Source organism: Clinocottus analis, unplaced genomic scaffold (genome assembly GCF_023055335.1).
Source record: "Clinocottus analis isolate CAN_PGR_092001 unplaced genomic scaffold, fCliAna1.0.p SCAF_1, whole genome shotgun sequence".
Lineage (NCBI taxonomy): Eukaryota > Metazoa > Chordata > Actinopteri > Perciformes > Cottidae > Clinocottus > Clinocottus analis.
In genome coordinates this window covers 20,387,382-20,531,560 of record NW_027175820.1, presented here as the reverse complement: position 1 = coordinate 20,531,560, position 144,179 = coordinate 20,387,382, and the positions used below count along the sequence as shown (strand labels likewise).

The 144,179-nt window shown below is 42.0% G+C and overlaps 3 protein-coding genes across 6 annotated transcripts; all 3 read left to right on the top strand.

Moving 5' to 3' along the window:
- Positions 1-38,558: 38,558 nt before the first annotated feature.
- nkd1 (NKD inhibitor of WNT signaling pathway 1) lies at positions 38,559-67,917 on the top strand. The gene is made up of 10 exons (XM_068567857.1): positions 38,559-38,705; positions 38,817-38,849; positions 39,084-39,223; positions 57,802-57,859; positions 61,887-61,990; positions 62,124-62,219; positions 63,954-64,101; positions 64,968-65,049; positions 65,518-65,645; positions 66,166-67,917. Exons 1-10 carry the CDS (start codon positions 38,681-38,683, stop codon positions 66,693-66,695), a joined length of 1,344 nt encoding a protein of 447 aa, XP_068423958.1. The 5' UTR covers positions 38,559-38,680; the 3' UTR covers positions 66,696-67,917.
- Positions 67,918-80,169: 12,252 nt separating this feature from the next.
- On the top strand, positions 80,170-85,422 carry nod2 (nucleotide-binding oligomerization domain containing 2). Its single transcript, XM_068573162.1, is given in 11 exon segments — positions 80,170-80,655; positions 81,753-81,879; positions 82,150-82,767; positions 82,770-83,928; positions 84,047-84,130; positions 84,225-84,308; positions 84,433-84,516; positions 84,595-84,678; positions 84,895-84,978; positions 85,109-85,192; positions 85,297-85,422. Coding segments are annotated over 11 exon segments (2,967 nt in total). The 3' UTR covers positions 85,370-85,422.
- A 1,215-nt stretch (positions 85,423-86,637) lies between these two features.
- cyld (cylindromatosis (turban tumor syndrome)) lies at positions 86,638-105,603 on the top strand. 4 transcript variants are annotated; one of them, XM_068567441.1, is made up of 18 exons: positions 86,638-86,962; positions 88,037-88,572; positions 90,253-90,564; positions 92,158-92,263; positions 93,050-93,151; positions 93,701-93,817; positions 95,642-95,698; positions 96,886-97,274; positions 98,098-98,263; positions 98,356-98,497; positions 99,561-99,683; positions 100,018-100,109; positions 100,498-100,564; positions 101,401-101,533; positions 102,212-102,320; positions 102,554-102,672; positions 103,049-103,265; positions 104,348-105,603. In XM_068567441.1, the coding sequence occupies exons 2-18, from the start codon at positions 88,081-88,083 to the stop codon at positions 104,530-104,532; spliced, it is 2,928 nt and encodes a 975-aa protein (XP_068423542.1). In that variant the 5' UTR covers positions 86,638-86,962; positions 88,037-88,080; the 3' UTR covers positions 104,533-105,603. The 4 variants fall into 4 exon arrangements, with proteins under 4 accessions (XP_068423542.1, XP_068423735.1, XP_068423635.1 ...); XM_068567634.1 differs by lacking the exon at positions 93,701-93,817; XM_068567534.1 differs by lacking the exon at positions 95,642-95,698.
- Positions 105,604-144,179: the final 38,576 nt, after the last annotated feature.

The following is a 144,179-nucleotide window of genomic DNA, read 5'->3' as shown; positions in this document are numbered from 1 at the left end:
GTGAAGTTGAAGATCTATGACTAAGTGTGGTAGCCGCTAGGCTAATCATGCAGTGTGAAATGCCGTAGGGTAGGCATTTAGTGCACATCTTAGAGCTGCTATGTGAAAACATTGTAAATCACAGCAGCATTAATTTATTCATGTTTTGTAAAGTTTATGTCAAGAATGTTGTGTTTTAAAGCATTTTCTAAATAAAAAGGTAGGTAAGATGTATCTGACTGTTTGGATTTAATTATTGAAAAAGTAGCCATGTGCCGTAAAAAAACATTACGACGTGATACATTGAGATGCATTGATCATTGTTGTTCATTCAAATCGTAACGGAAAGGTGAGATACTAACCTCTACCTCCACACCTCGCCAAACCCAGCACCTTTCAAGAACAGCCAACAACAAAAACTCTCAACATCAGGATTTTTTAAATTTTAACTTTTAAACTTTGTCTCACCTTGTCGGGTTTAGTGATGTACCTGTTTGTGATAGGATCTTGGAACCACGTCAGATGCCACATGCGGAAGCTGCTGAAGAGAACGCATCTGGACATGCCTATGGGGAATGTAGTTTCCTCCTAAACCTTTAAACTTTTCCATTTCTAAACCGATTTACACCGTTTTTTCTTCTTCTGAAAAACCTTCGAATCACCCCAACACTTTGTTTTTCTGGGTTTTTTATTGCCGCTCTGGGTTCTGTAGGCCCTGTTCTTTCCAACAAGGGGTGTTATTAGTATGTGGGACCTTGGTAATGGTTTGGAGCACACATTTTGAACATTTTGGAAACCGCTTGAAAAGCATTTTTGGCCAATCCTGCTTTGGTCATGCTGGATATTCATAGTTATGATCAAAATATGTTATAAAAATAATAAATAAAATATACATTTAAAAAAAATCTTTAAAAAACAATATAAAATAAGTATTATAACTAATTTGGGGTTCATACGACTACTTGAACACGGTGAACTTTGAGAAGCTGCTCCCTATGTAGGGGGAACGGGGCGCATAATATTAAAGCGCCGCTGTGCCTGGTACTAAACCCTCTGCAGATGAGGGATGTGTCCATAAAGCTCTGGTTTTGAGTTGGAGCAGCATTAAATGTCTGGGTGTCAGCTGCTGTTTCACTTTTAGCTCCACCAGATTCCTCTCCTGCCCACAACCTCCTGGGAATCATTCAAGAGTTGTGTAATTAGCTGTAGTTTAATTAAAGGACAATTAAAATAGAAGGAGAAAAAAAGCCAGACAAGAAGGCAAATTACAGAGACTTATAAAATGGAAAATGAAATGCTTAACAAGCTCAGTATTGCCATTCACAGCCCTATTTGTATGGCAAACCTGACCAGTGAGCATTTTAACAAGGTTGTGGGTTCAATGTTACTGTCACTATAATGTTGAGATTCTATAATTGAAACATATCAAAACAACATTTTTTCAAAACAAACAAATCATACTTCTTTTTAACTTGCCACCTACTGTATGCAAACGGTGTCACTTTTTACTGACAAAATAGTATCATGACAATAGTGTTTGCGTTTGTCCATGATCCTGCTTCTGTGGGTTGGACGCTGCTTGGATTATTTAATGAAAAACCAAAACAATAAGTTAAATACTTGCTCCTGTTTCGTGATTTTTACACAATTTGGTGAGTTAGTTTGCGTAAGCTAAGCGTTCTCCAAACTGTCATGCTGTAACTGTAACTCCAGCACTTCTGTCAACTCAGCGATAGTTAATAGAAGTAAGTAACAGGAGCCTGTCTAACCTCAGCGCTGCTAATTACCCCGGAGGGAGTCTAAAAAAGCCACAAACTGTTCGGCTCCTTGTCATCACTGGACTGACCGCAATCTGGAGGCTCCCGTGCTCACACACTGCACATATTCAACGTTGAACACCAATTGTTCTGAGTTTTCTTTCTATGAAAGTACAACCTCACTATTTAAATATTATGATTATATTATACATAATCCTAGTTTGAGTTGTTTTTAGAGGTTGTATATGGGGATTACACATTATTGTAGCCTTGATGTTTGTGTTTATGTGACCTGATATAAAAGGGTACCCCATTTTTTGGTTAGGCCTCAAAGAGTTAAGAGAACATAAAAAATTGTTGACGAGAACTTGAGGTTATACCAAATGTCATTTTTGCTAAGAACTGACAGTTTGAAAGGACACTTGACACATTCTCTAATGAGTTTCAGAGAGTCTGCAGTGATTTCCAGATTAATCAAAAGACGTTTTGCGGAAGAAAAAAATACAACAGAAAAAATGATTAGGTTAAATGAAGACATGACATTATATGATTCAGTCACTGGAGATCTTGGCAATTTAGCTCTGTCCACTAAAAAGTAAAAAGTGGTAAAAAAAAAAAAGTGAGACAGAACCACCCAAGGATGTCTCTGAAGGATTACGATGGGATTATTTGACTCCTCCCCCGCAATTCAATATATTTAGAGAATCGCAACCTTCAGCAAATTATAAAAACATGATTACCAACGTTTGAGGAGCTCTTTCTCTGCCAAAGCTTTCGACAAGGCTGCAGAGTTATCCAACAGCTGTTGTGGTTGAAGAGCAGTTCTTAGACATTTCCCTCCTATTGAGAGATGGTTTTCAACTGGTACCCTTTGGATCTGAGAGGAGGTTAACTAGGATCTGCGGCAGTGTGGGAGTAGCACTCTTCCGATCTGTTACAATCTCAGCACCTTGTTATCTGCTCCCGGAAAAAGCCTTCACATAGCACCTGTAAGGGCAGCACTTACCCCGTCAAAGAGCACTCATTGAAAGCTTGCACACACAAAAGGTGAAGGGATTATTACTTTTTTGCCAAATACCAGTGAGAGTCATTTCTTTATGGTTATAAGCAGTTTACATATTTCAACTGACTACATGTGAAGATGTGAAATATGTATTCGAACATCACAATTTCCAGGACCCACTCACAAGTAATCCACACTTTCCTTTTATGCCCTTTAGATTTTGTTGTAGGGAAATGAAGAAACTGTGAATAATCACATTATCCCACGAAAACGGGTTCAATGAAATTTTCAGTAATGCGTGGCACATTACACTGTGAAAGTGACATTTACAACCTGACGAACTCAGCGGGGTGGCAGTGCGTTGAATGAAGCAAACCATCAGCTTTGTCTCAGACAAGGAAACCTGCTTTCCTCGGTGCAAAATAAGAGCGAGCCGCTGATTCTGGAACTGCTGCTCCTTCAAAGCAGCCTACTTTACGGAGGAGCTGGCATGACCTTGTTTCCTTGGGAGTAAAAGATACAGAAAGCTGGAGGGGCTGGGCGAGGAAGAGGAGGGGTGTAGGAAGGAGGATGTGGGGGCGGGCGGGGTGTGAAGGGGGGGGGGGCATAGTGGAAGAGGTGGGGTAACTTCAAAACCCACATCAAAAGGAATAAATAATTGTTTCTGCTGGTTTTGTTGTTGTGATACGGATCGGCGAAGCAGCAAGTGGCGAGCAGGAAGCTTTGATTTGAGGCAGCCTTCCTGGAGAGGGCTCCTTCTGTCGGCAGCTGAGCTGAGAGAAGCGGGGCCCACTGATTAAAGTCCTGTTTGTTTTAATCTTCCCTTTTGCCCAGGGGAGGCCCACAGAGAGGGAGAGATCCTGCTGGGGGAAGGGGAGGGGGGTACGGCGCGGCACGGCACTCCCGTCTGGGGACACATTCTCATCTCTTCTTACGCCCTGAAAAGGAGGCAGCGTGTGCAGCATCCAGACGCAGGCGAGGATGTCAGAGTTGAGTTGGGTGTGGCGGGGGCGTTGGAGCGTGATATGGGTCGGAGTGTTTTGGGTCAAAGGGAAATTTCAAATGATTGGCATGATTATACGCATATTTGCAATTCAATTTCCCGTTTAATTTGATTAATTTTAGTGGTTAGTTCAGGAGCTGACGTAAAAAATACCATCACTGATGTTTCAACAATGTTTTTTCTTCAGGGCGATATACACTCTTGCAACTACAACTGCGGCTGGCCACGCAGTTGCATCGACGGACTCGTTTTGGTTCATGGTTCCCGCCTTTTTCCATACGCCAGACCAGCAGGTGGTGCAACAACCGTTTAGAGTTGACCCGCACACCGACTTTCACCGATATCTCCCTCCAGGAATTTACCGCCATCTGAGTGTCTTTATACTCAAAATATACTTATATAAAAAATAGACTAAAAATATAGATTAGAGCAGTTTTAAAGATGAACTACTCCTTGCTTCAACTACAGTCTTGGTAACGTTATTTCTTTGTCACGTGTGTTAAATGTTGATGCAACCCCATCCTCAAAATCTTGGCCAAAAAAAGGTCCATTCCCTAAGATCCCATGCTTCATTACTAACACTGCAGGGGTTAGCAACAACTGGGGCCACTTGTATCAAAAATGTATGTGCTCATGCTGCTATACAGCTGTTAAGATTAATATGATCACCACATGACATGTGATATGTTTTAATGCAGCTGTTTGGATAAATGTGGACATCAAATGGCATATGGTGCTGTATATTAACAGTTTGTGCAGTGACGCAGGCTATGCAAACATTTCCTGCCTACCAATTTAAAGATCTCATTATTTCTATACGAGCTGCAGGGAGTTCATGGAAGAGTGAGGTGTAGAGATGATCCCCGCCGGCAGCTTCTGGTTAAAATGGCAGATTTTAAAGGTTCACGTTGCCATGGGTCAAAGGTCTTATAATGTAAGACAGCAGATCAGCGGGGGGTTGTGAGTGAGTGGAGGCGGGCTTGCATGTTGAATGTCAAAGTTTAGGGGATTGGAGGCCACACCAAGTGGAATCTCAACAAATGAGCATATATTTGCACGCACACAAATGTGAAGACATGCACGCACGCCTCAACCCTCGTAAATCCTCCTCTCGCCTGATGGTGACGTGATGGAAGGTGACGCATAACATAGCATGAGAGGAAGAATAGCTCGACGTGTTGCATTCAAGTCCAATTAAAGGATGAATGTGATGTTCCACTTTGTTCTTACGAAATAACACATTGCAATAAATGGTAATTTTGCATACATTTAACTTCCTATTCCTCAGTAGAACTGAATTGAGATAGCACCCGACTTTACCTGCCGAGCCTATTTAATCATTTGCACAGTTGAAACATTCCCTACCACCAGACCTCTCGCCACCAATAAACGGAATATTTGCACTGTGATATAATCTCTGAGGTTCCCACTGATTTGCATGGACTGATATATGCGACACCAACTCTTTGATTCCAACAGAAATCCAGCATTGGCAAAAGTGTCATCAGAATTGCTGAAAGAATGAAATAGACTTGCTGAAGCGCACATTGCTCGGAGCCCTTTTAACGCAGTTATTTAAACAAAGTCGTCTCATTGGATCTTATCGACATGTGACGAAACAACGGAAGGCGGCATTTTCCATCCTTGACAGTAAACAGCCGCTCCGTCCACGAGCCTGTCAGTGTTAGCGACAGAGCTCCTTAAAGAGCTGACATCAAACGCTCGTGGAGACTGATGATTTAAATATTGAATCGACGAGCGGCAGCACGCAGACAGAGGAGAGCTGGTATGTGCTGACACCGAGGCAGATGTATATTTTAACAGCCGTTTCCCAGCTAAACTGCCTAATGGCCTTGGGAGCGAGGCAGATGAAAGTCAGACCTGCAGATCTGCTGGGACGTCTCTGGGGTATGTTGTACTGTAAGTGGCAAAGACCCCCATCACCAACCCTCCCCTGTTCATGCCCCCAGTCCCCTTTACATGCTGCTTGACTCTCAGTAGGATCAGAGGAGAGGTTCCCCAAACGGAGGCCCCTCGCCAGGCCCCGGGCAGCGGGGACACTAACAAGCTCTAATGATCTCCAGCCAGGCCTGTCTCTCTGCTCTTCCTCCGCTCACTCACACCACAACCTGCGGGACAGGCCTCCGAGCAGACAGACGGACCTCACTGAACTTGCTGCCACCAGTACTGCATGCATCGCCTCCCGTCCAGCTACTTTTGGTTTAGGATCAAGACGACGCAGCCTCTGCCGGGCCTGGATGGACGTTGCTTTTCTAGAACGCTCCACAAGAAGGAGTGCTGACTCAAGGACCCCCTGTTTTGTTTCTGCCCTTCTGGTCTGCAGGCTTTTGTTGGTATTTCCCAGGGGAGACCAGATGTGAGGCACTGCAGGGATTGAAGATAATTGCAAACTTGTTTTAGCCTCCATCCTATCCTAATGGATCCATTTGTATCTATCTCAGACCAAATAGGAAGAGAGAACGCTGCTCCCCCATATCACCACGACAGAAAGGTCAGGAGCTACGAGGGCAGGTTGTGCGGCACGGATCTGCCTGTTGGCCTTTAAGTTCAGATACTTTCAGTACAACAACTAAAATGGGGCCCAATGGCACATCATTTTTCAGTTATATGGCCTTAAATTTTCAAAATGAATGTCAGATTTTTTTTTCCAATCCCACAGGGCTAAAATAAAGGACCTTTATTTTTGTTTTCTGAGAAATCCATTGTAAAGAAAGGAAGTAAATTCTTTACTTTTCAGTCATTTGACTGCTTTAAATACTTATCATGACAATTTGAATCATACTTGAAATGTACAGATGTCTCATGTAACAGTGTGAATCCTCACTGGCCAAATGAATTGATATGAACCTGTCAATGATTTCAGATGCAATTCCTAAATGCCACAGGGCCTGCGTCCACATGTTCTGGAAGAAAAGTAATGGTAAAAAAATGGTTCTATCATAACAATATCTTGACAGCACATTAACCTACTATCTATTTGCTTAACTTTGTTCTTCACAGTGAACCAGAGGATAGAGGATGGATAGGATAGATGGTAGCCAGAGGTGAACCAGACAATGCTTGATCTCATACTTTGTAGGGATGAGCTTGTTATATTCTGACAGAAACAACGTGAGAGCAAGGAGTCCGTCGACGTTGAGGCATACAGTGATGAATGCTCAACACTTAATAATCTGTGTCTGTCTGGCCGATTTGTTCCCACAAATGGTCTTTTTGATCTTTTGACATGATGGTGTCTTTTTTTTTTTTTTTTTTTTTTTTACATATAAAGCTCAGGACATTTGGACACGGCTATAACTGCTATCTGAAAAGTTAAGAAATACCCGATTGACCGTTTGATCTACAGGCGTTTGGAGCGGAGCTTTTTCATTGGGAATTACAAAAAAAAGAACTGACATTCAGAAAAAGACGCTTTGTGGACATTGGCATTTTGTGGACGCTGCATGAATTAGCCTAGCCGCTAGCAGAGTTTTACGTACTCATAGCTCTTCTACTCTCACTTGGTTCAGGCCCCTGCATCTCCCCACAGGGTTGATTTTCAGCCTGCATGCACGTTCTTTCAACCCAACATTGTTGAAACTGAGCAGCTCATATTGTTAGCGAGAGCAACAAGTTGGTTGACTGCCGAGTGTACCTTGGACCAGTTGTGGGAAAATGTAGAGAAACATAAAGAGAAAACTGTTCTATCATACACTTATAATGTCTAGAGTTAAAGTGAGTTCAGGGGCTTTTATATTTGGTGTATTGCTTAAGGGGAAGCCAACAAAAAAATCCAATAGTTGATTGGTGCATACCAGTAAAACCCAGTGCAATAGGAGGACACATAAAATAAAAACAGAACATTTAAAGTTATACAATAAAATATAGTACATAAACAAGAGGATGTTAAAACAAGTATGTTGTTAAAGTGTCATGTGTATATTTATTGTAAAATGTTGTACAAGGGTGTGCAACTAAAAATCTGCAGCCTCCTGCCAGATGGGAGGGACACAGTTTCTGTCCAGTGTGAGAGGGGTCAGCTCCAATCAGCTCCAGTGTCCTGAAGGCAAACATGTCGTGGAGGGACGACAGATTGCATCCAATCACCCTCTCAGCAGAGCGAATGATACGCTGCAGTCTGCCCTGGTCCTTGGCAGTGGCTGCAGGGTAGCAGACGGTGATGGAGGAGCAGAGGATAGACTCAATGATGGCAGTGTAGAAGTGCATCGCCATGATCTTTGGCAGGTTGAACTTGTTCAGCTGGATCAGGAAGTACATCCTCGACTGAGGCTTCTTGGTGATGGAGCTGATGTTAAGCTCCCACTTGAGGTCCTGGGTTATGGTGGAGCCCAGGAAACGGAAGCACTCCACAGCTTCGACAGGGGAGTCACGCTAAAAAAAACATCAAAAGAAACAAACATCATGCAAACTTTAAAAAAAAAAAAAGAAAACCTGATATTCTTTCTGACACAAGAGTAAGACAATTGCAATTTTTTCACGTGCAGTTTCTTGAATTAAGTGTCATGATTGTATGCTAGTTAGGTAATGTGCTTGTTCTTTCACGCTTTGCTTAAAGCTAAGGGGGAGATAGTCACATACAGTCACACTACACAACAGATTAAACTGTATCGGAAACAAATGAAATTGTTAGATCTTTCACTTGTTTTACGAATATTGTCATTTTAAGGATAGCAAAACATGACTTCTTGCAGTGCACTGTCTGCTACAAGTCAGTGTCCTCTTTTATTGTGGAGTACATTCTCCTCGGGGAATAATGAGCATGAGGCGATCAGACAGCAAAGCTGGTTTCACTCTCTGAAGTTTGTGCCAGAAACGCACATCCTCGTTAGACTGGTCCACAGCTACCGGGAACAGAAAGTTCCCGCCATTAGTCTTTTGTGAGCCATTGTGTTAGCATCACTCTCAAACCCCTAAACCTTCAAGTGTATAATTGAATGGTTACAGAATATTTTCATTAAGTCAGAAGTAGCCGTCCAACCCTGGCAAACAAGCACGTCTCTGCTCTCAGCTTAATGCACTTCAAAGTTCTCTTGAAACTCAGCTCAGTGTTTATTTCTGTCAGTCCTGAAGCCCGTGTAATCAACGGGGAATTGACTTGAAGGTCTTAAAGGGTCCACTTTGAAATAGATCAGTCCCCGCTTACATCCCCCCCCCCTCCTTCACCCTCCTCACCACTCTGGATATGTGAGGTGTGGACATAAATTTTGCATTGGACAGCAAAAGAAATGAGAATGAATTTTCAACATTTTGATCAGAGCATTGCGAGTGGATAAAAAGGCCCAGTCCACGGCGCATCTGAAAAAAGGAGCTTACATTTTCTATAATATTAAACCTAAGTCAGCCTTTGATCTTTTAATCCTGTGCTCATAAGGTTGTGAGATAAGCAGGCATGACTAACGTCTCTTTCTAATAGTCAAGAAAGAGCAGAGCCCACATAATGAGCTCTTTTACCCCGTTTGAAGACAAATTGGACTGAAATTCCATATTTAATGGATCTTACTTTCAATAGAATTCTGTTTAAAGTCAAGAGAGAGATGGCCAGTCACGTTAACGGCACTGTTAAACACAATGTGGGCGCCTGGCCTTGTTTTTCTCTTCGCCCCCCAGATGTCTGTCTGAGCTGTCTGCTGCTGTCTTTGTGGTATCATCCTTGTCGTTTCTTTATTTAGCCAACACTGTCACTTTGACTGACTTGCAGGGTTTATGTGTGAGAGTGGAACTAAAGTCCTGTGCAGCTCGCAGGCTGCAAGGGTTCCTTGTATTCGCATCTTCTAGATCTTGTCATTCCAGCTGTGGTCACCTGTCTGTCCTCAGTCGACATCCCCCTGCCTGTTCAAGAGAGTATTGAGGCCGGTGGACTGAATGCAAACCAAGTTATAGCCACATGGGCAAATATTGAGTTATACAGAATAAAACAAAGACATTCAATTGAGTTTAACAACATTTAAGGTGTATAGCCGAAGAGGCGCTGTGAGCCAGCAATGCAATTACACACAGGACAACAAAACAATCATGTTTTATTGCTATTTGAAGAGGAGAAAACAGCTGTACTGCACCCTGGTCCTGTCCAACATTAAAAGTAATCTACCTTTAAGCTCCAAAAGCTTTTACTGATTAACATGCTGTATTGTGTTTGCTAAATACGTACAGAAAAAATACAGTAAAAAAGTATTATTTGTGGTTTTACAGGCTGTTTTTTTTTTGTTGTAATGTTGGTGAAGAAATAAGCCAGACCAGCACCGTAAAACTATAAACAGATTTTTGATTGTGTACAGATTAAACAAATGAGACACAACTTGTTGATTGGCAAATATGTTTTTGAGTTTTTCTTCTGCTTCCAGTCTATATGTTTTTTCCCATATGAATGAATACATGATGAGAGTCGTATCCATCTTCTCATTTAACTCTTGGCAAGCACGCAAATATCCATATTATTGAAATGTTGATCTATTAATCCATTCTATGCTGGGATTATGACTAAAACTAGACAGGCGTTAAACATTCTCTGAGCGGAGTTTGGTCAATAGTTTCTTGTTTCTGACAAGTAAAAATTGGGATTCATAACTGAAAAATTTGCCTCTTTATTTTTATGAAAATGTGAACAAGCGGAAAGCGTGCTGATCCTTATGATACAACGATGTACAGTTAGTTTGACCACCTCGTCACAACAAGTGTTGACAAATCCACCAAAAGAGATTTCCTGAAGGATTAATGAAAGAATACAAACCACCAAACCTCAAAGTTGCATAAACTATTATTGAGATGAAATTTAAATTTCTGATAATTGACCTTTTAAACACACACATGTAATAGTTGACACTATTAGCCTTTGCGGGGCATAGCAGGGCATCTAATCACTTTGAAAGATTACAGCCTTATAATCGTGGCTTTGTAACAGCAGCCGGGTAATAGTTTCTCTCTTGCTCTCCCACAGGCTTCGCTGAGCCTTTTAATTGGGTGACACTCATTCCCGTCTCTCTCTCTCTCTCTCTCTCTCTCTCTCGCTCTCTCTCTCCCTGCATCTCTGTCTCTTTGTTTCACAAGCAGACAAAGTTATTTGAATCGCTCCAATACTTTCATCTCATATTCTCTTTGTCCCATTGTTATGCAACCACACGGACTCAGATGTAAAAAGTCACTAACGGAACAAAGAGAGGAGGATTTTTTTCTTCAGATTTCATGCATTACTTCTCCTCACATATCTTGCATTCTCTCCAGACAAATTATATTCCAGATAAGAAGTGGTGGGGGTGGGTGGGCGACGCTGAACAAGGCCAATTTGTTTAAAAGGGCTGGTCCTCAGGACGAGGCACACCACACAGCCATATTCATATATATCATTTGCGTTTTTACACTTCTGACGGGTGCTCTATCGCGTGGCCGTTTTCATCTCCCCTTTTGATGCTGGTTAAAAGAGAAGGCAGCCATTGTCCTCTGTGGCCCGCAGGCATGTTTTGAGCTACGCAGAGTGAGTCAATGGAGAGTTTGGGGGCCGGCTAAATGTCAGGCGCACATGGCCGCGTTCGCATAGCTTAATGCAGGCCTGTGTCTGGCCCTTGTCCTTGTCCCCCTCCAACTCTGTGTGTCTTTATCCCTCTGTCTCCGCAGCTTCTCCCTCTGTCTCAGATGTACACGCCATCTGGTCTGGCTCCACATCTGTGGATATCCTGTCTACAAAGCCCGGACAGCAGCTCTCTTTGTGCAGCGACTCTTTGCGCTCTGAGGCACCTGCCATGGCTTAAATCACTTTACCCATGCAAAAGAGGCAAGTCCATTAATTGTGTCCACTGCTAAGCATGTTGTATAGCACTTGATGGGATCGCGTTTATAGCCACAGGCTGCAATGCAGCTTTTGTTGGGAATGCCAAAGCAGCTCTACAGAGGAGGAACATTTGCAAAACTGTCAGCGACCTGTACGGCTGCAGAACACACAGTCATTACGACGTCAACCCTTTGCCAAAGAGGGGATTGTGCCAGCAACTATAGAGAGGGAGACAAATTGTGTTTGGATTCAAAATGAACAGTTCAATCATTAATTTGTTTGTTTTTTTAATCAAAAGAGCTTAAATCTGCTTTCTCGCTTTCTGAAGCTTCAAACAATGACATGAATGCAAAGTATAATTACTCGTCTTCACCGTGTTTGGCCTTGGCAACACTTTGCTCCACAGATGTCTTCAATACTGGAGCAGTCGGAGAATGTTCTTGTGTACCAGGAATGAAGAGCCATGGATGCTTCCCACTGGGACAAGCGGCTAGACGTTTGATTCATTATACAATATCCATCATGGACTGTCTTATATAAGTCTATTCGTGAAATGTGTCTTTGTCAAGGCGTCTTTGTGATTGCTTTAACTTTTGTCAGATGGAACCTAATTCCACAGAAACATATTTTTAGGCTGAATGTTCTGGTTTAGGCTGGGCATCAGAAGAAGAAGAAGAAGAAGAAGAAGAAGAAGAAGAAGACAATCATGAGGATGTTTAGATCATTAAATGTTTTCATGTGTGCAAATCACTACGGTTACTGAATCCCATTGTTTTTAATACATTTCATCAGACGATCCAAATGACATTTTTATTGTCAAACATTTAAATTACTGTGTCACTCATTCACATGATGGAAGATCTGGATGCAAAACCAACCTAGTCTCCTTTATTGGTTAAACGATGAACCTACTCGTGACCGTATTTGATGGTATTTGTGCCTGTGGTTCTCAAAATGACACCTCATTTCCCATCAACCCTGTTGCTTCCTGTCAGGGAGGTGCTCTTTCTCTCCCCCAGTGGTACTACTCCACATGCATATGTTTTCAATACTGCTCAAGCAATGAAGATAAACATGTCAGCAGTCATTTTCCCAGCAGCCTTTGACTTCTTCCAGCATCTGCCGTCACCAGTAGACAGATTTTTTATGTTTTTCTTTATGCTGTGAGAACAGCGCTGGCCTCCTGTTTGTGCTGCGAGGCCTTCCTGTAGAGGTCAAATACGATTGACCAGCAGTCTCATGACAACAATGTTAATCTGTCACCTTTATTTATATTCTAATGTGTCAAGATGAATGTATTGGGGGCTGGAAGGGAGATGGTTACATGAGATTAACTTTAAGTGCACCTTTTATTACCTTTCTTAAAATCAACAGTATGAGGAGCGCACGGTCCAGCAGTGGGTAATCAAACCAGGGAAGGTGAGGTGATGAAACATTCAACTTTCATTGTACTCCAACAGACATACACCAAGGCAGCTCAGAGGAAGATGAAACGACCTTTATTAATTTATTGATTACTAATAGAACGAGATAAACTTTCATCAACATGTTTTCGGCCCTCGTGGGTCGAGTCGTTCAAAGAATCCAGTTTTTCTACTTTATATATTGTAAACCTTTGCAGTACAGTAAAAAAAAAAAAAGGCCCCAATGTGCTATGTGTCTGTGTTTAAACGTTGTGAATCCAACATGTTCTGCACCTTCCAGGAATCAAAATGCATATTTTTACTGCAACGTACCAAAGAAGAAAAGTACAATCACCATTACATCAATAGCAGAACAATTGACCAGGGCAGAGTCAGCAAAGCAGAACTGGAAGGCTGGGCAGAAGGAGACGAGCCAAGATCTCTGTCAAACACTGTGAACCTGCTGGGCAGTCGTCCCGAACACACAACACGGATTCGGGGCAGACTTGTCCTGTCAAAACAAAGACAAGAGCCTGTTAGCTTGTTTGTTACAGTAGCTTGTTTGACGATGGAGCCGGGCTGGCGGGTGTTGTTGCGAGGCACCTTGCAGGCTCATCCGTGGATGAGGTTTCTCTCAGATGCGGTTTTCCGTGCGGCTGTTTGGATAATGTAAAAGACACTTGGTTTTATTTATCGGATTAGGATGTAAACGCTTACTTATTTTTAGCCATGTATGAGTCAAACTTTTGATAGGCAGATTATCAAATGTTGACCAGGTTTGTATTTTCCCTCAAATATTACTCCACATGTTGCCTCGACGTTCCATTATTAAATCACTTGTCTCCTCCACTGCCCACTCGTCTGAGCATGAATCCATACTTTTGTTGCTTAGCAACTCAAACATGTCAATAAGATGGAGTAAGATTGGTTGTGAACCCGTATGTCAGGGAATGAAGGGAGTAAAGTGTGTTAGTTGGCGAGTAATCCAAAGCATCACCATCCAGCCAGCATGTTGATCCGCTTGCCTTTTTTGGTTCCCGTCTGTGCTGACGGAGACGTTAGGGCGGCGCGAGTTCATCGGGGTTTCATCCGAAGTCGGAGTGGAGGGGTGTTTTCTGCTAATATAAATACCACAGGACACACCCAACGCTTACGTGTCTTTTAAAAAAATACTCCCACGTTTTCAGCACGTCCTTCTTTTGGCAGAATGGTGTGCGCACACACCACTGGCAGAACCATCTGCTGCTTCTGCTTCTGCTACTGTATATATTTTATATATATTTGAATACATGCATGTGCATTTGAGAGCTGCAGGCAGCATAAACCCATTGTGCTGTAATCTCACCCTTGCATCTCCATCAAACGGTCCGAGTCGGGAGAGACTCTGATCACAGCGAGCTGTGTACTCTCTGATAATGCTGTTTCAGACCCTCTGCGGGCTCACATGGGCCTTTCATATGTGTTATTTATGTAATTATTATGCTCATGAATTGCGGATTGTCAACAGTAGTTTGAAGATGAAGCACTGTGTCAATTAAAGTGATCTGCATTTGAAGTTGGCATCATCCACCACTACAGAGGCAGCAGCTTCTCTGATGTGCAGGCATGAATACAAGCAAATGCATGTGATTAAATATTGTTCCCTGTTATTGTTTACTTGGAGTTTTCTCTGAAGTTAATTCAGAAAGTCTTTCACATTGAGTCACTTTGAGCTGCACATCAGAGGGAGAACTTGAAATCAAATCCTTTTGGTTTTCGGGCTTTCTCATGGAAAGTTATTTGAGAGATTTATTTCAAACAGTTACTCTTGTCAGGCTCATCTAAAGCTTTGGAATCTCAGAAATGTGTGATTCTCTCCAGAGCCATCATCAAACCAGACTGAACCCAAACTTTCCACAACATGTGTTCAGTCAAACACATGTCGGCTTCTCCGAATTCCTGCCCAGATATGTGCATCTAGTATTGTTGTTGTGTCTTTCATTTAACATCACAATACACCTCTGAGTTGCAGTGTACATTGGGGGTCTTTAACTTCTTGACCTCATTCACACCTGGTCCCTGCGATCAGTCTGGATATTTATCGAAATTAATTGACTTTTGCATTCATTATTACGGTCTGGTTTTCTTGACTCTGCCGGCATTGTTGAGGCATTGATATGAACATCAAGATTTGATGTTAATACGAAAATAAGGAAGGACTTGTCAACAATTATGGGACCTTCTCAATCAAGGAAAATGATCTAGCAGCTACTTTTTTTTGTTGCTTTATCAGGTGACCTGGTGTGTGGCGGATTTCTTTTCATCAAGGAATAGTTTACAAAGCTCTCCATGGGCCTGAAGTACACGTAAAAAGGGCAAGAGTTAAATAATAATGTCTCTAAAATTTGCATTTATTAGAGCATTTTAGCCAGGAGGTGATTCTCTTGGATAAGATACTAAGATACAGATTGCATGTTAATTGCACAGTTCAAAGCTTAAGCGTCACACACACACACACCCACCCACACACACACACACACACACACACACACACACACACACACACACACACACACACACACACACACACACAATGCCTTTCCGACGTGGGAAGTTGTTTTTTAAACGTAGGTACCACTGCATACCATATGTTTTCATCTAAACAAATCACATGAAGGATCTCTCGGGGGGCTTTATGCTTTTCATTTCTCACTCTCCATCACATCTGTTCCCAGAGACGAGTCTTTACAGTTTGCAGACGACTCGCTGACCGTGTGTTTCAACACAACGAGGTCCGAGCCCAGAAACACAATGCACACTGCACACAGCCAAGCATCACGGCAAGCTAAAATAATTAACACTGTGTAAATTCAGCTTGAAATAGAAGGAGTGGGGGCAGGAGAGAGGATGGGGAGGGGTGGGCCTACTGAAGAACTTTGAGGTTTCTGAAAACAAACTTTGCCAGGCATTCTTTAGACTTCGTTTGGCCAAGTCTGAATCAAAGCGAGCGGACAATCTTCCCTTTCATCTCTCTGAGGCTGTGAAGGAACAGACTGTGTCCTGCCATGGCTGTGAACTTGTACAGCTTAGCACTGTGAAGGCCACGATTTTTTTTTTCTTCTTTCAGAGGGTCGTCCTTTGAGTGTATTTTTTTCCCCTTCTCTAACCTTTTGATCTAAATCTTCTTAACTTTTAAATGAAGTGCTTCAGCCTCTTGAGGATTTTAGAGCTTTCATGTCACTGTTTGTCTTAAGATGTAAATCCTCCTGGCGACGTGATGACTTGACCAAGTTGATCAAGTGTGGTTGGAACTGAAGTATGGATATTCAGTCGCTGTCATTGTTCTAGTCGGAGAAAAATAACATGTCTAAGAAAAACAGAATTCAACTTTGCGTTTTGGTTGAAGATCAGATCTCCAGATCTGACATGTGTTGCATGTTTTTCTTTGATCTGTAGTTGTGGTACCAAGGGTGAATACCTTCTGGGAATACATTTAACTTCTTAATATTGTTACTCTTACTTCACAGCCAATACATTTTCAGTGATGCACAGATCCTATAAGCACATCTGGAGACATTAGGAAGGAGTGATTGTGTAGAAATTTAAAAAAATAATCAGTGTTGTGCAAATCACACCTGGTTGTTTCTAACTTTTAATCAACAATAGAGAGAATATTATTAAGGTTACAGTTTGCAACATAGGAGACAGACAAGGACAGACATTTGAAGGTCTTTGATATAGGAACTGTTTCTGTACAAAACATCCTAACGTCCTAATCCAGGTTGTGCCAAAATCTGGGGGGCGTGACTGCACACACCTCTTATTTTGGCCCTTGTGAGAAACACAGGTTGGCAGTTTGAGAAGGTCTGTGATGTGAAAAGAGGCCCAAAACAGAAAAGTAAATTAATAAACTGTTAAGTACAACTATCGTCTGAATTTTCCAGCACCCACTTTGTCAACCAATAAGGCAGACTCAGGATCAGAATCTTCTCATGACCTGTTTCAGCTGCTCTCATGTTGTCATGCATCTTGATTTGGAAGCCATCATCTAAACACTCCTTCGCCCAATGTCTTGAATCTAAAGATGATTGTAAAAGTCGAATATCTAAATACATGACTGTCATGTTAAAACAGAGCATTGCACTGCTTCATTGTGTATCAATCATAAAGGATAATTGTGTGGCTGGACAGATATCTTGTGACCTGAGGTGTGGCATGAATTGCTTCATGTTTCCACCTGGACCTCGCCATACCTGCAGGAACTCTATGGGTACAAGAGGATGTGCATCTGCACACATGATGGTAAGGAACCTTGCAAGGGAGCACACATGACCCACTCTCCTATCTGTTCACCATACATGATGGTCAGGACAGTGAAGAATAGACATTCCTGCACCCAGGCCTACCCTGACCCAGCTGTGCCAGTGTTTGGCCATCCAGGCCAGAGGAATAAGAGGAATCCCTGGTGCTATGCTTAGTGCTGCTAAACAGGCTTTTGTACGTGCTATACACAATACTCCATCACTGGCACTTTGGACAGCACGAGGGCTCTGCTGCCAAGGGAGCTCCTAGCTGTTGTTCTTTTCATCTAAGTTAAGCCACTTGGCCTGCAGCAGAATGGACATGGAGAAGAAAGGGCGAGCAGAGAGGCTTGTGGGAGATGGCAGAATTCCTCCCCGTCTCCCTCTGGGACACGTTTCCCCTGCATTTTATCCTCACACCCTTGGTCTGATTCACCATGAATTCTTTGGAACGCTTTGGTACCGCTTAATTTACATGTATGCCAACAGGCTTTTAATGTATTTAAAACTTGGATGATGTTCAAAGGACGCTATAATTCCTCTGAAATAGGCCTTTTGAAGGCTTTATCTTGCTCTTTCTCTTCTGGCTAATCTTGGAGCCCCTCCGTATGCCAGAGCAATTTTTTCTAATGCCAATTAAGCTTGACATTAGCATAAAACAGCTTTTAAAGTTTTTTTTTCCTTCCTTTTTGAATAAAAGAGTGATGTTAAACGGACACTTCTTTACACTCCAATCATCTGTCTTTGGAGTTTCAACATTGAGCAACCTCAGGAAAATAAAGGACCCTAGCCTTTGTTTCTTTTGTCTTGACATTAGCAGATGGAATTATGGAGCACAAAAAAACCTTTCATAATAACTCAACACATTTTTCTTCCCCTAAATTTCCAGTCCTTGTGGTACAACATCACACATTCGGCTTTGTGTCCAAATGAAGGTTATGCTGTTAATGCAGAACATGTTGGCAGTCTCTTTCATATCTCCCAAGAACTGTAGTAATTGCCACAGAGTGCTAGGAATCAATTAATTACCAGTAGGGCTTCTTTCCAGAGCACAGTGAAACTCATAGCAAATGTTTTTTCATTTGCCACAAATGTGCAAATGTGACACAGGGGAGAAACAAAGTCTTTTCTGATTCCTTGCATTTTTGAGAGGACGTTAAAAGCCTTGTTCATTCTCCACATGGAGATCTGGGATACATTCCACTCCCAAGGAAAAAGCGCAGGTCCCACTCATGGGAGCGTCGTGGGAAAAAATCAAGCTGTTGTTGAATTAGATTCTTGTTTGTCAAAGTTGACAATAGTGAGACCAAATAAATCTTCAGTTTTACATCTGTTACTTTTCACAGATTATTTAAATTAAAGTAAACACCTTCATTAACTAAATCCTTTGAAGGGAAATTGGTTGTTTCGTCGGTTTCACAAAGTAGACTTTAAAGTGGACGAGAGAGGCAGTGGGGGTAATGAGGACTTGAAAACAAAAACAATAAAGCTGGCTCATATAAATACTTATAAATCATTTTGTGCTAGTTTATCTTATGGATCATTTGACACATGACAAGTAAAGGGGTCAGAAGTAAATGCTCATGCAAGGAATTATACTAAATTTTTTGTTTATCTCAAAACAGCTAGGGAAAAGAAGGCAGAGCAAATAAAGTAAATAATATACAGGACTGTTACATTGTGAATTGATTTTATTAGGAAGCTGAACGTTGGCATAAATTAAATAAGGAATACAATGGGTCATAGGAAAAAAAGGAAATTCCGTTAATAATAGGTCTCAACTAGAAAAAGTAAAAATCACATGAAAGCAAAGTAAAGAAAATAGATTAACATTTTTTTTGAACATTGGAAAAGCATAGGGTTACTTACCTGCCAGAGGTCAATCTATTATCTACCTGTTTTTTGAGAGATGCCACTTGTAATTGATTAGTTATGTTTGGAGGCCGCGATGCCTCATTATCAACGAAGCTGCAAGAGAGGAAACATTGTGTCCGAGCATCATTTTTAACTTTTAGATGGTTAATTGTTATACCGTCCAGCAGCTAGCTATACTCTGTTCACTCAGTGGCTGGCCTGGAGTGGCATGTGGCCAACAAATGTGCAACACATTGTGTTTTTATTTTTTATTGTGTTTAGCTCAGTATCACTCGCACACATACATACAAAGTGTGAGGTTGTTCATGCTAATGTGGGTGGTAAACCTTAACAATCTGTGTTTGAATAATTGCTCAGGTGTTTGTGTGTTTTCTTCAGTAACTTCCTGTGTTATGGAACAATAAATAAAACCAATGGAAGAGGTGATTGTCTCTCTCACGATACATAATATTTACCAGCCACAAAAGCAATATGGGTATAAATTTCACCTTGTGAGTCTGTATGTGAGTCATGATTAAAATATGGTGCTGGACACATGCACCGTAGCATCAGTTTTTAGTACTTTGCTAGGTGTTTGTATTTCTACATTATTGTTTGTGGACAGAGTTTGTCACTGCATGTAAGATGCAATCATAAAGCTTTACGGGTGTGAAGTTGAGAGATGGGTGTGGTCCAAGAAAGGGGAGGACAAAAGGGGGGCATTGGTCACCCTACTTTTTGCACCGGAAGTAGGGTGGTAGAAAGTGGGTGATGTGCCATGAGCCACTGGACCAAATTGTCTTTGCAGCAGGTGTGATCCCATCACAAGATAGGTTGTAGTTCTGCTTAGTTGCAATACATCAAGCTTTGAGTTTGTTTATTGATTCGTTGACCAACTTCACAAGTACTTTCACGTTATGTTTTCATTTCTCTGTTTGAGAAAAAGTGAGTAATATCAATACTTACCTGTTTACTTGTGGAAAAAAAAAAATTAAATTGGAACGTGAACTTCAGAATGGAACAAAAATATTTCTGAAAATAACACGATCCCAATGAAGCTGCTGTAGCCGAGGCATTGTGTTCGAGCATCTTTATTGGTATGTCCTCTTTTCAGCGCGCAACATACATGTGCTATGCTTGCTTTAACAAGCCAAAAAAAGGGGAAAAAGGTTCATAGATCTGTGTATTTTTCTTAAACCGTCGAGCCTAGTGCACTCATGGGGTAATGAGAAATATGTCTACTTTTTCTTCCACTTACCTGTGTTTCGGCTGTCTGATTAAAAATTTGCATTGGACTTAATGTGCAGGCATTTGTTCTTTAAGCCCCTACAGAGCTATTGTCCATGAATCTTTACTTTTATGGGCTGATTAGATCTCTTCTCAGAAAGATTGATTGAATCCTCCCCGACCGAGTTAGTTTCACTTGTAAAGGTTATCATACACATGTATAGCTGTTCCTGGAATCACTCCCTTGTTCACTCATTACAGGCGCTGCAGTGCAGTAAATTGGGATTTTAGACACTTATGAATCAAGTGGAGTGTCGCATGACATTTGCATCTATTAAATGTGATGCATTGCATTATAGGCTTGTTAGCAGAACGTGCGAAGTACATACAAACATTGTTTTACTCCATCAACTTTGAGGCACTCTGTATGGCATTCATTTAATTGTTTTAGTCATTTGAGACATAAATAACACCGCATAACGGGTCTAGCTGGACCCAAGTGCAACACACACACACACACACACACACACACACACACACACACACACACACACACACACACACAGGGTTTTTTTTACTTTTTATTCAAATCTCTGGAAAAAGGCAGGCAGAGTACAACAGGGTCAGGATTAGAAAGGCAGGTATGTTAACCGGGGGGTCAGGAATAGTAGGTCAAAAAGGGACAGGGAGAGTCGACAACAGGAAATATGTCCGTGAATGAGTGCTGAAAAACAATCTGGCTCGGTGCGTGTGGGTGTTTGTGCGAGGCAGGAGTTGATATTGGGGCTTGATTGGTGATCAGTGACAGCTGAGTGAACAGGTGAAGGGCGTTAGACTAACGAGGAGGGCGTGACAGACAAACAGAGAGGAGGGTGTGGAGCTGCACTGTGACACTGAACTGTTTCGGGATGAAGTCTTTGAACGCTTTCTTGTCATTTTTTTTTTGTCTACATACTCTTTCATGTTGTGCATCGTTTGCGAAAAAAAAGAGCAAAACAATCAATTTCTTTGCAGTTTTATATCAAAATCGAATCATCTTTTTTTTTCCTGTAAAACAAAGTATTGAGTGTGCTTTTCTAAGCTAACACCCACCAATTTATAAGTCTGCTTTTAGCCCCCAATTTCAATAATATCCCTCTTTTACTGTACACAGCACAGATATTTTGTTTCACTGGGTCATACGTTACCATACAGATGCTCAAACTTCCATTTCACTTGGACTTTAATGAGTCATAGAGCCACAAAGTTATATACAATGTAAAATATACAAGATATACAGCAGCAGTAAAGCAGGGATAATAGTGATAACACTATTAGTATGGGGACACCATGCATGGTGAGTATTTCACAATTGTCTGTACCATACACCAGGCATGTCAATTCTATAATGTGTTTTTGAAAAAGATCCATTTTCTCCTAATGGTATACATGTTGTCTAGAGAATAATCAGATGAAAACATTCATTGAAATCAAATCTTTAAAAATGTTGCAACAGGAATTGTGTGTGTAGAGTTGTCAAGTTTTCCAAATTGCATGATAGTTCCACTTATGGGTAGAAGAGTGTATTTTCATCCCCATGCGACAAAGTACTTTCCAGTCCCTCCAAGGCTTCGACACTTTTATACTGTCATTACTGCACAATTAGCTGCCTGTAATTTAAAGCATTATTATAAAGCACTGCATGCAATCATAAACCTTTTTAGATTAACTACTTACAGTAGATTATGGGCTGCACATCCTGCTCAGTTACTCCCTTACACGGCAAACATCTCCTTCCTCACTGTAGTGTATTTATAGACTGGGGAAAGAAATCTTACACTCCAAAAGTGTAGCTGAAATACCTTATTTTCTAACTATTTTAGCCGTTTTTTTCTGTCTGTTTGATTTTAAAGCTGAAGCTCATGTTGTGGCAGAGATAAAACTGAACAAAAAGCTACTGTACTGTTACAAAGTTGTTTCCATGTAATTAGTGGGGACTCGTTGAGTCATAAATTGAATGCCAAATAAATGCCGGCCTACTTTCAAAATATCAATATCGTCCATTGTCCTTCATTGAGGGCCATAGAGAGTCCATGTGTGTGTGGTTAGATTGTCTACGTTGCCTTGCATTCAAGTCATCTGTGGGCTTACCTGTGTGTTTCCCTCTTGGTGTTCTGCTACTATTTTAAGTATCGCTTTTTCACAAAAATAATTGAGGAAAGTAATTTAAAAGTGTGTCATGATTTTGCCGGCTGTACAACTATATTCTGAATTTAAAAAAATGTGTTTCCTAATTCTATATGAGCCTGTGACGGAAACACCGCCTGTTCAGGCTGCAAGTTGAAAATGTGTACCTGATTTTCTGAGATGTTTTCCCCCTACCTGCCTCACTTCCTCCATCCCTGCCTGCCTGTTACTGACCATCATAAGCCTGATCCTGACAAAGTAAACTGCCTTTCAACTCTGCACGCGGCATGTTGCCCTTGTTGCTTGTTGTGTTACCTTTTGCCAAACTGACAGTTTGATTGTGAAGTGCCTTGAAACAAGCCCAGCAAGCCAAGCCTAAAAAAAGGTTGAGGACTTGACATGCATTGTGAAGAATTTGACTATATGTCCGTCATACTGCTGAGCCTGATGCCAAAGGGGCACTTTACTGCCTTGTTTCCACAGTAAGTATAATGGCTCCTTAAGCTCAAACTGGTACTTCAGTAAAACCAGCTAAGTGGAGGGAAAAGTGACCAGTCCATCAACAACGGAGGATGACAACATACAGCATCTAAGTGTGAAGCTGAAGTGTAACTCTGAAGTGCAGCTCTGACGGGGAACAGGTCTCCAAGCAAAGAGGCTTTGAGATCATTTCTGAAGAGTCCGTGGAACACTCGAGTGTTTCCGTCCCGTTTTCTGCATCTATAATCACATCGCTGTACCTTTTGTGACCCTGTGTGCTACCGTCACAAACCCCAAGCTGAACCACCGCCTCAGAACTCGAGCAGGCGTAATCACAACAAGAGAGATGTAAAGAGGAGAGCCACTTCGATTGCCTCAACAAATGCCAGATAAATACAAGAGCAAACAAGATCATTTATAAAATGTCATCGTTTTCTTCCGAGGCAATAAAGACCTGTCCCAAAGTATGAGACAGCCACCCCCCCTTCTTCCCAACCGCCTCTCAAAAAAGTGGGCGCACAACCCATTAGCAGCAAGTCACTCGCACTGATCGTCAGCATTAGAAAGTGCTTTCAACTCCGCTGGCTGTCAGCAACTCTGGCAGCTTGGAAGAGCTTTAGCTTCTACGCTGGATCTTAGCGGAGGGCTGTGGTCGGCAATGACAAAATCAGTTTGAACTCTTGTATGGAGGATCTGTTAAAAGGGGTTTCGGATCAAAGCAGCCTAAGTGGGTCAAAATTACCTTGACCATCTGAGAACAGTCACATTTTGAAGGGGTGGGGGGCGGGAGTAATCTGCAATGTAGAGGGTAGATTAACATTTTGCCAAGAAGATTCCTCTCAAAGACGTCAGATCAAAGCGGCGCAAAGCTTTTATTTCTTCTCCTCCGACGTTCCACCGACTCAGTGTTGATTTGATCATTTGGTTGGCGCTGGACTCTACGTATAGCAATGTAAAAAAAGTGTTTACCTTTTCAGTGTTTGGGGAAGGGTCTGCCTTCTTTGCTTTACTTTTCATATAAAATGAGGGGGTACTAAGCAATTGTTATATAAAGCTGTAAATCATAGTTTGTTTTATAAATAAAAACTTTTTAAAAAAGCCCAAAACTGGTGTATTTTGATGTATTGAGGACGAGTGAAATATATTGTTTGGTACATGAGGACATTTAAATAGCGCAAACAGGCCCCAATAAGACCTAACCTCTAACTTTGTTCTGCTTCACTTTATTCATTCAACTGTTTCAAAGAGACTGTTCACATATTGAATGTTCACATATTGAATGTTCACATATTGTGCTATGATTTTTGGAGAGGTTTAGACCTTACTGCTGCATCGTTCCAAATAAATAATAATGAAACCTTTGCAGCTTCATTTACTCTTAACCAAAAACATATAGACTGATATTTACACATCTGAACAAAATCTCACATGTGTAGCCTTTTATTATAAAACTAAAATTATTTAAATAGCCCTAGTGGTTGCAGAGATAAACTCTTTTTAGTTTAGGTATGCAATTTTCGAGCAGGGGCCTAAAAATAGGTGGGTTTTTAAAAGGTAGGCTGGACCAAAGACAGATGGGAACAGTCAATGCATGCACTCAAAGTTGCAATTTTAGAAATGTAATACCTTTGGCCATCTCCTGACTTTTCCTTCAGCAGCACTTTACAGTTTTGGTTTTGAGTGAAATGTGCAATGGATTGTCAGGAAATGCACACGTCGCTGCCAAATAGCACCACCAAGCAGGTGTCTGTCCTTTACCATTCATTAAAAAGTATATTCAAGGTAAGGAGTAAAAGAAATCAGTGCAATAAAAAAGTGTTTGCAGTTTCTAATACAGGCACATACTGGCTGTAAAAGCTACATAATACAAGATCGGAAGCTTTCTCGATTGCCTCGCGACGGCTCTCAAACATGCCGATGGAGCTAAGTGCTTTCCTGAGGCGAAACCGGAGGGTGATGACACTCTTTTGTCGTGATGGCGTTATTAGCTCATGAAGCAGCAGTGGGGATAACAACACACACACACAGAGGGAGATTGACTATGTTCTCTGCCCAGATAGACATAATATATTTACTATTATCATGCATGTTGGACAGGAGAGGAACGTACTTTCAACCTGAGCAACAGAGGAAGACAGGAGCTGTGCAATGAGAAAATAGGAGGGAAACATATGTATAATACATGTACTGTATGTGTGAACAACAATTAAATTATAAAATAGCTATAAGTTTTAATTACAAAAAATTGAAAATAAGACATTAGAAATTAGCTACAACTTTGGGATGCTGTGTAGGACAGCAGAGAAGACTTAGCACTGAATGTTGCTGTGAATCACGGGACAGTCATTTTGAGCTGTTTCTCTTTTTTCAGCAATACACCATTATCCGTTTTAACATTATTTTCAACTTAGATGTTACTTTTAGCTTTCACGCAGACCGAGGGGAGAACGGCATTGTACAAATATATATTTGTTGTGTTACACAAATGATGACAGTCGACTATAACGTTGTGTGCCGATAGACACTTGCTTCTCTCGACACAATTTTGGAGGCAAAGTTACAACATTTCACTTCAACTTCAGCAACAGTAACAGCAAGGTAACTCATTATTATTACTTGCTAATTTCTTCCAGCAAGTTACTGTAAATTCTACATTAATCTTGTTCCAGTGTAACTTTAAAAGATTGTATAGTTCTTTTGGGCTATTGTTTTCTTTCCCTGATATGATTTGTACACTGATCCTAAAGTTTGCAATTGTATTCACCTCACCTCATTCTTGGTAAAGGTCAACAGTAGCCCTTGCCTCTCGCACCGCCGTTGTGCGCTTTGTGGAAGAGAGACGAGATCTCAGGAACAACCTAATCCAGCCAGTCCAGGCGAAAATTGTTTGGTATTGAAGCAGTAATGAGCCATGGCAGTTACTCAATGGGAGCTCTGTATGAGCAAATGGACAAGAGGAGAGGAGCCATAATAGATTATAATCAGACAAAAACCTGTATTGACAAATCGCTGCTGCGCTCTCAGCAGAGTGGCCAGCAGAGAACAAATACCTGCTTGCTCCTCCTGAAGGCCTGTCGGGCCCGTTCATGCCACCTTTAGCTGTATTGTATAGCGGCTTCTTTTAATTCTGCAGCTGCTTAAAGCCAACAAAACTCTAATGTGCTCATATTCTTATTGATTGTTCACCTTTTGCAATGAACAGCAAACATTGTATCTGTGTTAAGAGTCTCATCTTAACACACACAAAAAAACATGCATTTTAAATTGCTTTTTGATTACTTTTTTTTTTTAATAAATAGCAGATGACAGGGGGAACATTTTTTACCTGAATGGGGGACTTGCTGAGATGATCTTGCCTCAGTTAATTTCCAGAGGTAAATTCTGTTTTAACCTATGCCGTGCTAATTCCAGCCTGGCCTTTCGTACATGGGAGGCAGTCCTTTAAAGACGGCTCGCTTTTGAAGCCCGCTGGTCGAGCTGTTCAAAGCTGCAGCTGTTTTTGGTGGTGTTTGACAGCTTTAATTGATGTTTATTTTGGCATCGAGTTTCACTCCTTTCATGCAAATGTCCTGCATGCAGCGAAATGGGTCAGGGCAGCACTAGGTAGGCACAGTTTGTGTGTAGCAGGATAAGAGCAAAGTCCTTAACGAATTTACATTTTAGATCACACAGTCTCGACAAGCAGAACCCAACAAAAAGCATCCACACTAGTGCTTAAAATGAAAAATGGCTTCACAAGTCTCTTTGATTAGATAATGGATGATGAAAACATTGTGCAGCACATTAGAATGCCTCGCGTTACAAAGAAGCCCTTTCTTCGGTTTCCAGCATGAGATTAAGAGGCTATAATATTCATTTTTACCTTCATGTTTTTGTGAGAAATGAAATACCCGTCCCATTAACTTTTTCTCTGAAGATGTTTTATTAGGGATTTTTTTTTTCCCTCCTCGTTTGATAGCTGTGTGAGCTCTTTGGCTGCGTTTTGCTGCAGTGTTGCTGCCAGTGTGCCCACCTGTAGACCTGCCGAGAGTCGGCCGCCTCTGAGACATTCTGGCTCACCGCACGCCGCACCCCCCTCCCGCCCTCCTCCGTCTCCCTCTCTCCTCCCTCCCCCCAGCCCGCCGTGCTTTTCCCTCCACCAGGTCTGACATCACCATGGAGGCATGCAGGGCCTCCTCATCTGCTCCCAATTACAGTCTCGCAAACTCCTCCACAGAAAAGACTTCAAACCGTTCTGAAACCGAGAGGAACAACCTGAGACCTCGAGAAAACAGTCCGGTGACGTTGTTCGGCAGCGGACCGGGCAAGGTGGGGATCCGTCAGTGATCATCTGACGATGTTTTGGTTCAAAATAATCCATCACCTGGGTTGAGAGGATATTATCAGAGGCAGGGTTATGGATGTGGAAATGTAAGATGTTCTGATGGAGCAAGGAAGAACTGGATGTGCAGCAGCACAATAACAATGAATATCAATATAACGGCGGCTGCTCTCACTCCTACTAAATGTGTGTGAGAATCAACCGGACAATCTGACTGACTTGTATTTGAACCTCTTGGATTTCCTGAGCCAAGTACATCGGAGTCCATAAAATCCATAGAGGCCAGATGCATGTAAACTGCTTGAATGACCTTTTCCTTTTTTATTGCCATTTTTGGTTCGGCATCAACATCTTTTTATTCTCACAGATTTATCCTGAGCCATTTCTCAACTTTTAAATAGCATTTCTGCCTTGATTGATGGAGGGAAATCTGTACTTTGTGTTGAGAAAACATGCCTGATCTTGGATTAAGCTGCACTACCATTTTAAGGTCGGAGGTCTTCACGCAGTCATTGAGAATCAAAGTCCGCTACAGTAGAGGAGAAACCACACAGATACCATGTTGTTGAGATAAGCACATACTTTATAGTTTGTTTGCCAAGTCGTTCCCCAGTTCTGAGTAAGAACAAGCTATTTTATTATTTGGGTTGAACCATTACCATTTAAGAAATGTCTAAGCATGTAAAAGATTGAGAAATATGATGATTGTAAGGTATTTAAAAAAATGTGATTAGAGAGATTCAGAATGGAATGAGATAATACAGTTATGTTTTCTTTTCCAAAGAATTAGGTAATAATGCATGTTAAACGATTGGTTTGCACATCCCAAAGAACCATCTTGAAAGATAATCAGTTAAACGTTCATATCGCCCAAAAATACAAAACTTCATCAGCTTATGGATACATGTCTGGTAAATGTCATTATGTATGGAACAACCACATATCCTATGTGGGCATTTTTATGTTTACTACCGAATGTGTAATGCAGATGTAAGCGCTTTGTTTTCCTCAGTCTAAAGTACATTTTTTATAAAGGTTGATCCCCAGAAACATCCTGAACAAAGCACAATAAAAAGAAAAGAGACATTACTGGAAGAGGACAGGATATCTGCACCGCCACACACTTCAGATCCATAGGTGATGATTGTGAGATATTATTGTTCTGTACATTGCTTTTGGAGAAAACAAGAAAAACCTCATCATTGTGCCTGTAATTAAATGTAGTGCTAGTGTTGCCAAACACAAAGACCCGCATTGGCTAAGTTTGGACTAACCGGCTGCGAAACTGAAAAAGTTCCTCGTTGATCAAACAACAATGAAAAAATGTATTAATTGTATTAGTTGGTTTGAATTTCATTGACATAGTATTGCATCATACAAAATAGCCATGTGCAATGTCTCCTTTCCACTCATGCAGCGAATCTTGTATAACTTGAATAACATGAGTGCCTCGCAAACCTACACATCTTGAAATTTAGCTCCAAGCCTTTTTAAAATTGTCCTATTTGGATGATTATCTGGACATGAATGAAGTGCATATTTCTCCCATTCCCATGTCTCTCTGTATACAATTCATAGTTCATTTAGCAATGTGCTTAACACGCTGAACACACAAGCGGGACCACCCAAGTATTTGAAATGTGTAAAACCACTGCCAATGAAAGTGCAACGCCTCAGCCCTGATAAGAGTCACTGAGGTGTAATATCGGTATGTATCAAGTAGCCGGCACACACAATGTTTTAACAGGTGATTGTGAAGGTCGCTGACATTGAGAATCTTGCAGTGAGCGATTGTGATGTGATCCACACGCTCCCCAGATGTTTTCCAACATGCGAAGGGAGACAAATGTGACCCCGCTCTCTCCACCAATGTGAAACATCTGAAATCATTTTAGAAGTAGAAATGTTTAATCAGGATCGTATTCGCTCCAATCTTTTCCTTTGACATTTCAACAATAGTTTGAACATGTGTGAATTTTAGTTTTCCAACTGGAATCATCTCACTTAAGTCAAACTTTACAGTGTTCCTCAAATGTGTGTTCATGGGTGGAACATAAAACTACTGGGTGGAGGCAGAGGAGTATTAGGGGATATATCATGGTACAGTTTCGGTTAAGTTTCCACATCCATACTATAGTCTTGATTTGTTTTGCCAAGATGTGTTGTGCATAAATGCACATTTGCAGCCCTTTTAGCTGTGGGCAGATTTATTTTGGCCATATGAAGACTCATTTCATACTTCTAGCAGATCTCACAGTGCAGCTCGTCTCACAATGTGCTTTGTTGTTTATATTGGCTGATGATGATGTCGTAATTGTAAAATAATTATTTATCTTCCGCTACAGCGGCTTTATAATGACGAACAGAAACTAACAGAATTAGTCTGAATTCATTCAAACTAAATTAAGAATTTTAAAAAAGTGACAGAAGGGTTAAGATGTTATTAAATTCAATTAAATGCTTGAGTCCATAATATAAATCGCAGTTTTGAAAGTTTTAAAAGTCACTGGATCCACCTTCTACTGCACTCCAAATGTTCCTCCTCGTAACAGTCGGCATTGAATGGCGTAACCTCCGGCAGGATGACATCACTGCCCTCTATGGACCCTCCACCCCCTCTCCCGCTACCTTAACCTCCTCCCCCTGTTTCAGAGCCAGTCGTTGGACCGCCAGCCATCCATCCGGCCGGCCTTTCTCTCTGGGAACACGACTTCATTACAGAGATGAATTGTCTTATTGTGAAGACCCAACTGCCCCCTCTCGCAGGAGAGGGTGGAGCCTCGCTGGACATCGGGCATCCTGCGGCGACCCGGCTTCAGGGGTCAGTTCACCCACTGTTTGAAAAGCATCTCACGTAACGCATCACTGGATGACTGCCCCCTCTTCTCAGCCAAAGGCCCTCTCGCAGCCGCACCAGGCAACAATGCACAGAACATCTTTGTACATCTTTTACACTACTAAATGAGGCTACATTTATGGATGTAAACATGTAAAACATGTTTTATTCCAATATGAACCGTTGGTTTAGAGAAGATGAAGAATTTAGAATAATGTCTGACGACAGTGGTTTAGCTTTCTTTAGCTTTTTGGTAGCTATGTACTGTCACCTACAGCGTTACCTCTCCTTGAGCTATCGAATTCTTGTGTAATTGTTATTCCGTGACTTACATTTTGTGACCCTGCAAGTACAGCCAACACTCATGATGAAAGGAATCTGTGGAGGGCCATTCAGTGGCACAGGCAGAATTTGATGGTCTATTTGAAGAACAGCTGACCTTGGTCACCATTGTGTAGGAAAGAGGGCAGTTTCTTCGCGAGGCATGTGCACGGTCAGGTCCAGCCAGCTTTTTAAACTGTGGATGGAAAATCTGTCCTGTTTACAAAGCAGGCTGCAGACACGCAAACCCTTAGAGGCAGACATCTGTGGGCTGAGCTGTGAAGAGTCAGTTTGGTTGGAGAGTGTTTGATCAGCTCCTGGAGGAAGCAGCAGTTTCCTCCTGTGGAGGACACAGTCCATGTATGCCATTTGAAACTGTACACATGAACAGCCCTGAGCACATGCAATGAGGGCGAAACACACAACGAAGCTCACGCACAGCCACATAATAATAGTTGTAACAATGCAAAAGTTAAAAGTGGCTATGACTTAAATTTTTTCGTGACTACAAAATCAAATGACAATGTGACAGGCGTCATGAATTATCGTAGTCATGAGCCTCCAGATATTTTCCCTCTGAACCGGCTGCTTACCTCGGTTTTACGTTGCGTTATAGTGAGTTTTCTGCTCATTGTTTGGCTATCCGGTCCACTCACAGCTCTCATCGTGCCATTTTCAGCCACAGCAGGCAGCTATTTTCAGCAGAAAAAGCTTTAAAAACCTACAAAAGACGTTCTGTTCGCAATACCAACTTCAAAGTTGATAATATGCCAATGTTGTGTTTGCCACATGTTTGCCACTGACCACAAGTGGCCCCAAAAACATGGCTGCCTGGAGATATTTCCTTGCAACCAATTTACATATTACTAAATTCTTTCCGAGCAACAACATTTTTTTCGTTTAAATAATACAACCCAAATGAATCACTAATGGAAGCTAGCTTGGAGTGAGTGGCTACAGGTGCAACACAGCTCTTCTTCCACTTCTCACTGAAGCAGACTTGAAACTGTGGTTTTTTTAGCCCAGTGTAAAGTTACACTCAGCACATTTCCAACAGCTTTACCAACTCTTTGCATGAAAGTTGGTGTGACATGAACATGGTAAACATAATTTGTACATCAGAGCGCATACCTGATTGAAACCATGAACGTTTTGAAAGAAAGAATCCTGCCGAGAGAAGAAAAAGTCGGACACACACACTAGTTTTCCTTGTGCCAGAATTTGTGCTATAAAAGGAACCAATATGCTTTATTATTTGTTCATTTTAAGGTACAGTCGTAAAGAATGTATGTTGCTTTTATTGCCTTTCTTCTACAGTGTCCTCGCTGCTTTCTCGCCAGGCAGCTACAGGCAGAATTCTGTGAGGGTGGCGATGAGCCAACTCAGAAATGTTTTATTGTTGTGGAAAAATGATTTTTAAGTACTTGCTTTACAATGCTGCTTGAGGCATGCCTGTTTCTGCTGACAGCACTCTGTAGCGTTTGTCTGGTTAAATTATATGCTTTACAAGATTTAGCTGTAAATGAACGCATAAAAAGAACAATGTCAGAACAGCATGTTATGAAATGCTCTTTGGAATAGCTCTGTTCAGAAAGTTCTCCGTGTGATGTATTTTTCTGCTCAGTAAGATCACTGAATGCATGAGCCTTTAAATGTACTTGATCACCTCTGTGTGGGGAAGTCATAGCTGCAGTGTTAAGTTCATTCATGTAGGAATAACACTATGAAACTTTGTCATAGATTGCTGCAAGTTAAATGAACCTCTTAATGAGTGAAATACGTTGGTATTTCACTCATTTAAAAGCTGCATGATTGCATTTAAAAGCTGCAGATTTAGCCAGCCAGTTTTTCACAGGTGACCAAGTGTAGAAGATATTGGACAAAGAATCTTTCATTTAGCTGACGCTTTTATCCAAAGCGACTGTCAATTTGCTCTATACACCGTAGACACAGCAACGGGGAACAATTAGCGGCTAAGTGTCTTAGCTCGAGGACACATCGATGAGGACTTGTGGAGCGGTGGTTCGAACTACCGATCCTCTGATTGAAAGACGTGTATGCTAACCACTGAGAAACAGTTGCCCCTATTCATTTTGCAGTGTTTATAACTTTTACAAAGATTTAGACTGCCTTGACAGTTGCAGTGGACACAGCAACAAGACAATGGACCTTAGTGGCTTCCATTGTGAGAATTTACAACAAGTCAACACTGGACTAACCTTTTCCTGTTTGGCAAATATTCAACATAAATCTGTTACGTAGTCTAATCAAATTGGTGGTGTCTTGATAAATATCAGCCATTTTACAACAGACGTATGCGTTTAGATTTTCCGGTTTTCCCCACCAAAAAAAACAACAGATTGTCCTGTTTGTTTTCCTGTGAATTTGTAGGTGAAAGGTCGCAGGTTTTACGGACAGGAAGCCTTTCTGCAACAAGAGCCCACAGGCTCACTGCGCCAAGCCATAGCCGTGTTATTTCGAAACTGGCCTCCTCGCTGTGGAACGTGCTGCTAAATATTTGGGTATTAGCCTGCCATTGTTTTCCTGTGCGGCCCTCAGCCTCGCGTCTCAAGCAGTATTCCCTGAAGATGATATAACACTCAGTGCAATTTGATCATGGCCTCTGCGATTGAACCCAAGCAGAGAGTGCAATTTCAAAGCCTGCTGAAACTATTCAAAACACCAGGGGCCCGTTAACGGCCCAGGATAATGAATTCCATAGCAGTGTGGGCCTCTATGTGTGGGAGACTCGCAGCTTAGCTAAATAAACCTTGTCTGGCTGAGTGGCCCCACCGGTGCTCGGCCCTGTGGGGACGAGAGCGGCCTGGTCTCTCACAGGTCACTGGACGGTCTCAGTGTTAATGACAGCCTCATTTACCCTAAACTCACCGTTGCGTCCGCGAGCGACATCCCACAAGTCACACCTCCGCTCTCGTCACAAAGGAGAGGCTACTGTTGGCGAGGGCATTGTTAGCGGCTCAGCTTGAAATGACAAACTGCGACTGCAGCGGGTTCATAGGAGTTGTGCTGGTTGAAGCCGATAGCAGAGATCACTAGTCTTCCCTGTGGTGGGAGTGACGGGCTCTGATTTATTTCTTCTTCTTCTCTCGTCATTAACTATTCACATTTGCACCTTGTGTGCAGATCACCATCGCCACTCCACGTGAGTCGAAGCAGTTCAAAGGCAGCGTTGCTTGGAAGTGTGCGCGCCACCCCCAGGAGTCGCCGGGCCTCGGACACCTGCAGGGAGGAGGGTGCTGAGAGCTTGGGTGTGTTTGGATCAGGGACTGAATTTCCCTCTGAAGATGAGGAAAAGGTTTATGGCACGCTCCCATGAGAGTGTCTCCTGCTCTTTGAAGCTCCTGTCTTGGTGACTGCTCTTATCTTTGGAAAGGATTATTTTATCTCCTCCTGTTCCTCTCTTCTTCTTCTTCTTCTTCTTCTTCTTCTTCCTCCTCCTCTCTCTCGCTTTCCATCAAGTCAAGGTTTTGTGCAGATCTCTTAGGAGATCTCTCTGCCCTTGCTCTTTCACTCAACTCTTTTCCAATTTCCTCCTTTCAGAGCACACCCATCCCTCTTTTTACCGCCACCCCCATTCTTCTCCCTCTGCTTCCTCTGCTGCACCCCACTCCCCTTTTTTTCTTCTTTTCCCCATATCTCCTCTATTCTATCCTTCCAACACATGACAGACTGTGTAATTAATGAGCATCATAAACCTCTCTTTCTATTAGCTACCCATTAGTAAACCTGGCAAGCCTGTCATTTTGGACAAAAACACACAGCTCCTTCATTTGATCCCCACATCAAAGGGGGAACCCCACTGTTTTCGGCTGAATACACTAATTGTGTCCTCGTTCTGGATGGGGCTACACCCCCACTGCTTCAGAAAAGCAGCCAGTGCCGAGTGCAGATAGTAAAGAGAAGTACAGAAGCAGAAAGTATTGATTTAGGCCTAAATTTGGATGTTGGAAAAATTAACAGTCATTCAGCGGCGTGCCTGAAAGTCTGCACAAGTGTGTGTTTATTTGCTGTTCATCACTTGCTCCGTTCGGTTTTACTGTCGACATATTTTGCAAAAAAGGAAGCGTCAGTGGGCTTAAGGCCCGGTTACGAGTGTTTTATATGCCGCTGTTGAGATTAAAAGGAATCTTTAAGTGGGATTCTCCTATTTTACACTACAAACCAATCATGTAAAATACGGGATCAGCAATCTTTAAGCTAAATCTCATCTGGTAGATTTTTTAAAAATCCGGTGTTTGCACATAGTAGTACTCTCACTGCCTCCAAAGTCATTTTGTGCAATTTTTGTGTGTGCTAATATAACAAAACAAATTATGAAGATCAAAACAAGCTTTGAAGTGCCGTAAAGCAGAATTGATACTTTCCGCATCGGGGCCCGCCAGGATCAGCGCGATGTATATTTCGTCATCACGTCTGCGTACGTCTGTGTGCCGCCACTTTGTCTCGACTGTGCGGACTTGTCTGAAATATGTTGTGGCGCGGCCACTACGCTACACGTGGTCGCATAACCACCATAACCCCATGATCTACTGCGTATGTGTGGAGCGCGTCCCCCAACGGTACCTTATAATCAGTACTACATGTCCGCGGTGTCCGCAGTTAAGAGTTTAACTGAGGCCTAACTCTGAACTGCAAATTTAGTTAATCAGCCTTTGTTTGATAATAATGCATTATGCGTAATGTTATTAAAACTGTACAATCCTACACATAATAAACTTGTAATTGTGAAGAATTTTCATTGTATATATGCGCATTTTACAATTTTCTTTTGATAACAATTTCTGGCGTCTAATTTTTAAACCACATCTTTTGTGCTTGTCGTGTGTGTGCGTGTGTGTGTATATATTATTTCCCTTGTATGCACTGCCACATAAAATGACTGTGTTAATGTCTAGTGGGGCGTTGAATGCTCTCAAAGGAAGGAGCTGCTGTCTGTTAGTTTCTAAAAATACATCAAAGGTGTTATTAGCAGTATACGGTTACATCTGCTTTGACATTGAATTTTACTCCACGTAAACACTGAGAAAGTGTTAATCTAAAGTAAGCTATTGCTGTAAATGCCTAAAATACACCAATGTGTCCAGAAATATGGTGAATCCAGGTCATTTCCATTGCTTCCAGTGTGCAGAATGGCAAACGCATGCCAGTCTGTCTTTCCCTCCTCGTCTGACACATCGCACGCTGGGCCACCACAATGGGCTGAGTCACCAGCGCTGCAGGAATCAACACTGTACTTCAGTCACGATTGTCTTCTGCCCTTTATAACATCTATGCCCTTTTGTTCCTCAAGATAAAGGCAACAGTCACATGTTTGAGCTTTAAGCGCCCGGCAGCTGCTCCTCTCTCCTGCTACATGCTTCACATCCCCCACCTCACCACCAGGCATCATTCCCTCTGGTGGGCTCTCCAGGCATCAGTCCCCTAACATTGTTACAGGGACATAAACACAGACAAACCATTAGATCCCCCCCCCCACCCCCAAATCTAACCGTCTGAATGCCCCTATTATGCCTGTTTCCAGGGAAAATGGCGAGTTTTACGGTGGAATGAGCTATGGCCACCAAGGTGGAGCTCCCCCAGCTCAATAAATACCTACATCAATCAGGCAGGTGCCTAAAGAATTTAGCTTTTGTTCTATCGAGCATAAAATAAGAAACGCAACAGAATTCGAGAGACAGACTTCCATTGGATTTGACGAATGCTTTAATAAGAGCAAAATATTTACCCCATTTTATTCGGATTTGATGAGGTGTCAAGCTAAAATAACTTCATCCCGTGATAATGTGGATTGATTGGAGGTTTAGGGGTTTACGTCCATGAGATGAAACTCTTGCTTTAAACCCCCGCCACCTCCTCTCTCGCAGGCATCAAAGGCGAAGCTTGGAAATGGGGCCCGCAAAGCCATCTCTCCGTTGGCCTCTTCAAAGGACAGGAAGTGTGTCAGAGGGACCGGCCTTCTTTCCCAGCAAATTCAGACGAGTTGCTATAATAACAAGCTCATCTGTGTGTCTGTGGCAGACTAGTTCAAAGGGGAGCCCGATTCCTCCTGGTGCAACATGTGATGATAGAGGCAGGATGCGGAAACCACTGTTTAGAAGAAATGCAACTGGGCTGCATCAGAGACATGTGTCCAGTGTATAGTCTCATCCCAAAAGACTTGAAAGTCCTTCCCTTGAAAATTGGGGCCTGATTACATTTTTGATCTCGGCTTCCCGAAAAATCCTCCCAACTCTGTTATATTTGCATATGTCACCTTTGGCTATCGGCAGCATAACTATGTGCAGAAATTCATAAGACTTCCTCTGCAGGTAGTTGGTGTATTGAAATGTTTAAAGGCTCCGGCTGGATTTACAGTTGTGCGTCAAAGTTTTGCTATGGCATGTGATGAGGATATAGATGTTTACCAACCAAGATGTGTGTAGGATGCAAATGTATAGGCAGGGAAAACAAGGTCTACGAACTAAAATATTAGAAGCCAATACCACCCAACCAAGTGGTAGTCATCTCCTAAAACGGTAAGATTTTGCCATTTAAGCAGCTCTTCAACAATTTGCTTTATACAGATGTTAAGTTTTCATATTATCTCCTAAAACTGAACAAAGCCTCTCGCAAGATTTTGATCTGCTGTTTTTAAATATAAGAGGAAAAATACACCACAAGACAGAAATAACAAGAGAAGAGATTTGATCTAAAAGACATCCAGCAATTGGAAAAGAAGTGGCGTGTTTTTTTCAACTCTGCTGCTAACACAAAACAATTGCTTTTTAACAATATTACCAACCTAAACCAGCGGACAAACCTCAGAAGACCTTTTTGATTCAAACGTGTATTTAAATGTACAAGTTCACAGATTGAGGATTTATTTTGCTTTTTATTTGACTGACCATGATTTCTCTTTGAGGGTTGGTTTTCACTGCATTTAAGTAAAAAAAGAACAATGCTCAACAGTCTCTGACTGACAATCGTAAAAAAGTGCTTGAACAGTTCTTCAACTTGATTCATGTTTGGGCGGTGCATTGATAACTATCAAACACTGATGTGGTTTCTCTCAAGCATGGCAAAACAAACGGGACAGTGGCCTCTCTGTCTCTTTATTATATAATTTAAGACTTCAAAAGAATCTTAGTCTGTTTTCATCTGCAGCCTCAGTCCAATAACACTGTGATTTCTAGACCTTTCTCTCTGTCAGACTGGCGCACACAGACCACAGAAGACGTTGTGATCAGATGTTGTCCCCAGAGCATCATTTCTGGTGCGGTTCATTACTAAATCACCTTACAGGTCAAGAGAGGATCCAAAAGTTCTTGTAATTTGAAGCGGCCATGCTCCATTAAGGTTGTTTATTCATTCTAAATTGTAGAAGAGACCATGCAGCTAATACTTTGTGATTTAGGCTTATATAATAATATAGTCATGATTTGAGGCAAACGTATGGCATCTTACTCAAAACAATATACTGCACAAACTACATGTTGTACATTTGGATTGATTTGAGCTGAGATGGTTGGTCCCAAACCTGCTGAGGTCGTGAGAGCCGTGCAGGAAGCCGTGGAAGCCCCCAGACCTCAGTTATGGGAACAACAATGTATAATACTGAGTGTGTTTACTTGCACTTGCTTGCAGTGTGAGTTTATGAGCAAATCCTGATCTTTCACCGATTGAAATGAAGCTTTTTTTTTAAATGCCTAATCGGTGCTTTGAAGAAACAGCAAAGTGAGCGTTAAGCGTGCCAGAAAAAGACGACAGGAAGTTGTGGTATTCATTTTCATATTAAAATGTGTAATTGACACAAAGTGGGGACATTTCTTTTCAATTGCATGCGAGAATAGGCAACTTGACTTTTTACCCCAATGGTACATGGCTAATAACATATCAGACACAAATTATTTTAGATGTTTATTTCATCTAAAAACATAATTAGCCCCCCCCCCATACGCTAATCATTATTGCGTGAAGCCTATAGGAGTCTCGTCGAGTACGGGTTTTATTCTGAAAGCGTGGACAGGAAGTCGCGCCTTCTGGAAACATGGTGTGTCTCTTCTCAGCGGCGGCGCTCTGGATCAAAGGCTCGCTCGGCTCTCCAGTCACACGGTCCTGTACTGAGCACAGCGCAGTCTGCTCTCGGTCTCTACGGACGCTCCGCTGTCTGGATATCGTAGCCGGCGGTTTCTTTTCTTCTTCTTCTTTTTTCCTTCCTCTGGATTATATTCTTCTGATGGTTTTCAACTCCAACCCGATGCATAGAAATGGGTAAACTGCACTCTAAACATGGTAAGGTTTCTTATTCCTGAGAGAAATCACAGCTGTACTACTTCTTCTTCTGGTGCTGCGATACTTTCGAGTAACACTATGCATTGTCTTCTGACTTTCTTTCTCTCAAAGCCGCTATTTGTAAACCGAGGGAGAGTCCAGAAGGTAAGCGCGCTTATTTTTTTCTTCCTTTTTTTAAAAAAAAAATAAACAAATTTCAATAAAGTCTCACAATTTGGTTGCGTTGTGACTAGCTATAGCAGAAAGAACAAACATATTTCTCGCAGTCGGCTCATTAAAGCCTCGACTCTTTTGAAGATGGACCGCTTATGGAAAACATGAGTGCCGGGCGAGCAATTACAGTTTGTGGCTGCTAATGGTTGCGCTTCTTTGTTTCAGGCGACAGTTTCGTAGTCAATGCCTGTTTGGCGAGAAAGGGCATCGACGACTGGCTCGTGAAGCAGAAGTACTATTGCACGAGCTCTCGCCTCGAGCAACAGGACTGTCACCACAAGAATAGCTGCGGGTTGACTACACGGGTGAGTCCGAGTCTGTCCACGAGGTTCACGTATTTATAGTGAAGTAGCGTGATAGAGACGCTTGTAAAGTGTGTCCTCGCGGTGCATGCGCGCGCGCCACTTCACGAGGACGAGGTTTTGCGGTGTTTCTTTCTTCTTCTTCTCCTCCCGTGCGCTTCAAGGCTTTTTCACCTCATAAGTGTTGTTTTATGTAAGGGCACCTTTATTCTCCAGTCTGTCATTCTGATGCTCTCAAAGTCGTGCCAAACTTTTTTTTTAAGCTTTGTTGTTGGTGGACAAACTTTTAAGATTGGTGTATTTCTATTCATGATGGGCTGCAGATGTTAAGATGTTTCTGATTCCATACAGTGGGAAATGTAACGTCTGCCAATCAGTGATATACTTAATATTCACATAACTGGGAAGCACACAAGCTCCGTCACATCTGGTCTTACCTTCATGTTTTCCTGTTTCCTTGTGACAAAATTAATGATGCCTCTCCGCTCTTTTGGGAATAAATTATTGTTCCATCAATGCACTGAGGTTTTTATTTTTATAAATTTGGGGACTGTAGCTCAAGCCCGAGTTGAAAGCATTGCAGTGTGACAGTCTGCTGACAAGTGTGGTTTGTAAAGGCTGGGGAGAAAATGTTGGAGGTCATGCTTGTTTTGTATTTTGGCATTGCCGTAAACACTGTGCTGTTGTTGTCAAGTGGGGAAATCCTTTGGAATTGCTTCAGAGGAGACTTAAGCCTCTTTGGTTAGTGAGACCTTCCTCAAAGGCAGCGTGTTTGAGGAACTGGAGCCCATCAAGGAGAGGGGAAAAAAAGGAAAATTAGTTCCTTTAGCCTCGATTCAGACACTTTGAGCAGAAATGCATCTGTCCATCAAATGCGTCCCAGATCCAGGCACATTTGAACAAATCAGAGCACCTATTGTAGCACTCTGTTGTGATGTTTTGTGGAACGACTTTCCTTTCAAAATTGTTGACAGGTCCTTCAGTGGCTCACCAATATGTGAAAAACCAGAATCCTTTCATCATTATGCTTTTGCGTGTTAAAATAAACACTTGTTTATTTCCACTTCTCTTTCTCTCTCATACAGCATGCAGCAGTTGTGTAAAGACCATGTTATACCATGCCTTTAAAGGGATTATCATGCAAGCAAGACACACATGGGTTCTTGGGGGGGATGAGCTGTTGGTATGTGGATCTATTGGCATGAAGGCATGCATTAAACTTGAGAAAGTTTAAGGCAGCAGAAATATCTACTGTCTCTCTCCCTGAGTCGGGTCCAAAGTCCACCATTGTTTTGTCTTCTGCAGCAAGGGGCTTTTTTTGATAGCTTTGCTTTGCCTGAAGGGCAGCTGTAGTGTTGCATGGTGAGTTAGTGATGACAGAGGTGGTGGTCATTTTACGGGGGCAAATCCTAGGTGAAATGCAAGTTATTGAGTGCACTACGTGTTGGGAGGGTGGAACTGGGTTTACATGATGTCAAAGTTGTTAATCGTAAAATATGGGCCCAAAGCTGCAATAAATCTCTTCATACAGTGACGGGACCCCCCTTCACTTTAGGCTTTTGTCTCCCGGCCATTCTTTGTAAATTTCTTTTATAGAAACACCTGAAACTGTGTTTATTTTGGACAGCATGTGGACATTGTTGCAGCAAAAAAAAGCCACACTGTTGCTCATGTGCTCAGTGGGCTTCTTGCACTTATGGCAATTTAAGCATTTAAAACCACATTGCTACTATGCAATTACTACACATTATTACCACAAAAAAACAGTATTCATTATTTTCTTTTCTGGAAATATTCATGTGCTGCATTTCACAACAACAGTGGTGTGTGTGTGTGATGTTTTGGCCCGGGATGGAACAGGAGCCCCCGCTGAAAGGGTTGGATGATTTGGAAAAGAAATTGTTAGCGAAGCTTAGTTTCTATAAATAATTCAAGTCTGGGTGCCTAATGAATGAAAACGAATGAAAGAAGAAAGGCGTTTCCACCATTGGTATGTATTTACTTTTCTCTTTTGTTTTATGATCATAAAAAGGTTTCAAAATCTTTAATTTAATAATACAGTTTAAACCAATTGTTTGCTTCTTGCTGTAACTTGATTGTTAAGGAACATATTTCAAGACATTTCGAGTCATGGTTTAATGACCAGAAGAAGAACGTTGTTCACACACACAGGGATTCTGACACCCAGGACTTTGGCATTCATACTTTTTCAATGATACTAATTGATACTATATAATATACAAACATACATAAAACTCATGCATAATGCATCATTTTGCTTTTCTTTTTTTGGCGCGCAACTTTTTCGGAGCCTTTATGGAATAAATTCCACGTGAGAGAGTCATTTTTCTTCAAAAATATTCTCGAATCTAATTCAATCTTTTCTAATCTAAATGATCGCGAATGTTGAATTAGTGCTAACGCCAGAACTTGTCTTTAAAAACAACATTAACATGCTTTAACTCCATCAGAATATTGGCGATCTATGAGAAGAAGTTTACCAACACGACCCCAAGGTGCTTTCAAATAGAAACAGACGCTAACCTCTTTCTTGAGAGAATGTGAGTCAACTCTTAACTTTTAAAGCTGGCTATATTGTATAGAATACCTGGTGAGACAGTTATTTATAGCCTCTGTTCTTTTGAGCACCCCTCCCAGCTGAACCCGGGTCCGGGAGAATGTGGGTCGGGTGTCAACAGCAGGAAGTCCACGCTTGGAATTCTTTTGATCTGGTCTTTTCCAAACTATATTCCCTGTTGGAACAATGCCGTTTTCATACAAGTCATCGTTTTGAGGAGCCGCTCACGACGGCGGTTCTTCTTCATTAGTGGTTTTAAAATGGAAATGGCGGTCGAGCGTGCACGGACAGATTGAGACATTAAGATGCACTTGAGATCTTAATGACAACGGCATGATACCCATTCATGAGTCCTGCAGTCAGATGGAGCTTGTTTAAACTTGGCAGACGGTGAGTGAGTGGTGTGGGCAGGTGTGTCTCAACACATGAGATCCAGGTCACGGCACACGTTCTCCCCAGTGTACAGCATGGCGTCTACATCTACCTATGAATTTGATTTGTCCCGTGGTGCTTCTCTTGACATTATGTTGGCAGTCCATTATGTTGGCATGTCGAGAATAATAAAAAAGACAAAAAAATCGTATTCATCCCAAGGTTCTCCTTTTGTTAAAATTCTTAAAATGGCCCCTCCCCCTCCTCTGGTTCTCCCCTCCCCTCCTCTTTCCCCTCCTGGTCTCCATCTGTTTCTTACGTTCACCCTGTGGCCCTGTGTTGGTTGTGGTTGATGAAATGAGACTGAATTTGAAGTGGGCCATGCAAGGAAGTGTCAGGAGTGACACTGATGGCCCCTCCTCCTCTTCGAGGCCCTGCCCTCTGTGTCATAAAACGCCACATCCAATCTCCCACAAGCTGCTGCTCTCACAAAGCTCATATATGTATATTTTTTTTCAAACTGAGCCTCAGCTCAACTTGTTTGGAAGCGTAGACTAAAAGCAAAGGTACGTCTGACGACAGAATGCAACTCAAAAGTGAATCGCAGTGAAACTTCTGCACCCCCCCCTCCCTCAACCATCCCCCTTGTCTCGCAGTTGGTTGCTAGCCCTTTGATTCCCTTTTTTTTTTTTTTTTTTTTAAGTAGAAAGGTTTTTTTTTTTGGAAGTAGGCCTAAAGCTTTTAACCACATTCCCTCAGCCTCCAAGTCTGATAAAAGACATGGCAGGGTCTGCGCCCCATTCGTCTCTCGCTTCTGCTGTTGTGCTTTTTCTCTCCTTGTCGTTTCCACAAAGCGAGGGCCCTTGTTCTAGAAGCTGAAAGCACCTTTCAAATGCAGACTCCTCTTCCTCTTTCTCGCCTTCTTTCTGTCCTCTCCCTGTGCTTTTTCTTTTCCCACCGGCTGGCCTCTTGTGCGTGCTGTGTGACGTATGCCCCCTCTCCCACCGGGCTCTACCCCCTCTGTGCTCCCAAGGGACCGGGGGCCTGTTGTTGCTCTTTGAAGAGGCTGGGAGAAAAAGTTTGGAGCCACACTCTAAAGAGAAGAAAAGCCTCGGCCTATATGGGGGGAAGGGGTAGCACCTGGCCATAGAGGGGCTCTGTGATTGTTTTTTCATTTTTCCCATGAGTAGATGGCGTGGAGGTCTTGGGCTGACGTCAACGTATAGCTGGGGGACTGGGAGGGTCGACAACGTGCAACTGGCGTTAATGTCACATCCGGCATCATGTGTCACCTAGATTACTTAACGCTCGAGGAGATTCTCCGTGTGTGACAAAGCAGAGCAGACAACTCTCGGTTTCGGTGAATGGTGCCTTCCGGAAAGGTTTTCTGTGAGAGAATGACGGTGGTTTAGAGTAAGGTAAAGCCCTGCTGGCATTTAGACTCTTGATCAAGTTTATCCTCTTTTCTCCTTTTTTGTGCTAAAGCATCTCCTCTCTACCTCTCCTATCTTTTTCACAATGGCTATATTACGCGTCACATACTATTTCACGATTTTATCATGGAATGAGGTTTCAAATGTGTTCAGTCCAGTTGTCCCCGAATTCTTTAACAAGTACGATAAAATGCTGAAAGTTTTGTAATGGCAATAATCAACTGTTACGCGATGGTGTCATTGGGACTAAAAATACGTTACTTGTCATGTTAACGGTATGAAGGAAATGACGCTCGCGTATGTGCAAATCTGTTCACGCATGAGCATGTGAGTGTGCAGTCTGGAGTCAGCTGTCCGGATGCACTCCAGAGATCAAAGGATTCTGGGGGAATGTGCTCTAAATCTCCGAGGATTAGCGGCTGAGATTTTGCTTTGTTTCCCCAAATATATGCTCGGTATACGGATAGCTGTTGATCAAAGTGTCTCTCACCGCCCCTTCACAGATGCATTTAGGCTGTCAGGTTTTATTCCACACTTGAGGATGGCATTCATTTTACAATTCTAAGAAATGGTTGTATTTTTAGGATGTTTGGCTATTTAGTTCTCCTTTTTGCTTTAGACAGTGGACTCGGATTGAAAGCATGTGTCGAGCGTCAAGTACATATAGTGTGATACCCTGTGCAGATAATCAAACTCTAAAGCCAGGGATCTCTCTCTGTGTGTCGGTGTGTGTATCCTTCACGCATGCGGGTGTATTGCTGGGGACCCGAGGATGTGCAGTGTCGACATTAAAGTGATTTTGACATGCAACGCTTTGACTAAACGGCTTCAGGGCTCTGCAGACGGAGTCGAGCGTATCGTCCACAGAGGGCCTTTTCAGGCCGCGGTTCATTGACTGCAGTTAACCTGTGCTGCTGGATGAATGGATATACTAACGTTTCAACCAAACTCTTCTTCACGTCCCTGGAGACGGCGAGCGGTTCTCGTCAATGCTGCGAGCGTGTGCATGCACTTTAGACTTGCCGATGCCCCTTTGAAAAGCATCGGGAAAGTGTTCTTTACCCCTCCAAAAATAGAAACTGAAATATTAAGGTTGAAATGAGAGCAAGATAATGTCTAGTTTCATGTGATATGTGGTAGATCCAAGACTTATACAACGAGGCACTTACTTTTCATATAATTCCTTCGATAGATTAATGTGAGATATTCAGGTAGATTGGATTATCAGAAGTGTGCAAAAGTCAAGAATAGGTTTTCATTTGATGGATATGACTTGTGTGGTTTCAATCCTATTCCCAAACCAAAATATCTATTGTATCTTATTAATATTAAAGAGTCCATATGTCAGTTATCATGCTGTTTTTACTATATCAAACTTCACCAAAGATAATGTCTTTTGATGGACTGAAATGCTAAATGTAAGACTACATAAAACATGCCCTTGCACGGGTACCATTTTGTATTTATATACAGCTATCACTTGGGAAGGATATCGTTATGATTTTATTAATAGTACTCATATCAATTCTGCCTATTGCTTCGGTTCCTTATCGATACTCTTATCCGTTGCCAAAGTTGATTGAGTAACTGTTCTTATATAGTAGATGACTTGTATATGTACGACTCAATCAGTCTGCACACAGAAATGAATTCTCTTGTGTTTCTGCTCCATCCCAAAATAATGCTTTCCACACTTCTGAATGTAAGAACAGTCTGGTATAGGTTCGGGATTGACAGGTTCTATGTGTGCGTGCGTGCAACTGAGAGAAACTCGAGGTGACTGGGGCTCCTGTGGTGGCGCTGCGCTCCTCTGCCCATTTTTAATCATCCACTTAAAAGGATCTGCTGAAGAGGGTGTTTAAGTGTTTAAACCCCGAATAATTCTCTCTTGTTTGTTTATCAGGTCCCCCTGCGGGTTGCGCTCTGGCCCGTGCAGTAAGTGCTGAATAATTTGACTGAGCACTCAAAGTGGCTCTCGAATAGGAATGTGATCAACATCTACATAAAACCGCGATCGAGCTCTCATGAGAGCGCGTGTATGCACAGAATCGTGCATGCACCCGCTCATGTACCATGAAGCGCACAGGCACATCACTACCCATTACCCATTTGTTTATCCTAATATGTGAATACATTTATCGCAGTGAACAGACGTACAGCCCCAGCGTGGTTCCCTTCCACTTGTTTTTCTTTCAAACTGGTCATTGGGAAACACCAGCGAAGGACTGCACAGCTTCCACGAGCCCCGCTGTTGTGTTCATCCTGATCGTGTTTGAGAGTTTCGGTGGCCGGGGCTCTAAGGCCACCTTAGGTAGGGCGAATGGAGGAAGTGTATTTAGATAAACAGAGCTGGGAGAGCATTGTGCCTCCCACAGACGGAGGTTCCAGGGCACTTCAGCTCTTCCTGTGGCGCCAGGGATGGAGGAGGTCTGGATTGTCTGTTAGGGGATGTTTTTGGTGGAGGGAAAGTTAAACAGAGGAGTGGCCCCGCTGAAAGGAAAGCTGTCCTCTCCTGGTGTGTTTATGCTCCACAGGTGCCGCAACCTGAAGAGGACCTTATCCTGTAGACGCTCAATGAAGCAGGCCAACCCTGCGCTCCCAAAAGCAACATTTCCCCTGTCTGTCAAACACACCGCTCCCCCACCCAGTTACTTGCTCAAGTTTGAAAAAACAACATCCTTGCACAAAGGTTTTGGAAGTCATTCTCGGTCACAAGATCATTTCTTGGGGGGGCGCCAGATGGTTTTGGGAGAAAAAAAAAAGAAGAAAAATGGCATATTCGAAATAAAATTACATATTTCAGACTGGGGAAGGGTTTTTACATTACATCGTCTGTATTGGTGGTATTATGCCTCAGAAAAGATTTTATTGAGTGTGTTTGGAGAAAGTCAATGCGCGCACGCTCGTTTCTGAAGAGGGTTTTCCGGCGGGTCAGTGAAAGAGAAAAAAACCCAGAACGCATCAAAAATCTTCAGGACCCAAAGCACATTGGACAAACACGAGGTGCTCGCCGTTAAAACTAGAACCAAACTTGTGACAAACAAAGTATTATTTATTTATCAGAGCATTCACAACAATCCCTCAAAATGTGAATGCCTACCTGATTATTGGTTGAGAAGCACTGCAAACAGTGATGTGCTTTTTTATTATGTTTTTTTTTTTGGTTCCTGATTTGTGTGTATTCTTTATGGTTCTTCAAATGGTGTATGAACACCTTTTAAGAATAAATAATCGCTGTTTGCGATTGAGTAACTTACTCTGGTGCAAGTTCATTATGGTGAGCAGCGACACAAGCCACTAATTCCAGTCGGCTATGAATAGAAACCGTCCTCTTGGCACCAGTGCGCTTGTATATAGTAGTTGAAGTGTCTATTTCTGCTGCGATGTTTACTTGCAAAGTTGAAACGCACTGTGTAATTACAGAGATTTTGGGTAACTACAGTTAAAAGGTCAGATGTGAGGGCTGGTTAGAGGTAGTGGCTTGTGGCTGGCAGGATGTCTGCTTCAAACATGCTGCATGTGTGTGTGTGTGAGATGTGGTATGGATGTGTGTGTGTGTGTGTGTGTGTGTTGTGTGTGTGTGCATTGACACAGAGGAGGAATGGCCTCCTTGGTGTTGAGGTCAGTTACATCTGGTCAACGTGCACCGTCAGAGGTTTTCCTAACTGCCACCTAACACATGGGGCTCTGCTGTTGATTGCAATAACGAGGTTTAGTAATTGGCTTTGGATGAAAAAAAACATGCTGGTTGTTATAGATGTTGGAGGAACTGTAAAGTTTTGAAGCTTTTATGACGTCTCAGTGTGTCTGGTGGCGAGATCACATACAGACTACAGAATTGCAATCGCAATGCAACCCTGACAACTTGCACAACCGGTTCAGTAGATCAGATAGTAGTATGAATAAAAACATTAGTGCATTTCAGTTGGTAATCTAACATGTCCTGGCTGGATCAGGATGAAAACCACATTAAAGAGAAGACTTTTAAATCTGAACTTTATTGCTTTCTATTCCAAAAAAATAGGTTTGAACTTTAGGATTTGTATAAATCTACTGTCTTCTCTCCAAAGTAACTTACAAGTGAGCACATTATTTGTCGATAATGCAATCTTTTGAATTTTGAAAAACACAATTGAATCAAGTAATTAAGATATAACCTCTTTTATCATTTCCTTGTAACTTCTCATATGACAAGTCACAGAGGTGTTTCTTCTCATTTGGCTGCGTTAAAGACTTAAGTGACTGATACTTACTTCCTGCCCTAGAGGTAGACTTCCTGGCTAAAAGCTTGTTCCTCCCACACTTTGCAGTACTTGAGACTGGCGTCTGAAGCCACCCAGACGACTGAAGGACGGTCTCCTCAAAGGCAGCTTTGACTAATTACTAAGACCCTCTGGACCCAGTGCAGCACACTCGCTGTCAAAGACAACATGCATGGAGGCAGGCATGTTGCCAACTAGTCTAAAATGTATAATCCATCCTATTTTGCAGTAATGACTGAGACACACACACACACACACACACACACACACACACACTGTGAGCCCATGCCACCTCAGCAGGACAGCTCTGTCCTTTTTGCCCACGAACTTAAAGGTTCCAGAGGAACTCATTTTGTTCATGAAGGGTGAGATATCCGGTTGCTGTACTAACCGCACATGCTTTTGGAGATGAGGTGTGTCATTTTGAACATGACTCCCCCTCTCTTCTCTTTCTCTCCGGTCTTGTTTCTCATTTTTTGGACCTGAGCTTCACTCTGAATCCAGAGGGCCCATAATGTTGTGATTTGTTGCTCTTGGCAGGCGGAGACCATCGGTAAATCAAGGCCAAGCGACAGGCTGTCTCCATTCCCTTCCAAACCATAGCTTCCATGCAAGGTCCCAAAGTGGAGTTCATCGGCTGGTGGAGAATGTGTTTGAAGGATTCACCTCTCGCTCAGGTTCCCTGTTAACTCTCTGACTCCCAAGGAAACCGAAGGACAGAAACAGAGGTGGTTGAGGTGACTCGCATGTTACCGTAATGCCGACCTGTGTTGCTTTCGAGCTCGAGAAGTTGACAATAAGTCAGGTTGAAGATGATTAGCATGTGGTAGCGGTAATAGTATTGTTCTCATGTAATGTGAAGAGTACAGCGGTGTGGGCAGCTACAGGGCTTGCAGACTATTGCTAATTACTGGCACACTTGTGCATCTTAGGTAGTGTTGTCCTTTTTTCACAAATGAATTTCAAAGAAGGTAAGAGAATATTTGTGATTGAGGCCCAATGTTGTTCTTGTAGAAAAGGAAAGCCCTCTCATCTTCAGGTGTCTCTGAATCGCTGGAGGGGTGATCATACAGCTCACAGTCTTGGTCTTGACATCTTGTCTCCTCTCCCTCTGCTTCTCTCTGAGATAAACAGTGCAATACATGTTAATTGCTGCGGTTACATATTTTGCAAACGCTAATAAAGGCTGTTACCTTGAGTTACAGGTAGGTTTTAGTGCCCGAGGGGCTGGCTGAGTTGTAAAAGCTTATCTTTGCAGGTGTAAAAGTTTTGTAAATGGGTCATTAAAGTGTTGGCCAACTTCACACATAAAACACAAAAAGGGAGAGGGAGATTACTTCAGATCAGCATGTTTCTGAAGCAAAGAGATGAAGGCTGTATCTTTGCTAATATTCCACTGAGCCTTTCAGGAGGCAGCCTTTGATGTGGGTGAGGTAATGTGACCAGCAGTGTTTGCAATGTTAATCTGACGTGGAGAGATGGCTGGTGGCTGTTCGCTATGGCTCGGCGAAAGAAAGGCATCAAAAGTAAAGAATCCACATGAATGTGTACACACACGCACGCACGCACGCACACTCTTATTCGGCAATGTGGCGGACCGTCAGGGCCTTTTAAGCCTTCTCTGGTGGCCTAAACAGAGCCACAAAGTTATAGCTAGCTAGCTAGCTCGCTATATATATATATATATATATATATATATATATATATATATATATATATATATATATATATATATATTAATTAAAAGTTAATAGTCTAATTATTTTTGCCTATTAGCTTATTTTCTCATAGCACAGCTGCCTTCATCTGTTCCCCTGCTCCTTCAGGCCTCCGATACAGCTTGCTTTGGACCTGGTTTACAGCATTTTTGTCCAATCACAATTCACCTGTCTTCCTTTACGTAAGAGCAGCCCACATTGCTCAACAGGAGCATCTCCTTTTTCTTCTTCCTTTTCTTCTCGTCGTGACCTCCCTCCATGCTCGCGGTGGTGCCATGGTGCTCCGCGGGTCGGGTGTCTGCTGTCCACACGTGTATGAACGCACCGTGCATTGAGTGGGTCGGTCTGTGACAGTAACTCCTGGGACACTTTTTCCCCCAGTCCGCCTGTGACGTGGACTAGGTCTAAAACCCACGGCCCGCCACTGGTCATGGTCAGAGAGTTAATTTGAACTGTCATACAGTATAATTCGACTGAATATATATGTGTACCTTGAGTCTACTGAACCACACCTCCTATGCAGGTCCGTGTGCGCGTGCGCGTGCACGTGCGCGTGCACGTGCGCAGAATCTCTTCATGACCTGTGTGGTGAACTAAAGCTAACACGGTAAGCCCTCTGGCATGTAATGTCTGCTCAAACCCCTCCAGTCTCGGTGTTGCTGACCATGCACACTTTTAATCATAGAGCAGCTTCCTCCAACCCGCCTGGTGATGGATTCTGACTCTGCGGCTATAATTTCCTTCCTGGTGTGCTGGGAGAGAAGAGGGTGTGCCGTGACCGAAGGGTGTCTGGAGAGAAGGTGTCTGTCTTTGATGTTCCCTCTGAGACGTCAAATTACACGTTAGTCCTCTTCAGTCGGCAAAGTTAAAGGACTTACTTGTCCAATAATTTCGCCAGTTTGTTGTCAACTCAACTCAAGTTTTGCCCTTTCTCTGGAGATGGTGAAATATCAAGGCAAACACAGTGTTTGAGTGTCAGTGGAGAAGGTTTTTGTGTCCATTTGGGGCCAAAATGTGTTTTTTAACCACGTAATTACTCTTTTTTTTTGCATATTGAACTATCACTGTTCAGCTCGGTGCAATATTTATTCAGAAAAATAAAATGTGTGCCCGAAATGTGCCTCGGACTAAAAGCGTCCACCATATGGCTCACGGTTTGAGAATCGTGCATGTGAAGCGCTCAACATCAAACAATTTACAGACCGTGACCTCTGGAAAGTCATTGAGTTGCTTATCAAAGCCATAAAATTGCATTGTAAAACACAGCAGATCTGACTTCCTCTTGGCACTGCCGACTCCTCCTGAGATCCGTTTTCGCTTGTTTTTTTTTTGTTGTTTCAAAGCTCTGGCATTTCAGAAGACCCAAGCATCTGTTCTACCAGAGCAAATGCATGATACTACCTCAATGCATCGTGTGAAGATGAGCCTGATAGTCTCAGTTTAAAAAAAAAGAAAAGTGATTTATCTTGTTTGGCTATAGAGAAATGCAGAGAGATTAATTTGCCGAGGCTCTCAGTCTGAAGGTGTTGTATGAAAATTGGCCTCGTCTCCCCTCCCTCCATAAATGGCACCGTCTCGCGTCAGCTTTGCTATGCTATATGATTATCTGAGATCTTTATTTCATGTGTGAAAACCGATCCCCTTTGAAGCCTCACTCCGAGGCAGAGCAGCGCTTCACTACCTCACATCAACACTCTCTATCTTGGCTCCATCTCAGGGCGTCGTGTTTTACTGCGACGTGGAGCTTTGAAAGAGGCTGTTTAATGCCAGTGGAAGGTGAGGAGCACTCCTGCGTGAAGAACTGCAACAAAAACAACAACTGGACCCAGGTATAGACTAATGACTGGTGGTCCGTTTAGTTTAGTTTTTTTTCTCGTTTCCCTCCTCCTGCAACACCGCCACCACACGTACCGCACATTGCAGGATAGGCACTGCTCCAGATTCCAGGAGTCGTGCTCGGTCCTTTGAAACTGCCTCCGGTGTATCTCAGTTTACTCTTTGGGTTAGTGGAGAGGGATGGGTATTTCCTCTCTTGAGGTCCTCTGCCAGTAACACTACACCTATAAGCTAATTTGCAGCTCTAAAAACTAATGCAAGTCTTTTTTTGTCGTTGATGTTTTACTTCTCGGCTTTCAACATGGGGGCTGTGTGTCTGCACTAGAGACTTTGAAAAGTCCCATGCGATACAGCTGTTTTCCCCATTAGTAATTCTTAAACTTCAGCTTATGGCTGTTATCCAGCCGAGACAGAATCCGTCAAAAATAATTGTGTTTGCCAAGTGCAGCAATGCACAAAGACATGATGACAAGTTAAGTGTATTGAACATGCCTGGTACGAGGACAGTCACTTTTGTATTTCATGATACGATCCGACCTGTAGTCCTCTGTGTGTGTTATCACTGTGTTAAATATGGCACGTGTGTGAATAATCACGTCTTACTTTTTGTAGTGCTCTGTTTCACACTCTCCGGTGTTGGGTGGCATTTATGTGAATGTCAGCGACCTCAACCGTTTGCAAAGGCCCAGGGGAAGGCAGACACGAAGCACATATTCCCACGTTCAACCTCGTTTCCCTCACTTTGCCTGTCGAGCCCACTTTGCTAAATGGCCTTTTCATGTGTGTGTTTCTCCCCACTTCATGTCTGCATCGCTGCTCCAAGCGTGGCAGTCCTGAAGGTGTTTTCTTGCTATGGGTCGAGCACAGAGCAGGAGGCACCCAGGCGCAGTCCTAATGAGATTTTTCCAGGGTTTTGATGGAGTGCCAGTAGCACTGCCATTGCTCGAGAGGCCTGCCTCCACTGAGCCCTGGCGCGCGATCAGGGGGAGCTGTCGTGGGCCGCATAAATTGTCAGCCTGTGTGGTGGGTCGCGGAGGCAGACAGCGTAGAGACCAAGAGGCCTTGTGGGACTTTCCCACAATCACATACAAGTACATAGTACTTGCACTTTAATGTACCCTTTTGCTTGCTCATAGCAGGAGGAAAAAAAAAAGAAATTGGCCCAGTGGGTCCATGTCTGCAGTGCCAGAGTAAAGATGACGCTCAAGGATACTTTCTGCCTTATCTCGCCAAGTGTGCTCTGTGCCAGCAGTCGCTCTCTGTCGTTTTCACGTTCTCTTTCGCTTTTTCATCACCATACATAATGGCGCTTGAAATGAAAAATAACAAAAGCATTCATTCATTCGTGCGGAACAAGGTTAGCCGCCATTGGACAAATTGGGTGATTTAACATTATTGCATTTTTTTTAAAGAAAATATTGGGATTCAAACTGCTGACAACATGGAGCTTTTTACATCTGTTAGGTTAGCTACCTTTTCAGGGCTGTCGCGTTTGACTTTTAAGTAATAATGTTGACATTAAGTCAGGCTTCTTCTATTCCATCCTAAATGCACGTTGATGAGTGACTATAAATATGTCTGTTTATTTTATTCACTGTATCATTTCTTGCCCATTCACCAAATCTTGAGACTGCATATATTTCTTTGGCAACACCAAGTTAGACCACATGGAAGAGGTGTTTGCTATGTTAATTACGTTGCCTATTTATCGAAGTTTAACAGTGATTTTGTTCTGTGCTCTAATGTTGAGGTAAATACTGAAGTCTAATGCTTGTTAAAAAGTTTGTGAAAACCATATCAATTATTATAGACAAACGTGATCTGGAGTAAGTTCAAGTGCTGCCTCCTGCGTTACTCTTTATTAATATGGTTGCTCTATAATGGAGTTTAACCAAACTATTATTGATTCTGAATTTTCTGTAGTTGACATTAATCAATCAAAAGCCTAAAGCATTCCTCATGATAATGTTTTAGAGCTGACATCTCCATCAGTAAGGAAAACATGCAGAGGGGAGAAGGTTGGTCACCATTCTTAAAAAAGCAACTTGTTAAAGTGTTTGTTCAGTCAATAGTGTTATTCTTATATATGCTAATCTGTCTGTGGTTTATCCACATTCATGACGTGGGCATTGACGAGGTTTGACAAATAGTTCCAGTGGCCAAACCAAACAGGCCTTTAGGTCGGCGAGTAATGCAGATGGGATGCTGTACTGGTGCAGGCACACTGTGTTCTGTGTTACAGCCCAGTAATAAATCACTACATGTGGAGGGGCTTGAACGAGTTTAAAACGCACAGGGGCCGTACAATCCCCTGTCCTAAAAGCCATAAAGAAGCTGTGAAAGACCTGGCTGCTGATAAAAGCAGAACGCTCTATCCAGCGGTCTCCACAGAACATTTAACATCATGTCTGGAAATTTGTTTTCGCCGGTCCCAGGTGCAGTAGAAGGATGCTTAGTTTGTGCCCTGAAGCCAGCACTGACCTCTGACCGGCACAGACGAGGAGAAGTGACACCGGGCTGTAGATTTGATAAGAGTTTGGACCTCAAGCCACAGAGACAAGCAGCTACACGTGTGCAAACTCGACAACTGTCAATGTGTAACGTGATTAATCAGCAATACTTTTCAGTCAAATAGTGTTGATTTGAGAGCAGTAATATTGAAGGTTACCACCTTTTTATCATTTCATTGTTTAAACTGTGTGGTAGGGGGAGGGGTGGCTTCTGGAAATGCTCCCCCACAATGACCTCTGACCCTTAAGTAAGAGTCTCAAGAGAAGCCCATCACGAGCTCGTTACTGCACCAAAAGCGATTGATGGCTCTTTGGTCTTTACTGTATCAATGGTTATTCGCACGTATGCAATGTGTGCTAGGAGTTGGTGGGACACGTTTTTTTTAGATCCACTAAGTGTTTTCAAATGTTGCATCAGTTGCTCATTAGTGTAGAAATCTCTTTGGAGAGGGATATCCGGCATCGCAGTTTTAGCCAAATCCACTTTGAGCTCTTTCATTTCAAATGAAACTGAAGGAAGATAGTTCAAGCTTTTATCCTCTTTGGCTTAACAAAATGGACTGACTTACTATTTTGTCCAACACTAGCTTTTACATGCGACTATATTGTCGCTACTACTGTCACTGTCTGCTACTTCTGTTGCTTCTTCTTCTGTGTATACCACTGCAGCTTAAAAAACTGTTTTTCAGTCTTTTGATGTCGCTTTAATATTGTCTTCAAATTTGCTTTGTATACAGGAACCGCTGATGGGTGTATTGAAGATGGTTTTACAATATTTAATGCTTTTTCAAAACATGATGCTTTGTTGTGTTTTTTTATTATTATTATTATTATTTTTTTTACAAAAGTCTAGTCGGTTTTAGCACAACAACATTTCCAACGGGCTTTTGTATATTTTGGTTGAGTCTGTGAGACAAAAAAGATGAAGCTCAAAGGAAGATGGAGGCTGTAGAACCTGTGTTTGTTACAACAACAAAATACATAAAAGGAGATTGTTTGGTCATTTACTGAGTGAAGTGAAGACCTTTGCTGAAGAGAAGGGACAGAGGCATCTTAGTAATATGACCAGGAGTTCTGGCGTCAATCCTTCCTTAGTGGGACTGAGTGAACTGTAAGATGTGTCATTCAAGTTACAGGTGGGGTTAAGAAGATTAACTCCACCGCACCTCCAAGATCTCTTTCTTGTAGGTCTAAATAGTGTGGTCAGAAATGTTACTTCTGTCATTAAAATCATCCTTTTTTTGGAGCAGGGCAGAGAAATGTGCCTCACTGTTCGTGTTACTAATTGGCTGATGGGGGAACACAGGAAGAAACACTCCTTATTTTTTAGAACTACATGTTATGTTTGTTATTTTTTTTGGCACCGGACAATCACATCAATCACTGCCGAAGCTGGAATCCAAAGCGCTGAGCTCAAAAGTGGTAGTGTCATCGGGTCAGCCAGTCTGGAAGTGCTCTTTAGAGGCTGCATCACGACAGATTGTAAGGATGAGCATAGCGACTATCCGGGGAGACGGATGCAGTCTTTGGTTCAGAGATGTATCACCATAGCGGCTGAGAACAAAGACTCAAACAAATATTCTCTTTTATGTTGATGAAACGCATGCAGACTTAGTTGTGTGTCTGTGAGTGGTGTAAAAAAGAAAAAGCATAGCATGTTTTTCTTTTTTACACTGACCAGAGCAAATCCCTAGAGTAACCCCAGCACGCACTAATAATACGACTCTCATCCATCACAACAGACAACAACCAATTAGCACATTCCTCTTCCCTCTTTTTCTCACGTTCCTGGTTAACCCCTCAATCATTTTTGGATCGTTCATCAAAAAAGCAGAACAGTCACGTCGAGCTGCTGTATCGTGTCGTACGTGTCTTTACGTGTCTTTACGTGTGTGCAATTGGAGAGATGTTGATTGTGGAGGGATTTCATTTTTTCTGTGAGGCTACGTGGAAACAGACGACAGACGTCCGGTGTGGACATGACCACAGTGTGATACCTCATTCCCGATGGACATGCTCATCTCTAGGATCCGTCTGAACTGGTCAATGTGCCCCACCAACCCTCCGTCAGGTCCATCCTCCTGACCTGGGTTCAATTTGAGGCGGAGAGGACGAGCGTGTTTATGGACAGAACAGACAACTAAATTAAACTTACAGAAACTTTGCCTAGTAATTATGTGATGTCGTTCCGAATAATTCTATGGTTTAGCAGTGAAATATATAACTGCGGCAGACTGTAGTCTCTGCTAACGACGACAACCCATAATTAACCTGTGACAGCCGTCTCGGGTGAACGGGGCCAACGCAGGTTGAATTGTTTTTCAGCACACTTGAGTACACGTCACACAACTCTGAACAAAAGCTTAACTGATACTTCGTAGCAGACACAAAATCATCGTCTGATTTTTTTAAATTTTTTTTTATCGCCATAAAGAAGTAGTCAGCTTTCTCATCTTTCATTTTACATAAATTAATTGCTGATTGCAAATGATACATAGAGATGGACTGTGTTAAACGATTTGGCTGTGCTCGATAAGTAGTCCCAAGCATGAATTGAATTTAGCTGGCTGAGAATGAATGCAATCACATACAATCCATACCTTTTATATTCACCTGGTCAAAAATACCTTGAGCTTTTGGACAGTTTATACTGTATTTATACCCTTAATTGCCTGCATACAGAAAGTTTACAACTGATTTCCCCTTCATCATACCAAAGCTGCGCGGACCCCATTACAACCAGCTCGGGCCCAGCAGGATCAGAACGTGTGTTGACCCGTTCATACCAACCACAAACACGGGTTCATCCCGGGTCCCTGCTTTGGGGCATCAGTCCGACAGCCAGCCAGTTAAGTCTCATGGGTTCACTGTATTTTCTTCCTGAGGCCACCCAGAGCGCTGCAGCCCGGCCGGCACTAGTCTGAGGAGGGTAGGATCACACCATCTGACCTTCTACCTCTCTGGATTACACAGAAATCCCCTCTCATGCTGACAGCCTCGCCTCTGACTCACACACACACACGCACACACACTCACACACACCAAAGTGTGCACAATAAACACCCATAATCTTACACTCATGTCCAAGGATTGTATGAAATTAATGATTTATTATTAAGGTTAATCATCTCCTCTTGATAGGAATCTCTCAGCAGAGTCTGTTAGCAATTTATCTGGAATGATGCAAATGTTTTTTTTTTGGTTGTTTTTTTTAACTTTGAAATTACGCCAGGGACGGGGTTGAGTGTGTGCGTGTGAACGAGTTTGACTTTGTGTGAACAGTCTCAACCCCCTGAGTAATGGTTTTTCGGGCCAGGTGACTGCAATGCCACATGGACACCTGAGCCGGACTTTTCCATAGTGAAGCCCGGGGATCGCATGTCCCTCCAGCCTCTGCGGTATGCACTAACAGACAGGCCTACCAGGAGAGGGGGTGCGGGTGAAAACAGTCCTGGATAAAAACAAGTCTCTGAACACATCGCTGCAATGATAGCCCGCCACCAAAATAACCCTACTACCAGCCCTCTTCTCAGAATCCTGCAGGGCCGACGGCTGCGATTTAGACGCTTCCTTCATCGTCTCAATTCTGACTGGCAGTCTTAATGCTCAGTTTGCTTCAGTCCTGCAATTACCATCCTCCTAAACTTTCCGCTGCTGTTTAAACTCAAAGCACAGTTGTCAAACGTTGTTCATATATAGATGTATAAACGCTGTAATTTTGATTCCGGCATGTCAGCGTGTGTTGGAAAGCTGTGCTGTGGATTTGCATCGTTAAAGAAGTTTGTTTTTACGTGACAAAAATATGATGCTTCGCCATTATATGACTTGAAACAGTGATTTATGTGTCTTGTTCTGTGTATTTCTCTTTCCAGGAGGCCATTGATGAAGCATGTGCGCAGAGGATCGGTGATGAACACTACCGTTTGGAAGGTAGGCCCATCACCAAAAGCTACACCAGCACTTCCACTGATTTTCATCCCCTTTATTTAGATTTGAATGTAAACCCGCAAAAAAACAGTTTGTAATAGCCCTCCAGGTACTTGTGTGGTTCTTCCACCCCCGCCCCCCTACTATCCTCCACACCCATTCTCTAAACCCCAACAATGTGCTGATGAGGTCCTCTTTACTTTCCCTCCTGCCTCTCCACATCCTCCATCTTTCATCCACCCCTCCCCCAGTGGTGCTCTGCAAAGTGCCTCAATTCCTTCATGTTTTGTGATGTGATCCTGGATTAAGAGCTCCAGGAGGAGAAAGTCTCTCCCTCCCATTTAAAGACGGGATCGGACGTGAGGTGTAGGCAGAAATAGAGAGTTGAACGAGGACTTAGAAGAGTGGCAAAAAAAAAACAACCTTTATTTCAGCTCTGCTTTACTGTGAAATAGACTAAATAGAGAGACAAGACAACACAACTGATAAATGGATTATGAAATGATTTGCTTTTATTGGGCAAGACAGATGTTGCTAATTGGAACAAGGCCCAAATGATTTGCGTCAATAAAAACATACTCATACAAGACTGTGTATATTTCCATAACAGGCATCTAAAGAAGTCAATACATCATGTTTAATTTACTAACTCCTTCAGTGTCAGCTGGCTCATAGACGCAACTGTCATGTTTGTTAGTGGAGCAATGAATACCTGTGGACTAAAATTAGGTCTCAGTCAGGAAGAATGTGACACCGTTTTGCTTCCCATACTTTGCAGTGTATATTTTAGTAGTTCAGGTTAATCAACTGATCTTTTTTTAAAAATGTTTTATTCACACCAGCAAGCTGTTTGTCACATTCACCCTCAGGAAAATAGTGACACTTTTTTGCCCCCCAAAACTACTGCGTTAATGTCCTCTAATGAAAACAAACTGCGTTTAGTGCGGTGATCTGAGCCGCTGTCCATACATGTAATAAGAACAAGTTAGGTGAAAATGAGAGAGAAAACAGTGAGAGCAGAGATAAGACAACCAACACACATAAAAGCTGTCTTTCCTCTGGCTTTAAGGAAGCACTTGGTATTAAAAAAAGAACTTGCCTGCAAAAATTACAAAGGAGGGAAGAAGGGCTCAATGATGAAAGTGTCTTTAGGTTACTTTACATCGTTACTGCCGGCATGTAAGAAGAATCTCCTACATGGGCTTTTTATTAAGTTCGTTTTAACCTTTTGTTAAGCAGAGAAAGTTTGCTGAAGAAACTCTCCATCGGCACCTTGTTTCAGATTAGCTTTGTTCACATCTGCGCTACCCAGCACATAGTAGCTTAACAAGACCGCTGGATGATTAAGGGCTTCGCCAATGAAAACTTCACCTCTGAAGGACGAGACAATGTCGCGATCACCTGGAAGGCCACCCCAAAACACTTTCAGTGCTTAGCACTGAGCTGTCTCAATGTACAATGAGCGGGTCAGACCCAGTCGCGTGCATTGCAGTCGCACTAGCTACGCTGGGAGGGATTGGATCTCCGGACATGCCTCCGTTTCTGTGCACGAGTGAATGCATGCACGTGTGTGTTGCATGGCTACTGCAAAAACAGGCTTTGCTTGGAGGGTGCCTGCCTCGGCTGCCCTCGTCTTGCCCCTCAGATCTGATGTGCAGCCAATCCCCTGGCTCAGCTCCTCTCATAAAGAGTCGGCTTATGTCTGTGGTGGTGGGAGGGGGCGGAGGGCGGGGGGGCGGGAGAGGAGAAGAGGGTGATAGCAGATTACTGTTACTCCTCCCGGCATTTCATTAGCTCCGAGATAAGCATCTCACCACCATATTGAGCCTGCTACGGAACAGATTTGCCCTCGCACACAATGTTCCCTTTGAGCACCTCCGATGATCAAACAGCGGGACCCCAAATGCTGCTCCTCTCCAAAAAGTTGGTAAAAGCTCCCTGGGATGATGCCTTTCATTTCTGGCATTTTCCCCTACCCAGGGATGAGACAGGTCCGCTTTGATCTGCTTTGGATCAGGAGGAAAGAAATTGGGCTGTTGTGTCTGCTCCGTTGGCGAGCAAACAAACAGTGTTTCAGATTTGACTTGGCTTAATTAATTAGTGATTCTGTTTTACAGCCGGTCTGATCTTCTTCCAAAAGGTTTGAGAACGGAACTTCAAAGTGTGGCAGAGCAGAAAGGAGCAGGGGAGGGTGGAGAGAGAGAGAGAGAGAGAGAGAGAGAGAGAGAGAGAGAGAGAGAGACAGAGAGAGAGAGAGAGAGGGGAGTGGTCTGTGTGGGTCTATGGGTGTGTGTGCAGCCCGCAGGACTGTGATTGGATGAGGGGAGCGGAACTGATGCTCATGCAAAGCGAAATGACTAGAGGTAAAAACATAGAGTGGCTGTGGCTGAGTAGAGGCTTGCTGTGACAATCCTCTGCAAAAAAAACAAACGTGTATGTATGAGGATGAAGCAACTGGCGAAGGAGCCGCCGTGTACGCCTCGCAAATCTCTGTTTACATGTCGTGTGTTTCCTGCAGCCTCATGTCTCAAACAAAGGCTGGTTTTCAAAGCGGAGAAGGATATCTGGTAGCACCGGGTCTGGGTCAGCATCCAACGCTGAAACTAATATATCGAACCAGACACACACACAAACAAAAAGACCACCATTAACTGTGGTCACAGACGTTAGCTTAATGTTGAATTAACCCCCGTGTGACCTAGTTCCAATGATTCGCTCAGCCTATAGAGGAACATGTGCTCGCTGATTTCCCAACAGAGTAGGGCTGTGAAAATCCCAGCGTCGATGCAAACTTTCCGTCTTTAGGCTTGTTGATTTAGTGTTAAAAGGAGTATTAACATTTGTCAATGAATCCTGTCTGGGAAATCGTTGTCGTAAATTGTAATACAGGGAAACAGTGATTGACTTGTATGCTACAGTACATGTTGTCAGACTCCACACAGGTGGATCTGAGCATCAGCTTAAGTGCATATGATGGATTAGTTCTCCCGCTGGACTTTCTGCCTTTACTGCATGTCTGGATGGTAATTTACGGTGAATGTCATTCCTTAAAGCTCCCATGGGTGCCCCGTGGGCCTTTTCATGTTCATATGCTGTTTCCAATCCGCCATGTATATACACAAATAGTTCTATCATGTTTAAGACATGTTATGTCATTCAGTTTTTTATGTTTGACACCACCGCTCAGCGTGAACCCCTTGGGTTAAATATATACTGCAGCTAAGAGCTGAAAAACTGTTATTACATTCGTGGTTGATGGAAGCGCTTTCGCCATTGGAGAAATAATTCTGTCACCGTTTCAAAATGTTTTCCTGTTTCTATTGGATTGACATCTCGGGTGTTCCAGTTCCCGTCTTGATATCAGTGTTTTGTTTCAATAGTACTTTGGCTCTCTGGAATGATGCAATAAAGATCTCGCTACCTGACATGCAAAACATGCAAAATAATCCAAAGCTGTTGCCACACGTGTGTTTTCAGGACTGGCAGAAGCAACTTGAAGACCAATTGAGGTCAATTAGCTCCAAAGAGCACATTTTGAGCCACACTGGTCTTACACTTTCTGTCCTTTTGAGTATTATTAGAAATACCGTAAATACACCTTACAGCTCAGTGCATTTGCACAACCAAACAACATTTTAATGTCAGTGACACTCTGTACGCATTACTTATGCTAAACACAACAGCGCCTGTGCTGCCACTTAACTAGCAAACCTTTTTTTTTAATATTAAAATACAGATTTTAGAATAATAGCAGGGAGACAAAAACTGAGGAGTTTGGCTGTGTGGGTTTATTTCCAACCAGGAGCACTTGAATATGCGACACATCTTAATTGCAGCTGCCAAACTCGGAAGTAGGAGCTTACAAGGAACACTTGAAGGCGACGACATATCCTCAGGTTATGACTGCGCCCAACGTTTCCATCCTCAGGCTCTCTCTTTTATCTTTGTGCGTGTGTGTGTCTCTCTGTCTCTGTGTGTGTGTGTGTGTGTGTGTGTGTGTGTGTGTGTGTGTGTGCATGTGTGACTGCAGTGGCTTTACCCCCAGAGAAGACAGACAGCTGCTGTGTGGAGGGGAAGATGCAGGCGAGGGACAGCCAATCCCCCGCAGGGCCACAGAAACAGCTCCAGTTTGAAGTGAGTGTCGACACCGAACAGGACGTTTATTACCTCCCCTCCGGATGAAACTAGGGCAATGGCAAAAACACACTCATACACACGCGTGTACACGGCGAATGATACTGATAGTTCTGTGCTGCTCTGTTTTAAGGAGTTGGAGTGTGCCGTCTCCGTGGAGGAGGATAACCGACAGGAGTGGACCTTCACCCTCTACGACTTCGACAACAATGGCAAAGTCACCAGAGAGGTAATAATCTTGATTTACCTAGGGGTGCGGGTGAACTATTAAATGAACTAATAAAAAGGATGTAATGAACAACCATTAAATTGCTCAAACACCATGGAGTAGCTGTAGTACGAATCCCTTTTAAAAGGTACTATCACATAAAATGAAGACATTTATCTGGCCCCATATTGCAATTGTGGCAAAATGCTTCTGGTCAGCATCTTACAGCGACAAAACCCCCCTTTTGGGTGTGAGATGGGATAAATAACTTTCCCTGTAAATTTTAAATTCTGCTCTATTCTGGTATCGCCACACCCCAAAAAAAAAAAAAAAAAAAAAAAAAAGCGGATGGAAGTCACAAGCCTCAAACCCATTCTCACTACTAATAACCAAATGCAGCGACGTCTGCGTGTCTCCGCTCCTGCGAGGTACCTTGTGGCTTACGTCTGCCTGGTACAGATCTGAGGGAACATCCAGAAAGGCCCGTGTTTTTTGAGAACAACTTGAAACGGCGCAAAGAGACTTGAGCTGTCCTCAGTGCGGTTGGCTGCGCAGTTTTTTTGGCATTGCCTGTGGCTCCATGGCTCATGAGACAGCAGACGGCGGTTGGAAGGGGGAGAGAAAAGCTTTCTTCTGCAACTTTTTTTCTTTTTCACGCAAATAAAAAAAAGAGAGAAGGAAACCAAAAATGACACAGGAAGCTTTTATTTCATTTCATTTGACTTTTTTTCTTACAGTGCGTCTATGTCTGAAAGCCGTATGTGGAACCGGTCCCTGAAGAATTCATAGTAGTCCTTTTTCTTCTGATTCAAAATGAAAATGATGCCTTTGGAGTCTTTGTGTGGCGTCGACTTAATTCTCAGCAGTTCCGTCAAAGGTGCTTTTATGGGGAAACTGTTACCATCCAAAGTAAAACACTAATGAGCTTTGAGATACTGTACGAGATATTTCATTTCTCATCACTTGCAGGTGGCATTTTTAAAGGACAATTAGGATTCTGGTTTGCTCTGAAAAGATCTCGCACACTTGCTAGCACCCAACAGGGAGTCATTATCTCACTGTGGTGCACAAAAACACTCATCAATGCAAAAATCTAGCTTCTAAACAGCCACAAGAGGCCGCATTACTTCATGTGCAAATGAAGCTGTCCAAATATGGCCCGTTACCTCTTTCTGAAATCAGCGTGGCATCCCCCTTTTTAAAAAAAAAAAATGCGACTCTGTGCTTATGTGTGGCCGAGTTTATGTACACATGCTTTTGTGCATTCATTGGAAAGGTGGAGACAGAAGTTGCTCGGTATGCAGATGTAATTTCAGTCATTTAAGAGACACCAAGGAATTAAATAGAAAAAGTGTCGCGCTCGCACAGCTGGAACACGACGCGCACCAGGCCTGCCATCTCAGTCAGCCTCCTCTGCTGCCGCCAAGACGTTTCTTTTCATGAATTTATAACTTGTCTTTACACCGTGTCTGATGGCTTCAACTTGGAAAGCTGAACTAAAACAACTGACATCAGTGAGAGTTCTCTGTTCTCTGTTCACGGAGTCACTTCTTAAAATTCCTAGCTAGCATGAGACTTATGATACAGAGTTGTAACGCACAAAGCCGCGGAATATTGAATTCAAACCGTAGGGTGATACAAATAGTCTTCTATGTGCCCTATTTTCTGTATTTTCTGATTAATAAGCATCAATAAAATGTTTGCTCTCAAATGGATGTCGTGTGAGCAATCTCCTCCACCCCCTCCGTCCTGCAGGACATCACCAGCCTGCTCCACACCATCTATGAGGTCGTGGACGCCTCCGTCAACCATTCTCCCAGCAGCAGCAAGACGTTGCGGGTCAAGCTGTCGGTGGCTCCCGACTCCAGCCAGCGGTGGAGGAGTTGCACGCAGGGTGCGGCAGGTAAAGCTGATGTTAACGCGGTGGGCGGGGAAGGGGAGAAGAGAGGGCGTTTTGGGGGTCCCCCTTGTGTTGCCTGCTGTCAGCTCACCCAGAGATGTGTATGTTGTCATGCAGAAAGGCGGCTGCTTCAGGCCTGTCAGAGCTTTGTTCCTCGCAGTCTCGGCGTCGCTCCATCTCTCCCCACTCAATGGGGTTCATTTTTAATGATGGGGGGGGGAGTGACAGAGCTAAGAGAGGGCCCCCTCCCTCAGCGCCTTCAAATACTCTGAAAGAAACCTTAAGAGATGTGCCGAGTCCTTTTGATAACTGCAGCCATTTTTCTTTTCTCCAAAGTTCCCTCTTTTCCTCTCTTCTCCCCTCTCTCTTCCCCCCCCCCCTTCTCAGAGCTGCCGGGAAAATATAGCTACGTTCAACTTAACTTTTCTCACTGACGACTTGGTAAACAAGCAGTCAGGGAAAAATATCTCAAAAAGTATATATTCCTGTGTGTTTGCGTCCTATTGTTTCGGCTATAAATATCCGTCAAGAGATTCAAACGGAGCAAGCTTTGAAAATATCGCCGGTTGCCTTCATGCTAATTTGAAACCGCATCAGATCTCAAGTCCTTAATAAACAATTTCTGAAGTCTGCATGTTTTTTTTTTCTTGTTTTTTTTTCTTCATTCCATTCCTTATAAGAGGCCGGGAGTGGAAAATAGAATAAATGAAGCATTGTTGTTTTCCTTTTCTATAGATCTTCAAAGTAAAACCCCAAAACAAAGGTTGCTTTCTTCTGAGGCTTGTGTGACTTGTCATGTGTGTGTGTTTGTGTGTGTGGCTGCTCTGTGTAGCTCTCTTTGATAATAGCCTTGTGTCTTTCATACGCAGACATGTCCCACCCTAGGGAGAAAAACGACAAGTGCATAGAAGACCCCAAGAGTATGGACAAGAAGACGCGAGCACTCCTAAGGTAAAAACCTCACCTCCCCCGAAAAAGCCGGTTTCTAGTGTTGAAGTTTGTGGTGTCGACAAGAAGGAGGAGGGTAATATGAAACTCATAGTTATCATGGTTTTCATTACATCACTGATCATAACGTTCTCGTTCAAAGTGGCGAGGGGCAGTGGTTGTTTGATTCACACTTAGGAGCTACAGTTGTCATCTACTCTTTAATTAGCTTTCACCAAATGTACCTCCACTGTCCTGAGGAGGAGCGAAGGGAGAGTCTGCCCTCTCACTGCACTTTTCAAATCCTCCCAGTTGAGGTTCAAACCTGAGATTCATTACATTCACAATCTCACTTCTCAAGTCACAATTACTGTGCTACGGCCGGATCATAATGAACACTTGTTTTCCTTTTTTTTCTTTACCAAACACTACCATACTGATCCTCTCTGTCCCAAACTGCGACCTAATGAGAGGTGCCGCTTGTGTCCACAGGCGCCACCACAGTGACCACCACACCCAGCCTGGCTGCCAGCGCCACTGCGTGGATGAGAACCTGGAACGCAGGAACCACTACTTGGACCTGGCAGGCATCGAAAACTACACATCCCGCTTTGGAACCGGTGGGTGGACCGGGGCCAAGGCTTTAGAGGGGGAGAGGGGAGGGAGAAACTCAGGCCGTGGTGGCCCTTTGAAGCTGCATCCAGGGGCCCTCATTACTGCGGCACCTGCTTGGAGCCATTAGGTGAACTTGCAGCCAGTACAAACATCTGGGCTCAGGCAAGCACAATACATCAAGTGTTCAAGGCTACAGCCCATCAACATAAAGGGCTGTTGTGAAGTGAAATATTAGGTCTAATAAGCAGCAGCCTTGATCTGACGGTCAGTGATGACAAGTGATTATTTTAATGTTGGCTTGTTAGGAAAGTGCTAACAGAGACCTGCTCTCTGTCACATTGAGCCAGGGTTATCCCCTGAAGAAAGAACCAGAAGTAAAGCTGCCAGAATATTATTGTGGAGCTTCTTTTTTTTTAAGGAAGCCCTGTGACATATTTGTTTTTGTTTTTCTTCAACCTAGAAGTTTGTCATTTATCCTGCTTTCTCAGTTACCATAAATACCTGTCGGTCTCCCCCCCCCCACAGCGCCCACCCCAGAGCCAACGAAAGCAGAGCCTCAGACCCGCTCATCCAACCAGACTCGCTCCCGCTCCCACGAACCCGAAAATGGCCACTCCCATTCCCACCACCGCCGCCTGCAGACTGGCGTGGACACTGTTGCTCCCGTCAGCCTCCACCCGGCCCGCACGCGAGGCCAAGACTCTGGGAAACATGCCCTCCGTTCTCCCAAGACCCACAGCCGCACGCCTCCCGCGCAGATCAGTGCCAGGGTGATGCGGAGCCGAGGGGTCCCTCCTCCCACGGCGCTACCCAGCCAGACGCCTCCTCACCAGTCCACAGCGCCCTACCGCAAGCACAAGCAGCGGTCCAAGGAAAGCCAGGGCTACAGGGCCTTAGGCACTCTGGCCCCGGGACCAGTGGTGGAGAAGGAGCAGGTGCGGGACCTGCCCAGCGTGCTGCTGTACGAGGGGGGGCTGGCGCAAATGGTGCAGCGGCATGAGCATCACCACCACCATGAACACCATCACCACTACCACCACTTTTACCAGTCCTGAATTTTCCGCAGGCAGACACCGACTGCAGTGAGCTTCCTCGTCAGCCGCCGGGCCACTCTACATTGTGCAGTACTGCAGCGCCTATGTAGTAGACGTGGGACAATGGCAGGAGAGGAGGATCATGGGAGGGGGTGTCCCAGTGCTGAGAGTTTATTAATCAGTGTTATAAAGACGTTGGTCGTACATACAAAAGCGTGGGTATGCAGCAGGACAGTGATTTAGGGCCACGGTCGGACTGAGGATCACGGCTGGGGCCAGAGAGGAGGCACAATGGGACAATTTGATAAACAACTCCGAAGATCCTCTCGCCCCTGACCCTGTAATCCTCTGCCTGGTGAACTCTGCGGCTCTAAACCAGCAACAGAACCCTTCCAGACCCAAAAGGTTTTTAAGGAAAGCGGAAGAAAAGACTGTGATTTAAAGACAAAACTATATGAAAGAATACAGGTGATAGGAGAGCCGGGCTGTCTGTGCGTGTGCGTACGTAGCAAGTGTGTGTGTGTATGTGTGTGTGTGTGTGTGTGTGTAAAACAGTGTGTGAACGTGTGGCCGTAGCAAGTGTGTGTGTATGTGAGTGTCACGACACTGGTGTCTGTTGAAAACCACTTGAAGTGCGCTCATGGGTGCGTGAGTATTTAAAGCAGGCTGTCAGGCAGGTTTTTGAAGATGAAAATGAAGATTCTGATTCAAGCACGCAATGCCACGTAAGCAAAAACGGGAAGGAAAAATGTTGAAACGTTTCAAGGAAAAAAGAGAGATCCCAAATCCGCTGCTACCTCTAATTTTATCCTAATTGTTGATGATGATGTAATGGTGACTACGCATTCAGAGGTTATTTTTTAAATTACTTCGATTTGCTTTTTTTTTTTTCAAAGTAAAGAAATCACGTCATAATCTGCAGTAGGCTTCAAACGGCTACTTACTTTTGACTAACATTGACTGTACATAAGGTATATATTGTTATCAATTTTATAAGCTTTATTGATAATGTGATATCTTTGTATTCACTATCCGAAGCTTTTATGTTTGTTTTCCTTCACAAATGCATTTTGTAAGACCATACGAGCCCCATTTTGACTAGAAAATGTACAACTGTGTCTCACTCTCTCTCCGTTTCAACATGTGATTTGATACACAACTGTGATCTGGTTCTTATGCCTGAAGGACTGAAATCCCAACTCCCAGCAGTGCTGTTCAGGAGACCCCACAACACACAGTGTTGTATGCTGATATCATGGGAACGTACACCGTGATGTTCATGTCGCGCGAGTGTGGGGTTCTGCATGAAGGTGAATTAGAAACTGAAAAATCTGGATTTCTTAGAAGTAGCAGTGTAGTTTTCCTGAAACTTCAATTGCCCTTGAACACCAACAGAGATGGTGCGATCGTGACGTCAGTTCAGGAGAACTCTCCTGTACTAGTTCAGGCCTTATTCATGCACATTTGCGTAATTGAAAACATAGAGACAGTTAGAGGTTGGCGTATTCATTCATCAGTAGCAAGTTTGGCCTTCACAGATTTTTTATTACATTTGTTGTCGGTGTCATTGCCTCTGCATTGCAGTTTCACTTCTTCACCCTTTGGAGTTGACCGGAACACCATTTTGTCTATTTAGACTTAGACAGGGTAGCACTTTCACCCCCCGGCTCTTCAGCGTCTGTCGTCCAGCCTTCACACGGCTGCCCCCTCTGTTTCCAAGGCATCTTCCTGCCCCCCCTCGCCCCACTACCCCCAGCTGTCGCCAGGTCTTTCACCGTACCGCCATGTGGCCTCAGCGCTCAGCCAACAAGGCTCTGTTTGTGGTGCGGCGGGGCGAGGGCTCTTTCAGCTGTCTCATTCCTCTGGTGCTGGATAACACTGGGCTCGGCCACCGGTCTCCACTACACCCATAACTCACCACTGTTGCTCTCCGATAGTCCCTTCTATCCCGTGAGGCTCTTCGGGCAGCGGCGGTATACAAAAAAGAAAATGCAGATGTTTCTGCCAGCAACATGAGGTGTCAGGGTGTCGATCACCCTGCTGGTTTTCCAGGATAGCGGTGAACTGTTTCCTTAACTGTTTCCTCCCTCTCTCTCCATCGCGAGCACACGTGTTCTTTCGAGCACATCCCGGCATCACATGGAGAAATGACCCGACCCTTCGCCCGCGTAGTCTTTTTTTCTTTTTCTTCGGGCTTCGATGCCGCACTCGAGGGCAGCCTCATCCATGAAGATAATAGATTATGTGAACCAGACCCCGAGGCCCACCGGCCTTCAAACTGTGGCCACCATGTTTGATTGCGATCATCCGCCCTTAAGCGCGTGTTGGTGATGAGTTAGAATGCCGTCTTGCCCTCAGCCTCGCGCTGTGCTGTCACAGCTGCAGGCCGTCCTGTAACGGAGGGCCCACCCCCCCCCACAGCTGTGCTCCATACCTCAGCTCCCTCACCTCCCACTGCTGCCCCAGCACCACATACAACTGTAACTCTCTTTTGTCAGTGGTCTCTCCCCCTCAGCCGAAACAGTGTTGATACCAGCGTGACTCTCCAAATGCGAGTAGTGTGGAAATGGCGGTCTGGCTGTGTGAACGGCGAGCAGGGTGGTCCGATTCGACACGACGAGCGAAGGAATTTTAGGGTGAAAGGCTCGGTCAGACTCCCAGCCAGGTTGCAATTTTTTTTTTCAACTTCACGAGAGAGTTTCACGGCACGGACGGAGCTCCTTCCTCCAATGCGTCACTTCACATTCGTACAATTGCATGAACTCGCATCGGGAAGCTGGCAACGACAACCGCACCTCCACACTGCAGTCTTCAGCGCCGCATCGCTGGAGCCGCTGCCTTGCTCATGAGCACTTCTAAAGCATTTGGTGAGAGTTGGGAAAGCAGCTTTTCTTCCTTCTGTGTTTTGTCACACGGGCTTTACCAGACACCGTGGGGCATCAACTTCCTGTTAAAACCTTTTTTGAATCTTTAGACGTCTTCTGTCCAAATCCCTATCACAACTTTTACCATGACAATATTTCTAGATTTGGAATCAGAATAATGATATTAATGTTTTCAGTCATCAGCTATCAACATCCACCTGAACGTCTTTTTTTTCTTCTTTTTTTAATTGTCAGTGCCTCTTTTTCGGAGCAAATGTTTTCAAACCGTCACACAAACCTCCAGCATCCTCTGTTGTATAAAGTCTTCAGTATTCAGAGCCGCCCCTCCATGTTATTATAATATGTATTGCACCACTAATTTGCTTTTTAACATCCATGTATCAACATTTTTTTTTTAACTGATGTATATAGTGGACTGCAGTAATGATAAACCAGCATCATGTAGAAAGAAATTAAGGCTTATTTATAATTAAGAAACTGTTAAGCTATCTCACTCCTACTGTCAGCTAGTACTTCAATATCCGCCGGTCCCGTTAGCAGGGAGGAGTAGTTATCGGTCCGTCTCTCCTCACGCAGACACACGTTCACTTGGTGTTTGTCGTAAAAGAAAGTTGTTTAGCACTAGCTGTTCTCTCTCCTTTCCCTCCCTCCTGATGGTTTTTTCATTACTTTGTTTAGTTTATATAGATTGTATTTGATTAATTGCTTTATTTATTTGATAGCAGATCTGTGCCAAGGGGAAAAAAAAAAACTTTTATTAAAGTATGAACCTGTTCCTTATAAACTCACTGACTTCTGGGGTCACTTTATTTTCTGTTTTTTTGTCAGCGTCTGTTTTATTGTGCAAATCTGCACAGCACATGTATTTACAATAACTTATATGCCTTCAAAATATACCAGTTAAACATATTAGCATGTCATCTACTGTATTTGTGCTAAAACACATTTTGCATTGCGTTATAAAAAAACAAAAACAAAGCTACTACAATGTGGATCTTTCATTTTTGGAAATAAACATATTTGCTTTCCTGCTGAGAGTTAAATGAAAAGATCAATCGGCCTTCATGCTAATTATTAATTTGTCTTGCGTCTGTGACAAAGTTATCCACAGACACAAGAGAAACAAGCGCTTCTTGTGACGACGTTATCCAGAGCGGATGAAGCGGAAAGGGAAGTGAAAAGTTTCACTTTTTTTTTTTTAAAGACACAGAGTACACAGAGCTGCAACATTATCATAATCTTTGCTTTATCTATTTATTTTGCCGCATTCATCCGATATTGTCCATTTGTATTTTGTTACAACAGATGAACTACATGTGGCCAACCATCCATATCTCTATGTATCATGTGCAGAATCCACAAAACATCTTTCACAAACATTATCCACCAATCCACAGACTCTCCACACAGAAAGGCGGATACTTCAGGTTCAGCACAAGATGACACGACTATGTTTGGTCAAAACTGTCAAAAACCAGAACATTCTGAAATGAAAGACACATGAAAATAATTGACCTCCCATGCATTTGTAATTTTTTGGAGGTGTGTCCTTTTGCTTTTATTTCCTCTTATGTTCCTTATTTCCTAAGAAAGTCAGCTGGATGGATGCAAAGGGCAACAGGAAGTGACCGTGTGCACCGTGAAGCAAAAGCTCCCCTCCACTGTATCTTCACTGTGGTGTCACAGAGAGCTCCCAAATCTGGCTGACCACAGCTGCTCACCACGCCACGCTCTCTACATGCACACACACTTTCATCTGCAGCTTAGCAGCTTATCTCTGGTCGGGGCAACCGCAGAGAGGCCGCCTCTTGGCAATGTGATACGCTTTCCTCTCACGAACGCACGGCTATTTGTGTAAGCACGGCGGTGTAGCCCACAGAACTTGTATCATCATTACAAATGGTTTATATCCCAACAGCTTACGGGGTTCTTATTACAGCTGCTTTACACATTTCAGCTATCAAAAGCGACCATATCGGAGGTGTGAAGTAATGTTACAATCACGACCGCAAATTTACACCTTTTACTTTTGCGGAAATGGAATATTTCTCTTCCAACGGTATTTTTCGGGAGTGCGTAATGTATGATAAAACTCATAAGGCTTGGAAAGATAAATGATTTGAGATATTACCTGAATCAGATTTCTTTCTTTTTTTGCCTAAAAACCTTTCCAAATCAGTTGACATGTTTTCTGCTGGGGGTGGAATTAACAAGATGTCTGCAGTTAACAAAGACATCCAAAATGAAGGACCCTTTAGTAAAAGTATGATTTTGAGCCGTCTCCACGTGGCCGGGCCGTCTATCGGCAACAATAGATGCACTTTTAGAGGATGGACTCAACTCCCTTCAGCTCTCTACCGTCCCATAAAGCGTCACCTTGTTCCAGCGTAGCGAGAGGTTTCATGAGGTTTCATGGCGCAGGAAACGTAACGTAAGGAACCGTAGTGGGCGTGGTCACGCTGTGTTTCACTCCAACGGATTTTACTTGTAATATTTGCTCCTATTCTACTGGCCACAGCTTGTAATTACGCTCCAAAATTATGAAATACTACTCCTTTAGAGGAATACAATAATAACTCGGGAAACATTACTGTGCAGCTTCATATTCCTGAATCATTAAAGTTGTTAGTAGAATGTCATGGATGCATTTTAAACACTAAAAAATAGAATGATCTTTATCCTGGTGCATTACATTGGCATGTTTGCAGCAACATGGAAGGGCAAACAATACAATCCATGGTGGTGAGTTGGATGTTGCAGCAGTTTTAAATGATCAGGGTGACCACATCGTACAATGACGTTCAGCTGCACTGCTTGTTTTTTGTTAGTATCATTAAAAGTAGACGGAGAAAACACAAGTGAGCATCACTCAAAAAGAAACGGCACTGTATTCATATGCACTTGGCAAATAGAGTAAATTCCCTGCTTGCTCTGCATGAAAACTGCTTTGCTATATTTGCCATAACTAATGAAAGCCATGACAGCTGACTTTCACATTCTGCAGGGAAAGAAAACACAAGTTAACTTGGAGTAATAGTCCAAACCTGGTTTTTTAAGCGGAAGGCACTTCATGAGATTAAAGTTCTCAAACCACAAGCCCGGCAAACGGTCGACGCGAAACCATTTCAAAGTTAGGACTGTGTTTTGAAATCCAGATTATAGTTATGAATCATGGCTCTTTGTTAGTGATCTAAAAAAAATACACGCTCCAAAACTTCTTGCCTTGCATCTTCATTGCAAGTTTCACATGCAGTATAGCCAGAGGGGACATTACTGTATCCTCCTGCATCCTCTCTTCTCCGGAGCTTCTTCTTTTTTCTTTTTTTTACATTTTCTTCTTCTTTTTTTTTTTTTTTACTTTGACTTTGATCTGCAGTCCTTTCAACTCTTCACATATGTTGGTAATAGCCTTGGTGTTCATGGAGATTTTCTCCTCCAGTGCAGAGTAACGGTTGGATAATGCATTCACGCCTTTTGAAATGACAGCACTGTCTCTGTTGTTCAGTCTCCGGGTCGGGACGCGTCACATGTGTTTCAGGTAAAAGAGGAAGGGGGGGGGGCACGAGGGGGGGGTGCTTTGTAATTTTGGAGAAAGATGATCTACACACGCTTACCACTTTATAATACATTCCTTACGAACGTTGTACAGTGGAATGTTCACTCGCTCCGTCTGTTGTCTTCTATATATTTATCTCGAAAGCTGTCAATATAAGAAAAGGTCAAATGATCTCTAGGTGGTGATGGATTGCTTGTTTCTCAGCAAAGTGAACAAAAGCCGGCATCTTACAACCTGCGAAAACACTGTCTGAGCAAAGGGCATACGTGATCATTTATAGATGAGCAGTACCTACAACATTACAGTGAGCCATTACTGCGAGAATCATCCTCCGGAGGGCTGTACACATTATACAGAAGAAAATAAAGTGCAGCAGTGAGCGGAGCAATGCTGTCTGAGACAGCACAGAGGTGTTTAAGACAACAATCTGCACATATTAATGTATTTACTCTAATAACTCTACCAGAGCCCAAGAGGGTATATCATTTATTTCATGCTACTGTTATTAGACTTGTTCATTCCCTTGAAAGTTGCTTAGTGGCACATGAAAAAAAAAAAGTTCAACTTCCTGGGTGTAAAATTACTTGAATCTCCTACATCCGTGGGTCCAAGAGGCAAGAGCGCCAGCCTTTCCTTTAACCCCGCATCCCAGGTGTTTCGGCTCCGGCGAACATATCTGGATTCGGCGATTAGTAAAGTCTATTGAGGTGTCCGTGCTGGGAAGTTGATTTACCTCTCAAAAAAAAAAACATCCCGTGATTTACAGACGCTGTTCCCGGAGGCTTGCAGAAACACCAGCGGTCCATCAAGTCAATTTGCATAGTGGCCAAACCGTTGAATTGCAACTTCTGGGTCAGTCACATGATGCCATTGGGCCCAAAAATAAGTTTCCCCCCCTATAGACCTAAATTAGGAAAGAGGTTTCTGACCTCACATTTGACTCTGGTTTTGTTGATCGTTGCGATCTTTGACTCCAGAGAAGTGAACAAGAGTTTGTGACGTCAGTATATCCAGCAGTCATGTAATATGTAATTAGATGTAGTTTAATTCAGAGAATAATAGCCCATCTATGGCTTTTCTGTATTTAGAGCTAATAACTTGGTGACTGTCACAGAAGAATTGGACATTAGCAGGGACTCTAACAGGATAAACCTTTCCTGTGCATCATGTTGTATTTGTGTTGTTGGGAGACATGGGTTTCAGGGAATGGTCTTTTTGTCTAGAAATAAACCCTATCCCTTTGTTGCCACTGGCAAAAAGAAAGCAATGATATTGACTTAAATATAGGGAAATGAGAGGCAGCAATAATATGTTCTGTGGGCTTTGTTTCCAGCAGATAGGCATGGAGCTTTGAAGTGTGGATTGGCACAGCAGGGTGCAAGCTTCTGTTAAGGCAAGATGCTAAACACTAAGGATGAGAAGGACATGAGGTAGTCTATTACCAATACAGAAGCAAAGAGGGGGGAAAAAAAAGGCAAATCCAATGATAATGTACATCTGTTCCAGTGAATTTATGAGCTTTGAACATTTTTTCATGTGGGATAAGTGGATCCTTTTTCTCACAGATTCTCACAACTTCAAAGTAGATTTGCTTTGGATAATGCAAATGATCGGAATATGCAGGTTCCTGCCTACTCAAGTCCATGAAAAGAAAGAGGGGAACGGGAGAATTAACGCTAATTGGCATGGAAGTCTTTTATGTGTGGAAAGAAGGGCAAAAATAAAACACTTCAATTATTGTCAAGTTCATTCAATTAGGAAACAAGCTGACAAAGTTCAGTGTGCTGGACCCTCTTGCCGACTGCATCAAATGTCACTTTTAATTGTGGACAGCTCCTTTGTTATATCTGATGAAATTATAATTAGCAGGATTAAATCCACCCTATAATCACCAAGCTGGCACTGGAGAAAGAGGCCGCTTTGTTCCGCTCTGATGCAGAGGTGGCCGGGGCTTAGAGGGGGAGAAGTTATTCATCAGTTGCTCCTTCATTTTGCTATTCATGATCAGTGCTTACGCCATTAATCTCATGCCCTCCTTATATGTGTTAAACATTATAAGAAAATCCCTCAAAAACACAAACAAAGCAAAAGAATGGAACACTAATAGCAAGTGACGGCGGAGAGCTGGAGTCAATATGAAGAATTTATTACAATGCAAATACAATTTTTGTATTATATTTTTGTATGCTCTCTTGGATTAATGACACAAAGGGGCCATTTGTGTTCGGGAGATCTTTTGTATTTTGCTGTGTCATCAAACAACCGGGAAAAGCAAAAACACGTTTGTCATTTGCAGAATCTTTTGGGATGAAAGCAAAAAGTACTGGAATAAAAAGGAAATAGTTTGAAGTACAGTACACACTATTTTCAGTACACACTATTTCCAAAGCTAAAGGCAAGCACTCTCATTGTCAAGGATGTTGTGTGACACCAGATGCTAAAGTATATAAAACCAAAACCTTTTTTTTTTTAAACCTACACACTGAGGATGTTGTTGGTTATGTTTTTTTTGTCTATGTCATGAAAATGAAAGTGGTAATTTGCTATAATATGAAAGGCTGAAGGGCTGAATGTTGACCCTTTGTCTCATAAATAGTTACAGTGGACAGTGATGGATGTTTGCCATTGTCTGGCCATTTAACATTCACTTATTCACTTTAAACCTGACACTTTATGACAGCTCCCTTCAACTTTATAACATGTGGCACGCACCGCAGGGAGCGTAATGCTGAAAAACCAATGGAACAAGTCGTGCGCTCTCTTCTTTCCCCCTCTCAGTCATTCATTCACTTCATTTTGCAAAGAGCCCCGTTCAACTTTTCCAGATCACAAATCAGCTCTGTGGACTTCTAGAGCCTGACTCCAGACTTCTAGAGATAGCCAAAGAACAAAACAAGGCTGCAGAAAGTTGCATTGCTTTTTAGCAGATCATTGGGGCTCTTTCTTTTTTGCAACATCAAAGGCAGCCGCGGCTCTTTGATGTGGCAGCATGCTGTTTAAGGTACAGAGTGAATGGAGAGATGTCAAGCTGCAAGGTGCCTCTGTAGTTTACGTTGAGTGCTGCAGAGAGCTGCAGATGAAAGGAGCAAACAGAGTTTGATAATGAATGTCCAACAAGTAGGACCCATCTCAGACAGCGCCCGCTCAGCGGGGTGCCAGCGCTAACCTTGAGCGCAGGCACCCCGAACCCCGGGCAGACGCTGGAGACCAGACTCCTTCAACTTGGCCGCCCTTGAAAAAAAAAAGGAAAAAAAAGGGGGGGGGGCTCTCTCAGATGTGAGCTTTAATCTTCCCGTCAATTAATTCCTGATTGACACACACACACACACACGCGTGTTCACGCACACGTGTGTGTGTGTGATGCCATCCACTTCCTTCGTTGAATACATCCATTTCTGGCTTCAGGAAGCCTTTTCTAATTGTACACTAATACTTCCAACGTGTGAGTCGATATGAGGCTTCAATGTCTGCATCTTTACAGTATTGCTGTGCATAGTCATCCTCTTGCTGTTAATGTCAATAAAAAGAGGTAATCCACCTGTATTTGTCCCTCCTCCGTCTCAGAGGAATTACAGATTAGGTATAGAACTCAGCTTTTTTACTTGACACCATTGATAAAGTGGTTGTCATGGTTTTTGTCATAATTATAACACACTAGTAGTAAATATAAAGCTTTAATGCTTGTGTAAAGTCAAAAACACATTAAATCCCTGGACAGATTCTTTTTGTTGCATCATTTGTTCGGGCACTGAGAATCCTCCCTGCCGTTTGCTGAGTGGAAGCTATACATGGTGATTTGTTCAAATATGATCTGGACCCATATATGTGTCATTAGAACCATTCAAAATGAATAAACCTCAACAAGTCTGAGCTTTTGAAGTCACTTAACAGTAAAAACAGTGTCAATCCCAACGTTGACTCACTGACATGCATTTCTTACATCCAAATGTGTTTCCTAGAATCCCAACTGTGTTTTGTTTTTGAGAAATCTCTGAAAGCAGTACAAACTACATGTCGAAATAACGAATAGATGTAAATGTGAGAGAAAAAACGTAGTTCTCGTTCAGTGTAAAAACATATCTGAAGTTAAAATTAGGCTACAGCTGTCAAATTAAAGAGTCTCTTCCAAAGTTGTTATCGTACAAAATCCCACTGAAAGAAATGAACCTGTCCTTTAATATCAATTATTCAGTTCAGGCTGTTCTTATTCACAACATGTATTTTACTGCGTATTGTTTACATTTACAATGTTGCTTTCATGGACAAAAATTACATGTTTGGTTTTGGGTTACTTTTTGATGACATCTTTGATTGTGTCATTCTGTTTCCCGTACACATTTCATTATGGCGGTGCGTTCTTTCTTTCCCCAAATTTGCATGATACAAAGTAAAAAATACATTTCTGAGCATGAGGATGAGGATTCTTGGTTATGCGCAACAACTTGCCTGTAGATTTGACTTCAGAATTCATAGAGGATGCAACTATGAATGTGTCTCTGGCAAAGCAATGGATGCACATACTGTACGTCAGTGCACCTGGCCGAGCGCTGAGCTCACCACATGTGCTTTGGATCTCTGCTCAGAAAGAATGCACAGCGATGAAATGACTGGAGCCAAAGTATTCTATCTCTACTATGAGAGCTGGTTGGATCAGGCAGTGAACTGCATTAATATTTGTTGACATGCAGTTTAAAACTGACTTTGGTGGACAAGGTTATTTAATAGTGGGCAGCAGTTTTTAGTGAAGTACTCAGAGCTGAATTGACTCCATATGGAGTGAGACTTCACTTTTGAGCTCAGTAAACTGCAAGCTGAGGAGAAGATGTTCCAGGACAAGTGTATGTCAACCAATCGTGCATGTCCACGATGGTAAAACATGTTCTACTTCTTATCTTGATTGTCTGTAAAAGGATCTGGAAGAACACCAAAATATGTATTTTGTCAGATGTTAAAATATCTCTTGAGAATAAACCAAAAACAACCATAGAGCAGCATTTTCATGCCTTTTAACCAGCTAGTCTTCAATCCAGGCTCAGCACATACTAATCTGGAACTGCAGCCCCTGACCCTTGAGCCCGTTTAGAAAACATTTTTTTGCTGCCAAATCAAAGGTACCGGGATATGTGACACGTGTCTGACCTCTGCTCAACCCATCGTATTCAAACTATATTCCTTCTATATCATTATTTCATAGCGGCATCTATACCGTGTTTCTCGGTCTCGTCATTAATAATGCAGAAGGTGATATAGTCCAAATGACAGAAGTTGGAGCCACGTAATATATTTCCCTTGCACAAGAAGATGTATGTTGCGACTGGGGATAGAAATACTCAGAGATGTCTTTGGTGACTATGTCTCTTTTTCTCTTTATTGACAATTTCTTACCTTCCTTCTTATCCAGCCAAACTCCTCTGGACCCCCTACTGTGATTTAGATGGCAAAACTCCACGTTAGAGCTTCTCATAGGATACCTGACGGAGAGCACTCTGTGTTACACTCCCCTTGGTGGAGTTGCCTCTTTCTTAGACAAGAGGAAGAAGAAGAATAAAAATTTTTAAAAAAAACTCACTTTCGAAAGTTTTATACCATGCTGTCTTTCATTACTCCTGCCGTCTTGTGTTAGAAGATTTCCCCTGAAGACTCCCTGAAGAAACACAATAAATTAATCATGGTGCGCAGGAGGGGGCTATACTAACAGTAATGACAAATCATCTGACCGTCCAAAAAGTCGTTTTTTTAACATATTTAAATCTTGACATCAAAGAATGCAAGGGCAGTATGAGACCGTCACAATATGAGCTGTTTCCAGGGCAGTGTTTTCTATGAACTGTTTGAAGTTTACATCACATACACGGCACGCTGGCTCGGCTGCAGGTGCTTCAATAGTATTACTATTATAACACCGCAGAATGGTTGCCATGAAAAGATGATCATGCGGAGCATTTATTTATGCACTTTATGTGCAAACAATTAAGACCCACTGATACCGGCTTCTAATCAACGAAGGATGTCCAATTAAAAAAGACAATTACCATCAGCACAAAGAGAGGGTAAGGATAACTGGTAAAACACAGCTTCTGAGATTTAAAAATACATTTAAAAAATATGACTGAAAGCTAAAAAGATTAACAAGTACCAGCCTCTCAAAAAAGTCCGGTTGGTTTATTTATGCAATAGTCCCACCAAGTGGTTGCATGAGCAAATTGCAACTATTGAGGAACTCCCAGCACGGGCCTGGGGTTTTTAGTATAATTCTGGGGGGGTTCTCGTGAATGTGTCAAATGAACTGTTAATAGAGCCATAGCTTCTGCTTTTTTTTCCTTCTTTTTTTTTAAACTATAAATACCCCTTATGTCCCTAAATGCAGTGGCATTCACCCTGAAAACCACCTGCAAGAGGATGTGGAAAAGGTCTTCTCAACCCACTGAACACTACATACAACATGTTAAACATAGCTGTCCTTTTACATTACAAACAGGGAAGTGAATAGATTGTTGCATTTAATGCCATTGTATTGGAGTTGTGTGACATTTACATCTCATTTACATGTAGTTTCCATTTCCTCAGGAACACTGTGCAGCAACACTTACAGGACAAGTTTTGCTTTCAGCTGTAGAATGAGGAAGAGGCCAAGTCTAAAATAGTGCAGTGTTCCGGTCTGATTGACAGATGGAGGAAAGAAAGCCATCTGTAGTTATATCCAGAGAGTTATATCCAGAATTGTTACTTGCTTTTACAAGCAAGTAACAGGGAGGGCCGTTAGATCACACTTGTGTTTTTGTAAAATGATTTGTTTGAGAGATTCTTTTCTTAATATTGATTTTTCCAGCATTTCTTGTTTTGTTTGGATTGTGTAACATATACACACACAACCTTTTCAGTGAATCAACACCAACAACCCGTGCTGTCAGTACGTAAACTGCTCCTGTGGGCTACACTGCTAATGACCAATGGCATGCTGACTTTGTTGTGGGTGTTCACTGTGCCAGCTTGTGAAACTGAAAGCAGCAAAACACGTTGGATGTTCCCGAGTAGACGCTAACATGCTGCAAGCATGTTTGTCCAGGAGCTCGTGCTGAGACAACGAGTAGAGATCCTGCATGCGCTGTGCAGCAGCGGGTCGGCTGAACATCTGGAGCAGGTTTTGGACATCCTGCTGTCCCAGGGGGAGCTCATCTTTGAGGACTACCAGAACATACAGGTCCCGGGTCGGCCACTCTACAGCAATGCCAGGCAGCTGCTCGACCTGGTTCACACGAAGGGCGCGGACACCTGCGCGCGCTTCTGTGCCGCTCTCGCGCAGGTGCTGCCGGAAGCGCAGAGAGCTGGCTTCACATTTCCAGGATGCTGTTCAAATGTAGAGGCGAAAGTAGAACACCAGACCACATCTACTCGCACTCTTCTGGCTCAGAGACCGAGTCTGGTCAGCAAGCTCCAAGGCTGCATTGAGGAAACACTGAGAGCTCTTGTTGCATCCGGACACTTTACCTCCGCGGACTGCGACGAAGTGCAGCTGCCTATACACACCCCCTCTCAGCAGGTACACCGGCTCACGTGGTATACACATTGCGAAAACAACTGTCTGTCATTTTTATTTACCTTTTCGCTTGTCTTTGAATTAAAACTAGTGTTTTTTATTGGCAACTTGGGATGTTATAAAATAATTTAAGCTGTTCCTGGTTGTTTTCTGTTCATATCGCATAGGACACCTGCAATGTATTTGTTTGTTGTTGCTGCTTTAAACTAGATTTGGCGCTGTGTTTGCACCCTTGAAACGAACTGTCCACAAACAAGTCCTTATTCAGTTTTGCAACTTTAAAAAAAATAAATATTAACATAGCTATCCTAGTTTAAAAACAAGCCTACGTTTTTGTCTACAGCGTGTATTGTGAACGTCTTCTTCACTGCTCTCTTAAAGAGACAGCGCTCTCTTCTAAGGAGCAATACAATACTGTCTGCCCTTCAAAGTCAGTTTGTGTACAACATAAGACTTAACTTAAACACACATTTACTTTAAAGTGTTAGAAATAGTTGTATTAAATTAGTAAGACATATGAAATAACATATTTTAGGGTGCTACACTGTCATGAAATGTCTTTGTGCTCAATCTAAAGGGAAAGTTTTGAATTGCAGTCAATAATTTTTTTTCCAAGAACTAGAAATTAATAATGAATGCTCTCTTTTCTGTGCACGGTAAATATGAATCTAGCACCAGCAGCCTGTTTGCTTAGCTTAGCACGAAGATGTCTAAAGGTCAGTCTAGAGTCACACGTCTTTTTCAGAAAGTTATACGCCCGGCCGAGAAATAGTCCGTCACATAACCCCCAATTACACCACATTGTGTCTTTTTTTAGACCTCTGGTTTTGCAGGGATTCAAAATGTTAATTATGGAACTTTAGAGAAGCTGGTCGGGGGATCTTTCAAATTTTGGACAGGCAAGCTGTTTTCCACTCTTTCCAGTCGTTATACTAAGCTCAGCTATTTGTTTGCTGATGCTAGCTTCATTTTTAGCTTACCGACATGAAAGTAATAGCAATCCTTTTACCGAACTTTAATCGAAGAAAGCAACTACTGGTATTTCCCAAACTGTTGAACTATCCTTTTAACAATTAATCTGTTGCCACTATGTCAATCAGGCAAGGCATTTGCTTGACCATGTCAGATCAAAAGGAGAATCAGCGGCGAAGGTTGTATTGCAGTATATTCAGCAAAAACAGGAATCTGGATCTCTGCTAAACCAGGAGAATTGGACTCCTTCCAAAGGTATATCGTCACTTGAATCATTCCGTAATGCTGACAAACAGACAAACACAACCTCAGAAAACATAACGTTGTAACATAACCACATATATATTTATAGATAATAGGAAATTCCGTGTGCAAGCTAAATATAAATATTAAAATATACACAATTCTTTTGAAATAGAAAACGGAAATGGTGAAGCTCCAAAAATAAAACAGGGCTGAGAAAAAAAAGTATATTTCCGAGTTACAGAATCTCATGTGTAATTTACAATATGCTTTTTGCCACAGAGGTCTTAAAGTATCAGAAGAAGCTCAGCAGTTCTGTATCTGCTCAGTCCTGCTTCCTCAGTACTTATGGAGGGACCAGCCACATGTCTCTGGATGACATCTACACTGAGGGCCAGCTGGAACTAGCTCATAACGGCAAAGATGTCCATGGACCTTTGGGCCTGGAGGACATAGTTGGTACAGTGGGTACAGTGAACGGGGAGGCCGACACAGTGCTGGTGTCTGGGCATGCGGGCGGTGGGAAGAGCACCTTACTCCAGAGGCTGCACTTGCTTTGGGCTCAGGGGACAGCACTTCAGGACTGCCTCCTTCTGTTTCCATTCAGCTGCCGCAGGTTGAATTCAGAGCAGCAGGAACTGTCTGTTCAGGAATTGCTGTTTCAGCACTGCTGCTGGCCAGACAGGGAGCAGGACGAGATTTTCCAGTTCATCCTGGACCACCCACATCTTATCCTCTTCACTTTCGATGGCCTGGATGAGCTCAAACAGGGCTTTTCAGATGAGCATTGGCTCTGCTGCCCCACTCAGCGAGCACCTGTTCACATACTATTGTTCAGCTTGATCCAGGGTTCCCTCATGAAGGGTGTGCGGAAAGTGGTCACGAGTCGCCCAGAGGCAGTTGGCCTGCGTTGAAGAAACACCTCCGCAAGGAGGTCCTCCTGCAAGGCTTTTCCCCAAGTGGGATTGACTGTTTTGTGCGGAAGCATCATCGTGACCCAACTGTGGCTGCTAAGGTTTTGGAGTCCCTACAGACAAACACCGCTTTACTTGGACTGTGCCATAGTCCAGTCCTCTGCTGGATTGTCTCACAGTGCCACAAGGAGCTGCTAGGTTGCGAAGAAAACAGCCCACAAACAATCACAGACGTTTACCTTATGATCTTACAACACTTTTTCCAGCACCAAAGCTCCCTTAATAAGGGCACCACAGGGTCAGGTGGGCTTCAGGAACACCTAAACACAGTCTTGCATCTCGGGCAGCTTGCCTTTGAAGGAATAGGAACAAGCTGTTACATCTTCTCAGGTACAGACCTTGAGGCACATGGTGTAACTGAGAATGACATATGCATGGGCTTTCTCATCCAAAGCAAAGATATGTCCTCCACCCACAGTAAACGCTTTGAATTTCTTCATATGATTATGCAATGCTTCTTTGCTGCTCTCTACATTGTTTTGTCAAATAACACTGATGGCTCAACAATCCCAAACCTCTTTGAGCCGCACAACATGAGAGAGCCTAGGAACAACACATGCTTTGGGGTCTGCCTGCCTTCCATTGACCAACAGGAGCAGGCTATAAAGGGGGAAGCCACATCCTCTGAATCACCAAATCTGCAAATCACAGCCACCTTTGTGTCTGGACTGTTGTCCCAGCGCCATCGGAGCCTATGGCTCCACTGCTGCCCCAGTGCCGTGATGGAGAAGAGGGTCAGACAGGTGGTGAGATGCCTGTCCAAAGGCATGCATAAACACTTTAAGTCTATCCCTCAACCTGTAGAGGGGGAGAAGAAGAGCATGCATGCAATGCCAGGCTTTGTCTGGCTTATTAAATGCATCTATGAAATGCAGGAGAGCAGGATTGCTAAAGATGCCATGAGTAAGCTGGAAGTGGACCACCTGAAATTGACCTACTGTAACATCGGTCCTGTAGAGTGCACTGCTCTAGCCTATGTGCTCAAGCATTTGAGTAATCCTGTTGGCATCCAGCTTGACAATAACACAGTGGGTGATGTTGGAGTGGAACAGCTTCTTCCCTGCATGCACATTTGCAATTCCCTATAGTGAGTCTGAACATATTCAATTATTCCTTACATTTCTTCATTATGGTGGATAAAGCTTCCACAACTATAAGGCAAACAAATATGTTATGCTCATGTGTCTATATTCTTCCATTATCAGCCTCAGAAATAATAACATTACAGATGAGGGAATTCACAAACTACTTGCCAAAGTTATCCAGTGTGACAACTTCCGGAAAATTGCGTAAGTCAGTGTTGTCAAAATGATTAATAACGCTATAACAAACCAAATTATGTTTGATCAATTGCCTTTCATAATCATTTTTTTTTGTCTCTAGGCTTTTCAACAACAAGCTAACTGATGCTTGCACACAGCAGTTTTCTCATCTTCTGAAGACCAAGCAGGATTTCCTTGCTCTTAGGTCAGCACATTAGTATTTTCAGCAGCACTCATCAGATGTGACACTAAATTGGAACGATGATGATACGCACAAAGTCTGTGTAGCTTGTAATGAATAGCAAATTAACACCTCTATTTTCTCTCAGGCTTGGCAACAATAATATAACAGAAGAAGGAGCAAAGCAGCTGGCAGAGGGACTGAAACACAACCGTTCACTAAAGTATTTAGGGTAAAAGTCTTCCTGCAAAATTCCATATGTTTTATTGGTGGAACATTTCTATTTACAAACCTGTCTTTTTATTCACAGGCTTTGGGGCAACAAGATCGGAGATACTGGAGCAGTGGCCATTGCTAGTGCTCTCGAGAACAGCACGTCTCTGGTGTGGCTTAGGTAATATTTGCTTTGAATATTGGAACCTTAGGTATATTTAAGATAGTATTGACGATGTATTACACATGTGAACAAATTCAGATATGTCCACAAATATGTATATACATGCATGTATCAAGTTGTACAATGCTTATGTAAGTCACAAATAACATAGTTAAACCTTTTAGTTGAAAGCAATATTATTACTGCAGGTGTAACACAATTTTATGAATACAGTCTGGTAGGTAATGGTGTGGGTAGCGCAGGAGCACGTGCGCTCGCCAACATTATCAAGAACAGCACGTCGCTGGAGGAGCTTTGGTAAGGGTTGGCAACAAGTTATACTGGTACTGACAATGAACACATTTATTTCCACTGAGTGGCAGATTTGTTTGAGCATTCACTGTACAATACTGTTTTGATTGCTCCACCCTCTTATTTCCGGTTAAAGGTTGACAGAGAACTGCATAACCAGAACAGGGGTGGAATGTCTGATTCAAGCCCTAGAACACAATACCCGTGTGAAATCAGTATGGTGAGTCACGTTCCAACTCTTTTTTTTTGCGGTTACTCAACGACACACACATCCATCAATGACATTGTCATTAATGGATTTTGTCCCTTCCTATTACACTAAAGGTTGATAAACAACAACCTCACTTTGGAGGAGGTGGAAGAGCTGACACAACGGGAATCAAGACTGATCTTCTGATTTTGTGATTTTTGGACTGTGTATTGCTTTAAGAGCTTTTTCTATTAATTGTCAGAAATATTTATATAAATATGTGTTTACTAAAGTGTATCTTGGTTTTCTGCTACAGGAATAAAATGCCACTTTTTGGGGTTAATCCAAATACACAAAATCATCCCCTTTTGTCTTGGGTTTTATTTGGAAGTGTAAGTTGTGATACCTTCACTCTGTCCTCCTGTATAGGCCTACTGATAGAGTGTGCACCAGTCATGCTGTCAACACGACAACAGTTTACACGCACGCACACAGGCAGGAGGAGCGAAGACAAAATGGCTGACTGTCTATGAGCACACGCACACAAACAGACACACACACACACACACACACACACACAAAACAGACACACAAATACAGACACACAGTTAACTACCTGAAATGGCTGACTGTGTGTGTGTGTGCACGTGTGTGTAATTATGGTCACGTGAACAAAGTGGCGAGACAAAGAAGTTAATTGGATTGCAAACATGAAGATAGCTTTGTGTTACAGAATTATTACGGCCATGTGCATGTTTGCGTGTGTTTTATATTCTGTAGTTGTCAACACTGTGATCATTAATAAGGTCGTATGATATTTCATATACGCTCGCGTGTGTTCAGTACGTTCAGTAGTTTATTTCCTTAAATCCACAGTCCAGTCGGCCTCGAATCAGTATGCTGGCTCTCACTCAGTCCTCGGTCACCATGAAGACGAGAGCACACAGGTGCTTCATATGAGCCAATATGTTTAACACACAAACCAACTCCTCAACAAGTCCTTTTGAGGAGAGACTAATAAACAAAATCTATGTATTGCAACGTCCTACGGCAGTAGTAGCCACACTTTCAAAATTTCTTGCGAAATTTTGTAGTTATTAATTAAAATCCAATAATATAACACATGCGTAAGAACATACATATATATATATATATATATATATATATATATATATATATATATATATATATATATATATATATATATATATATATATATATATATATATATATATAATATTCCTCAGTAAATACTTCTTCCACCACTGCCTGGCCCAGAGACTGCATCATCTACCTTCAGAGCTACACTTCAACCGAACTACGTGTTCTGCCATTCATGGGAAAACCCCACACAAGTGGGGCTGGGTTACAAACGTAACGAACAGCCAATCAGCGCTTGGAAACGAAACGAACCGACCAATCCGTGCCAGGGAGCGCATGACGTACAACATTAAGTTTCGTGAGGTCGTCTCCTGTAAATAATATATATATATCGTAGCCGTAGCGATACACTGTGTAATTTCACTTATTTCACATGGAGAGCAGATGTATCTAAATGCTGACAGCATACCATCGAGGTTGGCAGTCCTCTGCCAGCCCGCTCGCTGACGCTCGGCTCGCGAGGCCAACTTTACAGTGATACTTGGCTGGTTTTGGATGCTCGCATTAGCTAGCCATTCAGCTAATCAGAGGTTATTACAGGAGGAATCTAGCTCATTTCCAGAGGCCTGTGTCTCAATGAGACGGACACCTGACATGTCAGTCTCCTGTGCTCTCTAACTGAGCTGACGGGTATCAAAGGTAAGTATCCGTGTTGTCGGCATTGAACGTGAATGACTATTTTAATGGCTCTTTAGCTTTCGTTAGCTACTTCCCTCTCTTAAAGGGCCTGTGACTGACAGCTTCAGCATGGAGATGACACACATCACCGCTGCTGGTTGTCAGGCAAAATGTGAAGGAAAAACGAGTCGTCCTAAGCTTGTCAGGGATGGTGAAACGGGAATAAAACCAATTGTGATCTTTGTGGCCGTCACGTCAGTGAACGGGCTTAAATGAATGGCAGCGCCAGGTTGAAATCACTTTCAATTGTCTACCTGTGCTTCTTTGCGCTTTTCGGCGTCAACCAGGACAACATCACCTTTATTGTACCTTGTCGTTACTGATGATATCGCATCATGTCTTGAAAACAACAATATAATAACCTAGTTAGCAGTACTGTCGTGCTTGAAAGCAATGACGGAGGGAAGTGTATTCTTGACTGTCGGGTGGTTGATCAACATTTCTGAGGTGTCATCAGGGGAAATCCAGTTGTCTGCTATCTGAGTCTTGCCCTGTGTGTTTGAAATGTCAACTGTCTGCTCACAATTAATTTTTTTTTTTTTAAATATTCAAATCAATGAATATGAGTAATGTCGCACGGGGACCTGCTAAAACAACAGAGATGACTGGGCAGCAGAAAGAGAGTGCACATCATTAGCTATTAGATTTCTCACATCAATCCACCTATCTGTTAATTACAGAGCAGTAAGCAGCATAGTAAGATGTAAAGTTACCTTTCATATCTCAATCTGTTGTTTTATATCATTACTGAGGTCCCCATTCATTATTATTCTGACGTTTCCCTCACCTTAAAGTATATAAGATTATTACCAAATGTTCCATCATGGTTAATAGTTTCATTTGATTAATAAATGAATTGTTAACATCCAAGTCTGTGACATATAATTTGTTTTAATGTATCTTAAAAAAAAGAATAAAAACATCCTTCGCTGATCATTCAATTGTATGCGTCTACTCCTATTATTATTATTATTATTATTATTATTATTATTATTATTACATCTGTAAGTTTTCATTTGTTGTTTCGTCCTCCAGGTCAAGCTTGCCTTGATGTTGGACCTCCTGCCTAGCATGCAGCCATGAGCTCCGCCCTGTGGAGCCAGGAGAAGCCCAGTGGGGGCTTCAGGGAGGACTGGCGCTTCTACATGGTCATAAAGGAGTGTGCGGTGGAGAAGCCTCCCCAGAAGACCCTGAGGATTCCCCGTGGCAGTCTTGGTCAGGCCTGCCAGGAGCGCAACAGCCTGGGGAGAACACTGCCCCCATGCAAGGGCAAAAAAAGTCTCCGCATCCTGGACCAGACCAACGTGGTGCTGAGTCTGGACGAGCGGGACGTTTTGGAGTTGGATGAGAAGTTGGCTGAGCTGCTGTTCCCCATCACCAACTGTGAGGAGCGGTATGCTCTCCTCTGTAACAAATCCCGGCTAGAGCGCGTCCGTGATATTGACTGTGGTTCGAAGGTGCGCGTCCAGCTGCGCTCAGGGGATGAACCTCTGCCTGGTGTGGTTCGCTTCAAGGGCTCGCTGCTCCCTGACCGAGCCCTCTCTGGAATCTGGTTTGGAGTGGAGCTGCTGGTGAGAATTTGCTTGTCTTTTTTTTTTGAGAGAGAGAGAGGGTGACATGGATATGTTTTGTTTCCTCTGTTATAATTTTTGAAAGAGAGCTCTACTACTGTAGAAATATATATAAATCTTAGTGTTGGTGACATTGTTTAAATTGCACAGTACAAATGAGTTCAAGAAAAACAGAAAAGAAAGTCAGTGTTAACTTGCACTGGAACAACGGCTTGAAAAGAATATGTACAGATGTGGAACCAAAAGCAGAATTGCAACCAAACATCACTGGAACTGTGAATACATACATATTTACAGTTACAAAAGAAACAGCCAGGATGTGGCTACTCGTAACGCTTAAAGCCTCATCAGAACCATACAGCAAATTAAAACACACACTGTCGTTGTTTATTAAGAAGATGTGTACAGCCATTTACACCAACAATGGCCTTCATTAGGTAGAGTGTTCTTGGCAAATGCAACAAAGTGTTTGTACTTTTGTTCTTAATAAATACGATAGACAGAACTATGTGCTTTTTTAAATTTTTTTATGAGCAACACCATTAATGTGCTGTATTATGAGTGTGCTAATTTTAGCTCAATAGACTTTAGTATCAACATACATGGAAGAAAAAAATGCAAATAGTACAACCAGGTTTATTTTTCTAGATTGTGCAGTGTGCACACAAATGTACGCGTCTCCACGTTTATGTGTACTAATTTGCAAATACAACTCATAGCACATTTGGACAAATTGGACCTTGAAATGAATCAAAGTTTCTGCTGACTATTGTAGAGCTATTTTGGTGACTGTTTGGGGCTGTTTGTACAGAGCACAAGACAGTGCTTCCGAGGCAGAATGAAATGCTAAATATTCACAGTTGTGTGACATTTGCGATGACAATGTCACATCTCAGCACTTTAGTTTTTGACTTGCTGAAAATGCAGGATTACATGGTGTACATGTTGGATTGTCAAATCCAATCATTCTTTGTTTATTGTCTGCAGAACATTTATTTGCAATTTCTGCCCATTCTTAAGCTTTAAAGATGGAGACGGGCTCCATGTTATTTTAGAGAAGGCTGAAACATAGCAGCAGTATTTTTATCGACAGACGGGATGTCTTTTGTTATTTATAACGTTTTAATCTCAACACTGAATCTGATTATTTTATGTCATGCTCTTCATTCTGTACCATATGTACAGCAAGTTACACAATACAAAGGGCTGCTTATTGCAGCACAATGTTGTTTTTATTCTACAGCGTCCAGCTGGCGTCTTCTTGAGTGGGCGGATGGAGCTCAAACCTTCAGACCGTAGCTCGGGCCTCAGTTTGCACATATGCTTCAGATGTTATGCCCCTATCAAAGAGAGATGATTCAAACTTGTATCTAATTAGCATGTGAGACGAGAGGCACAATTTGCTACAGTATGCTTTGTGAGAACATCCAGCATCTGTGCTAGAACTTTTTTGAATGCATTCATCATTGCAGTAAGTCAACTCGTCTTCCTGCTGCAGTAATCGATCTTATGCGCTCACAGCGCATAAGATGTTTACTTCCCTTCAGTGAAAACTGCTGAGTAAGCAGCATTGCGACCTGTTCTACTTTTTATGACAATAAGTTGCTCATCCCTCTTGCTCCTGTTCTGTCTCACTCTGCACACTTGTCTCATTATCCTTCCTTTACTTCCGTCTCCCAGGAGGAGGGCCGTGGCCAGGGCTTCACAGAGGGCTCCTACCAGGGTCGACAACTCTTCCGCTGTGAGGATGAGTGCGGCGTGTTTGTGGCCCTCGACAAGCTCGAACTCTGGGAGGATGATGATGACGAAGCATTGGGCGAGCTGGAGGTGGACCATGTCAATCTGGTGGAAGAGGACCAGGACTTCCCTCCACTGGAGATCAACTCCAGGGTCCTGGTGCAGACCAGGGACGGGCCAGAGAGAGGCACCATTATTTTTTGTGACCTGCTGCCGGGCAATGAGAGCCTGGGCTACTATGTAGGAGTTGACATGGTAAGTAATGCTCTTTCTAAATAGTCAGAGTTGTTGTATTCACAACTTCACAACTGTATGTCAGCAAGTTAACTCAAACAATTAATAAGCAAATGCACCCAATCTTAGATTCTGGCTACTTTCTGTGAAATTCATGGAAAATTCATGAAAAAAGTCCTAAATCAATTTTCTTCCTGACAATGTTACTTGTTTGCCTCCAAAGGAAAAGTTTAACATTTCAGGAAATGGGTGTATTTTCGCTTTCCTGCTGAGAGGTTTGAACGCTTAATATGAAGCCAGCAGCTGGCTAGCTCATCGTAGTACACAAACAAGGATTCAGACTTTTTTTTTTCTAGAAATCAGTAACTTTGTGGAGTTGGATAAACTGTCAAAATTGTCATTTAAATACAGTCCACTGCTGGTCCGTGGCATCCGGGGCTCATCTTTAAACAAATCATAATGCTATTACATTCAAGTTTAACTTTACTTGACTTCTCATGTCATGTGCATGGCCAAATCTATTTCTCGCAGTTTCAGGCTGTGTCTGCGGCAGCAAGTTTATGAAGACAACTAGTCATCTCTAACTTTCACTTTGAACGTTTGTTTTTAAGGCCACCATGTTGAGATTATAAAATAATTAGAAAATAATATTGTGATTTCTTCTTACATGCCTAATTTAATGCTATTTTAGTGTTGAATTTCATCCAATTAGCAAAATGTTCTGACCTGTGTTATATTTCGTTAGCTGTTTATAATGAAGTGAGGTGCTGGTCCAGTCAGGATCGGATGCTCTGCCGTCTTTGTTGCAGTTGCTTTTATTTTGAACTGTCCCCAACTCAGTCGAGTGTTTTTGTTTTTCTTATGGCCGCTTGTCTGTACGTTGAGGGAACACGTCTTGTTGGATAACAGTAGCTGGTATCTATGACTACTGTTGTCAGGCCGGAGAGGTATTGTAGTCATAGAGAGATTGAAACACATAACTGAGGCATTTGACTGCTGATCGTTAGCAGCATCAGCAGCAGCAGCACCACCACCAACAACAACAGCAGCAGCAGCAGCAGCAGCAGCGGCGGCAGCAGCAGCAACGGCCCACTCAGTGCATCTGAGCCACCCACACAAAGGCAAGGCAGTCACGCGGGGAGTGAGGTAAAGACTTAGTGCTGTATGACCCAACAGCATGGCAAGGGGCCAGCAGGCAGCTGAGGAGAGCCCACTGCTCTGCCTCACTCTGCGTCCAGCCTCGCCCTGCCTTCTCTCGCTAGTGGCACCAGCCTCATGCTTATCGTAGATTATCCCGCTGGAGCAGAGTCCCGGAATTCAAAGTGAAGAAGGAGAATAGTGTGGTTGGGCTTGCAGAGAAAGCACAGCATCCAGGTGGAATTATTTGAGGTGGAAGATCTGCTGTTTTGGTGGAAGACGAGGAGATGAGCAGTTTGGTTCATAACAACACACAGCATCCAGCTCGAGCATCATTTTCAGAGCGATAAGACGAAAGACGTCTTTAATCTCCGTGAAGATACTAGGGGAAGAAGCACGTGTGGCACCTGGTCAGCTTTGCAGAGATGAAGAACGCCTGGCAGAGTTATAAGGTTCTCATGTCTCCAAATCTTTCAGGACAATCCTATCGGGGACTGGGATGGTGTGTTTGATGGGAAGTTGCTGTGTAATTTTGCCAGTTTGGAGCACACTCGACTCGTCCCCATCTGTGACGTAATGCCAGGTGAGTCGCCTAGTATTCATCCCTGTTTTTGGACCATGTGTATGTCGTCAAACCTGCACAGTTTCTGAAAACATTCAGCCATGGCGGTCTTGGACCAGCTCTGAGCTCCCTCCGAGCGTACTGAGTTTGTGTTTTGCTTGCAGCGGGAACAGAGAGCCTTTTGTGTTGATGTCTCACTTGTTTTGAAAGTCAAGTGAGATACTCGGGCTCTTTGTTCCCCACATTGGCATATTGATTTGTTTACGTGTGCGACTGACGCCTCTCTGACTATTCAGACTTGCATCTGGAAAATCTTGAAGATTCTTTATTTTGCAAATTTCTCATTAGCCTTTCTGTTTGCACTCTCTGGACAGGCTACAGGAAGTATATGCTGTCACTCAGTACAGCTACTTTAAAATATACCCCTAACATAATTTTGTATTCATTTGTTCCTTATTTGTCATATGACAGTCCAGTTTGAAAGAAAGAAAGAAAACGTATGGTCAAAGTTATGTCAGTAGCCAGTTGATTACAAGATTTTTTGGAATTTTCCAAGAGACATACAGTTGTTAAATGTCTCATTGTTTAAATTATGTTTCTTATGGTTAGGGAAACCAATATACAGTTGTTATACTTAATGGGGGTTATTTGAAATGACTGCAATGACCAATTAAAAAAAAAAGAAATTAAGGAAAAAATATACACTCATGTATGCATTGCATGTGGGCTGTGGATGACATGTTGGTGCATGGTATTCTGACGTGGGTTTTGTGCTTCTTAATGTGGATGTATTTCTGGGCTGTGCAGAATATTCCATGCAGGACCAAAGGCTGCAAAAGCACAGTTTTGCCCCCAGAGGCACCAACAGTGACAAGTCGTCCTCTGGCCAAAGCAAACCAAAGAGCAAAGGTACTGCACTTCTGTCATGATACAAATGTAACTGATTGGTATGATGATCATTCTTTAAGGAGCATTGCATCCAAATTGTTGTTTGAGGTTCTACAAATATTTAAAGCTATCAAAGTACTTTTTTTCCCCCTTGAAAATGATTATTCCTCTGAGGCTATTTTCTGTCTTTTCTTTGTTTTAGAGAACTCTAAAAACAAAAAAAAGGTTTTGGTCAAACTTAAAATATCCAGGCAAGCACAGCAAATAAGAAACAACAAACACTTTTGGTGAAAAATTCCTTTTAAAAAGATAATAACATGCTTAACTCTATTTTTTTAATCCAAAATACAAGCAGCTGCTTCGATTTGATGTGAATGGATTGTGTTACTCCCCTGATCACTTTTCTTGTCTCTCTTCGTGTTTCTTTTATGCAGGAAACTGACAGTTGCAGTTGCTGATTCATTTCCCTTCTTATTTCTCACTCTGTCTGCTCTCAAACACACACGTGCGCACACACACAGACGTATGCTTATTTGTGTGTTTTTGTATGTACCTGTGTGTTATTTACAGGATTAGGTCATCAGTGTGGCAGTAGAAGCAAGTCTGAGTTTTACTATACTTTAAATGGCAGCTCTGTTGATCCCCCTGCCCAGTCCAAATCCAAAAGCACATGGTACATTGATGAAGGTAAAACACGGGGACTCATGGGATGTCAACCATCTTACCGGCAAGCTCCTGTTTTCAACAAGCGACAAACTAATCCGTTTCATTAAGGCACACCTCAATCTATATACTTTTGATTTACTAACATTGGCGTATCCATTCCTGCTGGGCCAATCCTGTGCTTGAAGACGTTTATATTCTGGTACTGTGGGTTGCAATACACAGGAGTGCCATCCAAAAGTAGATATTAGTAAAGTAATTTACGGGAACCTATTTCTTCCACCTGCTAAAAATGTGCGGTACATAACATATTTTGGTAGGATCAAGTGAGTTATGGGATTTGTTTTGTACTCAAGGTTTCTCATAAAATTAATGAAATGCAGAACATTATGAGTTTTTGAGAAACTTAATCTTAATTGTTTATCATTTACATTCAAACGGTACTTTAACGTTTTTTATTAAAAAAAAACATTGAATCATGTTTTCTCAAACTGCTACTTCATCCTGGCAGTAGTCCATGAGGCAAATCATATAAAGAAACACATATTTTAACAGATTAGCTGTCATGTACTATTGAGCAAATATAAAATAAAAAATATTGGATGTTACCAACTGCAGCTTTAATACTTGTACTGCATTGTATTTATAATGTAGTAAAATTATAAGACCCAGTATCTCTATTTTTCCACACTGTAGTGCCTCTGTATTATGAGATATCCACTGCATATTATTTGTCCAGGAGTTAACTGCTTCCTAATATAATTTCAGCAGCAGCTTCACAGAGCAGTGGTGTTAAAACAGTAGCAGCCGGCCGTCTTCACCACGCCAACTGATCTGATCTGTGAGCAGAAATAGTCTCCCGGTAGTTTACAGAAGAGGTACATTTTAGATGTATACAGGAGAAAAGTCTGGATTATTGATCAGATTTTTTCATTTGCGCCTCCTTAAAGACTTTGAGATTCAATCAGGCATCTTAACATCGACTGTAGAAGTAGACAACATTAATCTTACTACATATGCAGAGTAGGAAGTTTGTGTGCATTGATTCGCATCGCTCAGAGCTGGTGCAGAGAGACACACATTGGTTGTTTGGTTAGTTCGATGACGAACACTTCTGAGTGTCATAGTGGATCCGCTTGAAGTATCTGATAGTTCTGACATTGCACCTCCATAATCACAAGAAACCTTGAGTCATAATAAATCAGGAGAAAAAATAAACGTTATTAGATGAGTCTTTTTTGTTTTTTAACTGGTGGGAGAAATTGAGTTCTATCAGTGTTTGTATAAGTAGGTTATGTACTTTAACTACTACCTCCTGGGATAAAATAAAATGGATACACCCAAACATGTTTTTTGGAAAAACAATTAGTCGTTTGTTGCAGTAGCTTGCTATGAAAACCTTCCCACTAGTCTTGTCCTTCATTACCGTCTTAATGTGATATTCCACCTGCATGGAGTAAGTGGTGTCGCCCTGAGGCTTTTAATAATGCTCAGTGCTGCAAATAACTCCTTGTCTTGGGCTGCAGATTGCCTTTTTAAGATGAACTTTTCTGTGTAATGCCGTTTGCAAGCCAGAGCATTAGTAAAAGCTGTTATTTCTAGTGTGGGGACTCATTCGCCAATTCAGTCAACACCTTGTGTCATTGTTTTGGTATTTTCATTCACGGGACACACGTTCGGTCACATCGCTCATGTCATCACCATTGCGTGTCAGTTGTGAAGAATTTGATACGCTTTCTAAAATGTCACCTGTAGTCGGGATGGTGGAGGCAGATTTTCACTGAGTGATTTTTAATATACACGTCATTCATGATATTAACTCAATATTCTGTTTCTGGTCACGTTCAGGAGATACGATTGAAAATGTAAGGAGATGTACCTCAGCGTCATGTCAAATTCTAGCAGGTAAAATAACTGGTGTTGCCTCCTTTCCAGGCAAACCGATTACTTGAGTGTCTGTAAAAGTATTTCAATACGAATGCAGAAATTTGTAGTGGTCGGTCATAAATGGCTGACGTTTCATTTTCACAACTGCTTACGCTTCCTGTGACTGTATCATTATTGTATGTATCATTTTCTCACGGTCACTTTCACTTTTAGGATATTTTTATCTGGCACTTTCATTACTGTCACAAAATTTTTATATATATATATATATATATATATATATATATATATATATATATATATATATATATATATATATATATATATATATATATATATATATATATATATATATATAAAAGGCTTAAAGGGGTATGCCACTTTATTCAATAATTAATACTGTCTGTCATGACAGTTCAGTCAGAACTTGTGTTCTTGCGTCACTCTTTCTGAAAGTAAGCATTCAGACAAGGAAATTATGACATCGTGATATCAAGTGCTGAGACAGTTAATATTGTAACGACTGTCTTGAGCAATGCAAGGAATTCTTCTTTTGTGAATTTTTAGATGAAGTGGCATGCCCTTTCAAAAAGGCATATGTTAAAGAGATACAATCTGCATTTGAAGCACGTTGCAGAACACCATCAGATGGCACGAGGAGTCTGCATACCACAACGGGGTTTTCACACTTAATCCAAACACCGAGTCTGGACTGTCTCGTTCCCTCGGGAATTGATGAAGTTCATTATCAACTCTTTTTAAACATGAGAATTTCTCCAATCCCTGGATTTGTTTTTTTTTCAGTACTAAGCACTCAAGCATACGTGTCTGTTTTTCGACCGGTATAAAACGTATCACAAACACATGACATTCAAAAATGTCTTGTGCTGGTAAAAGATCCTCATATTGACAAAACAAATAGTTGACCCAGGCGTGAAACTGTCCCAAGACACTGAAATGGTTTTGGTACAAAATATCAAAGAGCTTTTTTTTGTTGAAATGTAAGTAGACTGGGATCTCTGTGGCGCCAAATACCTCCAGTTGCCAGTGTGCAGGTTGCTTTCTTCCTTCACTTATTAAACCGGGACTCACGCTTGATGTTAAGTTACTCTTTAAAGACCAATGGTGAAGACAGCCTTCATTATATGGTGTGTTTTTACTGTTGAATGAATAATTAGTTTGGGTTTCTGGTTTCTCTCCTGCAGTTGGGGAGGACCCCGCCAAGTCACTTACTGACACGCCCCCTGACTTCAACCAGTCCTCCCCGCCCTCCAGAGCCCCGCCCGCTGCCTCGCTGTCCAGTGACAACAAGTTCCACTCTCTGCCCTTCAGCCTGAACAGGAAGACCGGGCCCATTGACAGCATGAGCCATGGGCCTCTCTCCCTCTCTGTCCAGTCGGTAATGGGAGAGCAGCCCGAGCCCCCGTCACCCTCTGCCCCTCCCTCACCGTGTCCGTCGACGCCTCCCCGAGGACAGCCAGGTCTGGAGGTGGGCTCTCTGGTGGAGGTGAAGGAGAACCCCCCTCTGTGTGGTGTCATCCGCTGGGTGGGCCTTCCTCCTGGCCTGCTGGAGCCTTTGGCTGGGCTCGAGCTGGTAAGGCAACACAGTAAACTTTTAAGTTTTGATCTAGTTTTCAGTCGCTGTACGTGGGGACAAAGATCACAGACACGTGAGCTTGTTTTGATTACGTACACTTGTATTGCATGTGGGTTGATGAACAAATGTTGCTTCACTTAATTTATAGAACATTTTGTTAGACATTTAGTTTTTTAGGAAATATGCAAAAATAAATAAATAATAATAATCTTGTGTCTTTAATTAATGATCTCATATCTGTTAGATGTAAGCCAGTAGCTGAGTAGTTTAACATAAAAACTAAAAACATGTAAACAGCTGGCCTGGCTGTTTTTCAAAGTACTTAAATCTGCACCTCTTAAACTCACAAAATACATTTTCATCTCATTTGTGTAATCCCTAAAAAAAAAAAAAGAAAAATTAAAAATAGATTTCACGGGGGTGTAGCTATCCAGGCACAGTGACTTTCTCTGCTGGTTGCCTGGCAGCCTCATGGCGATGACAAGACTCTGTCAGAAAGTCACAGCCAAAAAGCAATAAACTTATTTTTCAAAAAATTTGATTACAATTCTATATTCATATTTTTTTCTGTTGATTGTTTGTGTGCACATGGGCCACAGTTGATCTGAGTAAAAAGCAGCATATTTGACAATAAGCAGCCAATCACTATGAACAAAGTCAATTACAAAAAAATAGCACACCAGGCAGTCCTAAGTACAACCTCAGGCATTTAGAAAAAGACTGAATAAATTGAAACCCATGCTTTTTCTTTTCTTTTTTTTTTTACTGCACCACTTGTAAGTAATTGATTGGATGACATGATCTTCATCTTCTCCTCCAGGAGGAAGAGTGCCCCGGTTGCACTGACGGCACCTTCAAAGGTACGCGGTACTTCACCTGCCCCCCCAAAAAGGCCCTGTTCGTTAAGCTCAAGTGCTGCCGGCCCGACTCCCGCTTCCCGTCGCTGCATCACTCCTCCAACCCCATCGAGCGGTGCAACTCCATCGGTGAGTCCACACACCTGGGGATTATTACGGTGATGCACCAGATTAACTCATACCTCCAAAAAGCTTTACACTTTCACTGTGTGTTCATGCAGCATTTGGAGGGTACCTAAGTGAGGTCGTACACGAGAACACGCCTCCCCGCACAGAGAATGATGGTCTGGATGTCATGGTAGGAAAAAAGAAAGGCATTCAGGGCCACTACAACTCCTGCTACCTGGATTCAACTCTCTTCTGGTCAGTACTCTTTTAGTTTCGCAGTAAATACTTCATCAGCTACAGTGCATGCCATGTTATATTAACGTCTCTGGATTTCAGTCATATTGATTGACTATATTGCGCTTCCTCAGCCAGCAGTGCTGTTAGCCCAGAGGCAGAAGCTTATTAGTAAACTGTTTTGACTTTGCCCACCGGCTCTACCAGAAGGGTGCACTCCTGCTGTGAGCAGCTCGCCGGCTATTGGCTCATCGGTTGTTTCTGCCAAACTGCCAAAGGGCCATTGAGCAAAGCAGTCAACCCAAACTTATTCCCCAAACTACAGGCGATCCCATGCTTTGAACCTACTTCCACTAGTTTGGAGTTTAACATTTGTTTAGTGTCAAGTGATAAAAAAAAACACTTAGCAAGTAAAGTTAGACTATATGGGAAAGTATTTCATGAGTAGAAAGTATTTTTTTAAATCAACTATACAATATATATGAATGTAATTGAACAAACTGCTATATATATATATATATATATATATATATATATATATATATATATATATATATATATATATATATATATATATATATATATATATATATATATATATATATATATATATATATATATATATATATAAAAGCTTAAAGTGGTATGCCACTTTATTCAATAATTAATACTGTCTGTCATGGCAGTTCAGTCAGAACTTGTGTTCTTGCGTCACTCTTTCTGAAAGTAAGCATTCAGACAGGGAAATTATGACATCGTGATATCAAGTGCTGAGACAGTTAATATTGTAACGACTGTCTTGAGCAATGCAAGGAATTCTTCTTTTGTGAATTTTTAGATGAACACTTAGCAGGTAAAGTTAGACTATATGGGAAAGTATTTCATGAGTAGAAAGTATTTTTTAATTTTTTTAAATGAACTATACGATATATACAAATGTAATTGAACAAACTGCAATAAATCCATCATATACGTTTTCACAATATCTGTTTTTTTCAATGTCAGCTAGAGATCATGGTAAATGTAATTTCATACATGAATATCAATTACAAATTCATTCTGTGTTGTATATTCTGCTCTGCAGTCTGTTCTCCTTCAGCTCTGTACTGGACACGGTTCTGCTGAGACCGCGCTCAAAGACAGATGTGGAGTATTACAGAGAGACTCAAGAGCTGTTACGCACAGAGATAGTCAACCCCCTGCGCATGTAAGTCAGAGTGGTGTACTGCACACGTCCCCATGACTCACATTGTAGGTTTTGACTTTGTGTTCTGTTGTGTATTGTATTGTTTTACTTGATTTTTCAAAAGGAATCTAGAGATGATAAAGACAAGAATGCTTAATTTGCTCCCTGACTTTTTTAATCTGAGTTTTTCCATAATTGAAATTCAGATAAATGAATAAATAAAAACTGGAATAATATGAGGTTTTCATTATTTACTTCATCATCGAACCCCGACTGTAACATCTGATGCAAAATGTCACGGAACCAAATGTGACCAGTTTGCCGTCGTGTAACTCGCTTGTTCTTTGTCCTGCAGACACGGTTATGTCTGTGCTACTAAAGTGATGAAGCTGAGGAGGATCCTGGAGAAGGTAGAAGCTGCCTCTGGGTTTACATCTGAAGAAAAAGGTGCGGAGAATGGGACGAAAAAAGTTGTTAATTGTTCTTTCAACAGTTTCTCGTACCTCTTCCACTGTGCTTGTCATCATGAGTTTGACTGCAGCGTGACGATTGTTTCAACTTCTTTGTACAAGTGTTGAGAATCTGAATTCTGAGGCTGTGACTATTATTGAGTGAACAGCTATACTGATGAAAGTCCTTTTGAAGATAAAACCAGCTTTTAAGAAAATATACTATATTATACTTCTGCAAGAGACGAGAAAACCAAAGGAATGATTTTAAGAAAGTTACACATTCATGTCATTGGCGTCTCAGGTTTACCAGTGTCTGCACTAGATGGCAGCATTTACACAGGAACGTTGCCTCGCATCTCATTTCAGCACATCTTTTGTTGCAGATCCTGAGGAGTTCCTTAACATCCTTTTCCATCACATACTGAGGGTGGATCCGTTACTGAAGCTTAGGTAAGGGTCAGTTGCCTTTTTATACAAAATGTAAGACCTTTGGATTCATGTTGTGTGTAAAGGCACAACTTGTTTTTTTACCAAGCAAAACATTTTGCTGAAGTCAGCAGTATGTAGATTTACAGTCACAAAAATAGTTCGCTTCTGCTGCAGCGCCTACGCGTAACTGTAGGAGTTTTTTTTTTAGTCACAATATGAAAACTTCCTTCCATCGTCATAGAGGGGAAGATTATTGTCTTTCCAATTTGGATGAACATAATTTTGTCTACTGTATGATTGGGTTATGCAGTTACTTCCATAGTATTATTTTTGTATATTCCATATTCTTTCATACCAAAGTCAAGTATAGTGACCAACTACAGCAATGTAAAGCTGCATCATATCACATGACTAATCTGAAACATTTACCTGGATTAGAAATCCATTCTGCAGTGTTGAGTCAACCAGGAACAGGAGATGGAAATGTGTTTTATTAAATGTCAAGTTAAACTTGAGATTTTACTGCTTTAAATGAAGGAAAAAGAAAAACAACTCTTGTTGTAGTAAAAGAAGTCATTTATTTAGAATATTTATACACATTTCATAGAAAAGTCTTAATCAATGTTTGGAAATGTATTTAAAAATATACTTCATTAAAAAAAGGAAAAATTCGACCTGAAAAAATTCAGGTCGGCCTCGAGTGTTAAAGCTTTAATGAATGAAATCACAAAACCTATATATTTTGTGTCAATGAGATAAATATTCACTGTCGGTAGTTCTTTTAACATCTGCACAGATTAAAGTTATTTTATTTTTGTCCCATGAGAAAGGAAGATTGAATGAGACTTGTTTTCCAGGTCAGCAGGACAGAAGGTCCAGGACTGTTACTTCTACCAGATCTTCATGGACAAGAAGGACAAGGTGGGAGTTCCCACCATCCAGCAGCTCCTGGAGTGGTCTTTCATCAACAGCGACCTAAAGTTTGCAGAGGTGAATTTCATGTTGCTTCAACTTCTTTTTTTTAAATGGTTTGGATTGGTGTAAATGAACAATTGTATTTAAAAAAACAAAAACAAATAAACATCAGGAAATTAGGTTAAATTTTTTAATTACTGTTATTTAATTTTCTACTGCAACACATTGTCAAAAAAAAATCATCTGAAAATACTCCTTTTTAAGGTACTTTTAGCATGATAATTATACTTTGTATCAGGCTACATAGCTTTATTTGCTATTGTTCCTAAATTAAAGTTGATTTAAATTGAACTTTTAAGTAATTTGGTTGTTGATGGGAAAAAAACATATTGTTTAGGTCAAAAACAATGCCATGACCTCTGTCATGGCTCATGCATTGATCAACAGTGTATTGGTTTATTTCAAAGTTTCCAAGCAGTAACTTGCTAATCTTACTGTTTTTTACTGACATAAATTGCCCTTTTTTACTCTAGAAAAAAATGAAACCTCTAAAAAACAAAGAAACAAGGTCTTTATTCACTTTTACAGACATACTTTCTCGAGTCTGTAATATGTTATATATCAAATACATGGTGTAGACTCTTCCACACATGAGTTCTGATTTCAGTTCCTGTGTGCCGCTTTGCTAATAGACCATGCTGCGTTGTTGATGACCACATACGTTTTCTCTTCTCTGTTTTTCCTGACCGCCAGGCTCCCTCCTGCCTTATCATCCAGATGCCCCGCTTTGGCAAGGACTTCAAAATGTTCAACAAGATTTTCCCCTCATTAGAGTTAGACATCACAGACCTTCTTGAAGACAGTGAGTTGTGGCTAGTAATTTTTTCCCAGTGTGATGTTTTCTGGCCGATCGATGGCGTTTCAGGGCTGTGTGGCATTTGGTAATGAAATCCCGCTGAGTTGTCACTGCTACTCAACTAAGATGAAGGAACCTTTTTTCTCTTCTTTTTTTTCTTGTTTCCCAACTTGCTAAATAAGTTTTGTGCAGTTTGTCAGGCAGAATAAACATATGTTGTTGTTTTTTGTATCATCCAGCTCCAAGGGAATGTCGTATATGCGGAGGCCTGGCTCTCTATGAGTGTCGAGACTGTTATGAGGATGGGGATATCACGGCGGGCAAGATTAAACAGTTCTGTGAAAAGTGCAATACACAGGTAAACAACAGAGGGCACGATTGCAACACCAATCCAACACAACCGACGTTGTAAAGTGTGGGCCAAGATCATCCATTTGGTGGCGCCAAATCCAAAGGAATCAATCTGTGTCAGTGCACTTTCAAGTTATGTTGCAGAAGAGTGGCTTCTTCGGTAGATTGTAACACATGGTCCCGCCATTTCACAGTGCATATACTGAAATATTCTTTAATTTCTATCTATATTGCTCATCTGGCAATATGAATCCTCAAATGTCCTTCAAAGCTTTTATTTCCTGTCATCTTTTAATAATGTCATATGAAGCATGTGAAACTTCAACCGGCCACAGTAACAAACAGTCTTTGTGATGGCGTGTACCTGCTTGTGCTGCTTTTAGGTTCACCTCCACCCGAGGAGGAAAGCCCATCGGCACGGCAAACTGTCTGTCCCCAAGGAGCTCCAAGACGGTACGGGGCGGCAGGGCAGTTTCCCCCGCCAGAGGATGGAGCTGTTCGCCGTACTGTGCATCGAAACTAGTCACTACGTGGCCTTCGTGAAGTACGGCAGCGCAGATTCCGCCTGGCTCTTCTTCGACAGTATGGCTGATCGTGACGGTAGGTGTCTTGGCCTTTTGATGCTGCGTTCGTTATGGCATCAAACTGCTCTGCCAAATGAGATGCAGGATATGTACAGGGACTTGTTTTTTTCAAACACTGGTGGAAGAAGATGGCGTTATATGGCCTCAGAAACACTGAACTATTTCCTCACTACACACACAAAACAAACTTACACAGACTCATGCAATTACTTAAATTCTTTTGTTTGAATTTGAACCAAAGTTATGTTGCATTGTTCTGTAGGACTTTGAGATAAAACGCAATTATTTATTCTTCCTGTGATATCCGACATGCCTGCCACAGCACCTTTTTTAATAATAGCAATTGTATTTATGGCACATTAAATTACACAAACTTAGAGTGCTTTACATGTAAAGACAAATAAGCAAGTGAGAAATGTAGTGAGAAACAGAAACTGCGTTATAGATTAAAAGCTGGATTTTGAAGCTCATTCTGTTTTTTATTTTTTTTTTACTGGTAGTAAAGTGCTACTATGAATTTAGCTCTAATCTTGTGTAAAATTGTTTTTAGGGCTGCTTGTAGAGAATAGTGTCCTTCTAAATTATTTTGCACTTAATTGTTTGATCAGTAAATTGTCAGATGTTTTTCTGACCGTTAAGGCCAAGAAAAGTTGCAAACACTTACTATTTAAAAGTTCCAAATCTTTGGCTAAAAAAAATACTTTTATGATGCGTCGATAATCAAAATAGTTTTGTGCACTGACTGATTTGATTAATTGACTAATAGTTTTACCTCTCATGGCTGTTCTTTTTTATTTTGGCCAAAACACTAAAGTGTGTCATTTTAAAATAAAACAAGATAATGAGTCTTGGAAAGAATACGTTTTTCTTTTTTATACGTATTTTACATTCAAATCGGTCATTTGCAATTTATAGGTCACTGTTTGATGTGACTGGATGCATCAATTGCTAATAATTAAGTAAAAAATAAGTAATTATAAGTAAATAAGTAATTTAGTATTCCAAACACAAATAATAAGTTCTGAATATGATGGGCCAAAGGCTTCGCTGGTACAAAGGATCAGATTGTTTCCAACGATCGTGCATGTGGTTTTGCAGGAGGGCAGAACGGCTTCAACATCCCCCAGGTGTCTCCCTGTCCGGAGGTGGAGGCTTACCTGAAAATGACCCCAGAGGAGCTGCACACCCTGGATCCCAAGAGCATCCAGGGGCAGGCCCGCCGCCTGCTGTGTGACGCGTACATGTGCATGTACCAGAGCTCGACCATGAGCCTGTACAAGTAGACTCCTCTACGCTGCCCCTCCACCCTTGTCCCTCAGCCACACCACCTCCCCCCTCCCCAAGGGCAGGAGATTCCCAGAAAGGACAAAAATGAAAAACAAACTAAAAGAAGAAAGGCTGCCTGCCAGCAGGGGTGCTGTCCAGAGTTAACCCTCTCCACCCCACCTCTCCTCGACGCCTGCCCATCTCCGGAGGCTGGAGAGACGGAAGAGAGGGGGAGAAGCCTATTTGCACTGTGCATTAGTTGAAGTGTCGTGTTCTTCATATTGGCCCATGTAGCTTCCTGAGCAAAGGTAGGCCTTATGAAGATTCACTCCCTGTTCAGGGAGGAAGTGGGAGAAGATGGACGTGAGGGCTTGCTCGCATCGCCACGGCTGACAAAACACGCGCAACAAAAACAAGATGAGCTAGTGGGAGGACCTTGGCCACCTCATTTACCTTAAGAAAAGAGGAGTCCTGCTATTCTTAATCACTGTAAAAGACGGGAGCTTTCCATAATGCTACATTAAGGAAGCAACGCAGTGTGCAAAAATCCTCATCCAACATGTGTGTACTGTTCTAAAAACTTGTGTAAAATCTCTTGGTAGCATAGAGTTCTCCAGGTAGTAACATCAACGGTATAGATGTCACCCTCCTCTGCAGTCACATTAACCAGAGTATTCTGCTCTCTGTGAACCGGTTTGCATATTTCCCCATCACGCTGTGTAAATGTCTTTACAGTACATGTTTTGCAGAAACAGATGTAGCCATTGTAAAAGTCTCACGTTTTACTGCATACTTGCTCAACCAATGCTGCACTTTTGCTCCATCCCCAAGTGGACCTATCAGGAAACATTTAGGTTTTGCTCTTTTCTTTCTTTCTTTCTTTCTTTCTTTCTCCCATTTGGAAGTCACAGTGAGTGCTAATTTGTTGGTTGGGAGACATCAGAGTTTTGTGTTACAGAATACAAATGTGCTTTTCCTCTGGAGCTGTAAAGAGCGCTCTGCATTGCTAATGCAGAGTAGATGCCAGATAAATGCATGGAGGGAGACTTGTACAATGGCTCCTGTTGTGAAGCTGGCTGGTGGAGCACAGGGTCGAGATACTGGAAAAGTCTGGCGCTTATCTTTTAAAGTAAGAGAGTGTGATGTGAAGAAATTCACATGCAGTGTGTGTTTTTTTTTTGTTGTTGTTTTTTTTTAAAAGTCTTTGAACTTGTTGCGTTGATGACTAAATTATGTTTTGTGTTTACGAAGCCTTTTCTCTGCCCGTCATGGCAAGTATTGACTCTCGCTGCCTTCCATGAAGATGTGACATGCAATGTTTCCAGCCATGCACCAGATAACACAATAATTGTGATCAAATCTTATTTATTGTATTCTAATCGTATTACAAACTCCAGTGTCGTCCCTTTTTTTTTTGAGAAAATGAAACAGGGTTGACGATACCAAGCTCCTTCTCCTCTTTCTCAGTATATTGAAGTGAGTTATTGTCGTTTACACCGTCTCATACCAACTACTGAATGTTAATAGTGACACGTTGAACAGTGTGGGGTTAACGAAGGATGGGTGATGAATGAGGCACAAGGCTGGAAATCTTGGGGCTCCATATCAGAATCAGAATGATAGCTATTTATTGCCATGTATGCTTTTGCATACATGGAATTTGTCAGAACCATTTTAAATCATTGTTTAAAAATTCCCTGATTCCATCATATTCCAATTTTAAAGAATTCCTAAAGTATACCGTGGATTGTAGACACAAACAATTGGATTAAAGCAAGAAACTGCATATATATATATATATATATATATATATATATATATATATATATATATATATATATATATATATATATATAAATTAAAATTTTTCTTCCTAAATAAAGTATATCTTTCACAATATTAAGTGTGAAAGAGGGCGTTTTTTTTTTTTTTTTATAAATTAGGTTCCAGCTGACAACTTCCATGTTGCTCTGTGGTCGTTTCCACTGTCCCGGGGATCCTGTCGGGAGCTTCCTGTGTGAACTTCTTTCTGCACTGCTGAAGCATGTCACTGACTGGAGCCTTGTTCTCTATGAGAGAAGTCTCACAACGGAGGATGGCATTTTGAAGGGTTTTTTTTTTTTCTGTTGCATCTGTACAGTATAGACATATGTAACGGGTGGAAAATTAATGTCAGTGATGTTCCTGTAAATGTTAACAAAATAAAGCCCATTTTTAAGGGTACACGGCATGTTCTCAGTGATGTCATATCATCAAGGATTGGAGGGAAGTCTCATGCAGATGCTTTGGGTTGGAGAGTGAAGGGGATTTGTGAGTTTTCATATTGCCGTCTCCTTGTTTTAAAAAAAAAAAAAAAAGGGTCGAAGGCCGCCGTGAAGAGCACGAAACCAGATCATTCAGTGTGATGCCAGAATGCTCAATTTTAACATGCAATATATTGCTTTGACATTAAAGGAACTCTATAATATTCTGCACATTAATATAGCAGCAAACTACCATTAGCTTGGTAAATGTATATATTGTGTGTGTGTGTATGTTGTGTTATTCTAGCGTCTCCTTGCATTGCTGTCATAGCAGGCCCGGCTTGCTCTCAGCGTTCATGCACATGCGTGTGCCCCACAGGTGAGCTGGAAGCAGCCGCTCTGCACTGCTGTCCCGCGCTGCTTACAGCTGATGATGCCGTTCCCGGCCAACAGCGCAGAAGTGTGGCACCCACCCTCCGCTTCCCCTGCAGGTAAACAGTGTGAGTTGTGTCGTCGATGTTTGCACGGTTGCTTTGCCAATTCTGAGAGCCGTTTAGAGGCAACCAAACAGCTCCCGTTCCCGAATTTTGCACAAGATCAACTGACTTTCACCTCAGCAAGTGGCTGTAATGGATGCAATCAGCAGCATATTAAAGGAAAGATTCATTCCATTTGAAATGTAAGGATTGTGTGACATTTCCCATTTTGAATAGCAACTTAACACCAGCTGACGTAGAACTGTACTGCATGGGGTGTCAGTTCATCATGACATCACTTGTGTAGTCCGAGGTGTCTGTTGAGCTACTTTTTTTTTCAAAGATTGTAGACCTAACAACACATTTAGCACCCCATACATAAGGCTTTTAAATCATTTTCAAATGAATTTGGCATTGTTTTTACTTTGTTTTAAGCACATTTATTTTCATACTGGTTGTTCGACTGTTATGACTCGACATGCTTTGAGTTGGCTTCCAGCTTTACTGCTGCTGAACTACTCGCAATAGTAGCTACTGAGAAATACTTGAGAGGAAAAAAAAACCCTGAAGACCTCCCAGAGCGTTTCCAACTGGATGTTGGATATTTGAGATGTGTTTTGCTGAGATAACTGCCTCCAGAAAGTAGATATGCCGAATGCTTTTTTTTCTGGATTCCTGCTAGCAATGCTGCTAAAACAACGGGGTGCTTTCAACAAAGCTCAAACACTGTAAGAAGCAGCGACGCGTACAGAAACATGACCACTGAGTCTCTGATGGCAAATGTTCTGTTATGTGGCCATGAATTCACTATAATAGATGTTGGTAGCTTTTATATGGTTAGTATAGCACAGACCTGTCAAGTCTTATTTCTTACAGGAAGACTATCACAATATTACACATTTATACATTATAAAATAATAATAAAAACTGTGTCGTAATCTTCAGTGAAAAAATGACAACCCAATGGAGTGAAGGATACTTCTACCCTCACCGGTGCTTTCTCCTGAGTCTGAGTGGCAGAGCAGCATGATGAAGCAGTGTGTATACTTTCAGGATGTCTTATTATTATTATTATTATTATTATTATTATTATTATTATTATTATTATTAATATGATTGTATAGTTCTTTCTAGGGAGTTTCCGGAGGCTTACGCAGTAAATCCTTGTAAAACCTGGCCTCTGGGTGTATTTTTCAATGTTTAAGGTGCGTGTCATCCACTCCTTCAACGATCTGATTCTTTACTGATAGGATTACCATGATCAAGCCCAATTTAGGCTTCTGACACCGTGATCATCGCTGACGTGTAAACGTGCAACAACAATATGGCTCACGGCTTGTTATGCTGACAGGAAGATGAGAAAGATTACAATAAGTATCTGTTTTGATCACTTGGTTGGCTTTAGTCTTCTATCTGGCCTATATGTTCAGATTAAGTCTACACTCAGTGACCCAATTCCCCAGACAATCTCTGACAAAACGATACCCCGAGATAAATCGGCATGTATTATACATGCATCTCCCCCACAGGAACCCTATTCCACACCTTACCTCGTTTATTTTTTAGTCAAACTTGAAACCAGCTTAGCAAGCTGACTTCAGAAGTGCCAGATAAGTATTTGTCAACAGAACAGCTGGCACACAATGCCCTCTTGTAGCTTTATGCCACAGCATATGCCAGCCGCTCGTAGCGTGTGGTAATTTAGCCGGGGTTGGTTCTACAGGAACAGATGGGCTCAAGTATTGTTATTCTCGCTCCAGCTCAGGGCCCCTGGGGGGAATCACTAAATAAAATCAAAGCAGATGGACCTCTCTGGGCTAGGCTGTGTTTATGATAAACAGCCAGCACAACCAGTGTCCATCTAACACCTTAACCCCACCCACCAAACAAACTAACAGGAAGCAGTATTACAGTAGTTTACCCTCACCTGCACTGCAGGTTTCTTTTCTCCTTTCACCCAAAAAGGAGGCAAACCCAAACAAATGAAGACAGGAAGTACATGATGACTTAACCTATTCTGGGGAGACTTTCAATAATTTCCATCCAACACAACAAGTCTCTTTCACCTCCTTGACCTTAAACTTTGAAATTCTCTCAAAACATGGATACTTCCCTGTCTGACTTCCCTGTTCTTTCCCACTGTCGGAGGACTGTTTTGTTCTTTTCTAACCTTGTCACGATTTCATTTCTGTGGTTCTCACATCCATGCCATAGACACAGGCCTTGGTGGCAGTATGGTCATAGTAAACAGCGTCCCATTCGGGTAATAATTGTGTCCCCTTGTTGTTATACAGTATGAGAATGCAAGACAGTTCTCACTAAGCACTGAACTCCAAATCTACGTTCATTCCCATGGGAAAAGACAGCAATAAACAAAGGAATCCTATCAGTGCAGAATGAAGGTAAATGGCTGAGGCCATTAAGACAACAGGAAAGCAGTGATGTCCGGCACTAAAGATGAAAAAGAGTGGAGGATGAACGGTTGTAAGCCAATCAGTCCTAACTCAATATACCACTTAGGTGTTGTTTTAACTCCATCATGATAACCAGTTTTATTTACTGTCTTCAAAGGTCACCTTCTGATGAAGTCAAAGTAGTGTAATCAACCTAAATGTTTATAGCCAAAAGTGTTAACTCAGCAGTTACTCAGTCACTGTAAGCTATGTTAAAATATTAGTTTGAGTTTTTTCTTCAGGCTTCACCAGACAGTAGTTTTTCATCATTATCTTGATCACGTTTCTTTCCGTGGACACATGTCCCTCCAAAATTACACCCGGCTAGACATTTAGCCGATCTATCTATTCAATTCATCAGTGGAGGGACATGAGGGCCTCTGGGTGTATCTTGTCAGGACACAAACCTTAAAAAAAAAGAAAAAATCACTTGTCAAATCAGTGACTACAGGCATTCACAGTTTTAATCACATGTAAAACATTATTTAAAGCGTATAGCATAGTGTTTATCAAATAAATTCACATTTTATCAACTAATAATCATTTAATGATGTTTTTTCTCTTTTTGTATTTCAATGGTGTTCATATATTATACCTAGTAAGACAATTCATTTCCTTTGTATTATCCTTCAAATGTTGAGTAATCAGATAAAATAAGATTTTTTTTTTATAAGCAATTTAAAAATTATAAATTCAGATTCTGATGTGTTTGGATGTAAAATGAGTTTCAAAGCCCAAAGCTTTTAAGATATTTCTTTCACCAATGGGCATCAATGCTACTCAAACTGTATTGTAATCTTTACATTTGTACTAGTATAAGTTCTCCTCCCACATTTTCAGAAAGGACCCTGGCTGCTTGGATGAAGAATTAATTGCCTCTAAAGCAACAGCTACCAGATGTTGTTGCTCCTAAGAGCCAGGTGTGCATAAATTGCATATGCAGAATGTGTGTAAAATATTTAAAGTCGTATCTTTCACTTAAGGTGTGAAGTGTTTTTATTGCCCATCACTGCTTTGAGTATGGCGAGAGGAAAGGCCGGCGGCCCCCCTGGGCCTGCCATGCTGGAGCTCAGCACCTGTGGTGTTAAGACTGCGGATGGCGAGGCTGACACTGAGAGTTGGCATGACAGTGCGTCATGGTGGGGTTGGTGTATGGGAGGTGTGCGTGGAAGGGGGTGGGGTCCATCCACCTGTTCGCCCTTTAATTCTCTCCTGGCTGCCACCTTTAACACTGCATTATTTACAGGTGCTCTCTGGATGGAGACACAAGCTGGTGTGTGTGTGTGTGTGTGTGTGTGTGTGTGTGTGTGTGTGTGTGTGTGTGTGTGTGTGTGTGTGTGTGTGTGTGTGTGTGTGTGTGTGTGATCAAGTGGCTGAAAAACAAAATTAAGGCTGATGGGTTGGTTTCAAAACAGCAATGTAAGGAACTGTCTTTTATTGTTTCGACTGTATGCACATTTATTTTGGTGTTCAGTATTGACAACCACACAACAGATGTGATGGTCCACAAGTGCGTTTAGGATTGGATTTCATTGCTGTATGCTTTTGAGGACAATTCATAGAATTTAACTTACTATCTGACCACATGGTAGTGGTTATCATGTTAGCATAATGAGGTTAAGATAGCTTATGTAGCCAACATCCTTTTATTTTATGTTACAATCAATGGTGTCTTGCCCACAACTTTTACTCTTTTGGTTCTTTATCCCCGCTCTCATAGTGTCATTTTTGGCCGCAGCTCTTTGCAACAAAAAAACTATAAAAACCTATTGTACACTATCAGCACAAAATACCCAACAGACACAGGGCGAGACTAGCTGGTGAACATAGTGGAGCATTTAGCAGTTAAAGAGCCAGATATTTCCCTTAGGAGTTGGTGGAGACCAGAAAAGAAGCTAAACAAGAGTGACTACTGGACTTGTATTTGTCATGTGGACACAGATTGACTCAAAATGAATTATAATGATGCTCCATAACAGCTAAATGTTAAAAAAAAAAGAGGATATGGCAATGTTGTGTTCACAAGTTGTGTCTGCGAACCCCAATGCACCAAAAGTGATTGCAGACTTAAACTAATGCTCTCTGCAGGCTGCACAGAGCACAGGGAGCTGTGGTAAGTGGATCTGTGACCATACCAGTGGGACTGTCAGCCACTCTGGTGTCCTTAACGCTGTTAGACTCATGACCTCTGAGCTAACATCCAGTACTTACTGTACATACTGTAATTTCCTCTATAGTTTAGGTACAATTATGCATAGAAATACCAATTCCAGATGAAATCATTACAGCAAAGAGAAACTGCCCTTAGATGCTAAACATTGTTCTCTTTTCCACTGTAATAAGTACAACATGACTATATTTGGCGACGTACAGTTTGTCCTTTGACCTTCTATAATCTCCCTTGCAATTTCCTCTCTCAAACTAAGCGACAAATGGTCAGATTGGACAGATATGTTCAAAGCAACTTTGAACTTATCATGTGAGGATCTTGTTATCCTGTTTTCTGAAAGTTTTGTGTTTACTTTAAGAGGTATTCTATCTTTATAGACAAAACAGCAGATGGAACAAGTGTTTCACAAAACCTCACATTAGGCTATAGTTTGTTAGCAAGGGGACATTATTCATTGACATTATATTGTCTTACATCATAAACTTTAATTATTGTAAGTCATTAAATCCAATGGTTAAACATTTTAATACATATCTGGTATTTATTCAGGAAATTTGTGAATACAAAATGTAAAGAAAACATTTGACCTTTTTTTCCCACATGTCCATGTTATTACATCACTGAATATTCCTAGCAGGAGTACCACTTGGTGCAGCATCCCTCTTGAAAATGACTGCTGCCTGCTGGATGGGCGATGTGCACCCTGTACAGATAGATGCATAAACACTCCTTGTACCCAAACAAAGGCATCAAGCAGGCATTTCATTAGACCATTGTGTGATATGGCAGGCTGCTGCTGTGAATGTATTTATTAGTTTGCGATACATGCCTTTTCCTGTTGTTCCCGGGGCAGTGGATAATGCTGGTTTTGTTCACGACCCAGTGTGAGCGGCGCCTCGGTTGCCAGCTGTCAGGGCTGATACCGTCTCATTTGGATTCCCAGCCTGCTCGCTGAATGGCTAATTAGATTTGCCATTTTCAATCCACTGATTGCTATACATAGCAGGCACAAAGGAGCTGACAGCATGTAGCATTCAAATCCAACTGTAACAATTAATAACTATGGTAATTAACATGTGTTGGGCACCATTGATTATGACATTACCTGCAGAACGGATGGCCTGGCCCCTGCCCTTTCATTAAGGAGCACAGATATAGACTGTTATTAATAAACTGCTCTCTGCAGCTGAGAGGGGGTTATTAATTACACAAACTAGTGGGTGTATAGGGTAATCGAGTTAAAGCGTTTTCGTTCACAACAATTGATCTAATTTTTACTGACCAGTCCTGTTGGACCGTGTCACATGCCCGCGCGTGAAGAGAAATCACCTCATTAACAAAAGTTTAATTCTAATCATAGTTCTTGGTCTGCCCGGCTTTAAGGTCATATCTGAATGTCAGAACCATTTGAAATTGATTGGTGGTAAATTGAATCAATGTCATGTTCAGAGAAAACAATAACAACTAATGGATGGGGCAAGCCAGCCCCAAAACAAATAGGTGTATTGGGAGGTGTGGGATAGTGTGCTTGTGTACGTATGTTTGTGTGTGTGCGTGCGTGTGGGGAAGGAGGTTGGGCTTGGTCTGACACTTTCATAATTCATTATGTCCATAGTAAGAGAAATGTCAGGATCAGGGCAATTAGCAGCAGCTGCAAGGACTTGCTGGTTGGATGGTGAAGGAGGGGGCTTCTTACTGGAGACCAGAGCGGCTGCAGAAACAACTCACTGACTGAACTCTGGCAATGAACTCCGTTTTTCTCTTTTTTTTTTCTTTTCTTTTTTGTTTAACCGTTTAGTATATGTTTCAAATATTGTGGAAACAATGGGCCTGCTGCGTGACATCCCAGTGGCATTTCATCCTCTGCGTACTGTAATACAAGGCATGTGTTCATACAGAGGTCAACAGAATGATGTTATTACGCACAAATGGTACCAAATCAAGCCATTGGAATAAATATAGCAGACTGGGACGGGTAAGAACACTCTGCAACAGTTGGGAAAGAATCAGAGCTCAAAGAAAACGTTAAACTATGAAACACCTGTCAAGACTATGCATGTGACATTTCACATATTGTTTTTGAACTCAAGTAGCAGACATTTTCTTTCGTCCTTTTCTTTAGTTGGCTTTTCTGTTTCAGGTGACGGGCAAGCAGCCAGCAGAAACAAATCCTCTTGATCCTTACAAAGCTGCACAACATGAAGGGAAATGGCCGATCTCAGTTTTTCTGATGGGCCCACGGTGTAGACTATAATACAACCAGTATCTCTCAACCCCGCAACACAATATTTCTACCTCTTTGCAGGTCACACAACAGATTTCTATTTCCCCTCCACCTGGCAAAACAGCAGCCATTTTCATCTTCCGGAGTGTGTGAAATTTCACACTCATTTTTCACAACACATCTTTTGGAATGCACTGCTCCTTTATTTATTTATTTATTTATTTTCTTCCTCTCCCCACATATGAAATCCTTCCATTCTTGGCTTCCAACACCAAAAGATGCAGCCAATCATCTCCAAGCGATGGCAGTTACAATTTTCTGCGAACAATTTGTTCCCGTAAGAGGAAAATTGCTTTCAATATAAGCTCCCTTTGACAGACAACAACAATAAAAAAAGATACAACTGTAATGCCATTGCTTCTGTCAGCACTTGGCTGGGACAGCTTCAGTGGGAACGTATGACTGGGGGATGAGGTGCTTACAAGTCAGACTTGTAATATCAGCATCTGTGTGAGACAGTCCTGGCAAATGAATCCCACTTTGAACATAACAGCTTGGCATCACATGAAAATTACTGCCATGAGCTGTAGTTGTCAGATATGCTCTTGCCATTGTGGTGAATTGTCATTTATTATATGTTGTGCCTGCCTGTGTCAGCTCCTGTTGACTGTGTGTATTGATTTGCAAGAGCAGAGGGGTGCAGAGGTCACTTTGATCAACACTCTGCAACACACGGGCATCACACCAAGCTGACATTCCATTACCTGAGACAAAAGGGGCTCAAAACCAAGAATATGTTAAGGAACGTTGGACTTCAATACAGCAATATGACTATAATTAACAGAGAAATGGACGGCGAATGCTGAAATGACGATTGTGCACTGGAGACAAGTGTGCTGTCTCCTTGATATTACATGCTTGACCTTTTTGGCTTCTTCAAATCAAATATATGTTCCTTTCTGGTGCTTTAAAATCATGCTGGCAGACCAAGTAAGGCCATGATTGGCCCCATGTAGGAACAAACTGAAAAACACTCTTTTCCTTTCTTCTATTTCCCTTTGAGCAATACCAAAATCATATTTACAGAGTCAGAAACTCTTTGGTTTGGAGTTGGCTTCAAGCACCATAGTGAGCTGTATCAGGTGGAAGAAAAATGGAAGGGGAAGTCAGACACATGTAATACAAAGAGTTACATGGTGAGTATATGCATCATTTACTAAAGCCAGGGAATATCTAGTCTTTAGCAAAACAATAAACAATACATTTTAATTCTATGCAAACCTGCTTTTGGCTGATCTCAAAATGTCTGGTCCTCATACTGAAGAGTTTCACTCCCCTTGTTTTAGATGAGTCCAAGGTCTTTCTTTATTCTGAGAAAAAGAATAATGGACAGGGAAGACAAAACAGGCATTGTTTTTTTTATCATACCTGAACAGTTGTCAATTCAATACAGCCCCAAAATAAAAGAAAGTACCCACAAAAATTATGTGTATTTTTCACAGTTATCTCAATTTTGGTGCCTATCAGATGTATATTGATTTTACTTGCGCTTGATTTTCAGTTAAACAAAACAACCCGACATAACATAAATGCCCTTGAAGAAAATTATGAAAACCCCATTTTACTATTTAGAAATGCATGTTTGACTATCTGAAATCTACACAAAAGGCGCATGTGCTACTGATCTGACACCAGCAATATGCCTTTATTTATTAACAAGCTGTTGGCAATAATCAGGAGCATGACTGTGAGCGTAGGCGTTTACTTTGACTGCATTGTTGCGGATGAAACGCGTGTCTCAACGCTGTGCTTTTGAGCGAGAGCCTGGTTGACTGGCGTTATTGCATGGGCCAGCCCCGCTGCTGTCTGTCGTGCCTGTCAAAGTCATGACAGGATCACTTTATCATCATTTGTCTGTCGTGTCTGACGCTATTGAGTAGGAGGGAGCCCTTAGGGAAATGGGGGCAGGCTCCTGTATTTGCTGTATGCTCCGGTTTTACTTAGTTGCTCGCGTGGCTTTATCAGGATTGTTGTTCCAGCCTGTCAAACTGCTTGGTAAGGTTTGTTCCACGTCTCCCAGAAACCAGCAGCTTGGTCTCATGTGGTATTAGTCAGTATGATGGCTTGTCAAGACTGCTCTGTAAGACATGGCTGCAAAACATGATCATAAAGCACATTCATTGGCGGATGCTACAGCGCGACTGTGTGTATGTTTTCTATTGGTTTGCTTTTGTTGCATAGGTCCTGAAGAAACAACACATTTACTTTTCAAGCCATCCTTTTTTATTACCTTGGATTATATTTTTTTTCTGGTGGCAACTAATTGTAAGGAAAATGTTTGATTGTATAACAAGAGTCGCCATGCTAGCAGCTCAGTGAGGCTGTGCCCTGACGCTCTGGAGGTTAAGTTCTAGCATCAGCATGCTCACAATGACGAGGCTAACATACAGATGTACAGCAAGTGTACTGTTAACTGTCATCTTTGTTCGCATGCTAACCGATGCCTAAGATGCTAACATTTGCTAGTTAGCTCAAAATAAATAAATAAAAAAAGTACAGCTGCGGCTGATAGGATAGAAATTAGTTTTGGAGATATTTGCTTTTAAACATTTAAAAAAAGGTTTGACCAGATGTTGAGTGGGTGTCTGCACCAAATTATGCTGCAATTTATCCAATTGTAACAAAACAAAATGTGTGCATGCGTGCTTCTGTAGCCTCACTGACAGGAAGTGTTGACAAATTGCTGACTTGAGCCTTACGTCAAAGCACATATTGTTATGTAGTTTCTGTTCTCAGCGAGCAGCAGGTGCTGCCGCGAACGGTCCGCCTCCCAAAGCTCTTACAGGCGGTCAGTCTCACAGGAGCCTCGCGCCTCAGTCTCCAAGTCCAGATTGAAAATGAATCGCTTATGCGCAAAAGTCCTGACCCCGCAGTTTAATCCACTATGGTCGAGCACTTTAAGTCAGGATCACTTCTGGATCTTTACTCTTCTTGGATATGCCCTAGTATATGCTCAAAGAGGAGAACTTTCCAGATGTTCAGTGCACTTGTTCAAGCCAACACAGACTGGACTTTTCTCACTGAGTAAGAAAAACTGAACTGGAAAACATCAAAAGCACTTATTGCTTTTGTATAAAGTTAATCAATTGATGGTCTTTAACATACATCTTTAAGGTAAGCAACAGACTGAACATGGACTAAAGAAGGAGTGGCTTGTCCCTAACAGGGTCCCTTACTAATGAACACATTGTGTATGTTGGTCTCTGATAAAACACAAATGTTTCTTCTGGTACCTGTTCAGAAAAAAAACAAAAACAGACATACTATATATGTATGGATGGATGTATGTATGTTAATTCGCTGTTGCTCCAGAGTGCCGGTTATATTGCCCTGACAACATTACTTTAAAATAAAAGCGTGCAATACACTAGTTTTTACTTATCATGATTAAATTTGGCGCATAATGTGATTTAATCGCAGATAAATCATGCGATTAATCAGTCACAGTTTTTCATCTTTGCCCAGCCCTAGTATATTTGTATACACAGAAATGAAAAGAACAGCTCAGTGCAAACGGTACCAGCAGATGGACAAGTACAACTTGAATCCATCTAAACCAACAAGGCCACAGACAGGCTCCCCCATCACCAGCCGATGGCATTAGCAGTGCCCACCATATGAAAACATGACACAACATTGAGAGCTCATTAGTGCAACATTATGATGCCGAGAAGAAAATTACATGGGCTATGAGCCTGAGCGCGAGAGATCACAGTATTATTCCAAAAGCATTACGCTCAAGTGAAACTGATGTAGCATCCTGTTGAAAGTGAATGGCCATGCTGTGGCCCAGTGGAGTGAGCTTAATGAGTTCTGACTGGTATTAACATTAACAGACCGTGTCGGCAGAAACAGACAGTTTACATGACTCAAACAAACTTCAACCTGTTTATGAAAGATTATCATGAGTGGCTCAGGAGGTATTACGTGTTAAACAGCCAGTCTTCTATACAATATGGATGATTCAGCATCAGTTAGCACATGTGCCACTGCCAGGAAGACAACATGCCAGCTGGCTCTGCACATTCTTTGTAATCATTCATTAGAACGCTCACGTCTATAACTTTAGAAATGCACAGTGAAATACTCATTTTAAAAACAAGCAGGAAAAGTAAATTATCCTCTATTGGTTACCAGCGATAACCACTGGTAAAGGGCACGGACCAGTGTGAGAGGCTAACGTAATGGGTAAATGGACTCGCTTAAGAGCAGAAACGGCCCTTCTCAGTAAATAAAGATGTGAAAAAAAGGCCCCAGAGTGGGGCATGGCAAGCCATGTGTGCCCCCATTATGATAAACGCCTTGTGATTCAGAGGCCTCCACCTCTCCACAGTTATCATCAGAAGTTAGAGTGGAGAAGCGTTTGCATTCATCCATCCCGGCAACGACAGCGCATGTATTACACACAGCTCCAGGGCAATCCACAATGCAAAATTGATTAATATTTGCTTTCAAAATGACACGGCTTGATGCATGGGGGCTCTCCACATGTAAATGAACACTTTAAAGGAGATGAATAGCCTCAAAGAAGGATTGTAAAGTTCAAGCGGCAGATTTGCATATTTATATTACAAGTTACTGATAATAAGCAGGGCAGGAAGAAATAAATGCAATCCGTTTGTCAATGTACAATTCCTACATTACAAAACTTAGTCTTATTAGCTTCTGTGAACTGATATGTTCAATTACTTGCAGTGATAGCTGGGCTGAAGATGCATTGTACTGCGTTTTGACTTTATAATACAATTTAGATAAAGACATGAGACATGATACAATTGATGATTCATTCAGGATCCCACACCGAACATGGTGGAAGAAAATAAATCTCATCACAGCAACATTATGTTATTTCTCACTCTAGGTGTCTGTAAAAACAAGTCTGAATGGAAATTCGCAATCTGACAATATTTAAAGTTACTGTGAGGAACTTTAACTGGTTATGATTCAGTCCCAATTTAATACTGATGCCTCAATATGCACTACATAAGTAAACAATATCATCGGCAAGAAAAGTGGCTATTTTGATGTAGTTATTCTTAATGCACGTCCGGTTGGATTTCACGGGGAATCAGCTGAAATCATGCAGGGTCACCAGAAATCCCTTCAGCTCAGACCCCGGCATGGTCTCCGACAGCGGACAGCCCGCCGCGGGACTTTGCAGCCACCTTCGACCTGCAGTCGGAGCTCTGGCGGGAGGTGGAGGGCTTCTGTGCGAGGGAAGGGAGAACCAGAACCAGGACTCTGTGGTTTTGTTTTGGTTGTTAAAAGGGTTTTCTCTGCTGTCATCACTTTTTTTTGAGAGCAACAGCACGCCTTCAACATGGATTTCCTGTTTCTGAGGAGAGATACAAAGACTGGCCACCACTAGAGAGACAAACTGCCATTATGTTTTGTGAGGGGGAAAAAAAACAGGAAGCTTGTGGTGTCCAATAGTGTCCAGGATGATGTCACTTTTCTCCCTTCAGCAAAGCGTTATGCCAGTATTTTCAGTGGTCTGTCTCTCCTGTTGCTTCATTGCATTGTGACAGAGAGTTGCAGTCTGCTGCCAAGATCTCACTGAAATGTAAATGTGAGTTGGCTTGGTTACGATTCAGACAACTAATAATCAAAATGCATGGTTGTGAACCGCTGTGATGTTTTTAATACTTATCTTACGACAAGCAATACTGTGACTTTTTTGATTTTCCATGACTGTATATTCTTTTAATTACTTTTATGACATATAATATGACATTTTTATGTCATAAAACTTGTGACATAAATGAATTATAACCAATTATGACTTTTCAGTATACAATACTAAGACTTTTTATGACTTCATGTCATACTAAGACCTTTTATATATATATTTTTTATATCTATATAGTATAATTAAACATCAGGCTAAGTGTAATACATAATTGTTATAATATATATTTGTATGAAATATTGTATGATGATTGTATAATTATTTCTTTTAGGGAGGTTAAAAAGATACATTTTCAAGACAATATAAACTTAAACCTAAACTTTATTACAATCAACACATACATACATACATACATACATACATACATACATACATACATACATACATTACATTAGGCATTTTAGGAGCAGTGGATCATAATGGTTTCTGTCGGTCTATTTCCTTTGTGTTTGTGTTGTGATTAAAAAGCTAATAGGGTTTTAATGAACAAACCAAATTAGTGCAAAATAAGACCGTCTTTTCACATGGGACTCCATCACATTGCTTGCTTCATCTATCAGTTGGAGTGATGGCAGATATGTTTCAGACACAGGTGCCTGTTATTTAAAAGTTCATCACAGCTTTATTCAGACATGACAGGACAAAGCGCTGCGTGCATGCTCAGTATTTGACTGGATGCTACATTGGGACTCATTGTTGCCTGTTAGCTCACATGCTGTACTTTGCTAGATGAGCAGATTATATAGAGTTGCACAAAGAATGTTTTTTTATTTTTGTCCCAGACTCACCATAATGGTAAAATATATAGACTGATCTGATATGTAAAAAAAAAACTTCTTTATCTACTTATTACAGGGATTTGAGTATTTATTCAGACATTATACCGCTAAACGATTGCCATCCTATGAATGTAACTGGTTGCATGTTTAAAAGGGACTCGGGACTGTTACAAAAAATGTTGTTCCAGACCTGTTGTAACAAAGAAAAAAATTGAATTCGGGGAAAATTCTCTGAAATCACTCTCAAATGTTACATGGATGTGTTTGCAGCTAGTGCATAGCAACTTCAGAATCCACTTTTTAGTTTTAACAGAAACACACCTGTTACTCTGAGCTTAGTGATCCTCTATGCAGATATTTAGCACTATAATAGCTGGAATCAGATACCAGATCGACTTCAATAGCTGGTGTGATATGAGGAATAGGAGAGAACATATGTTGCATGAAGCCATTGAATGAGAAAGATGATACTGCCAAAACAAAACACATATAAGTAATCCAATATGTGCCATATGTTGACCATACATATAGGACCTCCCCTCTTCGCTGAAGTGAAAAATGAAATCAAATATCACAAATGAGGAGAGGCCATTAAATTAAGATGATAGAGACAACCCGTAGGGTAATACACACCAGCCTGTGAATGGTCCATTTTTGTGTTTGGCTGACACTCAATATCTCAAGTTGTTTTTTCCCCCCTCTCTTTTTCATCAGGTGAATTGCCTCTGTTGAGCTCCTCAACTAGTCATTACAGTGTGGTGTATGGAGAGGGCCGAGCCAGGACTCCAGGTGTTAAAACACACTTGGCTCAGCTATCGGACCAGACCAGCAGGAGTCAGCAGCCAGACTGCTCTTCCTCACCTCCTCCACTTCTTCACACTAATCGAGGGAACTCTTCTGCTGCCTCCTAGAAACTATTCACACATACTCTGCAACCATTCATGCACAAAACATCTCACATTTGACTAACTGTACTATAGCCTACCATTAGGTGGGGATATTAATTTAGCACATTACATGACACTAACCCTCACTACCATATGTCTCCTCTTAACATTAAACCCTGACGTAAACACAGCCGTTCCTCTTAACCCGTACATCTAAACTAGCTCCTTAGTGTGAAATTACAGATGTATAATTACAAAAAGACACACAACCATGAGTTCATAAGTGGGAAGCCAAGTGCTGATTACAATATCAAACATATTTCCTACTAAAACACTCAGCAGGCAGTCCGTCAAGTGCTCCACTGAGCAACACATCCACTCTCGGTATCTAATGAGAATGTTAGTTTTGCTAATGAATTGGACATAAAAATCATCAGCAGACAGATGCAGATTTAATTTAATTTGGTGCAATTGCTGTGACTGTTGGAGAATGAAACACTGTTGTTGGCATATTTATGAAGCTGATGTTGGTACGGACAGGAAAGCGGTTGCTTCGGCCGAGCCATAAATCTCCATCACTTTAACAAGAAGAGACAGGAACCAATTTGTGAGATTTATGTATTTTTTTTTTCACTCTCCAATATGAATGAAGAACGGACATATCTGTGAAGCAATGATGATAACATTAAATCCAATCAGAGTGGAAAATGAATTTTAACTAGCTTGTCGTTACAATTTAAGTCTCCTAGTGAGCGACCCTTTCTGTCACGCTAATTCAATTCCCGATCACGATGATCCCCACAGAACGCAGAAACTTCTGAACCATAAAGACGGGCTTTAAGGGCAAGCATTGCATGTTTGTGGGAGAGAGATATGTCCTTTAATTGAATAATAAACCACGCCTTAATTGCATTATAGTCATCTGGAGTAATTGGATTAGAGGAAAAATGCAAGTAAACCCCATAATAATAACATATAAAGAAATGGATTGAGAGCAGTGTGCTGGTCATTGGTGGGACAGGAGCGGTCTGTGCTGGGCCCTGCTGCAGCTCTCTGAATGTGGCATTTTGAGCCCGCCTTTCCTACAATAGAGGTTTCACAGTCAGGCGAATGAGCATGGACAAGCTCGCTCACACGTTCACTGTAAGTAAAACATACAAAGTTAAGTGTCGACTTGAGGTTCTGCATGTGACAGGCACTTCTTTCACAGCCTCTGACTCCAGTTTAAACCCATTGTATACAAGCAGAATCCTTATTGATATGTTTGTTATTGGGAAGCTGAAAAACTGGTGTTAACAAATGATATTCTAGGTGAAAAAGCTTTTGACTTCAATATTCAAATGTATTTCTCCTTCTTAAAAAAGAGGGAAACCACAAAACCATGAAACAATGTTAATGCATTTGAGGTTGAAGAACATGTTAAGTGCTGAATCCAATCATTACACTTCATATAAATGTGGTGTCAATAAATCAATAAGGGAATGCACCAACTTAGATTTCAACAAACCTATTAATTTACTCGAGTCGAGCAGAGTCGACTACGAGGATATATTCACAACTTCTGCAGCCGTGTCATAATTATCGCCTCGCAGCCTTTAAACTAGGTGGAAACGATCAGTAGTGACATTAATCTCGTGAATTATATTCATGGATATGTGATATTCCATTCCATCCTTAAATTTAAAATATGATGAGGTTATATTCCTGAGCTTTATTTTGCTCATTGGGACTTCCACCATGTGCACCAACTCATTACTTATCTCCGCATTACTGCGCACAACCACATGCACCTTCACCTCCTCACCGCTGACACTATTTTTTCCCACAGGAGGAATTAAGTGAGACAACCCGAAAGAGTGACTACCTCTGCTCGGCTCACCCAGCATGCCTTGTCGTGCGGGGCGTAATCTGATAATATCAATCATAATTGTGTTAGATGTAATCCATCTGACTTTCAGTTTGTCGGGGTCAGGGTAGGAAGCAAGGCCCCACTTGCCATCAATTATCAGACATAAGAGAGTAGTGGATGGAGCTCTCCTCTATAAATAATATGGTCGGGTCCCGGCGCTACCGATCGATGCCGTACAGTTCCACTGTCTTGGCTTTAATGGCAGCTGGCTTTCTTGGCTGTGCGGATCAATAGCGTGTCTCCTCAGGGCTCAGTCTGGGTCCAGGTCACGCCTGGTGACGGGGACGTAAATGACACCTCTGTTGTGATTGGAAAAACCATGCCTTTTTGGTTATTTAGTCCCGCTTCTGGGTGCGCAACCTTTTTCCAAGCGCCTAGAAGGAGCACCTGTTGAGAGGAGTTTTGTGTTCTCTGATTATCTGTTGCCACTTCCACTTTTCAAACAGAAAGCATTTTTTTTTTCCTTTCAAAATAAAACCCATGTGCTTTTGATTTCTACTACCACACAGCCCTTCAGTCATTCATGTGTACATCCGCCGCTTTTCCTCTGTGTCTTCCCAGACACACACATGTAAACAACCATCACGGGTTCTCAGTAAAGTGAAAGGTCAAGAGGAAAAAGTATCCACGTGCATCTATATTGTTGCTATCATGCTATCTATAGCTTCACATTTTGGATTTCTACGCTCTATGTTGCCAGGGTGAAAACAAGGAAAGTGAGCCCTTTAAATTCCAAACAGGGGGGTTGAAGTGATGTCTAATTGAAAAACATGAAGACGCACAGCTGCTCAGTCTGAATGTCAATGGAAGCAAGAATGACAGACAGCACAGCAGGCACCCAGGCCAAGATTGCTTGGCCAAGACTTACGAGACACATAAACAAACACACACAAACCGAGTTAGCATGGAGACACAGACACAAAGCCAAAGTAGGTGGTATCCATTGCAAAAGAAAAGAGGAGCAACAGACAAATAAAACCAAGAAGATGGGGGAGATGGCTAAAACCTTCTACCTTCAAAGGAACACAAGGATAGAGGTTGAAAAGCGTGACCCTTGAAAACCGAGATGTTTATCATACGGACATAATGTTGGATGTATGTAAAGAACTGAAACAATTCATCAAGCCCTGCTACACACACACACACACACACGCGCACACACACACACACACACACACACACACACACACACACACACACACACACACACACACACACACACACACACAGACTTCTAGTGTTTCCCCTCAGAAGAAAACTGGAATAAATCATCAACACCAGGCTTTAAAAGATGCAGAGAAAATATGATATTTCGAATTTAGAAAACATGTTCTCGTATGACAGTGTCACATGTAAAATACTGCGACAACATCACAAACAGATAGACGTGAGATAAAAGCTGTTTTGAGTCACAGACAGGCCACAGCGTTGACACAAATCTGTGTCCTTGTCCATTTTTATGCGGGGGAAGTGGCCTCACTGTAAAGACCGAGGCTGTGAGAGATAAACTACATTTGTAACAGTGATATGGGTCAGTAGTCAAACCGAGGCCTCGTTTGCCAATTGACCCTTTCTGTTTTTCTTTGTCCTCCCTCGCTGTTCAAACGGGGATGAAATGAGATGTCTCATCTTCCAAAATACAGACATTTCTGATTCATTTTGGCCAAAGAAACACCCTGATGTGAATAAATCAACCTCTGTTGAAGCACTCAGGGTGGGGAGGAGCTCCAGAGAGCATGTCTGACTTTGATGTTAACACAATACTTCTCTATAAAAGTGTGCCGAGGAACTTTTGTTCTCCAGCAGTTCAAATGCTTAGACAAAATAATATTCTGCTTGGCACTTAATTTATACTGACACTGGATCAGCTTCATTTCACAGGTGTTGCGCTGTAGAAGACAGGACAAAGTCATCAGATACTTTCGGTTGAGCTTCCACTCTCTGTTGTGTAGAAATGACATGTGGTAAGACTTCCTTGGCTGATTGCTTTTTCAGTGATACAGTACTTGGAACAAAGTACAAGCGTGACACAGTTCACAGTCAGTGGCCGACATCAAAGAGAAACATGCAGTAAATAGCTTTCAGGGCCTTGGCCATAGCATAAGCACGACTCGAGTACAATTCCAAAGCACTTTTTTTTTTTTTTTTCCAAAAGCTTATTTCACTGAGAACAAGAAGAAACTTGTGTTAAGTATAAATCAGTGCTCCAGAGGTGTTCATTGTCCATGGACCTCTTTCCCAGAGAAGTAATTGAGTGTGGAGGGTTGCTGATGCTGGAAGAGAAGGAGAGTATGTTTCTGCTCTGCTGCTGCCAACGGCCACTCAGGGCCCGGGCCGTCCCTGGAACTAATGGAGCTTCCTCTGGGCCGCTTTTCCCCTCAGATGGGCACAGCTGGGGGAGATCCGCCACCCAGAGCTGGGGTTACACGCCCCCCCCCCGCCCCCCCCGACTCCTTCCCTCCCTCCCTCCAGACCCAGCTGCCGCCTCCTCCTCCCTCCCGCTCCTGCCTCCCTGTCCTGCTGTGCCACTACTGGGCCCGAGCCGTCAGTCTGCTTGCTGCACAGTGCACACTCTTTGCGGAGGGGAGGTGAATGTGGGAGTTACAGAAGTGGGTGGACCACCGTGACGAGTACCGTCAGACTTGTATCTGCTCTAGGAAAAGGGCGGTGGCGTTGCATTGGCTAAGATCCCTCTGCAGAGGGTCAAGAGACAGTCGTGCTTTAACAACAAGGCCATCGAACAAGCGCAATGAAGCCGGCTATTTGTGCTCTCTGACATTTTACATGGCTACGGAGAAATGGCCGGGGAAAAGAACCTGAGTCATAAAAACGTTACAACAGTGCCGTGAAGCAGGGGCACAGGACTTTTTGATGTTTTCACCGTGCATTCTTTGTCAACCAAAAAAACATGTCGACTTCACTCTGTACTGCATTTTCCTTTGCTCATCCAACCAAACGTCACCAAGCTAATTATACTTCCATTACCTTATAATAATACGCATATGCAAACAACTACTTCAACCCATATAAAACCAACGGCGAAGTTGGTCAAGAGTCACACAGCTTGCATCGACGACCTTTTGCCAACAATATGGAGCCAGGACTCCCCTCCCACATGGTGGGTGACGGATGGTGCGTGTGTGCGAGCAGGTTATAAAAAAGTGTTCCTCCACACCGTGGAACTTGTAAAACATAGCGAGGGCTACACCCTCTGCAGCCACACAGCAGGATCCAATTAGGACTCTTATCTACTAATTATGTCCCTTACACATCTGCATTCCAGAAATTAGAAGAAGAAAAAAAAGAGAAAACCTGCTGTCCTCTCTCCGTAACAAGCTCTCGAATTAATGAGATTGCTCTGTAATTGAACCTCTTCATGGGTCCCTTGGCATGCAAAATACGCTAAGTTAAATTTGTATTAACAGAGCATCAATCATAGCTGATCAAACGATAAACAGTGTTGATAATCACAGGCGTAAAAGGGGTTGCACCTTTATGTAAATGTGATGTCCACCTCGGAGATGAGGAGCGTGCAGCTGTAGGAGGATGGAAGCGCTGGGAGCGCAGGCGGAGACGAGCTCTGTTCCAGGCTCGTCCACTGTGGGGCGCTGCGCTCCGGATCACAAACTGGGATCAGACAGAGCTCACATGAATACACAAACACATCCAGTATGTATATGTTTTTGTGTGGTAGTGACACACACTCACACGTATAAAGCTATGTTCATAAGCCGGACCAGTTTTTATCTGAATATGGAGCTTCTACACAGAAAACATCCTGTTGTTATCACGAGCTAGACTACATACACAAGTGGAGTTTCCTTATCTTATTTGTGCCTTTATTAGTATATCAGAGAACATGTCAAACATAAGACATTTAAATGTGTAAGGGTTATAATTTAAGGCCAGAACCTTTTGGATCAATTTCAGTAGACTTTTTAAACTTTTGTTTAATGTTTTTTCAGTGACTCGACTGAATGCTTTGAGGATATAATGATCACATGAACAGATTAATCTATATTTACGTACAATGAAGTTGGATGTGTAACACGGTTTGAGGTTCACATGCTAATAATGTACGTCTGATGCTATAACATTAATTCAATCTCGGGTTAAACAAAGTCACAAGTTCCAGTGTGACGAAAAACAGTAGAGTTCATTCAATTTCCATGAACATTTATTCCATGAACATTTATTCCATGAATGTAGATTAAATCAAACAGGTCTTGTGTAACTTGACCCCTCCGTGCAGATCCTGGTTGGCCTGCACTATGCAAATGTAAACTAGATACAAAACAACATGAGGTTACATAAGACGTTTAATATTTCAGTGAACGGCAATGACAATAAGTATAAAAAATATATAAGATGGAACTGAATGAACAGTATATTATACTACATATGAAAAAGGTCATTATCTTCCATAACTTTACAGTTATTGTTACACTAATACACTATTGAGTGTATCCACATTCCTTTTAAAGTTGTACAAAAGCAGAGCAAGCTTTCTTTTCTTGATTCCCACCACTAACATTTCACTTCAGTTTCACTATTTTAATGTATACAACCAGTGTGTGTTTCCCTCACAAACTGGCTATTTCAAGTATTTTTGGAGAACAGTCATGCAGTCAGTTTAACGTGTGCTTGAGACTTAAGAGAGGGAGACAGTGTAGACGTTAGCACAGACATGTAGAGCGGAGTCCCGGCGGTTAGCGTCGAAGAAACAACATGACAAACATGTTCATCTCTTTTCCACTTTATTTCAAATACTGTGTGATTATCTTTTAAAGTAAGAAATGGTACAGAATTATGCAGTTCACTTCTACGTAGTAAACATATTTTAAAGGTATCGTATAATACGAAGAGTAACGTTTATATTCACCGTGAAGAGTGACTTTGTGTCCCTTTAATGTTCTGCTCTCATTGGCTGCTGTTTTGCTGGAACCTGGCCATTAATAATTGTTAATAGATGTGATCCCTGACCTGGACCATGTGTCACTGATAGTCAACCATGTCTCGCATATGACTGGACACGGAAGACAAGGGATCTGGAGGTGAATGGAGGAGGAAGAGGCTTTCTTGCAAGGCTGAGCTCACTTTATTAGCATTGATTCCCTTTTTTTTATGTTTTTTGTCACAGCTAATGCAATCGATCAGAGCTGCCACTAGCCATGCCCCCTTTAAAACTTTAACAAATTCTTTTTGTGTGTGTGCCATTTAGCCTCAAAAGTGTCTGATTTCCTTTTAGAGGCATTAATCATCCTTGGAGAGGGATTGTGCTCCTGTTACAAACACACCATGGTGGGTGTTTCAGGAAAGCTTTGATGGGCTACATCTGCTTTTGTGTATCGAGTCAATTAAACATTTTGCGAAGCTTTAAACTATGAGATGTCTGAAGCGAGGCTACTTTGTATATGTTGATTGTCTAAAGTCTCCTACAAAGCGTATGAAATTCACCCTCACCATACAAGATAAAATCAGTGCATAAGGTCAGTAGATTCATATTTCTTTCAAAGCATCATGTTGGGTGTTTGTGATATTGCCTTGCCGTTGTTATTTCAGCACAAGGCGATGGAGAAGCAGCTCTCCGACCAATGTAGCTGACAAGACAACATAAAAAAGGAAAAATGAAAGGAAAGGAGTTGTGTTTTTAGATAACTGACGAGTGCCGGTGTCAGCTCTCCTCTCCTCCCTGTGTCCGGGCATGTTGACAGTAAAGCAGATAGGCATCGAGTGCAGTTCACATGTCCCCTCCATCTCAAACAGGATCCCCACTGAGGAGGAGAATAGCAATTAGCATGCTAAAGGTAGCGCTAATGCGAGACCATCTTTGAACCCCCTCTGAACCAATTTGCCTATTACTGGCCTTGGTAATAGATTGGCTCAGTGTTTACACAGGATAACCAAGCATGTGGGGTTTAGTGAGCACATTTCGGAGGCTAACTTGTGTTAAACTGAGGGTCAAAGAGTCAGTGAGGAGAGATCGGAAATGGAAGCCACATCGACATTTGTTCACGTAAAAAAAAATCCCATATCAAATGGACAATTGTAGATATTAGACAGAATTTCAGTTTATGATTTAATAGTATATAGCGTTCATCAGCTTAAAACACATTTTGATTTGAAATGCACAATTTTATCCATTTCAAAAAGGCAAGTGCATTTCTAAATTGTCTTGTGTGATATGTACAGATTCATTTAGGGGGATCTATTGCCAAAAATTAAATATAATATAAATAAATGTGTTGTCTTTAGTTTAAAAACTTCCATCCGACAATAAGAATCGTTATGTTTTCGATACCTTACAATGAGACATTTCTATCTCCATGCAGCAGGTCCTTTCCATGGAACCTGCCCCCTTGTTTGTCCCATAGCCCAGAACACACAAAACAAACATTGTTTTCACATCGGCCACTGTCGTTCTCAGTTTCAGTTGGTTGTAATTTGCAGCCTCACTGCTAGATGCTGTCAGATCCTACACACCAGGGTTTTCTAAAACTTTGTGAAACATTATCAGTAAAAAAACCTTGTTCTTGTTCTTCTTGTTTAGTTCAATAGGAGGTGTCAGATGGAAGCATTACGGTCATTCATGGAGGAGTTAGGTTGAAAGGATGAAACATTTTTACAAAAATTACTGTATTTGGTCTCTTTGGTTACAAATTAGTGTTTTTTTAATCTATTAATCGGTTACACAAAAGCCAACACATGTGCACATATTGAGGGAAGCCCCCTCCCCTACTGAAAATACATTTGTGCGAGCATGTTTAAATACCTTGTTTTATCCAACAAACACTACAAAACACACAGATAACCAGTTTGAAATGAAGATTTTTGAAAAATGGATCATCAAAACAGATGCTAATTTTCTGTCAATCAACTAATAGATTAATCGGCTATTTTTTCTCTCAGCGGGTTTGTTCTGTTGTCTCAAATTCTCTCTGTGATAACTTACTTTATGTTTTGTTTGAGCCAAACAAGACATGTTATTCATTTTTATCTGTTTTCAGTCGACCATTAAAGTACAAAAAAGGGGTATTTGAACAAGAATACCTATTGCCAAACAAAGTTGAACAAATGTAAATGTGCAGCCATATTGATGACATATTGTATACTTTGGCAGCTGTCTGACAGCACTTCAGCTTTTCATACTACAATATGATGCGAATATTTGCGAAATTCATCCAGCCCAGAAGGGAGTTAAAAAAAAAAAAAAAGATGGGTGTTCAGATTCATCTGCTTTGGAGGTGACATGGTCTGAGTCTCCCTTGTGAGCTGCAGATCAGAGTGTGTGTGTGTGCGCTGAGACGGGCCGGAGCGTTCTTCATCAGCTTATGGTAATGTTGTGAACAGTGTGACTGCTCCAATAGAAAGCCAGCTGACAGCCAGTGACATGGCCCGCCCGTCACCTGACACCTGCCAATAGAGGGGGAGGGCCACACACACACACGCACACACACACACACACACACACGCGCGCGCACACACACACACACACCTGATAATCATTGAATTATACACAGCGCGCCTCTTTCACTAACCTCTCCTCTCCCGGGACCCAGCTGTTCATGAAATACCTCCCAGTAAGACAGTGGGGATGGGTGAGAGGGGCAGCTGGGGGAGGCTGGAGGGAGGAGGTAAAGAAAAGGCATAAAAAAAAAAAAAAAAATGTAAAAAAACATCACGCCTCACTGGCTCCCAATACCACGCACATTTTTTTTTGAGAGAGCCAAAGTGAAAAGATACAATTTCACTCAATGAGGCGGGCTCCAAAGGCAGGCACAAAGGAGACAAGATAGTGCAATCTAGAGGTCACTGACACTGCCTCGGCTGTAATTACTACACTTCCTTTAATACTTCTGCAATGCAACGGTTCTCCCACCCACATCCCCACCCCCAGTACACCTCTTCCAGACGAACATGAACATATCAGTAAGAGAACAAGTGTTCACTGTTACGGCTGCATTGTGTGAGCTCAACGCTGTGTCCATTTCCTCAGGATGGAGCTTGTGCTGATCGTGTTGATATTAGATGACAAAGAGCAGGTTTGTGACCCTTTGAACCCCCGGATGATGCTCGAAAATATATTCCCCATCCTCATTTCTCACTTGGCTGACTATAGGTGAATAAAATACATAATGCTAGCACCTTTTTGGTTTCTGAATAAAGGATCACAGCTAAAATAGGGAAACCAACCTGAACACACACTAGCTCAAATGGAAATAAAAGCTATTGCACACCTATGGGTTTGGCCTGGTCTGCACTGAAACTTCAATGTCTATTATTTGGCATTATTCTGTGTTTGTCCAAAGTATAGGTCTACTGAAACTTTCCCTTAAAATACAGGGTTACTGCCAGATTAATCTGGAACAATTTTCAATTGCGATTCAGGTTGAAATTTTCAATTTTCCAACAGGAAAGTAATGGTGAAATCCAAAGAACATTTTCTGTTTGTACGCTACTTGAGAATTCATCATTTTTCAAACCAAACTTCTGTCCCACAAAAAAGATTCAAGGGGCGAGCGGCAATGCATCACATCAAAAAGCAATGTATTTGTCTTGGGTTAAGTTTTGATGTGTGTGCTTGTGTTGCTGTTTTAAAGGATTGCAAGCTGGGTGAAGGGAAAGGCTGCAGTCAACAAAAGGCATTATATACCGTGCCCAGCCAACCACTTAAGATATCTTTGAAGATGAATCAATCACTATATTATAGTGAAAGTCCACAAGGTGCCTGGCTCATGATCGAACACTGCGTCTGCACTTCATAGCAGTCTACAGGGCATTGATGCTCTGATTGATCGCAGAATGGAAGTGACTGGAAAGAAGAAAAGGATTACGCTTGTCAAACGCAGTCAATACACCAGGCCGGTGGTCAAATGTTTGCAGTAAATCTCAAATAGTGTCTGCAAAGCTAAAAACGAAAAACAGGCAAAAGTTGTTTTTTTTTAAAGAAAGAAGGAAAAAAAAAGAAGAAATTTGCTCGGAGGACCATCTTCTTGCATCCCCACTCAAACTGACAGGCCTGCAAATATGCAGTGGGATGAGTAGCCGAAGGCTTTAGGAGATTAGCAATGCTTTAAACATCAACACAGCGCTTTCTATTATCTCAAGAGGGACCTGCCATCTAAAACTGAACAGATTCAGCTCAGACCAAAGAATATACTGCTTCATACACGAGCAAAGTGCATTATTGTTTCCCCTCAGCAAGATTGTGATTTCAAACTTTTGTTTTAACGCTTCTCTGCCTCACACCGTGGGTTCAGTGTGTGTCCCTTGACAGTGCTGGCATTAACAGCTGCCTCATTTGAAAAAAAATTACGCGCACAAGTCAAAGCATCAAATCCCCGCGTTGGCACGAGGATATTGGAAACAGGTAACAATGATATCCGCGCATCAAACAAAGCTCAGCAGGGCTGCGATTGGGCTTAGTGTATTCACTGCGCCAATCGCTCCAGTGTTATTTACAGAGGGGTTTTTTTTTTTCTTTTATGGAAAAATCAAGACGTGATTGATTCAGGTTAATGTGACTGCAAGCCAGCACCAAGCAGCATTTCAGCGCTCAGGTTAACAGAAAACACTAACTTCCATAAAGTGCTATGGAGATAAATCACTGTTATCCTGACAGCGCTGACAGCGGTTTAAGCAGCGGCAATCATCAGAAGCACCTCGGGAGCCCCTGCGCTGCATTTTGCAAAATGTCATGGGGGGGTTGATGAAAGGGGAGGAGACGGGTGGGCTTGGGGAGGCACTGGGAGATATGGTCATATCAACCACCCATCAGTGTGCAGGTGCTTTACATAAACATCCCAGAGCAGTAAGCAAATTCTGTTGACGAATAAAGGTAATAAAACAGAGAGAGGGGTTGGAGGGCCGACCTGTCCCCGGTGTATTCCCCTTGCACTGCGCGCTCACTCACTCACCAGCTCACCCGAGTGAGATTATGGTGTTTGCTTTTATCTGTCAGAGATCAATATTTCAAACGTCCGATAAAAGAGTAAATTGAACTGGGAATAGACTGAAGTGCTGTAAAAGTACAAAGCACAATTATCAAAAAGCACTTAAACTGCCTAATAGGATACACATATTAAAAATGCTCAAATGGATGTCTCGCAGCCATAATGAGAGCTGATGCTGGTCTCCCATCCCCAGTAGCTCCACTGCTGTCTTTTGATCACAACACTGTGCCCTTCTGGATGCAGACACGGTGGTCAATGCACTCTGTGTAGTATATGGACCCCAGGAGGCTGCGCTCACTGTGTTTTAACACGCCGCCATTAGGTGTGAATGACTCTTTCTGCCTTTACGGGAAGTGCATTACGGATTTAAACTTTGCGTGAGAGTGCTAACTGTGGGGATTCGAGGACATGAGAGGAATCAAACAGAAAAAAAAGTGAGTCCATAACCCTCTGTTGCGAGACGAACCTCACTCACTTGCCTCAGTGTCATGGTTCCTTTACTTCATGCCCTCTAGCTACTTTGGCCATACCCTGAATAACAAACGTTTAAGTGTTTTCGAATCTGAAGTCCCTATTGGCAGGATGACGGCGGGATGACGGCGGGATGACAGCAGGACTGCGTTCTCTTGGATTAGAATCTGAAGTTTTGTTCATCCATTCATCTTTTCCTATCATCCCTAATTGTCATTGCTGTCACCTGAATTCCCACTTATTTCCTGTCATGTTACTGCCACTAGAAGGCTTTGTCACATGAACATAAACATGTGTTGTTTTGGGGGCACTTGCTCCAAAGAAGGACCGTCTACTAACACTGTTGCTGAGGTTAACTTGCTCTGCACAGGGTTCATGAGGAGAAGCCTTAACTTCTTCCTCATCTTTCTAGAAGTTATACACTCTTCCCAAGGAAAACAGAATGTCACCCAAAAACCTGACAAACTCTGCAAAGCCTGGAATGGAAATTTCTATTGTGTTTATAATTTTAAAGCCATCAAAAGGAAAAACCTTGTCAAACGTGTCTGTACAAACACATTAGTCATTACGTCCAAGATACATACAAAATAAAAATAGAGCTAAATGAACCACTTGCTAACCAGATGCTAACCACACTGGCAGGGGGTCTTTAGTCCAGGCCGGTACAGTATGAACCCATAACTTTTATTGTATTGACTTTCTGTCGTTAAAATGTACCAATCACATCAACGCGTCGAGTTGATGTTCCTGGCTGTGAGCTCTGTTCTTAAGCATTTGGAGATAATCAGAAAGTAACATATACTGTTTTAACATAATCCTTTGAAAATGCGAAATAAATTAAAAAAAAACACTGCTATTGTATTGATTTTGAGATTGAATAACGCCGTAACACAGAATAAATAAGAGACTTTGCTGCTATTTAGATGGGGAAATGAAGAGCATGATGCAGAAAGTATTTCCATTGTGTAACATATTTGGAATATCCCTTTCAGCAGAGAACATTAGATAATGAGACAGCGGAGCAGCTTTCCATTATGAAGATATAGAAGGTTTGCTTTTACTGATATCCGGGAATCTTCAGATAAAGACATCCTATTTCTCCTTGACATGATATGATACGCCGGCCTGTTCTTCCCCACCCTATCTAAATGATCCTTCATTATAAACCTGATCAATATGCTCTCTTGATTAAGTGGGATGAGAGACTCTCATTTCATTTTCAAGCATTTTTACGAATCGATGGCGACATTATCTTCCAACAAATGACAGGGATGCAAAGAAGGCATTCTGAACGCAGGCCAATAAAGTCATCTCTGACATCTTGTTTTTTACTAAGACCCCACCAGACACACACACACACACACACACACACACACACACACACAAGAAATACAAATAAATACAAACAAACGCACACGCTCACTCCAGAGTTGCAGAGTAAATCATGGAACTTGGTAATCACTGGCCTAATATAATTGCAGGCAGAGCTTTTAATCTGGAACGGTAAGACATTAAGTAAATTAGTTTTTAAAGATTTAAGATGTTTAAAGATTTCATTTGCAGATACCTCTGATTCAATGTAGCAAGGGGAATCACCGTTGATTGAAACTGATAGATGGTGGAGCTCTGTAAAATGTGTCGATGCTGCAAAGCTAGCTTCCTTATTGAACAGCGTCTACCTCACTTTTTTTTTTTCCTTTTGTATGTTTCTAACCGCATTTATTCAGTGTAACTAAGCGCGTATGATGCATACTGTCTGCACATTCGTATGTATGTGCGTACTTTCATGGCTTCTGGTGGAGTAGTAACATAATCTTCTACTTTGCTCTCCTGGAACAGCTGAGGGATCAGTCCCTCGCTCATGAACACCTTGATTGCAGATCTTAAAGAAACGTTTCCTTTTCTTTCTGGATGTTAGATGAGATAAGTGATACCACTTGTAAGTGTGTTTTCCGTAGAGATAGAGTGAAGAAGTGATTAGCTTTGGTTGCCATAAAAAAAAAAAAAAAAAAAAAATGGAAGCAGGGGAAAAAACAGCTGGTTGTCGGAAGTTACAGTTTTACAACATAATGTACAGCGTGACGCACTGCCAGAGCTGGGAGAAATTGCAAAACTTTCTTCCACTGCTATTTGCGTAGCAGCAGTGCCATTAAAATGGGTTCTGTGCACAGCAGTGGGATCCGCTGGTCACGTTACAGTTGTATTGTAATACTCAGGATGCATTGATGCTTTTTAAATGTGAATTTATTATACAACAGAAAGTTATAATAACATCAGACACTAGGATGATCAAACGTTCAACTAGTGTTCTATGACAGGGTGAAAAAGTTAGGGTGTCTGTTTCTCTATATGTGCCCTGATATTAACTGTGGACCTCTCCAGGGTGAACCCTGACTTCGCCCCAATGTCAGCCAGGATCGGCTCCAGCGCCCCCGAAACAGGATAAGCGGTTTGGAGAATGGAATGGAATTGAATAACTTGCATCAGAGTTGTAAGTGCTTTTGAAATACTTCATTATAAATACATCAAACAAACAAAAGAAGGAGCTAGCTCCATGAAGTCAATATTGGTAATGACAAGACACCAGGAAGTCACTGCACCCGTTTTGTGTGAAGAAATACTAACAGCTCAAAATCATCCCAAAACCACAAACGTGTTTTTACAGTTCTGTTTGTGAATCGTAAATTAAGTGAGATACGATTGGGGAGCTTCAGAGATGCCCGTAGACTACTTTTAAACTTTGGACAGCGACAGGTTAGTTGTTTTCTAGCTTAGCAACCTAACAATGGTCTTAATGCTAAACTAAGCTAATCACATTCTGACTCATTTAAGTCTCATATTGAAAGTGAACCAATAGTAGAAGTAAGTGGTTAAAATATTCCTGTGGCGTCAAATGGAGTCCAGGTCAAGTTTCACCATGATTTTCCCAGGCTGCCCAGGTATTTAGCGGTTCTCACAAGCTTCTGCTCCAACCTTTAAGTAAGCACCATCCACTTGGCCCTATTACAGAGATCCTTGTGCTAACAAAAAAAATATATAACTCACAGGAAACACGACACAGACATATTATCATCTGGCTAACCCTGTTCAAGATGTTTCTTTTGTTACTCAAGTTCGGAAGTGAAGTGTTTTTAAGTCTGGCCACATCCGAGTCCTTCTCTCAAGGACATGGAACGATGAGGAAAAAAGGCCCATAAGAGGATACATTTTTTCCCCCATTGCTGTTCAGAAATCCAACATTTTATGGTTTGACCCATTAAAGAGAGGGCACTTGAGTCACTTGAGGGACTTCAATTAACCCCTGGGGCAGTTTGGTCTGCTGCTCCGTGACTCTGGGCACTGCCTCTCCAGGGTTTGCCTCGCGGTGTGGCCGCCTGACAGTGAGCTAAACAGACTCAATCGATGCCTGTAAAAGAAAGGCGAGTGATCTGGGGTGTTGCCACTGTTCCTCCTTCTGGTGCCCTTCAGCTTTAATTTTTTCCAGGATTCAAATCACATTTTTGATATTTGCTTTATATGATAGAAAACTGAAGGGAAAAATCTTCAGGGAAGAATCAGAGCCTTTGTGCCGGCCTCAAGGGCACCGATCTGAGGCTCAACCTAATTTGGAAAAATAGAAAGGTCTTGCTGTGTTATTATCATTTGTGCTGGTGCATTTAAAACTGGGCCGCCTCTGGCGGTTGAGCAAACAGACGGCAATGGCGAGAGGCAACATCTTAAAGTGATATTTCACTTTTGTAGACTGTTTTCACTTAAGAGAAGTTCAGGAGCATACCATCTCCAACGTTAGCTGCCCAGGGGCACGCACACACACACACACACACACACACACACACACACACACACACACACACACACACACACACACACAATTTAAAGCCTTGATTTGATCTCAGGAACCGTTGTAGATATCCAGCAACTTGTAGAGTAAGTAGTGAGGCCACTGTGGACAACGCAGTCGACTTTCAGTTAGGTTTAATGATATTTCTGACTTACTGAGTTTCAAAAATACTTTCACATTGTCATCTTGATTACAAAGGGACTGGGTATAAACTTGAACTGGGTCAGATCAGTGTGGGAAAATTCCGTCCTCAGTTCAATAAATTCAAACAGCCCCATGTTATGAGACGTGGGATAGTGCAGCTTGCACATACTGTCTTGGCTCCTGAGGATAATTCATTAACTTCCCTAATCCTCTCATGTGGTGTTGCAGCAGAAAAAAAAAGATGAAAAGCTCGCTGAATATCAAAAACAACGATTTCTGAGCTCCTCGGCATCGCCTTCGCACTCTTTCACAAGTGTCTCTGAAAAAAAAAGATGCTACATGTTCCAAGCATGCACATCCTGTGTTAATGAGCTTCGAAATACATTTTGCGGCAGCTTATGGCTGCTGCGCGCCGCTGTGGGATGAGAACAGCTCAATAAAATATACACAGGAGGTCGAAACGGTAGGGAAATAAAAAACCCTTTTTGACAATGTTAAGCCTCGCAGCTGCTTTGAGGCAACTGAAGGGTTTTTATCAGCTCTTCAGATGTTGGATCATAGGGCGCCGAAAGCTTTCCAAGGGTAAGCAAAGTCAGAGGAGTCAGTACTGTACCAGCACATGCCTCCCCCCGCATGATTAATTCACATGTCATAGGGTTTTTTGCACAATCCGTCTGCACTACATGTGAGGTCCTGCGCTCTTTGTTCCTCCTTGTGTATTTGTCAGTATGCCTCTTCAATGTCATCCTGCCGAACTACATGCATTAAGTGATGCCAGTGTGTTCAGATTTTTCTCAAAGTAATTAAACTTAGATGAGAAGCAATACTAAATGTAATTTCCCAAATGATTAGACGTAAACAGTCTTCGTCCATATCGTCCTTACACAGACAGCACTGTGGTGAGGTAGGTGAGGCAAAGCGAACTCACAATCTGTGTGCCGACTTTGTAAAACACAACTGCCTCGTAGCGGTAACTTGTCACTCAAGTGAAGCAGCAGATACACTCACATGAAAGGATCAGGATTGCGCCTGGGAAAACATTTGCCCCGGCTAAAATCAGGTGGAGCATGGAAAAAGTGTGGAGAACTTTATAATCATGAACTGCAGGAGCTCAAGAGCGCTGCAGAGATGGCATTTCTTTGTGGGTCAAAGTAACATCTCAAAGGTTCCCTCGACAAAAGGCCAATAGGATTGTTGTTCGGCATGATGGATTTTTAAAAAATGAACACCAATTTTATGATTTTAGATTTTGTGAGACGATAAGCTATCGTGAGGCTTTAAACTATACAACATGGTTGCATGAGCTTGAGCAATGGATTTTTAAGACACATAAATGCTTAAAATAAATTCATGAAAGGGGTATTTAATTAGGTATGTCTATGTCGAGGTCATGGGAACTCCTTGCAAATGTTAGAACTCAATCCTGCAGCACTCTATTGCGTCACTATAGCGGGCTAAGAACACCACTCCACAATTAACACTTTTAGAGGTACTGTATATTGTATTGCCATTACCCTTTGTCAATGTCATGGGGCTCCCTCAATCTGGCGGGACATCTTGCAATGTTTCATGTCAGACTTCAAGCTGATTGATATTTGTGTGCAGCCAGAGAGTCAATGTAAGAGTCTCGCCCGGTTCGTCACAGAAATAATAGAGGAGTATGACGGCAGCCACAGTGTAATTTGCGTTTGAATCCATTTAAAGTTATTAAGTGTTAGTTCTAATTGGAACTTTCTTTTGGAAAAGAGACCCATTTTGAATTCTTTTCCATGAATGAAAACTTATAACACCTATTTCAAACCCCAAAGTGCTTCTCCAAGTGGGCGACAGCAAATCATTGTTTGCCGATAATATATTTCCTGTCTTAGGAAAGAACCCTTGAAGACAGTGTGGAAAGGGCTTTGACACGATAAAGGATGGAGATATCAAAGGCAGCTGCACTTAAGGAAATACATCTTGAGAAAAGAGTCTTCATCATTTAGTTAACTATTAAGAGGTGTGTTACTGAGCCGGCTTATAGTTGCAAAATACATTCCTTGACTCTTCGTTGCTGCCCAGGCGGGAAGGAAATGAGTTTATTGATGCATGCTTCTGTCTGTGCAGATAGTGTTATAAAGTAGAGGGTCAAGTAACAAAAGCTGCTCTCAGACAAGCGTTGCAGGAGCGTTCTATAATGACCTTGGCTCTCAAACCACGGCGTAGGTTAATGACTCTGCACCTGGCCTAGTCTCCTAACAATGATTTTTCAGCGGCCGTTGTGTGATGTATGAAGCTGTGATTATTTGGGGTGTGTATAAATTAAAAGAATGTCGTCTTGTTGACATTCTGGATGATGAAATAAAAGGCACTTTAGATAATTCCTCTGATAAAGCAGCCCGACCTCACGGCGGATGATAGAATCAAAAGCACTTGCATGGGTCGCTGTCATGATCATCTGTCTAGTCAGTCCATTAAGGCGGAGCACGGGGGCTTCGACTCCCTGCCAAGACTGCATGAAGCTCTGGCGTCCTAAGTGGGAACATCCTCCATGAAGACAAGCGGTCACAGATTCATGAGGAGTTGACTGTCTCCGGTTCTGCAACATAGACTTAACCAGAGCACCTTACAATGATAGAGCAGGTTGGGAGTCAGACGTTGACGCCTCAAGCCACAAGGCTGCCTGTCCTTAAGTTGGGATATCTCAATGCCAGATACACGTATAATGGGAAGAAAAAAAACCCTCTCAACTTGCTGGAAACAAAAAAGAAGTCCACCAATTATTGATACAGTATCACATTTGTTCATCACGACGCAGTTCCAGAATATGAGATTGGCTTTTTAAAATTATTTTTAATGCAAATGAATATTGACTAACTCAGGGCAACATCCTGTCCTCTGAAGGAGGGGGTCTCTGTTCGGTTGGGAGTGGAGGGCGTTAAACATTAAAAATGATGATATTGCATCAAGGCAATAAATAAGTGAGTAAATATGTGGACAGGAAGCAGGATGACGGATAGCAGCCCTCGCTGCAGCCCATTAGTTGTTGACAGCTTCTGCAAGGGAAGCAGGGCGGAATCTGTGGCCTGTAATTCTGTCTCATTACCACGCCGGTCGGCACTTCCTCCCTTGGACTTTAATTCATCTCTTATAGTTTGCCTGTCGCTGGCCTTTGTTTTATTGCGGAGTAACTTGCGTACTATGAGGCCTGATGTATGGCCGTAATTGAGCGCCTACAAATCAGAGAATATTTTCATTGATTACCTCAAATTGTCTAATCTTTTCTAGGTTCTTGGCCCCTGATTGGATGGTATTTACTGATTGCCTCTTCCTAACTTAAAAATCAATCGGTGGCCACAAGGAGAGTGGCTGGATGAATCCAGGCCAAGGCAGCTGCTCCTTCTCCATCAAATAATATCTGAGGCCTCACATTCATTCTAATATATTTATTAATGCAGCACTTACGCACAACATATGGGAATTTATTCAATGTATTGGGTCTTTAATTTGAAATGAACTTTATTCAAATCAATTCAATCCATAGAGCGCAGTAAATGTCCAAATGGGTGCTTCTTATTGGAGGACGTTGGGTTTCAACAGTCCCAGTGCATCTGACTGATCTCCTTATGTCGATAGTGTAACTGTACTCACACACATTGTGTATTGCACCATAATATACAGAGTTCCCAAATCTGTTTTAACCATACGGCGATAGGGATGGCAATGGTTGTCCTCTGCTTTGGCATGGACTGAAATATCTCACAAATTATTGGATGGAGTGACTTGCCTTTTTTATTTTTTACAGAACATGAATCCCAACAATGACAATGACAATGTATGTGATTTTGAGTGAAACATCTCAAGAACTATTGTATAAATGGTCATGAAACATGCTCAACTAAGCAGGTATACACATGGATTCATTAGTATTATTGCGAGCATGATTGCAGGCTGGTGTTTACAATGAAAATGCATCATTCGGTGGCTGAAATGAAGCGAATGCTGCACTCAGACTGCATGTTTGCAGTCGTACTATTTAAATCTTATTTCACTCCTGCAGCTGCTTTGGCTCTTGTCAGTATCAGGCTCATTTTCCTGACAGTGACCCTAGCTTTCGCTTGCACTTTTGACATGAGCTGACTTCCTGTTACAAGGTGTGGTGGATAATTATAGAATGCATTCGGGGCAGCAGAGGTGTGCTGCTGTCCGGGCTGAATCTAATGCAGTCACATCTGTTTAACTTCACCGCGTGGGAGCACCTACAGGTCTCGGAGGGAGAAAACAAAGCGACACAGAGAGGGAGACACTGCCGGTGAGACTGGACAGGTTTAATGCTCTGGCCACTGGCATCTCGGATGGTATCGAACAACAAGGAGGACTTGGGATCAGTGCGTGTGATATGAGCCTGTGATGACAAGTGCTGATTTATATTGAGGTGGACGTGGATGTACAGAGCCCTGAGGGCTCACCTACTCACACATTACCGTCACTGTCAGGCGGGGGACAATGAGGGAGAGAGTGTTCATCCAGTGTAACCACAAGGATCAAGACTCTCAGCACCTGGCAGAAGAGCACAAGACATACCTCAACTGCGGCATTTACTTGTACTTCCTTTTGCCTTTAATATTTTTTTCAAGATGAAATCCATTCTTTTTGTCAGTGATGTAAGTCTGTCATCGAAAAAAATATATATGCGTTTTACTGCCTGTTTGAGATATCGAATGAGAAAGTTAATCAATGTGGCTGCTCAAAAGAATCAAACAACACGCTTTCAGAGAAGACTAAAAAGCAGAGAGTTCAAAGATTATTGGCAATAAATACATTTTCCAGATAATGTAGGGCGAGAGAGGGCGTGTGCGGACTGCGTGTGTGTTTGAGAGAGAGACAGACAGACGGAGAGGCATGGCGTGAGAGTCGTTTCCCTCAGTCATTCCATCTGCTGACATACACATTGCAGGATCTTTTTAAAACTGCAGGTCTCAAATGGGAATTTTTAAGCTCAGTCATTAAAATCTAAGAATTCAAATAACTTCTTCATTGAGAATTTTATAGATTCCACATTACACATGACCTTGAAAAGAAAGGGGGAAATGAAGGCTAATGAAAAAAGTGCTCGCACGGATAGAGTTACACAGGAGGTTAAAATAGTTTAAAATGTCTGATAAAGGTACAAAGCTGGCTGCGTTCACTGACAGCAGCAGGCAGAACAATAGCAGATGAAAGGTGTCTACTTGGGAATCAGACTCATCACATGGAAGGGATAATGCTGCGGTTATACAGGACTGCAATTATAACATTCATATTTAAAAACACTCGTCATGTTACCCTTCACCTGTCACTTTCACACAATCAATAACTTCATTCTGTGCACTTTACTTTACTTATTATTATTATTTGTTACTTGTTTTATTTAAATTTTTATACTTTAATTTGGTAATATCTGTAGATTTATATATATATATATATATATATATATATATATATATATATATATATATATATATATATAAATGTTCATTGTTATTGTTATTGTTAAATGTTGTGCACCTTCCGCCAGGACAAATTCCTTGTTTGTGCGAACTCACTTGGCAATAAATGGTTCTGATTCTGAATCTGAAAGGATCATGTTATCAGACCAATTTCTTTATTACAAATTGTCTTTGATGATCTCATAGCCTGTGATCTTTCCAGGGGAAAAAAAAACAACAACATTATGAAACAAAATATTTCCATTACAATCCAAACCCTGACGAGAAAGCCATGTTTGACTAATTAAAAACTCCCAATTTTTTGGGGGGGACTTCCTGTTTGGTCTATCACACATCCCTGCTGACCAACGACAGCCTGTGTGACGAGTGTTTTCTCTTTGCTACAGTAAAGTCCTCTCAAATATTTACAGAGCTCCTTTTAATAACTGCATTTCCCTCACTGTTGTTTTCTGCCGTTCTGCTTACAAGCATCTCTGCAGCTCCAGTTTGATTTTGCTGAGAGATTACAGTGATAAGAAAATCCAAACATCCGCCAGGTTTATCCTTCACAGGCTGCGTTTCCAGTGGCGTGCATTGTCTCTGACAATTAGCCATGAGAAATGGAGTCCTCGGTCGCAGGCCTTGCCTTTATTGTATGCTGACAGACAATTCCCTCTGGGGTCGCAACTCTGCAGCCACACAGAGACAATAGAAAGACAATAGCAAAAGACAAAACACAGAAATGAGCTATATGAGAAACAGCATGGCTTTTAACTCCTTTGGGGCGGGTGGGGGTGGGGGGGGGGCTGCCAACAAGTAAAGGCAGGTAACATCAAGCTCATCCACTGTCCACCTCCCTTGGCTTCCAAAGGTTTTCTCCTCATATCACCTCCTCCTCTCCCACCACCTCAACAGCCACCT

What these genes read in the sequence shown, in the direction of transcription:
- nkd1 (XM_068567857.1), top strand. Translation starts at nt 38,681, where the DNA reads ATGGGTAAACTGCACTCTAAACATG. An exon ending in TGAACACTACCGTTTGGAAG is followed by an intron (nt 57,860 to 61,886) that starts GTAGGCCCATCA and finishes GTGTGACTGCAG; the next exon opens with TGGCTTTACCCCCAGAGAAG. An exon ending in AAGACGCGAGCACTCCTAAG is followed by an intron (nt 65,050 to 65,517) that starts GTAAAAACCTCA and finishes TTGTGTCCACAG; the next exon opens with GCGCCACCACAGTGACCACC.
- cyld (XM_068567441.1), top strand. Translation starts at nt 88,081, where the DNA reads ATGAGCTCCGCCCTGTGGAGCCAGGAGAAGCCCAGTGGGGGCTTCAGG. An exon ending in AAGCAAACCAAAGAGCAAAG is followed by an intron (nt 93,152 to 93,700) that starts GTACTGCACTTC and finishes TGTTATTTACAG; the next exon opens with GATTAGGTCATCAGTGTGGC. An exon ending in CACAGACCTTCTTGAAGACA is followed by an intron (nt 102,321 to 102,553) that starts GTGAGTTGTGGC and finishes TGTATCATCCAG; the next exon opens with CTCCAAGGGAATGTCGTATA.